The sequence below is a fragment of the Mytilus galloprovincialis genome, chromosome 6 (genome assembly GCF_965363235.1).
Source record: "Mytilus galloprovincialis chromosome 6, xbMytGall1.hap1.1, whole genome shotgun sequence".
Lineage (NCBI taxonomy): Eukaryota > Metazoa > Mollusca > Bivalvia > Mytilida > Mytilidae > Mytilus > Mytilus galloprovincialis.
This window is the reverse complement of record NC_134843.1, coordinates 62,499,491-62,639,995: the sequence shown is the minus strand read 5'-3', so window position 1 is coordinate 62,639,995 and position 140,505 is coordinate 62,499,491. Positions and strand designations below refer to the sequence as shown.

General features: G+C 31.4%; 1 protein-coding gene across 1 annotated transcript; it reads right to left on the bottom strand.

Annotated features, from left to right (window-relative positions):
- Positions 1-28,409: 28,409 nt before the first annotated feature.
- LOC143080058 (uncharacterized) lies at positions 28,410-101,096 on the bottom strand. The gene is made up of 15 exons (XM_076255717.1): positions 100,989-101,096; positions 99,759-100,052; positions 91,858-92,148; positions 57,007-57,294; positions 53,645-53,932; positions 52,633-52,926; positions 45,551-45,862; positions 41,443-41,730; positions 40,365-40,658; positions 36,349-36,486; positions 35,325-35,396; positions 33,951-34,031; positions 32,675-32,731; positions 31,927-32,015; positions 28,410-30,709 (listed from the first exon to the last, which is right to left on the bottom strand). The coding sequence occupies exons 1-15, from the start codon at positions 101,050-101,052 to the stop codon at positions 30,557-30,559; spliced, it is 3,003 nt and encodes a 1,000-aa protein (XP_076111832.1). The 5' UTR covers positions 101,053-101,096; the 3' UTR covers positions 28,410-30,556.
- Positions 101,097-140,505: the final 39,409 nt, after the last annotated feature.

Here is a 140,505-nt window from a genome sequence, read left to right as displayed (position 1 = left end):
TTCATAATACGATATCGCACGTATTTTTAGGGAAAACAATTCTTAACTGGCTTTAAAAGTTACAATGCATGTGTTGATAATAATCTTTTTTCGGACGTCAAAGCGATTTAAAATTTACGGTTGTGGAATCATCTTTTAACTTTTATCTGATCTAAAATTTTATTTTAGAACTAATGTATTATCCACTTTCAATAGGTGTGCAAATACAAAACATAAAGACAAAATATACATTTGTCCTGTCTTTTTCGTACTTGCAACTTATTGGATAGTAAAAAAGCTATTTGGATTAGGCCTTGTGAAATTTGCATTTACGTTATTGTATTGATAAAATGTATAGTTTGGTGTATATAGGAAACTTGAAATGTTCTGGTAACTATTATACTTGTGAAAAACCCTTGGCAACAGAAACGTACTCAACTTATTATTTTTAAATCGACCCAATTTACATAGTTAAGGACGACTTCGTACATTTTATGATCGCAAATAAAACATGTATATAATATTCTGTGCATTGTAGTCCGTCTTTTCGTTTTGTTTTGTTGTTGGTGGATTTACAGTCTTTCATAGAGTGACTATTTTTTACTGACTCCTTAAGATTACCTGTAAATAATTTAAAACCAAGACTTGCATCATAAAAATGACCACTATTTTAATTTTTTTTTCTTTTTTCAAAATCATACAGGCCGCATTTGTTGCGCCGGTCCCAAGTCAAGAGCCTCTGGTCTTCAATAGTCTTGTATGTTTATTGATTTTAGTTCATTTATTTGTTTAATAGTTAAGTATGACGTCCATTTTTATTGAACTAGTACACATTTTTGTTTATGGGTCAGTGAAATTGTGCATTTGAGTGCGGGATTTTCTCGCTTTGTTGAAGACCCATTGGTGGCCTTCGGCTGCTTTGTTTACTCTTTGGTCGGGTTGTTGTCTAATTGAAACATTCCTCATTTCCATTCTACATTGGATTTATTTGGCATTATAAAACAATACAAGAATATAAACTACACAGTGCATCTTCCAACAAGAATACAACTAGAAAATTGATTTTAAAATGCGGTCAAAAGTCAACATTTGCTACCGTTTTATATTCATTTGAAATTAAATAATTGTTATGATTTACACAACGCTACCTTTTCCAATATAAAAATTCAAATTATTTTGTTTTTTGTTTTCTTTTTATTAATTTACAACATTTTTACAAAGACCACATTGTGACTTCGATATTAAGTAGACCATAAGAAATTCATCATCTTTCTTCTGTTGTAAGTTTAATTTAGTTATTTTGTTTCATGAATTGCTATTGATGCCATCTCGTATGTTTTTAAATGTGACGAAAGGGGTAATCAGGTTGTCTTATATGTCAATGAGACTTCCATGATGAGACACACAAAAAGAAAACAACCGGAAAACAATTAAAAAAGGGGCAACATTCATTCTTCAACAAAAGAATACATCACAAGAATACAAGTTTTGTAAGAAAAATACCAAATTCGTGAGAAGTTGTTATGGACTTAAATAGCCAAGGCAAACTGACAATTATATGAATGAATGAATCGATTTATGGCATTAAACAAAAAATCAAATGATTTTTTCAATTATCAGGAACTCTTCACAAACAAAACCCACATATATATGCATTGGATAAATAGTAGGCCACTGTTAAACGATCACAACGTAGAAGTATCTGTTCTCTTAATCAATAAGATATTTTGTGAGAGTAACCCCATCAACTTAGCAGGGTTTTTTAACAATGAATAAACTCTTCTTTTTTTTTTAAATGAAACTGTTGTATGTCGTGGTATTAAAAATATTAAAAACAAATTCCAAAAAGTTTTGTGAAAAGAAAGTATTATTTTATGTATCGAAATGTGTAACAAGTGATTATTCAAATCCCCACTGGAATGCCTCTGATAGATTGAGTGAGCATAAAATCACTGCTAATGACAAACAAATTATGTGTAAATTATTCAGTACTGTTATAAACAAAAGTTTCACGGCTGCCAACACTGTTATGAATCTGATACTAATACATTTTGTAATGGATTTTGAATATTTTAAAGAACAAAACGGCGGATCCAGTGAAAATAATATTTTTTCTAAAATACATTCGGTCATGCGTTTTGCTGGTAAAGTAATTCTTTAAGAATGTTTGTTGACTTCTAGATGCGGTTTGAATATTCATGTAGTTGGGTTGATGTATCATTGATATACACTTTATATCATTTTATTTATTTAAATATCACTATATACTAGGAAGGTTAACACATATTTAGAATTGAACAACACGGATCTCCTGTGTTACTTCACCGTTTAGAACATCATGAATTTCGGTATTATTTTTAAAAGAATTGTGATTGATAAAAGAGTTCGAAACAATGGAAATTCAACCAATAATATAACGCTTTTTTTCTTTATTCTATAGGACGCACAACGAAACTATTTACATTATCATATTTTAGATTTGAAGTGCGAATTACAATAAAATCTTTTATTTAATTTATGACTTGTGCATTCATTTAGCAATTCATTTCTTCAACTTACTAATGTTCAGGTTGAGTGTGTCCTAAATGTAGGTGTCTGTTAATATATTTTTGACGACATTACTTAACAAGTTCACAATTGGTGGTCTTAGCTGATGTTATCTGAAGCTTATCATGTGTTTTTTTTTTTGTCATTTAAATTACAGTTATAAATTATGAAAAACCATGAATAGTTCAAACAATTTATTTGAGAGTTGGCTTTTAACTGGCTATTGACGTGTTTAGAAAATCTTCATTATTTGACGTGAATAGAAAATCCTAGTGTTTGTTTTGTTTTTGTTAACTCTAGTCCATCATAGATATATAACTGTGTTTTACAATCCAAACGATTTAGACCCGTTTCAGATGACAGAGAGTCCATACTGGAAAGTTACTGTCAATCAATACACGAGACATGAACATTCACATACTTATTTTTTTCATCCAACATATATACAATCACAGTTCATAAATATAATAAAGCATATTTACAAAACAGTAATCATTGCGACATACATTAACCCGCCGCTGCTCGTAGATCGAGAGCTGGGCAAACTGGTGTGTCACATGGTTCTCTCTTTGTTCGCTACCCTCTTTTCGTTTATAAAACATGATCATTGACACTTTTTGACCAATGAAAATAGAAAAAGGTACTTGTAAACAAATAGTTTTCAAACAATGAAATTATCAAAGGAAGATTAAATTAACTGTTACTTGAAATTATTCACTCTATATACAGTTTGGGTGTTGACAAATAAATTACATTGATGACCGTTGTTATCAAAAAGTATTCTCACGACATAATCTTAATCTATAAATATTTCCTAGTAACGCTTACACCACTTATGGATGTCTCTTATAACATTATTTGAAAATAGTTCAAAATCTTGTCGTAGATCGAACAAAATGCACTTCTAGCGTAGTAAACATATTGTAACTTAATTACTCATAAGAAATAATGACATTTAATACCAAACACGACATAAAAAGAAGAAAAAGCTAAAAAAGTTCTCGCATTTTACAACATGACATTGTCATTAACTTCAAGTACATTTGTACTTTCAAATCTGTACGTTGTGCCTTTTGTTTGCTGTGTGGGATGTATAAAATCACTGCAACGTCTGGTGTATGGTTTGTTAAATGTGTTTCTGCTTTGTTTAGATCTGATGATTTGAGCCCTTTTCAATTGATTTTGATTGTTTGTTCTTATGTTGTACTGTTCAAACAAAGGTTTAGAGGGGGACTTTAAATATCATAAATCCTGCAACTTTTATAAATGGACTGTCCCAAGTTAGGAGCCTTGTTTCCAGTGGTTGTCGTCGGTTTGTGTCTATTAACCGCTCGACTCCATCAGCATGATCAGTCTGTCAAACAGAAACAAAAATAATCATCAAGAAGTTCTGTTGCTTTTATGAAAGAGGATGATTTAATATTTTGTCGACAGCTGGAAAGTGTTAAGTTGTAGCAAGAAAGCATTTTTTTTTTGTTGCATCAACCGTGTAGTCACTTCCTGATCGTAGATAGTCTGAAATTGCAAGGGAATAGTTTATTATTAAGTCTGCAGTTTTATAATGTTGAGTTGTAGCGAGTAAGCAACTTTCGTTTTGCCTGTAGCTACCTCCTGTTTGCTGAGAGTTTGTAAGCGGCAAATGTTCGTCTAGACCCAGTTTTGGTCTTGTTATTTATCTGAAACATGTGTACATATTTTAATGGATAGTACATCATATGCATTTAAAATTTCGTGTTATAAGTCTTGTTGATAGTAATTTACTGTAACGTTGTTGCCTTTATTTATTGACCACATAAATCTTAGAAACACAAGTAATTCAGGGGAAAAGGCCCGTTTTATATCTAGTAAATACAAACAGATAAGACTTCAATGCTTAGTAAATATATGTGACGATCTTGTTTAAGTTCCTATATTGTATGTTATAGTTAGATAACACTAACAAGGAAAACAAGAGTACACACGCTGAAACAGACTTAACCAAGAAAAGTAAACATTGACTAATGAACCAAAAAATGGAGTCAAGGTCAGATAACCATAACAGACAGACATGTACACCTTACAACCAGTCTATGTATTAAACATAGTTGACTATTGCTTGTAGTATCTAAGAAACAACCTAAACAATGAAAACTTAACATTGACCAATGCATCATGAAAATGAGGTTAAGGTCAGTTGATACCATCCAGACAGACATATACACCTTACAATCCTTCCATACAACAAATAAAGTTGACCTATTGCTTATAGTTTCAGAAAAAAAGACCAAAAAACAAAAACTTAACACTGAGCAATGAACCGTGAAAATGAGGTCAAGGTCAAATAAAACCTGCAACACTGACATGAACATTAAAAAATATTTCCATACACCAAATATAGTAGACCTATTGCATACAGTATCAGAAAAACAGACCAAAATACAAAACCTTAACTATAACCAATTAACCATGAAAATCAATTCAAGGTCAGATGTCACCTGCTGGTTGGACATGTGCAAATATACACCTTACAATCCTTCAATACACAAAATATAGTAGACTTATTGCTTATAGTATCTGAGATATGGACCTGACCACCAAAACTTCACTTTGTTCACTGATCCATGAAATGAGGAAAAGGTCAAGTGTAAACTGTCTGACGGACAAGGTACGCACATACCAAATATAGTTATCCTATTAATCAGAACAAGAGAGAAATTAACATTATAAAAATCTTTTCTTTTTCAAGTAGTCACTGAACCATGAAAAGGAGGTCAAGGACAATGGACATATCACAGACGGAAACTGCATAACATAAGGCATCTATATACTAATTATAAAGTTTTTAAGAAGCTAGCTAACACCGCCGCCGCCACCGCCGCGGTATCACTATCTCTATGTCGAGCTTTCTGCGACAAAAGTCGCAGGCTCGACAAAAAACAACAAAGATGTACATTGTATTTAACAGTTAAAGGGAAAAACGATTAAAATTATGTAATAAAATTGAGAATGGAAATGGGGAATAAGTCAAAGAGACAACAACCCCGACCATAAAATGTTTCCAAAAATAATGATTTGCATTACTGTTTCAATAACCTTTTCAATGATATAATCCTTTCATGTATAATCATGATGATGGCTTATTCACTTTAATAGAACTATATTTAAGTTGATAGACCTGGAATTAGGATGGTGATACCTTTTTATGTACATCGTTGAAAGTTACTGTTTATTGTTAGTCGGTCATTCAATAAAATTTAACCTTAGTCTCTTCGGAACTATGCATATGTGTCTACTTTGGGATGAGACGTTTTGGTGAAACAGCTTTAGAGAGAACTTGAAAAGTATAGCTCTGCCCAACATTAAATTAAGACTTAAAAATATTCATTCACGCCTAAAGGTTAATGAAGTACAATGTATATGTGATACAGACTTGCAGGTATGATATTGTGTCAGTATTGTATTCACGTTTTACAATCTAACAACCATTAAGGTGGCTCGGGTGTCCTCCTCCATTTTGAAGTAGCAGATTACGTTGGTCTAGATCACATTTTGAGAGTAGTATGTAATTTCTGTGTAGGACTTTTGGTGTAAATATAGAAAATTGTGTGTTTTATCATAATTACGACTGTAATTTCTCAAAAACACCTTATTTGTGCTATGGTATTTAAAAAAAAATTCCACTTTGCCAAATAAGTTGAGATAACTCTATAACAGATAAAGTTACTGCAATGTTTATAATGGAAAGTATTGTGAATTTATCTATTTTTATCTGTAGCAAGAAAACAAATTCAGTGACACCATTTTTTATTTTTTTTTCTTATCTGAACGCATGTTATTAGAGCTATCTTCTCACATTATATCTTAAACTCTATGATATATCTTTCTTTTTATCACACAAAATTTCATTCTGATAAATCATCTTTATTGCACTAAATGCTGTTTAACAATTTACCTAGCTTACAGCATTAGGCTAAGTATCCCTGTATATCAATTATTATACATCCAGGGAGAATATATAATAAAATAGTATATTAATGTTAGTATTTTACAATTAAACATAATACATTATGTAAATAAACATCAATACAAATAGATTCATTCATTTTTAATTTTTGTTTGTCTGTGTCTGTTTACAAATCGGGAAAAGTTACGGTTCTATACCGTACCGTTTTGTTATTATATTAAGTGTGTTTACTTTCTCACAGGTAACCTGTGTATTAATAGTGTAGACCTATTGGAGTTAGCCTAACTTATTCTTTTATATTGTGATATTAAGGATTTATTTTTCCTAGCTTACATTCTTGATCATGTTTATTTATGAAAATAAACATATAGGTAAGTGAATAATGTTAAACTCAAATCAAAAGGTTATTTGCGATGCGTTTTTTTTTGTGGCACCTCGTGGTATATTATTTAGACTAGGCCAAGGAAATTAGCATATGTTAATTTGTCAACCAGTAATACTTTTACTTACAGGTTACAATATGTTGACGTCTTTATTAACATTTTCCCGGTTTCAATGTTTCTTATCGCATTTAATTTTATTATGTCGTTTATTTCCTTTTTGAAAATTTTATAGATTTCTATCTTTGTTTCTTTTTTGTTTGAAACAAAATGTGCCTTATATATGGAGAAAAATATAACTGTTATCAGGGTATTTATATCAGAATATTTTATATCTGCTATTTTATAGCCAGTTATTAAATTTTCTATCTTTAGAATGTGTCCATCTATTTGAAGATAAAGTAAAAGCTTATTTATTTCTTGCCAGTAGTTATTATTATACGGGCATGTAATAAAAAAATGTTTATAGTTATCAGTTTCTTTGCAAAATTTACAAGAATTGTGTTCTAATACTTTCCACTGAACTAGCAATTCATTGCATGGAAGGATGAAGTGGAGTAATTTCCATTTAAACATTTTAAATTTGTTGTTATCTAGGTAATTAAATATAAAATCAAGAGTGCTTTTAAATTTTATATTTAAATTTTCTTCAAAGATTCTTTCCCACTTTAGAAAACCTACAGGTTTTTCTTGTTTATGGGGGACAAATAGTATTGAATATATTTCTTTATTACTCATTTCTGGATGAATATTATGATTGAGTAGTATTTGCAAATTTTTTGTATTCTTTATATTTACTTTTGTTTTAAATGAGCTTTCTTGCTTTAAAATATTCTGCCAATGTTTTGGAATAGCTTTCTTTAATAAGGATAATTCTCGAATCCAATCGCATTTATCTTTTAATTTGGTTAATATTTTATTTTCTGATATATAACCTTTTTCATCAAGTATGTCATTTACATACAAAATATTCTGTTCAATCCATTTAGTAAATAATAAGTGTTTTCCTTTTGTTTGTATGTTATGATTACCCCATAAAATCTGCTTTCTTATGTCTAGAAATGTTTGTGGGGTCTTTGTCTGCCCCCCCTTAACATTAATCCAAGTTTTAATCAATTGCTGATAGAACTCAGGAAGGGATTTAAATATTTTTTTGTCTAACATATAAACATTTTTAATGTTCATTTGAAATATCAAAAGGTTTTTACCAAATTTGTTTAAGTAAACTTGGGGTATGATTGACCAATTTTCACCAGAATTTAGTTTAAGTTTTAAAATCCAGCGTAATTGAAGTGCTTTGAGATACAAATCTATATCGATCATTTTTAACCCACCTTCTAAAAAGTCTTTACAAAGGGTTGCACGTTTAATTTTATATTTTTTTCCATTCCATATAAAATTATATACTAGAGTTTTAAACTTTTGTATTATTTCCCTTGGGATGTACATATTTGATGCAATATAAGTTAAATTTGGAAGTATTAGTGATTTTACTACTATTATTTTACCTATTAATGTTAAATTTCTTTTCATCCAATTTGATATAATTTTTTCACATTTTTTAAGCTGTTTATCAGTGTTTAGTTTTTGACAGTCTTGATTGTTATAACCAAAGTGAAAACCAAGACTTTTAATGTTATCTGTTTTCCAATTTATGCTTTCAAATTTATCTCTGCTATGTTTAAGTTTTCCTAACCAAAATCCTTCTGTTTTATTTCGGTTAAGTTGTAATCCTGATAAACTTCCAAAAGTTTCAATTATGTTCATTGCTAAACTTACATCTTTTGGTGATTTAAGAAATAGTGTTGTATCATCTGCAAGTTGACATATTTTTAGTGAGCAGTTTCTACCATCTAATTTCACCTCTAAGCCTTTGAGATTATTATCTTGTCTTAGTTTAATTTCCATAATTTCAACTACTAATACGAAGGCTAACGAAGAAATTGGACATCCTTGTCGTATTCCGCGAAAAATATTAAAACTGCTGGACACCCATCCATTGTTCAGTATACAACCTTTTATGTCCGTGTACATTGTTTGAATCCATCTTATAAAACTACTTTTAAAGCCAAATTTTACTAAAGTTTCTGACATAAAGTTCCATTCAAGGGAGTCAAATGCCTTGGAAAAATCAACAAAAAGTATGGCTCCATCTACTTTAAATTTCTCTGAGTAATCAATAATATCTTGTATTTGCCTTATATTGAAGCCTATGTATCTATTTTTTATATAACCTTTTTGGTCAGTATGAATTATTTTTGGTAAAACTTGTTTTAATCTTTGAGCAAGTGCATAAGCTAACAATTTTACATCATAGTTTAACAGAGTTATTGGACGATAATTATTTAAAGAAAGTGGATCTTCTTTTTATATATATTAATGATATTGCTCCGATTTTTTGTGAAGTTGACAATTCTCTTTTTTTATGGCAAAAGTTGAATACTGGTACAATAAAATCTTTTATTTTTTCCCAAAATTTTCTGTAAAATTCAACATTAAGTCCATCTAGACCAGGAGCTTTATTTAGTTTCATTTTGAATATTGCATCTGTGCATTCCTGCACTGTGATTTTTCCTTCACATATATCACTTTCACTATCACTTAATTTTGGACATTTTTTAATATCGTTAAAGTACTTTATGGTATCTTCCCTATCTGGTTTAGTAGAGGAATATAAATTTTTATAATAGTTAACTTCAAGGTTAAGTATTTTTTCTTGATCAGTAATTATATTATTGTTTACATCATATAATCTAGTAATGGTTTTTTTCCAATGCCTGGCTTTTTCAAGACCTAAGAAGTAAGAAGTATGTTTTTCTCCCTCTTCAATCCATTTTACCCTTGAACTAATTTGATTGCCTTTTACTTTTTCATTATATAAATTTCCTAACTCTTGTTCTACTTTCTCTATTTTTTCAATCAAGTAGGTATTTGTTTCATTAACTCTGATGTTATTTTTATGAATTTCATTGTTTAGTTGTATAAGTTGATTTTCTAATACATTGATTGAATCTTTTTTGTTTAAGGCTTTCAATTTACAGAACTGAATTGTACAGTCTCGAACCTCTATTTTAAAAGTGTCCCATAAAAGAGCTAGATTTTTTGAATCACTTGCTTTAATTTTATAGTTGTTAATGAGATTGTATTTTATTTTTAGGTAAATTTCATCATTTAAGACACTACTGTTTAATTTCCAGAATCCACGTCCTTTATTATTTCTTGATATTTGTAATTTTAAAGATACACTATTATGGTCAGTGTATTGAATAACAATTGGTCTGATATCACAAGAGGAGCATTTTTTTTTAATTTCAGTACTAACAAGCAAGTAATCAATTCTTGTGGCCTCTGTTTTATTTCTTTTACACCATGTGAACTGAGTTTTATCTCTGTTTTTTTCACGCCATATATCTGTTAATTTTAAAGATTTAATTAAAGTTTTAAGTCCGCAGACTGGTTTATCAAATTTTATTCTTCTATTTTTATTTTTTGTATCTTTTTCAGATAAAATATCGTTAAAATCTCCTATATTTATCAGAAGGAATCGTCCATCTTTATCTTTATAATAGTCGATAAATTTGTAGTTAAGCCTACTTTTTAACCATTTAGATACCCCTCTAGCATTGCTCTGACCATTACTGGTGATTAATTCACCTTCAAACTCTTTTTTTAAAGATTCTTCTAAGTTGTCAGTAAAGTGTGTTTCTTGTATTAGAAGAATATCACATTTTTGTTGTTTTGTCCATTCAATTAATCGTTTTCTCTTTTCAGTTTGCTGAAGTCCCTTAGCATTGACTGTACAGATGTGAAGTTTTTGATCAGCCATTATTGTTTTATAAAAAGGTAAGTTTATGATTGGGGAACCCCCATCTATTTATAGAGTCAATTATCGATGTTGTGATTTCTTCTACTAGTTCACGCGTGTTTACTTTGATATTCAACAGGTGAATAATTATCGGTAGATTTGCTTTACTTTTAACAATAAATTTATTATACTTTCTACGTAGTTTCCACTGTTTTATTATAAGCAGTAATCTGACAATTTTGCACAATGGAAAGTGTTGTGAATTTATCTATTTTAATCTAAAATAATGCGACCGTCTGTTCGTCCGTGCGTCCGTCTTTCCCGCTTCAGGTTAAAGTTTTTGGTCAAGGTAGTTTTTGATGAAATTGAAGTCCAATCAACTTGAAACTTAGTGCACATGTTCCCTATGATATGATCTTTCTAATTTTTATGCCAAATTGGATTTTTTCCCCAATTTCATAGTCGATTAAACATGGAAAATGATAGTGCGAGTGGGCATCCATGTACTTTGGACACACATTCTGTTTTTTTATTTTTTTTCTTATCTGAAAGCATGTTATAAAAGCTATCTTCTCACATTATATCTTAAAACTCTATTATGTATTTTTTCTTTTTATCACACAAAATTTGATTTCCATGCATAATCTATACAAAATAGGTCAATTTTGCACACCCTGTAGCGTGAAAAAAAGCCCGATGACGCATACTTTTTATTATATATTTGAAAAAAGCATAATGAAAACTTCATTTTGACAAATTATTAAAAAAAACTATCAATTTTAATTTAGACACCCCAGCCACCTTACAGAGGGCATAAAATAATCATACAATCAAAAAGGTATGTGTTATACGTAGAAAATGATTAACGACTTCTTCTTTATTTTATTGGTAAAACAATGTTAATTGTGTCATTGATGTAAGAAATATTTACAATCTAGTTGTACAATGGTTAGTCATTCTCCACCATCAGTTCAGACAGTTTAACATGCATCCTATATTCTCTAGATGAGACGCAAAATTGTTCAACAACTAATTTTCCTATGAAGAGGAACAATTTGGGCATTCGAAGATGTCTAAAAAAATGTTTTAAAAACTAAGTAGTAAAACTATCCTGTAGTCAAATTCGAGATATATTTCTAAAGATGAGGACGAAGAAGCCTTACTGTGGTTTCATAACTATCTAGTTCCATTAAAGGGGCATAGTTTGTTCTTATAGAAATACTGACAGCCTATTGGAAAATTCTGCCTCCACGTTCAACAAATATGTTGTTAATAAGAACCCAGCAACCGAACCACTTGTTTTTTTATGTAGCATGTTTTTTTGTCGGACTCCTTTATGATAAAATATGCCGAAACAATTTTGTTGCGTATGGTACCATTTTTTTAGAGAAGCATTGCAGATTATTTCTGTAAGACGGGTTTTCAATCAATTATGTAAAGTGTGGAGAATGGAAAAATCGAAGGTTTAATAGATTTTCTTTTTAACTTATCCTAGAAGTTCTTTTAAAAGAATTCACATATATATATATATATAATGACACTACGCGAGTTAATAGTATTACAGTATTTCTGTAATCCTTCTTTCACTGATGACACAAGCTGGGTTAATCTTACAATTTCTTAGTAGAAAATGCAGATGAACCGACAATTGTTCATCATGTAGGTATTGTTTTTTCGTACTTTGGGAACTGTTATTTAAGTTTGATCAAAACTTACATAGGATAATACCTATTACACAGCTTTCAAAAGATTTACGAAACGTAACCAATTGGATATTACGCCATTTGCAAAATGAGCGGTGGGCATCTTGAAAAAAACAAATTTTTTGATGGCCAGCAGCTGAATTTTTATTATTATCATTTAGTCTACCCATATACCAATTTTCATGCTTGTATCACGATTGGCACAATTATGTCCATAATATCTCCCACAAATATGCCTGTTCCAAGTCAGGATCGAGGGTATCTGAGTGGTTGTCGTTGCTTCAAGTCTTTCAATTCTTTTTGCAAGTTGTTTTGTTATAAATTATGCCTTTTACGTTTTCTCAAATAAATTGTTTCAATCTTTATATCCGAGCATTTTATAGCCGACTATACGGTATGGATTTTTCTCAATTCGGAAGACCGTACAGTTGGCAATAACTGCTTACGTCCGCATCCCCTTACATTATATGATGCAAGTATTACATGAAATTAACATTATCAATGTTCAATGCAAATGAGGTGATGTCAGATGAACTGCTACCATCCAATACACTACATATATTTGACCCGGAACATATACAATGTATATAAGATATACTGTTTCAAGTTTTGACCCACTACTTATAGTATCTGAGATAAGGATTTGACCACTAAAACGTAACCTAGTTCACCGATCTATGAAATGAGTTCGAGGTTAGGTGAACCATATATGACTGACATGTAGAACTTGCAAGGTTACCAAAAATTAGTAACCAAATATAGTTATCATAGAACTCATGATAAAAGAGATGCGAAGGATACCAAACGAATATTCAAACTCGCAAGTGAGACATTCACATGACGAAAAAAAAGCTAAACAGTTATTTAGCAGTCACTAAATCATGAAATTGAGGTAAATAAAAATCATTATATGACATACGGGAACTTCGTAACACAATGGATATATATATACAAAGTATGATAATCCAATTCATCTACCCTCTAAATATAAATATATACAAATATTTTACGGTGATGCCGCCTCCACCATCAGAATGTATGCTGTATTCCTCGAATTCTGCGATTTAAAAATGAACAACGGCAATTAACTCTCTAACCAACAGAAGACAATTAAACCGCGTAATAGTTACTGCCAGCTTAGACAATTTTTCTATGTTGTTTCAACCTGATAAAATTATATTGCACGTATATATAAGCTCATATGCGGATAACGAATCTATATTTTAGATTGACGTTGTTAGAACCCTCTTGATGTAGATAAACTTCATGTCAACTTTAGGCCAATGTATGCTCAATAAAGTATATAAGTGTGGTAGATGGAGTGATTGACTTGTTTCTAATTGTTATTTTGTTTTCATAACCTTTGACGAAAACCCTCCCTTTTTTTCACCGTTTGCAGTCTTTCTAATTTCTATACATCAAGTATATACTAAGACCTGCTTATTTAATCCATAATACCAGTTTTGAAACAACTGTATGTGCTTCCACACTCACCAAAAGAAAACTGGATTTTTTCCAAGAATATCATTACGAACACCTCTATCAAAAGACTGAAAAAATACATTTTGGAAGAGCGACTTATAAATGTTGATATATATAAAAAAAAAAAAGATCTCTAGAGATCATCTACATCGAATCTTATGAAAAAAAATCCGAATTTGGACATTTCAGTCAGTCAAGGTCACTATTGTTTAACAGGTGAATGAAAATTGTAAACATGCACCCTATAAGTACAAATCTTAATCCCGAACCATATTTGGCAACTTAAATATCAAATTAGTCCTTAATATAGAAACTATAATTACCATCCTTTGAAACCTTCGAATTTAATTGCTATAAAGGCATATATTTAGGGGCGACCAACTGTCTAAACGCGACTCTGCGTTTTCCATGAAATTTTAGCTCTGACCTTTGACTCAAATTTAAGAAAACCGTGACCACTGTAGACAACGTAAGGCGGCTTGTTCTCCTCTTTCCAATGATATCAAATAAAGCCGTGTGTTATTCCGTTAACCCAAATCGATAAAAATCGTTAACTAGCCACCCTAATATGAGGCACGAAGGACTTATGGTTTATCAAGATATCATCCTTTGTACAAATGATTAAATGAGAGCTTATGCATTGCTTATTGTTTGTATTGTAACTCATTATGCTCAAGGTAATATGATATTCAAACAAAATGATATTGTCAAAAGCATTCTCAGCAGGTAAATCAACATATTTATCATGACGAGATGTCAGGCATTTCACAGTTCCTGTCTCTGAATACGGATTTTGGTTGGACACCTTCCCAGATTTCCAACTTGATATCTACAGATAATCTGTTGGGGATTTGTCATTTTCTTGCATTTAACGGGGATATTGGACGATATTCACGTACATTGATTGCTGAATAATATAGCTGTACTTATGGAAGCATTTCATTTTTCAAAATCAATTCTGAAAATGCTTAATTCTAAAAACAATTTGAAGCCAATTGCATTAATCTTTTTAAATAATGCAATTGACTTCATCGAGATCTGAAGTATTGGCTCAAAGGTATATACGACTTTTCTTAGTATCTATTGTTTCTCTGCTAAAATACAAACTCTGGTACGGTCAGAAACAACATACAAGAAGTGTATACATATTTTGATAAAATAGTATACTATTTATAGTTAATATTTTGTCAAAAAGTAAAGTCGTTTGGTAATTTTGGTATCAATTTGTAACTTAAGGACTTAGAATCATCGTAGACCTCTTGTTGGACGTTTTTCTTAAATAAGTAAACAAATGTATCAAAGTAGGGAGGCATATTTGCCCTGCTGCTAAGATCAGACGTACTTATTTTTATGCTACCTAATTTCTTGAAAACCAATGTGTGCTGCAGTGTAAGGTATGGTTATTTTGTTCAGAACAAGTCCGGATAAGGTATTGTTTAGACATGAAATGACTGCTACTTAATTTTAACTATAATTACCATCCTTTGAAACCTTCGAATTTAATTGCTATAAAGGCATATATTTAGGGGCGACCAACTGTCTAAACGCGACTCTGCGTTTTCCATGAAATTTTAGCTCTGACCTTTGACTCAAATTTAAGAAAACCGTGACCACTGTAGACAACGTAAGGCGGCTTGTTCTCCTCTTTCCAATGATATCAAATAAAGCCGTGTGTTATTCCGTTAACCCAAATCGATAAAAATCGTTAACTAGCCACCCTAATATGAGGCACGAAGGACTTATGGTTTATCAAGATATCATCCTTTGTACATATGATTAAATGAGAGCTTATGCATTGCTTATTGTTTGTATTGTAACTCATTATGCTCAAGGTAATATGATATTCAAACAAAATGATATTGTCAAAAGCATTCTCAGCAGGTAAATCAACATATTTATCATGACGAGATGTCAGGCATTTCACAGTTCCTGTCTCTGAATACGGATTTAGGTTGGACACCTTCCCAGATTTCCAACTTGATATCTACAGGAAATGACATACAAGAAGTGTATACATATTTTGATAAAATAGTATACTATTTATAGTTAATATTTTGTCAAAAAGTAAAGTCGTTTGGTAATTTTGGTATCAATTTGTAACTTAAGGACTTAGAATCATCGTAGACCTCTTGTTGGACGTTTTTCGTAAATAAGTAAACAAATGTATCAAAGTAGGGAGGCATATTTGCCCTGCTGCTAAGATCAAAAGTACTTATTTTTATGCTACCTAATTTCTTGAAAACCAATGTGTGCTGCAGTGTAAGGTATGGTTATTTTGTTCAGAACAAGTCCGGATAAGGTATTGTTTAGACATGAAATGACTGCTACTTAATTTTAACTTAAGACAGACTTTTGTTGAATACTTGAATAATTATAGAATTTAACATATAAAACTATTTGGCCTAGAATCAGTGATTTTATTCCTTTAGAGGATTGTTGGGAGCTGGTAATATTTATCATGAGCATGTTTCACATCTTTTAAATCAGTCCTTGTTTCGGGTTGTTGGAAAGGAGCAGTAAGGGTAATATTTCGTACTGTAACCAAAAACTATAAAAACAATAATAGCTATCTTTATCGAATTAATCTTTTAATTCATAAGCATTTATCAAAAATAAAATGAAATATTTTTATTCATATAACCATTGTAAAGAGTTAAACATTTCAAATGAATTGTACACAACATATATTTACAAACATTTATATATAATATAGTAATTTAATTGCACATTAAATTTTAGTAAGGAGAACCAATATGCGTTTTATAAACTTAAACAACATTCTGACCTCTTAGTTTTAATTGTCAATGATATTGTATCACACTTAGAAGCTCATTATTGTAGATTATAGAAGACCAACCTGGTGTTAATCTGGTGTAGTCCGACCTTCATTATCATTAAACAAAATATTCGACGAGCTCAAATTAAACACATTCAGTGCAAAAGTTTCTCGACATTCAGGTTAACATACAAACTATGGTTTTCTATTTTGCAATTTTTACACTTTTTGAATTAGTTTTAAAATTAATTTCTTTGAATGTTGATTAAGGTAGCAATATGTGATAAAACGATAATGACCAGACCCCTGTTTACCAAGTGAATTCTTTACTGATTTTGATATGTTTTTAAAAAAATGGCATTCATGCAATGTGCACTTAACTAAAAGAAAGAGTTGAATTCATTAAACCCATATTTCTGCTGTAAATTGGTTACCTATGCGAAATTCCCCTACTCGATTTGTCTTTAAATAAGTTACATGTACCTAATATTTGTCTTCCTTTGAGAAAAATTCATAGTTTTCGACAACATTAATTTACAGTAAGATTACTATTTTATAAAAATAATAACAAAGTTCCACTTTTCCTACTAAAAATTGTATTGTGGCACAACGGTAACCATTGTAAAGAGTTTTAAATGTTTCATTGCACTTTGTTGAAAATGGAAATACAAATGCATCATTCACATTCAGTGAATATATATTCTAGACAGTATATGACCAAACTGCTATAAACCAATTTTAACGTTCTCGATAGGATGGTACTGTAGTATTTCAATCTTTATGTCTCCTATTGAGCAAACAACAACCACAATGCATAAGAAATTGCATACATAACCCTCGCAAACACATAAAATACAAATAGTAAAATAAGCAAAAACAAAACAAAAACTAAAACTAAAACAAAACAAAAAACACAACATACTGGTATACTGATCAACTGTTTGTAACTTTGAGAATATAATGTCTCTGCTAATTAGGAGTTTCACATAGGACAAAAGAAAGTTAGCACAACACTTAAAATGAGTTTATATGTTTTGTGTTTAAACTCTATACTCAGTATAATTCTATTTTCATTTCAGTTCGAAAAATGGAGTCCAGTATATATAAAATTACAACGTCATGGTCTCACAAACTTCGTGTTTCGAAATGTTTTATTCTGGTATTCATTGCATCAAATATACTTCAATATTTACAAATAATCATTCTAACTGCTCCATCGATCCGACTGTCTTCCGACTTGATAAAGCCTGTGCACATCATGTTAGTTCACTGTTTTAATTTAAACCAGTTTGCGTATCGTAAGATCGCAAGTCTTCGCTCCAGATAAAGATTGTTCACATAAAAAATATTTACCACTGAGAGTATCTTATGTTTTAGGATACACACCTATTTCATTATTTTAAACATACCGGTGTAGATTTAGCATAGTGACTATAAACGCAACGTATTTACGCAACGGGACCTTTAATGTCATATAGAACACTTTTTTTTATTAATTATAAAGTTGAGGAAATTTTCTAACCAATGCATACATATATACTAATTTTAAACCTCTTTAAACTTGTGTTAAATTTTTTGCGAATCTACAACATATTATCGACAAATAATATTTCATATAACATGTTTACATGTACTAATTGTTGATCACAAGTTAATTAACTTTTGAATCTTTGGCCAAAATTTAATGGATCGTCACAGTGTTAAAAACATACAATTTTTAATTTGCAGTATCGCAGAATTTTAGAACATAGATCACGAGGTTGTGCATAAGAACTGGTCCAGGACTAAATATCTCATCCTGATTTTCAACAAATTACTTTATACATTTGACAAGCGATATTATGTAACACTCTATTCAATTCATTGTTATAAAATATTGATAACTAAATTAATAAATAAATTGTTAATTGGATAGTATACCACTCGATGTTTCGTATATCCTGCTGACATCTGAACATCAAAACTATCTCGCACAACGGTATTCCAGTTTATGTACGTTGAAACAGATTTACATATCGATTGGATTGTCAAATTCATGTCGAAGCTGATTTTTGCCGTACAATTAAAAATGAAAATAAAAAGATTTTCATTTAAAAAAAAATACTGATGCACTATTTACATGATTTAAGCCAATACGAAGATACATCTTATATAAGAAACTGTTAGTACCATGATACTTTATTTGTCAGGAAGACGTACCATGATTATTTAGTTTTAGGAAGACAAGAACGTAAAAACAGCGTAATAAGACATTAATTTCCGTTGACTTAGAGAAACATGTAATTTTACCATCGCCGAAAAGTCATATATCACTCGGGCGATGCCCTCAGGAAATATCAATGTTATTTAGGTTTAGATGAGCATTATTAATTTGTCCATGATTGCAATTTGCAGTTAGAAAAATCAGATTTAAAAATTAAATTAAAGCTGATAAATAGTTCCTCGGACAGTATTATTTCCAACTTAAAATTAAGTTTTCGTTTATGGCAGTTCCCTACAAACATGACTTATATGTAAATGACCACTGGGGCGTGATCTATACAAGACATAATAAAAAAAATATTCAGTTAATTCTAACTCTGATTTTAGTTTACTTTTGAAGTTCAGCCAATTTTGTATTAAAAGTCTTATATTTTGAAAAATAGGTAAAATGAATAAAATGTTATTTCTTTCTGTTCAGTAGAATATAAACATTTTATGATAATAAATATACCAAGTTCAAAAGATGAAAGAGAATTATGTAGGATATGAACTACACAATACTAATATAAGACTGCTAGATCTTCAAATTATCATACATCCTGTCCTTTGTATGTTCCTTGCCTGAAAATATATGTTGATTCAAATTTTACGTCAGAACAAAAAATGTATTAAGAATAATGAATTGTATGTATATACACATATATGCAGCGGTCATACGTTCATCAAGAAAGTTAATTCGAGTGTATTGTATTAAGGTTGTGTTACGCTGCCAGTTGAAAAAAGAATTGAGTTTAACTCTATATTGTTAGATACAACATGTTAAGGATAAACTGTGAAACTCTAATGTTTTTGTTTACCTCACCCATTGTAGGATTTCAGAGTCATTTTAAAAAGCTAGTATAACATGAACATGATGAATGGACATAAGTTTCAAGTGTTTTAGAAAAAAGTTTGCATGCATTTAAATGTCATTTTGGACTGGCCGAGACGTGTATCAATTTCCAAATTTGTTTTGCTATTGTTTTAATTTAAACCAGTTTGCGTATCGTAAGATCGCAAGTCTTCGCTCCAGATAAAGATTGTTCACATAAAAAATATTTACCACTGAGAGTATCTTATGTTTTAGGATACACACCTATTTCATTATTTTAAACATACCGGTGTAGATTTAGCATAGTGACTATAAACGCAACGTATTTACGCAACGGGACCTTTAATGTCATATAGAACACTTTTTTTTATTAATTATAAAGTTGAGGAAATTTTCTAACCAATGCATACATTATTATATACTAATTTTAAACCTCTTTAAACTTGTGTTAAATTTTTTGCGAATCTACAACATATTATCGACAAATAATATTTCATATAACATGTTTACTAATTGTTGATCACAAGTTAATTAACTTTTGAATCTTTGGCCAAAATTTAATGGATCGTCACAGTGTTAAAAACATACAATTTTTAATTTGCAGTATCGCAAAATTTTAGAACATAGATCACGAGGTTGTGCATAAGAACTGGTCCAGGACTAAATATCTCATCCTGATTTTCAACAAATTACTTTATACATTTGACAAGCGATATTATGTAACACTCTATTCAATTCATTGTTATAAAATATTGATAACTAAATTAATAAATAAATTGTTAATTGGATAGTATACCACTCGATGTTTCGTATATCCTGCTGACATCTGAACATCAAAACTATCTCGCACAACGGTATTCCAGTTTATGTACGTTGAAACATATCGATTGGATTGTCAAATTCATGTCGAAGCTGATTTTTGCCGTACAATTAAAAATGAAAATAAAAAGATTTTCATTTAAAAAAAAATACTGATGCACTATTTACATGATTTAAGCCAATACGAAGATACATCTTATATAAGAAACTGTTAGTACCATGATACTTTATTTGTCAGGAAGACGTACCATGATTATTTAGTTTTAGGAAGACAAGAACGTAAAAACAGCGTAATAAGACATTAATTTCCGTTGACTTAGAGAAACATGTAATTTTACCATCGCCGAAAAGTCATATATCACTCGGGCGATGCCCTCAGGAAATATCAATGTTATTTAGGTTTAGATGAGCATTATTAATTTGTCCATGATTGCAATTTGCAGTTAGAAAAATCAGATTTAAAAATTAAATTAAAGCTGATAAATAGTTCCTCGGACAGTATTATTTCCAACTTAAAATTAAGTTTTCGTTTATGGCAGTTCCCTACAAACATGACTTATATGTAAATGACCACTGGGGCGTGATCTATACAAGACATAATAAAAAAAATATTCAGTTAATTCTAACTCTGATTTTAGTTTACTTTTGAAGTTCAGCCAATTTTGTATTAAAAGTCTTATATTTTGAAAAATAGGTAAAATGAATAAAATGTTATTTCTTTCTGTTCAGTAGAATATAAACATTTTATGATAATAAATATACCAAGTTCAAAAGATGAAAGAGAATTATGTAGGATATGAACTACACAATACTAATATAAGACTGCTAGATCTTCAAATTATCATACATCCTGTCCTTTGTATGTTCCTTGCCTGAAAATATATGTTGATTCAAATTTTACGTCAGAACAAAAAATGTATTAAGAATAATGAATTGTATGTATATACACATATATGCAGCGGTCATACGTTCATCAAGAAAGTTAATTCGAGTGTATTGTATTAAGGTTGTGTTACGCTGCCAGTTGAAAAAAGAATTGAGTTTAACTCTATATTGTTAGATACAACATGTTAAGGATAAACTGTGAAACTCTAATGTTTTTGTTTACCTCACCCATTGTAGGATTTCAGAGTCATTTTAAAAAGCTAGTATAACATGAACATGATGAATGGACATAAGTTTCAAGTGTTTTAGAAAAAAGTTTGCATGCATTTAAATGTCATTTTGGACTGGCCGAGACGTGTATCAATTTCCAAATTTGTTTTGCTATTGTTTTAATTTAAACCAGTTTGCGTATCGTAAGATCGCAAGTCTTCGCTCCAGATAAAGATTGTTCACATAAAAAATATTTACCACTGAGAGTATCTTATGTTTTAGGATACACACCTATTTCATTATTTTAAACATACCGGTGTAGATTTAGCATAGTGACTATAAACGCAACGTATTTACGCAACGGGACCTTTAATGTCATATAGAACACTTTTTTTTATTAATTATAAAGTTGAGGAAATTTTCTAACCAATGCATACATATATACTAATTTTAAACCTCTTTAAACTTGTGTTAAATTTTTTGCGAATCTACAACATATTATCGACAAATAATATTTCATATAACATGTTTACTAATTGTTGATCACAAGTTAATTAACTTTTGAATCTTTGGCCAAAATTTAATGGATCGTCACAGTGTTAAAAACATACAATTTTTAATTTGCAGTATCGCAGAATTTTAGAACATAGATCACGAGGTTGTGCATAAGAACTGGTCCAGGACTAAATATCTCATCCTGATTTTCAACAAATTACTTTATACATTTGACAAGCGATATTATGTAACACTCTATTCAATTCATTGTTATAAAATATTGATAACTAAATTAATAAATAAATTGTTAATTGGATAGTATACCACTCGATGTTTCGTATATCCTGCTGACATCTGAACATCAAAACTATCTCGCACAACGGTATTCCAGTTTATGTACGTTGAAACAGATTTACATATCGATTGGATTGTCAAATTCATGTCGAAGCTGATTTTTGCCGTACAATTAAAAATGAAAATAAAAAGATTTTCATTTAAAAAAAAATACTGATGCACTATTTACATGATTTAAGCCAATACGAAGATACATCTTATATAAGAAACTGTTAGTACCATGATACTTTATTTGTCAGGAAGACGTACCATGATTATTTAGTTTTAGGAAGACAAGAACGTAAAAACAGCGTAATAAGACATTAATTTCCGTTGACTTAGAGAAACATGTAATTTTACCATCGCCGAAAAGTCATATATCACTCGGGCGATGCCCTCAGGAAATATCAATGTTATTTAGGTTTAGATGAGCATTATTAATTTGTCCATGATTGCAATTTGCAGTTAGAAAAATCAGATTTAAAAATTAAATTAAAGCTGATAAATAGTTCCTCGGACAGTATTATTTCCAACTTAAAATTAAGTTTTCGTTTATGGCAGTTCCCTACAAACATGACTTATATGTAAATGACCACTGGGGCGTGATCTATACAAGACATAATAAAAAAAATATTCAGTTAATTCTAACTCTGATTTTAGTTTACTTTTGAAGTTCAGCCAATTTTGTATTAAAAGTCTTATATTTTGAAAAATAGGTAAAATGAATAAAATGTTATTTCTTTCTGTTCAGTAGAATATAAACATTTTATGATAATAAATATACCAAGTTCAAAAGATGAAAGAGAATTATGTAGGATATGAACTACACAATACTAATATAAGACTGCTAGATCTTCAAATTATCATACATCCTGTCCTTTGTATGTTCCTTGCCTGAAAATATATGTTGATTCAAATTTTACGTCAGAACAAAAAATGTATTAAGAATAATGAATTGTATGTATATACACATATATGCAGCGGTCATACGTTCATCAAGAAAGTTAATTCGAGTGTATTGTATTAAGGTTGTGTTACGCTGCCAGTTGAAAAAAGAATTGAGTTTAACTCTATATTGTTAGATACAACATGTTAAGGATAAACTGTGAAACTCTAATGTTTTTGTTTACCTCACCCATTGTAGGATTTCAGAGTCATTTTAAAAAGCTAGTATAACATGAACATGATGAATGGACATAAGTTTCAAGTGTTTTAGAAAAAAGTTTGCATGCATTTAAATGTCATTTTGGACTGGCCGAGACGTGTATCAATTTCCAAATTTGTTTTGCTATTGTTTTTTTTATTTAGATTATGGTTTACATGTAGGTATATTTTGGAATAGAGATATACACTTCATCCGAAATACATGTACAGTTCTAATTTCTATCTTATGGTCTGAGTACTACTGGCAGAACGTGTCCTATTTAAACATTTTTAACATGCATGTAAAAAAAAGCTATGGAACATAGTCGACGGGTTATCTTGCGCTTAACGGATACAAATCACAACTTAACAAAATCATTAAAAATCCGTTTTTGTATATACATGTGAAATACTTCAGTCGCTAGGTCAGGGTGAGGAATATATGGCAAATGTTCGGACTCCTTGTGTTTTTCCTATAATATAAGGAAAAAGGTTTTGCCCCATAACATCCACTTTTCTTTTCATTAAAGACTTCAATAGGGTATTTTTCTAAATTTAAGCAGATTCTTGATTTCTTTTTTTACAATTTGAGACTCACATAATGGCAAAGCTGAATATAAGCATGATAGGGTAAATGTCCGATTCAGCCTATTTCCGGCACGTTATTAAAAAAAATCAAATATCTCAAAATGGAGTTCTTTAACCTATCAATACTTTTAGCTTATTTTGTTTTTTAACGAATGCTCTTTTGGTTCTAGATATTATTTCTTTTTAATTTCACCTAATTACATCCTTAAGTACAATATAAATTTGACCGCTTTTGTCTTCATTATGTTTGAGATAACACTTACTGTCGTCTTCAGATTTCGTGTTAATGTAATGAATCCGGAAACTGTCTCTTGTGACGAAAATTTAAATAACGAGGAAACAATTTATACTCCTCTTTAATTTTAATTCAATCGGTTGCTGGATGCGAAGTACTAACATTGTCGTTCAAGTTTTGAGTGGCAGACGTTTTCAAGTAATAAAAATAAAGTTGCAAAGTGGATACACAAACGAATTACCAAGACTTCTATTGAATGGTCCTGTTGAATTGCAAACTCGATTTGATTGTAGTGAGGGATCTACATGCTTATATATATTAAATCTTTGTTGGAATAAAAATCAGTTATTATCAACACGACAGGGCAAGGGAAAATTCACATATTTATAAAAATCATCATTTTTTACCCTTCAAGTAATAAATTGAATGACAGGTTAATGTGTGAAGTATACACTACGTGTATATCATTTAATCTCAAATCTGGAATCCTATGATTATTTATATTTGTAGTTTTTTGCAAATGAACACATTACAAAAAAATATGCATTGTGACATGGTTACAAGTTAAAAGTATAATGTTTCACGGATTAAAACATTTCAAACCACATAATTTTGACATAGTATCTATCATGAGTTTATTGATAACTCTAAAATTTTAATAAGATCAGTGTTTTTAATTAAAAAATAAATGGTAAAGCTCTGTCAATACTCAATGCAATAACGATGTAAATAAACAACTCTTCATTAGACGACGCATTATTGATTGATGTACCCCATTTTTGACTTTTTACTTATTATGTCTGTTTGTTTTGTTCACGTAGTTGTCAGCATAGGAAATTGTTTGTACCAAGTCTGGAACATGACAGATGTTATCCATTCGTTTGATGTGTTTGAGCTTTTGATTTTGCCATTTGATTAGGGACTTTTTTTAATTGTTCTCGTAGCTCAGTACATTTGTGATTTTATCTTTTGGGATAGGAATATCAAGAATATATGGATGGTGGTGTTACAACAGCTTATCGGCGCCCCGTACTTTGAACAGTTCTGTAACAGTACAACATAAGTAGAAAGCAATTGAAAAGGGTGCTTATCTCATTAGATCGAAACAAACACAAACACTACCAACAAAATGCCCCTAAACACACAAAGTACAGGTTTGACAAAACTCGTAGTTACTGAAAACTACCTCAAAGCAAAATACAACGAATAAAAAAGTAGGTATCTAAGACTCACGTATCATTAGGTACAAATCAAGCATCCAATCGATTTAGTTCATTTTAAACATATTTATTTTATAGTGGATTGGGAAACAAGTTTTGCAACTTATATTAATCCCTTTTCACTTTTCGGGTGCGAGGGCTGCCTTGTAGCGGCATTAGCCTACTCTTTTTCGAAATCTACAAGCCAGGGTGTCTTTAACGTGCAAGAGATATGGCTCTCTCTTAACAGTGGTCAGCCATTTATCGTTCCCTTCCGACGGATTATCATCGTTTCCACAACACCATACTCGCAGATGATGTCAAGGGAGAGCCGAAAATTGATTTCTGAAATTTTCATCCCAAACGAAAATCGAACCAGGAACCTTTGTGTTAGTAGTCCGATGGACTAACCACTACACCACGGATCTCACGATTTAGTTCAGATTCGCCATAAATAGTTAGAAACAAAAGTTACCTAGTGTAAAGCCAAAATATAGGTATCAACAAATTGTAGGATCATACGTATACGTTTGTTTAAAACCATAAATTTAGTTTGGTTTAATTTATTGATAACAAAATCCATATTTATCCTGACATTTAAAGATATAATTGCTGAATTGGTAAACTTTTGGTCTAAAAAGTAAAAACACGAAAATACTGAACTCCGAGGAAAATTCAAAAAGGTAAGTCCCAAATCAAATGGCAAAATCAAAAGTTCAAACACATCAAACGAATGGATAAAATTGAGAAGGGAAATGGGGAATGTGCTAAAGAGACAACAACCCGACCATAGAACAGACAACAGCAGAAGGTCACCAACAGGTCTTCAATGCAACGAGAAATTACCGCACCCGGACGCGTCCTTTAACTGGCATCTAAACAAATATATACTAGTTTAGTGATAATGAACGCCATACTAAACTCCAAGTTGTACAGAAGAAACTACAAATTAAAATAATAATACAAAACAAACAAAGGCCAGAGGCTTCTGACTTGGGACAGGCGCAAAATTGTGGGGTTAAACATGTTTGTGAGATTTCAACCCTCCCCCTATATAGGCTTAATTCTTTCCAACTTGTATATTAGATCGACGTATCCTTCTCATAGTGTGTAGTTTTTGTACGATAGGTACTACATGTAAAAAAAATCGATATAGCGTCCAACAGTACCAATCTGAGATATGATCGGCCGACATCGCGGCATTATGTTATCAATGTTAAACCCGTATTTTTTTTATTTCTAATAATTCCCATTCATTTAATCGGTGTATTTTTGGTAAGATATGCATATATACAGGCCCATAATCAATTTGATTACCATTATTAAGGTAATTAAATGTGGGGTAATCTATAGCAACTTTGGTGTACATGCCTTTGACATATGTATTAATATTACATCTAAGTGCTTTTAGGTCAAAGTTTTCCAATTTGGTTAATGTTGTGTATTAAATTGGCGATCGCCTTCAGGAAGGTAATTGACCTTATCTAAAATAACAACATTGTTACTTTTATCGGCTTTCTTAATGATTAATTATTCATCATTTAACAGAGAAGAAATGCCGGACCTCTGTGAAAGACTTAGATTGTTTCGAAATTTTCGAATTTGCAATGAAGATAGTTCGTGCTTTGTATTAAACAGGTAATTTTTAAGGGTGTTGCAGGTTAAAGGTGGCGTATGGCCAGATTTAACTCTGAAGGGATGAATTTCATTCAAGAAACCATGATATAAGTAACGACATCTCATTTTTCTCGCTAATTTATCAAAATCATATAATAAGTCTTGCTTTGTCCTTCTGAATGACGGTGAAGGAACGAATTTCAAACCTCTGGATAAAACTAAATACTCGTCATCAGTTAATTTTCTATGCGAAAGATAAACAACCTGTTTTGTAGCTTGTGATAGCATAAATTCTAGCTTACTTTGCTGCATTGCAGCTTTGTTTTTCAGCCTTCGTTTATGTTTTTTTCTGTTAGCATATTTCTTATAATGTCTAGCCATTTCTGTGACCATAGAGACTAGTATCTGATAGACTATTATCAATGCAATATCAACAGAACGAAATGTTAGGAGGCGTGGTGTATTTGCCTAAACTGATTTTCATTGGCTCTGTTACTTCTGTAATTATGTTAAGAGTTACACGAACTTCAATACATACCAATTTAATGGAAAATATAAATTCCAAAATTACATCATAAATAAAAACAATAAATATTATTGTTTTTCTTCACTAGGTATCAAGTGCCAAGCACTAGTTATTTCAAATAAACCAATAAAATATTTATTGTTTATTCCAAATTCCGATCACAAAAAAATGCAAAAATAGCTTTCTATTAATGTGTCCTTATCATCAAATGTTTCGTTGGAAAAAGCTACCTGTGTGCTTTATATTTTCAAAGATTTCACATGTGGAATATCCTCAGTGTTTCTCTTTAAGTATATCAGGCACAATCCTCCCCGTGAGGGGTTTAATATCTTATAAGTGAATAGCTCGATTGGCATTGTAAATTGCATGTATTTTTATTTTATCGATGTGTAAGAATTTTAAAGAATTTCAACGTTTTATTTGTACAAGAAGATATAACATGTATATAAAACAAATATATACAAGTTTAAGATAGACAATGAGACGATTAGTTGAGAAACTATATGTCAGGTTATGAGCATTGTTCTGTGATGAATAACATAATAAACAATGTAGAAGTAGCATGCTATAGAGCGTCACTGATGAGTCCTATGTAGACGAAATGCGCGTCTGGCGTATTAAATAATAATACTATTTGTCACCAGTTTTTTTTTATTCAAATAACAAGTTAATTTAGTTTAGACATATTTTATTTTGAAATAATAGTAAATTGGATAAGAAAACAAATTTATAATGACATTGGGAAACGTAATTTGTTATTTCATAATGTTAACACAAAATATATTTTATAATGACGAAAACATGATAGGAATGCATGTTCGATGAAACAAACTACATGTAAGAAAAACGGTTACAAAATCATGAAAATTATATGAAGTATGACCTACATGTAGAGAAGTGAGTAAACGCAAAAGGAGTAATTGGCTTGAAAAATCTTCTGCAAACTGATTGGACAAAATAAACATGCAACAGTGTACTCAAATGTGAGGTACACAAATGTCCAACACTAATCTCCATAGAGATTTTTTCAGATGTATACATTTTTTCAGGTGCCTAAGTGATTGAATCTGCAAAAGTTGAACAGAATGCTGTTTAATATAGAAATATTGATAGTTGTTCATATAAGAAAACTTTTAAATATAATGTACCTTTACAAAAAATTGCTGGAGAAATTATATATTTTTCACAAATGTTTGTTGATTTCATTTACAAGTATTTAATCTTTCCTAAAATATATATCCGTTGTACAATAGCGTACCATGTTGATGAAAACACTCTTTCAAAAATAAAAATAGATCTATATCTGGTGGTGTTCCACGAATGCGTGGTAGTGTCATTTAAAGGATATAAAGATGAAAAAAAATACTTAACAAACGAAAAGTGGACAACTTATTATACAAAGCACTCACGTACCGATAAATTTCTCAAATTTAGACTTTTTACTAAAATCGGTATTTTTTTTCATGAAATATTCTTCCTTCTTTCACATTAAAACCTGAATTTTATCACTTTAAGTATATATTTGGATCGTTATGAATTTATTTGAATTTAAATATACTGAACAATACAAATAAAAACGTTGGTTTTTATAAGCATGTGCTGTAAAATATTTCATATCAAATCAGAAGTGTGAAAACTGATTTCATTTTTATAAATTAAACACCCAGTGTCAAAATTCAGAAAAAAAGTAGATACCATTATTAACAACAAAACAACGACGTTAACAACCATACGTAGCAACAATGTACAAAACATAACGATGATAAAGATTGAGTAATACCAATCCACAAACAAAAAAAGCTTGACAATACCTGCATCATGAGCATATAATGTATCATAGTATTACTGTTTTATGAATGGACAGAAATTTTATCAATAACAATGACATAATAATCAATGTAATAATATACAAACACCAATTCCTAAAACAAAATAGCACATATATATATATATATATATAGTTCATTTATGCATGTTATTCATTCCTCCATAAAGTGAATTTGGACGTTTTAATTTTTCTTTTCGCAACATAACTCCTTATTAATAATGAAAAATAATGACATAACTGACACATTAAAAAATGCATATTTTAGCCTGTGTTCAAACCTGGCGTTACTCAACAGAAGTCATTAGGACAGTAGAGCAATATACACTATAGAGATACACATTGAACAGAATCTTTTTTATTTGAAAGAAAAGCAATACAATAATCTAAATGTAAACGTACATTTATAATATCAGAAGCATAAAGTTTTTTTTGTGCCTGATTTTTATTTGCTATTCGGTACACGCTGTCGCCGATTATTCTAAAGTACGACTGACATATGACCAATATTATCATCTGCAATTGCTAGGAATAAATTGATAGGTCGGAATTATCTAACTTTTCAGAGAAAAAAAGACATTGAGGTTTTGGATAGGGTTTATTTGTTTGTTTTTTATTAGTTTCTTCTTGATATAAATAGATATGGTATGAGTGTCAATGAAACAACTCTCTATCCAAGTCACAATTTGTAAAAGAAAATCAATTGTAGGTTAAAGTACACTTTTTTCAACACGGAGCATTTTTCTTTTCTTTTTCCCTCAAGTTTCTTTTCTCTTCAATTGCCGAACGTATTCTTAAATTTTAACCCCTCATTGTTCTGTATTCTATTTTTGGTCTTATATAAATACTTTACTTATACTACTTTATTTTACTACAACCCGACAACACTCTAACATATATTTGCGAGTGTCAAGAGATGTACTTCAAACACTATGTACAATGATTCTATATTGTTAAACAATTTACTTAAATACAAAAGTGTTAAAAAGGACACTAATCAGAATCATCTGGTAATGGGTCCGCTTTCCTTGTGAAATCTATGTCAACATAGTCGGTTTTAGATTCAGCTCCAATGATTGGACGTCGATCTGATTGGTTACTTGTGAAGGAAACTTCTATGTATGTCAAACCATCCTGATTTGTGTTCTTAAAATAAAATGTTAATCACGTATAAGATCAAAGTATAAGTCCTTGTAAATGTCGACACTTATAAATGTAATTTGAAATACTTAAAATTATCTACTGCGTTTGTCGAATTTATGCTTGTATACTTATAATGACACTTCCTCGTCTAATATGTACAAAAAATTAAACAAATAGAATAAAATAACTGCTATATCATGAGAAATAGCAATGAGTTAATAAGGTTACAATAATGAAGATATAGATAATAAACATAAATCTCTATCACCAACAATGTTCATGTTAGTTACACTCAGAAACAAAATGTAAATAGACTTGTTAAAGTAATTAAAAATCAATTTCAAGAAGAACATAGATTTTATTTAGTCAAATGACTAATTACACCAACACTACCAGAATTTAAAGTGAATGCATCTTCGGATTGAATATATTCGACTCCATATAGACACCGGTTATATTGTAATTTCACGAAACTCTCAGCATCACTTATTAGTTTTCATAAGTAAAACATACAGGGACAAGCCTATTATATTTTAATTCATTGACGTATTATGAATTCGTTTACTTTTGTTTTTTGTGGAAATTGGGAAAATTTCATTTTTCGTGGATATTCAAATGCATGGTTTTGCCAAATTTTACATGCATGCCTTTTACATACTTTGTTTTTATCATAATTTTCAGTTCAGTAAAAGCAAACTATGTATTCATTGTCCATCTAGAATTGAACAGTGTATTAAAAACATGCCAATTAAATGGTATGTGCCTTTTAACAGTACAAAAACAGATATTAGAGGATAATTTTTCATTTAGTATTCAACGTGTTTTGATCGATAACTGTTATACCGATTGTAAAAATCAGCCACGATGTTGCAATTTAATTTAGAATATCACAATGAATCAGACATGTATTACGTGGCATTTGAACCGATAGCAATAAATCGTTAGACCTGTTCTTTATACATGTTATACGAATTGAAAAACAACAAACATTTCTACTCCCAAACCAAAAATCGTTCCATTGCTAATGAGGTAGCAGTAAATTGTGTTAGGTCTATCGAAGTTGGTATACATGTTTAATACTCCGCATTTGACTTATTTAAATTTGGCTTGAGTAGTTAACGCATATATTACAAAGTATGTTAAAGTATCATGTTTTACAAGTTCGATTTATGATTTTTTTTTCTATAAAAAATAAATAAAATATGTCAATTTATACAAACCCGCCCAGATGACTGTGCTTCTAAAGGTTTATGAGGAAGCAACTGTTCGTCATCTTGATTTGCATAAACACTTTCATTCTCTGTGTAATCTGTTTCAAAAATATATGTCAAATGTTAATAATATAAGATGGGTACAAATTGATGAGTGTACAAGTAAAATTAATATGCACTATCAACATAAATGTTATCGAGGGTGAACATGGCCGTACGGTGACCTATAGTTGCTAATTTCTGCGTCATTTGGTCTCTTGTGGAAAGTTGTCTCATTAGCAATCAAACTGCATTTTCTTTTTTATGGTTGGCCTCTATTTGAATATTGCATTTTTTTTGTGTTTCTGATTTCTTGATCAACTCCAACAGGCACTATAATTCACATGTGACTTAAAATGATATCGTAAATGGACATGGTTGGTGCTTTTTAGTATTTCAATGTATTGTACATTTCTCGATCAAGATGACAATTCCTCATCTTTCGAACCTACCATTTTTAACATCGGATAGGAGCTATATTTTAAGGCTTTGCACTAAAAGATAGACTAGCAGCTTAATTTCTTTATGAAACTGAAATTAGACAAAACTTGCAATTGTCGGCATTTACAAATCTTCACGTCTCTCCAGAAATCGTATTTGGATTCGAATTTTTGAGCTTATGTAAATTACTGCATACTAATTTGCAGCATTCGTCGTCATATTATAGGAAAGAAACGTTAACTTTATTTATAAAAAGAACAAAATATTTATAACTTACCTTTATTTGATTTGTCAACAATTGCATATTCATTATTTTCTGTTTCAATTGTATCTTCTGAAATACAACAATCTGGTAAATGAAATATATATACGCTCTCAAAAAAGAGGCAGTCGAGATTTAACCGCCTGGTATGAAATTGTGTGCAGTACAACATGTACAACAAGTAGTATGCTGGGAATTTTAATGATGTCTCATAATTATATGTCAATCTATGTGCATTTGGCGTTTTTTTAATATGGATAGTTATTTTCTTAACCGTTTTACCACACCTATTTATAATTGTATACAATGGATTTGTAGATCTATATAGTTACAGAAAAGGGAAAATAAAACCATAAACACTTAAAATAAGGTTAGTATATACAAAAAATAATAGACGGAATTGAAAATCAGTTAAAGTAATTAACAACAATATAAATATATTTAATATTCTTACTTGCAGGTCTCACAGAAATTTAGATATAAGATATAAAAATCAGCTACGCCATGGGTACGTGATACGCCCGTCCCTCTTTCAAGGAATAAAGTTCCATGACTTCTCAATGATATATTAGAAATGCATGGCAAGAGGGAGATTTTCTTAAAAGATATAACAAAGTTTCATAATATCTGTTCACACCATCGGCTGAAAACTGGAAATCACCCCTTTTTGTAAATAAAAAAACTCGTGAAACGAAAAATCAAAAATTTTATGAAAACTGCTGATAACATTTTTGAGTTACAATGTATTGACGAAAACTGGAAAATCTCCTTTTTCTTATAAATTGAACCCCATGACACATCAACTGAAAATACATTTTTTTTAATATCTAAAATTTATAAAAAGTTTAAACGAAAGGACGCTCACGTCAATAGATTTTAACAATGCGTTCACCAAAGTTTCAAGCGTTTTTGAGCTATTGTCCGACTTGTTGATTACGGACGGACAGACAATGGTATAAAAACAAATGCTTCACATTCTGAATACAAACTAGAGTATGGTTGTTTATGTACGTTTTGCAAAATAGATAGGTATAAAAATAGGGGTTTGCGATTATAATCAACTTATGATGTTCTACTTTATAGGAAATATAAATGATTTTACATTTATACATTTCGAGAACATCATCCTACACAGTACACGTTACGCTTTCAATATTATAAATTCAGGATAATCGTTTCATCTACATAGCTAAATGTTTACGACTTACCAATGACGCTCTAATACAAACATTTGGGAAGCAATACAAATTGCCATGTAAATAAAGTCAGAATATTTAGGAAAGGGACTTACCTTTGTAATGTACCTTTTTAGATTTGGATTTAACAACAGAAGCATACTCTCCGTTCGCGGGTTCATCTCCATCTTCTTTAACTAAACCAAAAATAAAAATTGAAAACAGAGCTTTCATCTAACATGTCAATTAAACTATGTTAACGGGGCAGTAGCTACGAAATATATAAAAATATGAAATATGATTGTTTTTGTCCAATCATTAATAAAAGTGAAATAGTGAAATAATATATCGTTTTTAGCAGCCAGTATGGATCAATTTTGTCAAAAATGCTGTAAGAAACACTGAATTATTCATCTTTAATAATCTGGATAAATGTTAAACATTGTTATCAATCAAATGTGAGAATTTGAGTCAAACATAAGAAATTTGAGTCAAATATGAGTCAAATCGGAGAACATGAATTTGACAGCTAGCGCCCCTAAAAATTCTGATACCTGACAGAAAAATATAAATACATGTACTATTTTATTTCTTTAATTTCTTCTCAGTCTATTATTCAAAACAATAGTTCCATAGTCATGATGATATTTTATTCCCACCCATGTACATTAGTTTTCAATCCTTCTTTTTTCATTATTATATATTATTGAAAGACAATAATATAGTTGGTTATTTTTGCGTTGCATGGACTATTTCAACATGTTCAAAGGTATGAATATACACTGAAACATTAAATGGTCACAAATCATCAGATACAAGCCTTGAATAACATCTATTAACCAAGTGTTTGTCTAGAACCTAGCAGCTAGCTATCTCAAGAACAATGCACTCGATATTACCGTCACTACCAGATAACACAAATGCTAGGAAAGATGAAGGTATAAGTTGACCTTCTGGTCTGATTCGATTGTTTTTCGTTTCTATTGTTCATGTTCAGAAAACAAGATATATTGCAAGTTATTTTTACGTTGATTAAAAATACAAACGTTTTGATATTACAATGACAAGTTTTTCTTTTGATGACTGGTATTCAACACCAAATAAACTCATCATAGATATTAGGATTGAAATTTTGTATTTCCATCAAACTGATATTTATTTGTATTTTTATTTTCATTCTTTTGTAATGACGTGATACAGAAAATAAATAGACTTTATAATTGCAAAACATTTCCACCAGGTTAGGGTCTGTTCTGGACGTATTATCACGCATGTGTATCATTTAACATTAAGATACACCGTTTGTACAATGTTGTAAGTGCCTAGAAATTCACAAATGAATCTATTTGAGATTGGTTTATTTGACTCAATAATACCAAGTCCATGTCTGAACCTTGTAAATATGTAATAACGATCAGATATCCAATAGCAGTAAAGTATATGATGAGGATCGTAAGGACAAGTTACAGTTGTTTCATTTTGACAGTTACCTGGTTTTCGCCGTTCGCTTTTCTGTTGTTCCTTATCAACTTCTGCATACAACACACTGCATTCTTTTGATTCTTAAATAAAAATTAAAGTTATTTACTTTTACACATATTCTTTCTTTATATTGTTATGTGGTAGACAATTCTTATTTCTATCAAGAATGCAACAATGTACTTAAAACATATAAACTTAAACTGCAGATCCTTGTCAGAAAAATATAGTCGAATAAACGAACAGAACTATTAGATAAATCTTGTTATTGACATGCTAGATGGGGTGTCCACTGGGTTTACTTATCCAATCTTTTATGTAGTTTTTGCTATGACTCTAGACATTATTTACTATATTGGTCTGATGTGTGTTAGTAAACTTATGATTTGAGTAAAATAGATGTTTAATTTACGTATAGCAACACAAACAGCACATGGAGATGTCAAACACACAGAGTTCCTTATTGCAATCGGCATTATACGTTGAAATAAATATTTGGGTCTAAGTGTAATGAGAAGACCCAAATATATCTGTATTATTGTCGATTTATTCATTCCTAAAACCATGTATCCAGCAATAAACTAATCAGTGAAGAAAAACAGATGTTAACTTTGAGTCAAAGAACACACAAGCAACACATAAAGATGTCACATGATTGTTTAAGCAATGTGTATCCGTTCTTGGCCAGTCTCGAAATGTGAAAGAAATGCAAAATATTTTCCTAGTTATTGTAAGCAAACAAATAATAGTACTCATTTAACCATGGTAGGATTTTTTTTTTTTGCAAATTAGATGAAAGACATTTCCTGTTTTTTGTTTTGTTATATTCAAGCATGAATTATTTTATGCTGGAATGTTTAATTTTATATTCTATGTTTTAACAATCTTACCTAGGTTCAATAGTTTAAAAAAAACCTTATCAACATTTTAAAAGGGAGTGTAAAAATGAAACACTTATCTTAATCTGCCTCATTGTATGTGCCATAAACAAGACAGAAGCCCTTTTATTCTATCACTAACTGTCTTGTTACATACCAGTTTTGCTTGTTTTCTTTCTTCTGATGATAAATACTAACAGAATGATGGTTAAGACTAGAACTGCAATACCACATCCGATTCCAATTGATAGCGGCGAAACGGAGGCTGACGATGGCAATGATAAGGTTGGTTCAACTGAAATATGCAAAGAAAATTGAGTCAGTTTAAAGGTTTAATTCTACACGAGTATTCATAATTACAGTATCATTAAAGAAACCATAGCATAGACAATTGACTGTCAGTTTATATGAAAAATTTCAGTACTACTTGCTTGGGCCGGTAGTTTTGTTTTTATTGTTTGCCAATAGCTGAGTCTAAGCGGGGTGGAATAGATGTTATTACATACCATCTTTCCTGATGGTATATAAGACCCCGTTCTAGACCAGGATTTTATGTTACATAATAGTATGTGACAATTTTATTGTTATGTAATTTACAAAGGAATAATTAAGGACATTGTTCACTTATCGTTTGGGAATTGCTATCTTATGGTTCGTTTCTGTGTGTTGTGGTATTGTCGTTTTTTGTTGTTGCACTATAGTATTTATGTTGTTTCGTTGTCTTCCTTTTTACTTTTATGTATTTTTTTCAGTTTTAGTTTGTAACCCGGATTTTTTTCTCTCAATTCATTTATGATTTTCGAATATTGTTATACCATTGTTGCCTTTATTTATATGTTGTACATAGTGTAAAGTTTTGTAATACTTTCTGTAATAATTTATGTTTTTACAATTTTATGTTGATCAGTACAAATGTACAACCTCATATTATATGTATGGTATGTTCTACATTTATAACTAAATTATGTATTACACTAAGGAGTGGTTTATTTTAGTCTTTGTTGTGGATTGAAGGAAGAGGGCATGAAGGCAAATTATTTCAATAACTATTTATTATGTTGACAATGGCAATCCTTTTAAAAAAGATTAACATATAGTTTCCACATTTTTCGATACCCTTTAAAGGGACTCTTATGTTAAGGCAAGATAAAGTGATTTGATTGATCAGTTACATTTGGATGTTTCTTAATTAACTATTCAGACAGAACGATGATCGATACTATTTGTAATTAATTAGACATTTACATTTTTTTTTTTTTTTTTCGCCATCCTTCCATATCACCCCCAGTTTGTAAACTTTGTAAAAATAGTCATGTTCTTATTTTGATTATAATTTCGAATTTTTAAGGATAAATATCATATCTTTCCATAATAACTTCTTTATGTCTGTATTGTATAAGTGGTTGCTTAAACAATTGACTTTTTTTTTTCTTCAGATTTCTCTAAACTATCATCTGCCTTTGCTGGGCATATGTGACCCTATTCAAGGTAAGAGTTTATGTTACGTTATGACATGGGACAATTTTATTGTTAATATGTAAGGTACTGATTTTTAATCAAGGACATTTTTCACTTATCTTGTATATGTTGTACATAATGTAAAGTTTTGTAATACTTTATGTTTTGACAATTTTACTTTCATAGGTAAAACTTGATATGATGCTTCACTGTTATTACTTTATTTCCTTTTATCCAAAGAGGTGGTTTAGTTAAGCGTTTGTTGTGGCTTGAAGGAGGAGGACATAAATTATAATTATAGATATGTAAAGCAAAATATGTTAAACAGTTCAGAAAATGTTGCGTGCATTAACGAATGCGATTTTTCATGAGTGAACAAACATGTTAGTTAAATTATTGGAATGCTAAGAAAAGCTAGGTAAAGACACATGTTATAGATATTAAAATAATTCTATAACTGCGATTGCCAATGAGTCGCCTCCTATGTATTAATAAAAATACTCGCAATATTTTTTTTTCAATTTACAGTATTCCTTGATCGTCTCTACTAGAGTAACTTAATTAAATGAATACCCGTTCTTTTAATGTTTGTGAAAATTAATAATACCTCTCCATATAAATAAAATAGTTCACTTCTCATATGCCTACATAGATTATTATATAAGAAATAAAGTCAAAATAGCTTGACTGCCATCGAGACCGCTATCCAACAGTGAAATGAAAAGTATTGTCCAATCTTTATCCTTCAAAGATGAATAAAAGCTATACTGTACATAACTGTTTAGTCAGCTATTAATGGCCCAGGCATGCAGTTATATTAAACAATCACAAAGAGGTCAATTATGTTATAAGAATAAACCAACATACATGACAGACAGCAACGCACAATAACAACATTTACATTGCAGGCCCCTAATGTAAGTCAGACATACATTGTGTAAGAGTTGAGGCCCAGGTGTTCTCGAACCATGCACATTGGCATTAAAGCAAATAAACGAGGAAATTTCAAACACCAATAAGAAAGGACTGACTCATAAAATTAGCACGAAGCATACACAGTCTGAAACAAAAAGACAAAAGAAACACAATACGATATTTGAGAGTATTCAAAGCTATCGAAATCTAGTTAAATGCAAATGTCAGCTTATAAACCAGTTTTACAAGACTTGATGCACATATATGGGTATTAGTAAATATCTTTATTTATCTAGGAAGACAACGTCTTGTAAAAACTAATACAAGTGATATAATTCATATTCTATTTTAATAAATACTCATTATTTGATGTAATCGAAATTGTTTTTACTAGTTGAATAAACTTAGAGGTCAAAATAAAAAAAAGTTGGTAGTCTGTTTAAGCTCACGTGTGATTCAGTTAAAACTGTATTGTAATAGCTTACTGTCATTTTAGTTTTAATCAATATGTGACTGTTCAGTTAAAACTTTATCGGAAGAGCAAGCAACGAAATAACATGGAAATAAACAAATTTAAAAGTAAACAAGAGTGCACACACTGAAATGTCTCGCCTTCTTTATTAATCATTGATATTATGTTAACAGTCCTAAGTATAAAGCTTTATTACAACTGTCACATAAACTTAACATTAACCAAGATAGCCAAACAAAGACCAATGAACCATGAAATTGAGGTCAAGGTCAGATGAACCATGCCAGGCAGACATGTACAGCTAACAAAGCTTCCATACAACAAATATAGTTGACCTATTACTTATAGTTTAAGAAAAATAGACCAAAACACAAAAACTTAACACTGTGCAATGAACCGTGCAATTGAGGTCATGGTCAAATAAAACCTGCGGGATTGACATATAGATCATAATATATTTCCATACACCAAATATAGTTGAAGTTTGGCATATAATATTAGATAAAAGGACCAAAACTTAAATACTTAACTTTGACCACTGAACCATGAAAATGAGGTCAAGGTCAGATGACATCTGCCCGCTAGACATGTTCACCTTACAATCATTCCATACAACAAATAAAGTAGACCTATTGCATAAAGTATGAGAAAAACAGACCAAAACACAATTTTTTTTAACTATAACCACTGAACCATGAAAATGAGGTCAAGGTCAGATGACACCTGCCAGTTGGACATGTACACCTTCCAGTCTTTCCATACACCAATTATACTAGCCCTATTGCTTATAGTATCTGAGATACGGACCTGAACACCAAAACTTAACCTTGTTCACTGATCCATGAAATGAGGTCGAGTTAAAGTGAAAACTGCCTGACGGGCATGAGGACCTTGCAAGGTACGCACATACTAAATACAGTTATCCTATTACTTATAATAAGAGAGAATTCAACATTACAAAAATTCTGAACTTTTTTTTCAAGTGGTCACTGAACCATGAAAATGAGGTCAAGGACATTGGACATGTGACTGACGGAAACTTTGTAACATGAGGCATCTATATACAAAGTATGAAGCATCCAGGTCTTTCACCTTCTAAAATATAAACCTTTTAAGAAGTTAGCTAACACCGCCGCCGCCGCCGGATCACTATCCCTATGTCGAGCTTTCTGCAACAAAAGTTGCAGGCTCGACAAAAAATAAGGTCACCAAACAAAATACAAACAACACACATACATGACATAAAGTTAAAACACCATAAAAGAATAAATAATGAAACTTAAGCAAAACAAACAATCATCTCTGATTAACATGCTTAATTATCTAACCTTTTGTTTTGAATTCAAGTGATACATTCCTTTTTCCATGTTTGTTTGCTGAGACAACCAATACTTGATATGACGTGTCTGGTTTAAGCTGATTCAATGAAAAATATACCCTACTCCCCGTCATTGTTTCATTAGTATGCACAATCTTTGTTTCCCATTTGTCTTCATCTGTAGTTTTAAACTGTACGGAAAATGTTTGGGTGTCTCCGCCATTAAATCCAGCAATCCATGATAGATTTACTGATCCGAATGTTGTTGTTTCTGAAGAGACATTGTACGGCGCTTCTGGCCTATCTGAAATAAGTCATGATTTCTGTTTTGGACTTGTCTCAGGTAAATAGATCAAGTGTACTCATTTAGTACATTATTCACAATTGCAAAATTAACATATCATTTTTTTAAAACGACATTACAACTTGCCTAAAAAGAAACAATAATCTGAATAAAAATAAAAATATGTGAAGCAAGTTCAATATTCAGGACTTGATATATCTATAGGATATACTTAAATCGTAACGAAAAGCAACAAAACAAACAACATCCCTCATTAAGTATGTAATGATAAAAGCTATAACAGTTATATTCAACGTTACTTGTTATAACAAACTCATTGATTAAGGTTTGAACACATTACACTAAACTTATAACATTTCAGTAGTACATAATACTGTGGGATCATTAATATTCGTTGGATACCAATTTTAGTGTATGTCGTTGGTTTAGATGAACCACGAAATTAAATGTTCTACAGATAACAAATATTCTAAAGGCTTGTATGCAGTCTTTAGCAAAAACACGAAATATAATATCCACGAACATGTAAGTTATTCTTAATCCTCGAAAATTGGTACCAAAAAAACCCAAAATGAATCCACAGTATTGTTAAAAAATTGTAAGAAAAAGTACGAGTAGAAGCAGTTGTAGCATTCGTTGTATGTTTTATTTGTAAACCCGTAACTTCTGAAATAAATTATAAAGACTCGTTACGCTTTGCTATGCCAATTACACTGAAATGTGAAGACTCTTTATAGTATACATTTGACCACATGATTTGAGTGATTCATGAAAATATAATTACCTTCAGCTGTCAAAGTGATTGTTTCCTTAACACAACCTAACTGTTCACCACGATTACATATTCTTATTCCATATTCACCAAAATCATCTGCAGTCTTAATGTGTATTGTGGAATTAATCTTATATTTATAGTCATGTCCGTATTTCGTGACCGTCCAATGAAATCCAGTACTACGAATCCACTCTACAGTTGGTGCCGGGAATGATACTACATACAATTCTATGTATTCCCTTTTTTTAACAGTTGTTCCTATTTTACGCAAGCTAGTTGTAACATTCCGTGGTTTACCTGCAAAAATTTAATTTTTTTAACAATCATTTAGTTATTTATTTTCTCTCACATGTCATTTAAGCTGGGGTCACACATTCACGATTTTTACTGCCGTCCTTGACAGGACCATTCCCGATTAAAATTTGTCAAAAGTCTGATCAAGATCCTGTGAATCGTGGATGGAAATTCGATTCATATCTTTCGCCAGGTAAAATTCGACCGAGTCTGTCACGACTGCGTCCCGATTCTACCGAACATAATCCGACAGAGATCAGATAGTGACAAGACAGTGAACCGACGCTGACGGAAGTTATCCGTTCGAAAACTGTCGGCATAATTAGGATGATCAGGTACTGTCGGAACGTAATCCTATCACGGTCCGCTCTATCGCATTGCAAACGGCTTTGTCTGGTCTCAGTCGTATTGTATTCTGTTATTGTCGGGACTTCTCCAGATCATTCCCGTTCCACAGGACACCGTCCCGAATACACAGAACATTGTTAGGAATTCGATCCGATACAGCAGAATCTGTCACGACATAGGCACGATTGTAATCCGACTAGACAAAATCGGCTGAGTTTCCCCGAATGTTACGGGACGCACCTAACTGTCGGGGTGCTTTGCCGAACTATTCGGACCCTTCCCGACCAGTAGGAATCTGTTACGAACTAAAACGACTGCGTTCAGACAATAATAGGACATTCCAGATAATTGAGGATACTAATCCGACTTTTTCACTTTTCGTGTCGTATCGCTGTCTGATCTCAAACGGGAGCAATAATCGGCAATGTGTGAACCCCTCATTAAACAAGTATTGTATTGTTTAATATACCTGATATCGTTTTACAAGTTCTTTCAAAATATCAATGTGTGATTGTCATTGTTCTTTACTTGAAATAACCTGTCTTTAGTATGACCTCTGTCATGTTCAAGTCACCAACTTACCAATGCAGCTGCAGTATCTTAACTTGACCTTAGTTTCAAAATATAGTTTTGGTTAAAATGATTGAGAAACGGATATGGACCAAATGTTTAAGACTAAAGTCCTTTTCAGGGCATAAAAAAGACCAGTTTTTCTAAGCTGTGACACTACCAAAGCAAAAATAGTTAAAAAGTAGACACTTACTTCTCTATCTAGTGGTAGTTTAAATAGAAAAACACATTCATAAGTGGTTCAGGTTTCCTTTAATTTATATTGCAATCCAATATCCTGTTTTAAGTGTTAACCGTGCTTTTAAAATTAAAATATATCTTTCGTTTTTTTGAAATTGTTTTTTTCGCTTTACTTATAAAAAGGACTTATATATGGATGGGAATAAGTATAACTAGTTTTGCAACAGTACTTACTATTTATAAAATTGGAAGATATGTGCATAAGACACGAGAAAGGCTTTGGCAGTTTCTAAAGTTTCTTATGGTACTTTATAAATTTTGTAATTTAAATGCCTAAGTATTGAAGCGCCTGCAGTTAAATTGAATCGAAGTTAGTCACTTAAACTGTTTCTTATATGTTTATTACAAAGTCATGTATCCATACGTTGTTTAAATTGAAGCAATCTGTACAATTAACTAAGATTACAGATAAAATAATGTGTTACTGTGAGTAAATAACTCTATTTATGTCTTTGTTTTGTTTATAGGGAAGTGAATTTAGAATACTTCAAATTCGGATTTATAAGCAGATCGAAGGAGAATTTTATATTGTAAATGATAATCAAACGTATAGATCTTAATTCCGTCATAGTAAGGACACCATTTAGTTTATCCATGAAATTCAATGTAATGCATTATGTAAGTAATTGTCTAAATGAGGAACTTTGGTTATTTTTGACCTCATTTATCCTCACCCTAACTTTCAACTTCCCAATTATCAATTTTCCATTTCTCAGCAGTAACATACCCCGTTCCCCAAATGGTGTTTACATATCACAGTTAATGCATTATGCTCGCGTATGTTCACATTATACGGACTTTATACCACGACAAAGTTATGAGGAGGAAAGATTAAAACTGTCACTCTGTTAATCTTATAGACACCTTCATGAGTTGCATGTATGATCCATACGATGTTCCTGTGTCTAAACTAACTAAAGACATTTCTACCACGTCTTAGATTATGAAGTAACATTTACGTTGTCTGTTCTTCTAAGTGCCGAACGTGACCTATTCCCGAATATGATTGTTTTGCTGATTGTAAATTCGCATTGCTATAAGACGTGTCGCGGTTAATATCTAGCGTTCATGTGTTTAGTTATGATGTGTTATAAGTAATTTTGATCGGATATTGTTTTGTGTTTTATCGTATGTAATTGTAAATCTGTTTTTTTTTTATTCGTATGTAAACTTACATTGTATATAATCAATCATTCAGTTCATTTGTATAATTTTAGTTTCAAGCAATTATGTGCACAGGATTTGTTAGTTTTACACAGTTTGATTTGGAAGAAAAGACCGACATGGTTTGATAGCGTAACGACAAAACCAAGTTGAAGCCACCTTGTTTTTCTAACAATATCCTGTACAAAGTCAGGAATGTGGCGTTTGTTAACTTTTAGTTCGTTTATATTAATGTTGGATTGTCGTTTGTTTTTTGTTGCACTTCAGTGTTTCTGTTGTTTCGTTGTTTACCTTTTATATTTAATGTGTTCACCTCGGTTTTAGTTTGTTACCCGGATTTGTTTTTCTTTCAATCGATTTATTAATTATGAACAGTGGTATACTACTGTTACCTTTATTTGACCCGTTAGAAAATAGTATTTTGCTCATATCACTTTCTTTTAAAACTAGCATTTGTACAATGTGTACAGGTTCAACAAATCCCTTATCATATAAAAAAAAAATATGTATGCAATAAACATTTTGAGCTACCATAATGTCTTTCATACTAGTAAATTTCACGGTTAGCTTAGCAATCGATACATGGCTGTTGTAACTTCTTTTCGAAATACTTTTTAGTCCACTTCGTAGCGTGTTGTGGGGGACACGGAATCACTGGGCTGTCGTCTGTGTGTCCGTCCGTCCGGCCGTCCGAACATTTACTTGTGAGGAAATTGAAACATAGTTGTATTGTTTATGTTGTGAATCAAAACAGAGGCATCATGCGTCAGATCTGTCATCCTAAATATAAGAATATAGTGTCACTGTGCCTAAACGCCTTTTGTGAAAAAATCTATATATAGCCATAAACAACTAAAATGTAATACCACTGTAATAGATATTTATGAATAAACTCATTTTTAATGTTATAATTCAGCTGAGAATGAATATACTAGCATAGCCAGTATTATCATGACTCAAAACAATCATCATTCATGCATGTATTAAAGGATTAAATTTGAATTTTTCTAGCGAATATATAATATCTTTTTTTTAAAATTGGTCAATGCAAAAGACAAAAAAAAACACAAATATTTACACATTGTACATAAATATTCATTAATTTTATATGAAACGCAAAAGGAGCTGGAGGGGTGTTATTTTCTAACAGGATAACAAATAAAACAAATCTGGCACGTCATGCCTTATAGTATGACTATTTGTGATATCAAGTTTTGAATTTCTATACATAGTGAAATCTTATTTGTTTTAATGCATACACAATTTATACGTAGTTGTTAATAAGTTGGAAATGATATAGTTAATGGGACATCAAATTTAACAACCAATTGTTTTTATTTCAGTTTGAGTAATTTGTTTCTCTATAAATCCCGTTAATTCGTTCCTTTAGTATCATAAATAAGATGTAATTAACGATTAACAATCCAATGGTATAATGAGTTCACATACTTGACGTTTTTACTAGTTTTTAACTGCAAAAAACTATTTACACTATACTTACAATATATTTTAAAGTTGACAGTTATGTTATCACCGTATGGTATTCCATTACTGGCCTGAATTTGATAAATTCCCGAATCCTCACATTTTAGGGAAGGTAGTTTGGATTTGCAATCGGTGGCACTTTTGGAATAATTTAACTGATAAGTCTTCAAAAAAGATGAACGTAAAATTAATTGCGAATCGGGATTACTTTCAATACGGAGTGTCATAGTTATATTTTTTTCTTCACTGAAATTATAGGTTGTACCGTTTGCCACTGCAGAAGTCTTATCGTTGTTCCTTAACCACATTCCAATAATTTTAGAAGAATCTGAAACAAAGCAAAAACACACGATACATTGTACTTCTTATTAATTATCCTTCGTCGACTTACAGATTTATCACACCTTTGCTATATTTTGTATACAATGTTGCATAACAATACGGGAAAAAACAGGACCAATACGGAAAAAGCCGTATTGACCCATGGGCTAATACGGGACGTTCACTTCTGCTTTCAATTTTCTGACACCATTACTTAACTTTGGTGGTATCATTATGTATAAAAACATTTGTATTGTATTTTATACCGATGACTCTGGTAGAGAGAAACCATGCTGTATATACGTTAAAACCTCTTGCAACAACTATGTAACGGTCCGTAGGTGGACTGTTGCAAGTCCAAATGTTTGTCCCTTACCAGTATACCCTAATTTTTTCCGGGACGTCAAAATTTGCCTGATCTTGATCTCAAATGGCCTCTATCACGAGTTGGTTAACCGTTATGGAATGCCCGTTTCACAAATGATATCAGATATGTTCAGAACGTCGTAACTACAACATGTACAATCCCCTTCCCTTTCATGAATGTGACCTACCGAATTAAACTTTTTACCGGATTTGTTATCACATAAGCAACACGATGGGTGCCACATGTGGAGCAGGATCTGCTTACCCTTCGGGAGCACCTGAGATCACCCCTAGTTTTTTGTTCGGTTCGTGTTGCTTATTCTTTAGTTTTCTATGTTGTGTCATGTGTAATATTGTTTGTCTGTTTGTCTTTTTCATTTTTAACCATGGCGTTGTCAGCTTATTTACGATTTGTGAGTTTGACTGTCCCTCTGGTATCTTTCGTCCCTCTTTCACATACTTCACCTTTTACATTTATTGACAATTTGTTCTCTTGATGAATATGCATGAGATTTGTTACTGGACATGAAGCAACCAACTATCTACCAATTGACAGTAGAGTAGTGTAGCATGAATGTCAATTCTAGTGAATCAAACTATCCTAATCTAGGCATTCAAAGTATTATTATGGTTATAAAAGACGCTTATACCAATGAACAGTGGACGTTTAATGGCAAATCAGAATCGCAAAATAGTTTTCGATCTTTATACTATGAAATACATGGTATATTTTTATTGGTAAATAATTTAGTTAGGCAGTTTTCTCATAGCATCAATGTAAGCCATGCCACTCGTCGAGTGCGTGAGATCGTCGGTTTGATCCTCATCCAGTTAATTTCTTTGTCATAAAACCTTCACTGCCTCACTACCAAACACCCACTATTTAGTAGAAAGAGCATAGAGTGATCGGGCTGGAGTCAGAATCATGTCTCCGGTTAGAATGACATGTATTCCTGCGATTTCAAAACAATGACTTAGTCGGGTTCACATTCATCTTCTCGTCCGAAATATGTATATATGAACTACATATAAACGAACACATATATAAATATGGTCTCAAATCCTGTTAATACTTATATCTTGGATTAGTAAAACCTTGATGTTCTACACTGCATTTGTAAAAAGCAACAAAAGTATAAACAAAAGGGTTGTTTTTTTTTACTATATAACGCATTCAAAAACGGATTTAGGGTGAGAGGAGTATATGGAGTTTAATAAATAATAAATGCATATAAGTTGGTATTTTACGTTACATTTCTCCTTTTCAAAATTCTTGATCCGCGTTTTGCATCGAAATCTTATTATATTATGTAGGTCCTTTTAACAAAAGAAGATATGATATGATTGCCAATGAGAAATATATATTAACAGCTTATTAAGTCTTTCCACTTTTCTGTGGAAAGACTTATTGTTTTTCTTCTGATTATTATTTTTTTTTTCCGCCAAATTTTGTTCTTGCGATAAATGTTTGTTTCGCAATATGTCGCTTAGATATTTTTCATATTGTATTGTATAGTTTATGCGCTTTTAAATTTCACCCTGCTAAGCCGAACCATTTTCTTTGTGAGAGTTATCTCCCTATTCACTGTTTATCATCTGTGTGCATCTTCTTCGTAACAAAAAAAGATAGCGACAAAATTCTTTTTACAAATTGTTCGTTACATCCTCAGTTATTTTTGGCGCATTTGGATCGAAGCGATTCGATGAAATTTTATAGGAGTTATCTAACTTTCCAAAATAAAATTGTCGGTATGTTTATATAACTCATAAACAGTTAACCGTATAACCCTGGAATGTTTTTATTTGAGTCCCCTAGGTCTTAACTTAGAAAATGAGGTCAAGGTCAAAGGTCAAGGTCATATTCTCAATTGTGACTTTTGATTGTTTTTGCATTTTTTCCCTCACTTTGAGAGATACATATAAAAGAACAGGTGCAAAATGTCTGCTTAATTGTAATGAAGATATGCTACATTTAGTCTTATACAATTAAATGGCATCTTATAGGAGTTGGTGCCCCTGAAATGTCTTGATATGAGGTTATTTGATTATAACTTCAATTAAGTTCATTATAAAGACATTTGGCCTTATACAAAAGGTTAAGTGACAAACGACATTGAAAAATGGCTACCGGAAGTGACCTTGGGAAAACCGGAAGTAGCTTTTTTTGCAGTTTTTTCACATACAAGTACTCAGAATCCATATATTTTTTCATATAGATACAGAAACTGATTACTGAAGACTAAAAATGACTTCCAACAAACCGGAAGTAGCCAATTATCTCCCATTCTACATACAAAAGTATAGAGAAACTTTATATTTTTGTGATCAGTGTGAAAGAAGCTATCATATGAGACCGGATGTGACATTCATTTCACCGGAAGTAGCATACTATTTCCCTTATATCACTCAAAGAGATAATTAAACCATCATTTTTCGCATCAGTATAAAGAAACTACCTTCTTATCCAAATTACTTTGGTGTGGAAAGACTTTCAATTGTTCTCTGAACAATTGGTTTTTAATATTACTATATTTTTCCTTTTCTTCAGTGATTGATGCTATAAAACTAATTCGGTTATGTTCTCACATACACCCAACCGTTAATTTTCTCGTTTACATTATTTTACATTTGTTATTGCGAGGCCTTTAATAGCTGGCTACGCGGTATGGGTTGTGTTCATTGTTGAAGGTCGTAAAATGGACAATGGTTGTTAATTTCTTTGTCATTTTGTCTCTTGTGGAGTGTTGTCTCAATGGCAATCATACCGTATATTATTTTTTTATTCAATGAATGAAAATATTTTGCCTGGAAATATCTCCTGTTTGTGGTCTCCGATAGCATTCCAGTTGAACAAAACAACATAAACAACACAGAATACTCCTTTACGGAACACATCTTCTATAATAGTATTTTTATATGGAATTGCTTATCTATACATTTTATAATAGATATAATATACTTGTGTATAGACATTTAATAGAAGCGATAAATTAATCTCATTTTTTTATAAAGAAAACAAATTCTGACATACACTGACATCGACATTTCTGAAATTTGCATTTAAATATCCTACTAAAAAATATTTTCCCCACACAAATACGACATTTGATAGAAAAAAAAGAACACCGAGTAACGAACAAATAAGCATGTTTAATATATGATAATTGGGCGTTCATCTGCAAAGTATACTGAACAATGATTTTAATAATAACACCCATGAGTTCACGATAGCTTAAATTGATCGCATGATTGGTAAAAAAAAATGTTTCTATGTGATCTTATGTCAGTGAGAATAACGGCGAGAATCATGAGAACCGAGTTATCGTACAGGAACTTCTTGGGAAGAAAGGTAAGAAGTTAGCAATATCCTACTTATTTTCCGTTATATAGATGATGTTCTCTCACTAAATAATTAATTTTTTGGTGACCTTGTTAGACGCATCTATCCCATATAACTAGATTCAGGATAAAACAGATACAGCTGAGTCTGCCAAATATCTTGACTTACATCTAGAAATTGACTATTAGCGTCGGTTGAAAACAAAAGTTTACAAATAAAAAAAATAAGATGATTTCAGCTGCCTAATTTCGGACTTTCCGTTTCTATGTAGCAACATCCCAACAGAGCCTGCATACTGAGTACATATCACGAATATGATCTACCGAATTAGACTATATACCGGTTTTGTAATAACATGAGTAGCACGACGGGCGCCACATATACAGCAGGATCTACTTACTCTCCCTGATCACCTGAGATCGCCCCCAGTTTTTGGTGAGGTTCATGTTACTTAGTCTTTAGTTTTCTATGTTGTGTATTATGTACAATTATTTGTCTGTCTTTTTATTTCTTAGTCATGGCGTTGTCAGTTTATTTTCGATCTATGAGTTTGACTGTCTCTCTGGTATCTTTCGCCCCTCATTTATTTACATCACATTTAAATTTTCAAAATCGTAATGTTGCATTAGAATTCTTTAACTTTCTATTTTGTCTGTTTATTAGAGACGCCTATAGATATGATTCAATTCAAGCTGTTCTATGATTTTAGTTTATGGGTAACACATATTTATCATTAATATCTTCGGACTTTATTACTAACTGCACACAGTATTATCAGATCTGGTTGTAATATCTATTAATATATGAAGTAATCACATTTTGTCTGCCTGTTAGCGTTGGCTTTACAACTACTATCGAAGTTATAAAACTCGGAACTACAATTTTAAATTTGCGCCAGATGCGCGTTTCGTCTACAAAAGACACCCCAGGTACGCTCGAATTAAAAAATTTCAAAACCAACTTGTATATAAACTTGCGAATTAGTGAAATATACAGTGTATATGTCGTGTACAAGTTGCGATTTTGTACAGGTTATAACATGTATAAAAATATTGTACATGTTATAACTTGTATAATGCAAAAATACAAGTTATAACATGTACAAAAGTACCTCATACATGTTATAACCTGTACAAAATATTGCTTAAAAATGGTTTTAACTTGTATAAAATTTAAAATAAAGTAAAATATACATTTAAATTCACCAATGCATAAAGAACAACAATAAATAGACCAGAACGTGTCTTTTTCTGTAGAGGACAATGATCACAAAGTTTCAGAAATATATGTTTCATGACTTATGTTGGCAAAATGTGTTTTCATGTAATTGTATGTTTTATGCAGTCCATCATGGCTTAAATAAGTGTGAAACTATTTACTTAAAGCTTGCATTCCTCAATGACAATTACATTAGATACTAGTAACTAAATTCTTCCAAAAAATTTAAGAATGATTCCTAATAATTTTGGGAAATACTCCTCCCTCTCGATTTTATAGAGTGCAAAGACTAAAACAATGTCTTATATGCTTACTCTGTAAAAGTAAGAGAGAGCTGAAATAGTTTTCATTGGACCACGCTTCATTATCAATATCTTTAGATCTACTCTTCAACATTTTTAGCCTACAACATGACTTATGTAAATTTATAACTCAATTTTTGTTTATGAACTATAAGATCATTGCATGAGGCGAATGTCATTTTGATATATTTTAAATATATATCCTCTACTTTGAAAGCATGTATTTGTGGCCTTTGGATGTTGTCTGCTCCACGGGCAGGTTGTTTTTTTAGACACATACCCCATTTCAATTCTCAATTTTATTTGTAAACACATCTATCCTGACTATCTTATGTCTTTTAGTGTCAACTAGAATAAAAGTATTTACTATTGCCTTCAAAGTGGACACTCAAAATTATAATTCATTTAATAAAGAAATGTCCATAGATAGTCATAAGAGATCATAAGACATGTCCTAAGATATATTTTATGACAGGTCTGAGGAATGCTTCGTAATACCGACCCCTGGATATTAACTGGGACAACATCCCTAATGCGCCTCGAAATGAGGAACTCAAAAGTCATGTGTAAAGAAAAAATCTCTGTGTAGTGATATTGGATATATATACAAATGACTGAACTTAATTTTCAAAGAACTTATTGTGTTAAAAAGTGGATATTTTACCACAAGGAGCCACATCACAAAAGGATGTTTGGGTATGCTACTTTACGGAAAAAGTAATCTCACTTTGTACCCCGAAAATTTAACCACATTTGTGAAAATGTCACAGCTAACTAACGAGCTATCCAAGTTTACGATATGGACTGAGCTACAGGAAAAAACGTTACCATTACCGCCTATGTAAAAACAATTAAAGATCTTGACCCAACTGTAGCAAAAAGGGACAAACAAACTAACATGAAGGAATAATAAAACAAGTTATGAAAATGTTATTGAGGTCAATATCATCTGTTGCGATAATAGAAAAATATCCTTATTTTTTTATTTTGTACAAGTTAAAACCATTTTTAAGCAATATTTTGTACAGGTTATAACATGTATGGGGTACTTTTGTACATGTTATAACTTGTATTTTTGCATTATACAAGTTATAACATGTACAATATTTTTGTACATGTTATAACCTGTACAAAATCGCAACTTGTACACGACATATATATACATAGTTCAAACATATAATTATTTTAGATAATCTTTGGTTATTTCTAAGAACAAAAATGTTGTATACTTCATGGGGAATATTATATGTTGCAAATGGAATATTTTCCGGATATTTAGTTGTTAAATTCTTGTTTTTATAAAAGTTGTTTTGAAAATAGCAATTCACTTATTCACGTTACATATGAATCGTGCAAATGAATGGTGTATTGTGCATAGCATAAATGGGAAGTTTAAACATTACCATCATATTCAGAAACATTTGGTTTAAAATATTTGGCTTTGAGTTTTTTCAAGGAAGATAAATCTAAGAAGAATTTTGGAAATTCAAAACTGATAAAATGTTATTTTCATTTATCAGCTCACAAACTGTTTAAACAGATAATACGTACACTGCACATTCACTGTTAAATCTGTTCTTCCTTTTTTATCAGCATATCGATGATCCACACGACAACGGAAGGTCCCAGCCTGCCTCCTATTTATATCTAACACGGTTAGGATATGGTTGTCGTTTGACACGAACCTGTTTTCGACTGATGCAAAACGTGATGTAAAATTTTGTTTCCATTGGTATTTACATTTTGGATAGCAGGTTGCATTACAATGTATAGGACCCAAGTTAGATCCTTCTGTAACATTAATTACTGTGTTCTGAGGTTCCAATATTACGTCATCAGGACCATCTACAACGATTCAAACATTTCAAATTTTGAAAATCACTCAAAATTGTTCCCTTCTTGTTAAAAGCATAAGTTCATTATTAAGCAACCAGGAGGCATACCTTGATTACCAACTAACAATATCAGCAAAAAAAGAAATCAATGTTTTCAACACGTGCATGTTATACTCAAACCAAAGATTGAGCAACAGGAAGATAGTTTTAACAAGCTGTTAACTCCGGTGATCTAGATTTTAAAAGCAATTTCTTTCTAAAAGATGATAGAATAAGAATAAAACCGATCTGTAATATATTTACATGTTTCAGTATGCAAACTACACATATACTTATCAATGAAAATATCACAATAAAATTAAAACGATGATATTTATTACAATTATTAAAATCACTTTGCACAGACGTTATGAAAACAAAAAGCACGAAAGAAGGCAGTAATTTTTAAAGCTACATATTTACTTTTAGCTCTTGCAGTTGCACTTGTATTAAACATATGTGAAACATGAGAAGAAGACACGTGCACAAGTTGCAAAAGATCAAGACTTTATAACAAATTTAATAAATATAGTGCGTTTTGTTGATTTACCGTTGTTTGGTCAATATTTTGTTCTGCGGGAGTTGCAAAATCTTATCTTTTACAGTTATAAAAAGATTGTTATAAAGCATGTCAGATGAACCGACTGAGCTGATGATACCCTCGGGGACGAATTGACTATAATACTTACAGTACGGATCTAATGTTACAGTTCTACTCATGTTCGACACTTTTCCTTGATCATCGGTAGCCTGACATTTTATGATTGTTCCTTTGTCCGACATAGTAAGTGTGTTTATTGTTAACTTATTGTTATCAATAGCTCCTCTAGTGTTGATACCATGAAATTGATATGACAGGTGTGAAGTTCCATATCCTACAGGCCATCGTTGTATCGTTGACAAACATGTTAAGGTAATGTTATCACCAACAAATGGGTGCTTAGGTTGAAGATTTAATGTTGTATTTATTGGTTTACCTGCAATATGTTTGAACAAATACAAATACATTCTTGTTTAAGACTTATTTATTTCTTTTAAGTTGTATTTCTATAATGTTTTTTCCAGGTAGTTATATTTTAATCTTTCAAAAAATATTTTCCATATCTGACAATGTGTCAATTGGGAACTGTGGTAACGTCCTGCTGCGCGGAGTTTGGTTCAATACAATTTGATTCAGCAAGGTTTTATTGTTTTTACTTATTGCATCTCTTTTTACCAGGCACAATGGACCAAAAAATGTAAAGTACTTAAAAAAAATCTTATGTATACATAAAAATATATCAATTTATAATTTTATAATTTTATAAATTTTAATTTGAGTTATCCGTTGCTTTGTACTAAATATTCTCGTTGAACGGTAATGTATTGTTTAAGTCATCGTTTATATTGCTAGTTTTTGGTTTTGAAATTGATTATTATTATTGTTAGAAAAGGAATTTCCGATTCTTATTTGTTCATGGAAATTTTTTTATAGTTTGAGTAAATTAAGATATAGTCCAAGTTTTTTTTCACAAAATCTAAAAATTCAAAATTATCTAAATTAGTATTGTTGTAATGTTTTATTCATACATCCTGTCTAAACCATATACTTATATATATAATGAACCATTCAACTTGCAGATCGGTCAGCGGGTTATCATTAAGTGTGCACCACATTTTGTATGTTATTTGAATAGACAGAAGAAATATTACAGTTATTTCTTATTTCTAAATTCCATTTTAAACCGGTGTTAAAGTCATATGAAACGAGTGAGTGGTGAAAAATAATGTTTATCCAATTCTTGAACCAATGCATGTATATATCATAAACTTAGTCCTCTGTGCACGATTTTTTTTCATTTTTTACAAAAATATATCGTATAATCGTCAATTTTTTTTCTCTCTGTCTGTTATGATTTAACAAATATGGCTGCTCATTAAATGCCGTGTTTTAAAGCCAAAGTTTACCGATTGTCACCATATAGTAAATAAATAACAAAAAGCATGGGCATTGAGCAAGTGTTTAACATGTACAATCAGGTAATTGTTTATTTTAATTACAGATCCATGCGTATTGTGATCACCGGATTTTTACGAGGAGGGTTACGCTCAGGTCACTATGCATACGGAAAATATGTCGGCGAATTGCTTCCTGGAAGCAAGCAATTAAAAATTAGTAAACTTCTTTTAAATGTGGACAAATTGAAGAATTTTCCTTAGAAAAAAGTATATGTACATAAGTTGTATAGTGAAAACTAACCATTAGGTTATAAAAAACATGTGCATATTTTTTTTAATTTGAGGTTTCTTATGACTTGAACATAAAAAAAAACGTCGGTGAATTTTATGGAAAACTATGCCTATGAGCTGATAGACACAACACTGGCAGCCAATCAGAAGACGTGTTACTCCCAAAATTATATTATTTCAAATTAAAGTTAAAAGGGCAAATATATACCAATTGAACAAAAGATATTGCCTTTATATGACAAGTTATACAAATTAAATAAAAAATATTACATTTGAATTACAAATATCACATTTTTACAACCAATACCATGCAATACATAAGACTATGATATGGATAAGTTCATAACTGGTAATAAAATTTTAATATCCCAAAAGAACTCAAAACAATTTTTTATGTTAGTTTATGTAAGGTAGCAAATTACATTGATGTAATTTCTTTCATCCATCTTTAAATTTTATAATTGACGTACCAACAGAAAGGAGAAAGAGTAATCTTTTAAATGGTGATAATTTTATAATGACATAATTATAACATAATTATTATGTAATTAGATGCTATATTGTGATGTCCACACTTGAATGAAATTAGCTTCTTTGTTATTCATATCACCCCAAAATATTTTATAGATTATGGTACTACAACACAGATTGACCTCATAAACCTTCAATGAAGTTTGCAACCTCAATTCATAAGAGTTCACTTGATTTAATTGGGTATAAAACTTGTTCTATTGATTTGAAGATAACTGGTCAAGGAACAACATGTGTGAAAATCAGGCATTTAGGGGAACGTATCTAGGAGCTGATTTCATTTAAAACTACATGTGCATTACAAAAATGAATGTGTCACAATTGAATAAATATAAGGATTTTCCTACTTATTCCCTCATTAACTTCAACATAATTCACACATATACCATGGGGATACTTCAAATAAATCAATTCGGTTTTGACCAGTAAGAAAGCACTCCATTTCAGAATATCTCAATATTTAAAGATAATGCACACCTTATGCATCAAAAATCAGATCTGGTGGGAAATATTATATCATTATTGACCTTGCTGTAAGGCAGTTACTATTTATTTCACAAGTTCAATTACACAATGATTTTTTTTCTCAGATTATAAAATAGGGACGAAAGATACCAGAGGGACAGTCAAACTCACAGATTGAAAATAAACTGAAAATGTCATGACTAAAACTAAAAAGATAGTACAGAAGACACAACATAGCAAACTAAAGAATAAGCAACACGAACCCCACCTAAAACTGTGGGTTATATCAGGTGCTCCGGAAGGGTAAGCAGATCCTGCTCCACATGTGGCACCCGTCGTGATGCTTAAGTTATTACAAATCCGGTAAATAGTGTAATTCGGTAGGTCACATTTGTGAATAGGGAAGGGTATCAAGATCTATATCTCTAAATAGTTGTTTTGTTTTTTCTCCTGGCAGCTCTTATATAGAAATGGTGGGTTTTTTTTCATTTGGAATTCACAATCCTATGTTTTCCATAAATCCCTATTCAACCTCTTTTTCATAACTGTTATTTCTATTTCTGATCAGTAGTCATAAAGCAATCCACTGATTCTTTTAATTAAGTACTGTCCACATTTTGTATCATTCAGACATGTGCATTTGTTTTTCAAACCAATTATCATCAAAACTAAATAACAGTGCAAGATATATAAATATTTTGTTCAGTTGTTTTTGGAATATTCAGAAGTAACACAAACAGCTGAAAATAAAATTTCGATAATATTTAGTTCATTTTGTATTGTGCTACCTCAAAATATGCTGAATCTAATATTATTAATATCATACTTGTTACAATCAATAAACAGCAGCCATCCACGATTTTGTTATATCCTTGTGCTCTGTATATCCCAGCATCTGTTTTGCTTACATTTATAACTGTTATGTCTATGGCGCTCACATTCTTTGGTGTCCTGTCAAAAATGTATTTGCCCCCTTCAGAATTTCCAATTATGTTGTATTGTACTTCATATATCACATTCGAATAGAAGGGCGCCATGACATAGAATTCTTCGGCCATTCCGGTCGTCCATGATACAACAACAGAGTCATTGATGTCAGTAGTAAATATATTGTCTGAAAATATAATCCAAATTGATATATGTCAAATGTAGATTAAAATCGAATGTATGCATACATGGATCCAATCTAAAAAATGATAATCATTAAACTAAACGCCTTTCTAAAAATCTTCTTTATGATCATCATTTATGACAGATGATTAGTTTAACGTCTGATGCGTCTCCAATCAACCAAGAACATCAAATATTATGTTTTGTAATAAAATCTGCATACTAGGTAATCGTTACAATATCAGTCATCTACATGTACCGATCGATCGGAAAGAAAATTTTGTCAATATCTTTGTGTACCGATCCAATTACATTAGGACATATTGGAGTACTGTGATTGTACTACGTATTATCGTAGTTCGTATATCATGGCGTATTGCATTTCCGCTAATTTTTTAAAGTCCCAATACTACGTTTCCGCAAATTTAGAGTATACGTTTCCGCAATTTGTATTTATTACTTTTCCAAAAATTTACCTGGTAATAATACAATGTAAGTATTTAAATATATATTAGATAAATCATTTATTTTATCTTTTTAATAAAGGAGAGGTTCTGATCTTATATCTACACTCTGGTAAGGATAAATCAAACTTCATTGAGAAATCTTTGGTTTGGCTTACTTGCCAACTGACATGGTTGAAGAATGCTTTGTTGAATTAATAGCCGATGCTCCATCTGACAATAAAAGCATGAAGTTTGTCGATTATATATTGGAATTGTATATAGATGGCACCAACCATCTGGGCATCACTTCCTGACCCCGAGGAAAAGTGAACAACGAATGGCGCCGAATCTTTTCGTGCCCACCTGAACGAGCAGTTAAACGCTAGCCATCCTAACATTTTTGTCTTTGTCGATGTGTTATTCAAACTACGCACAACATCTTACATCCAAATGCAAAAACTCTAACTGTAAAAACACCCGTTCGGAAATATGAAAAGGAGAAGAAAGACTTCCTTCTTGAACAAAATACAAAACGTGTTATCGGTGAATGTACTACTATGAACTTTGTCCGACGTGTTGGCTACAAATGTTCTGCAAGAACTGACTTATGAACTCATATCAAGATATATCAAATTAGTGCTGACTTTTCAACATACGTTTTCATGTATTTTAATAATGAATTTTACTTGCATGTTATGATGACCTTTAACTCAATAAATATTTATTTTTTATTATGGCTTTGCTTTCGATCAACAGGTATTCCTTAATTATTTGCGGGAAAGTAATAATTTATTTTTTTCTGGAAAAGTAAGATATTTATTTGCGGAAACGTAAACTTTTTTTTCCGGAAAGGTAATGCCAATTTGCGGAAACGTAAAACGCCGGTATATGTGTAAAAAGTTTTAGATTCCTTTATACACACGAGATTGCAAATCTCTGTCTGTATTTCATATAAAATTGTGTTTTACATCACAAACAGTAGCAAATCATAGATGGCAAAAAATTGATTGATCAAAATGAGCTATCAGAAAAAGAAATTTTTTTAACGTAGTTTGATATCAAACAAATATCATCTTACAAAACATATTTAGAAACAAAAATACAGAGCAAAAATATATTGAGGAAGAAAAGAAAAATTAATATAATCAGAATACAATCAAAAGGTATTTCCATGGAAAAGTGGAAAGACCTTATAATCTAGTATTATTTCAAACTGTAACAAAAAAAGGAAATGGTACACCATTTCTTTGCTGTAAAAAAAGTCTGTGTCATATTTAAATAAACAAAGCACCTTTTTATATTTTCTGTTTCTATAGAATATTTTGGAAACTTGACATTACATGCCTTGGTTACTAAAGCTTGAACACAGGTAAAAAAAGAAGTGAAAATTTATTGATTGACTTCCAGTGATGGTTATTTTTTAGTATGAACTATTATGTGAAATTTTGTCTCATGGACAGGTAAAAACTGTACTCTTGCCAAGTATTTCTTTATTTAAAACAAAGATATATTCTGCAAATGTTTTTGAAGAGTGCAAATTTTACAAAGACTTATAAGGGAAAATCAATGATGGTGTAACACCTAATATGGGAAGCTGCACATTCATGATATTTAAGACGATGGCCCGGGAATACAAATGACCAGTCTTATATGTATTGTTCATATTTCAAATAAGAAATGTAGTTATGTAGACCTGTAATATAAAAATCTTCCACATACTTTTAATAAATTAAAATCAGTTCAATGAAGTTCAGAAGAGTCACGGCACTGTAGTTGAGGAGTCCCAACCGTCAATTGTCGATATGATGTTCGCAAATGCAGTTTTACTGTCGACGCATAAGGGAGATAGTAAAACGGAAATTTGCGATCGTCAAATCAAAATTGATTGTGGCTACTCTTCAACCACAGTAATGTAATTCCGATTCTAATGCATTACAAAAAAAATTAATACGTTAGAGCTTGGAATAAAGGGGAATATGTCCATGGGACACTGATGATGCCCACTCTTGTATAAACATTTTTCGTTATAAAGCATTATGTATAAATTTTATAACATTTGGTTGAAGCAAACTGAAGATAGAGAACAGAAACGAAAAGTTCTGAAAACGACCTCATAAAAATACTCCGAGCGTCGTCACTACTTCATTATGATCTCTTATATAAGGAGAAAGACTAAAAACTAACAATTTCCGGGATTTTTTAGTGAGTCCGTGCATGTGTAGAGACACATGCTACCATCCTTGTTTTTAGATAAATTGATTCAAAGTTGACTGATATGCATAGCAGATTGTTAGAGTAGAGGTTGTAAAATGTCCGGTGGCAAGTACTTCAGGCATATTCAGAACGACGCAATTCATTAGTTGTGTCTGAGAGACACAATTTTAATGCATCCATACAAACAATCACTATTAAAAACATTCCGTCAGTTGTAAAAGTGATTGATAAAATAACATATATTTCGAATAATGTACATGTAAACGTGTGGGTTGTGTGCGTATTTGCGGACAAACCTTGCAATCTGTACATTTGAAAAGACCAAGTTCAACAGTCTGTCATTCGTAAAAATTATGCAATAAAAATATCTGAGAATATATATATATGGTTTCCTTTATAGAAAAACACATGGCGCATTATGTAAATTCCGACAGCTTAACAGTCAGTGAAATGTTATCGGGGTTCTTGAAGCAGAAAAAAGAACATTTCTATCTTGTGAAAGGACAAGACAGGGACAACCTGAAATGTTCACCGGACAAGCCATAAAAACAAGACATTAGATCGATTTCTATTGAAATGAGCTTCCCAAACATTAGTTTTAAGCGGGAGACAAGAGAAAGGGGACGGGAGAAATGACAAAGGTATCCCCTGTCTGACCACTTATAAATCTAGAACTGTAAAAGTGACGACATCAAAATTCAAATTTATTCTGTGTTTTTGTAGTAATAAGCATTATGCATAAGTTTTATATCAGTTGGTTGAGGCAAACTCAAGTTAGAGAACGGATACTAAATTGTAAAAACGTACACTATGATACGTACATTCGGATGGACGTACAAACAGACAAGGATAAAACGCAATGCCCCCTTTGCTACGGCGGGGGCATACACATATACATTTATGTAATAAAATAAAATTCCGCGAAAATTTATGAATGGTTTTTGCACAAAGACGTTATGGCTAAATGTGACATCATGTCGATGAAAACTAACAAACTGAAGTTGCAGTAGGACAACCGGAAGTGCCTGAGTAAGGATGTCGGTGCTAGTGATACGGTTCACTAGACGACGTTGTCAACACGTAATGGCGGCCAGAACTAATTTTTGTTTTTTAGGCTGATAAGTTAAATCATATCATAATTTGATGCTTTAACATTATACTACACGATAACTTAACCTTCTTGCTGCCGGAGGGACATATATGTCCACACCAGCAGTGGCGGAGGGACACATGTGTCCATTGTTAATTTAATGCAAGCTTCTCATCAATGCTGTATCATTTTCAATTAAAAGACCGAAGATTAAAGTGTTATGTTTTTCTACAAAGGGTCCCAAATGTAACGGTCATTATGTCGTGACGTTATATATATTGAATGACATCGTTGTTTGGCATGTTACAACACAGACGTCGAGCGGTCGTATTTTCCGGCATATGAAATGCAACCTTTGAAAACGGTCGGCATCAATAGGGTTAAAAAGGAAAGGCTTACTTTATATTTTTAGCTGAAATACTTTAGAAGAAAAGTGCGTTCATTTAAATTTAGACTGCACAATTGAAAAAAAATGAACCGACGTGTAAAAGATTTGATGCAGGAAATACCATTCATTTCATTTTTATTCATTATAACCACCAACACGAAAGAAGATAACATTCGGATTGCATCTCAAGCTATCCGCCTTTGACTCCGGTGATAAACCAATTCACAAGACTTTTCCAGATAGTTGACATTTTTTACAGACCCCATGGCCACATGGCACACAAGACTATTTCGTAAATCTAGGAAGACAAACAACAAATGCTAAACAAAGTGAGTGAAATTAAAATGCACGTGTGGTCAGTTCATAACGACAATTAGTTCTAACTTCTGGTACCACTGGCACTGCAATTTGTCTCTGTATAATATGATCCCTGTGATCTGATAATTAGGCCAAACAAAAAAGATGCGTGTTTTGAACTTTTCTACAACCCTACTCTTCCTATTTTTTAAGCGAAAAAAAGCCTACACGAAGTGTAATTTTTCAAGACGCAGTGTTAAAGTCATTATGTCCCTCCCATAGACTCAATCAGTCAATGTATAAAAAAATGGTAAAATAAAAAAAAATCCCTACCTACATGTACCTAAAGTGTACCCTATCTATTCAAAGATGTAATAGGAAACACACTCACATATTTTTTTTAACTTTACAATAGTGTCATTTATCAATGAGCAATCAGCTATAATTTCTTGTCATGGTTTTCTGTTGTCCTTTTGTTCGCCCCTGAACTGGTATGAAATATGTTCAAAAATGTGAAAATTGGAAGGAAGGAAAAATATTAAGAAGGGAGTAAGGGTCGATGTTTGCCTCAACCTTCGGGTTAATCTGAATGGATGAAATATTTTTGACACTTTTATAAAATACTTAAATCTAAGTGTCTACTTTCATTGACTTTTAATACATTGTAATAGTTGATACAATTAATTTTAACTGATTTAGCTAATTTACAATCAAATAAATTGTATAATATATTTGGAAAAATAGTGTTGAAGTAAACAATACAAAGAAAAAGCACGTTCTGTAATTGAGTGGTGTGTTGGTGGTTTGTCCAGAGGGTCTACCTACTAGGCAAAAAATGATGGGGATTTTGGAGCAGGAAGGGCCCCAGAGATGCAGTGTGTTGGTCAAACGGCGTGTGGACATGCCCTAGCACTCATCAACCTTGCCCCTGCTATGGGTAAATAGTTGGTCAGATGAAGATCATAGCTCTGTTTAAACAGTTCATCTAAGAGAAGGAAAACTCGATACAAAACCAGTGGCAAGATAGGAGTCATAAGCTTTGGCTAACGGCTTATCGAGAGGAAGTAGACCTTGATGAATAAATTTCTGGCCCTCCTCATAAGGGGGTTGTGCGCTTGGCTAGCTACTCAGCCACGGAAAGAAACTTATGCTACAGAAACAGAAACACGGTAAAATCAATTAGTTCGGTGTAAACAGATGGAAACCTCTGCAGGGATGCAGCCTATGACGAGCTACAAAACTCCGTGAAACTCCAGTGGCGGTTCCAGAAATTATCATAAGTAGGGGCCCACTGACTGACCTAAGAGGGGGCCCGCTCCAGTCACGCTTCAAAGATTCCCTAGAAAAGCAACCAAATTTTTTCCCAAAAAGGGGGGGGCCGTGCCCCCTGCTCCTCCCTAAATCCGCCTCTGAACTCTATTCTGTCTCCTAAACAAACGTTAAAATTAGATTGTTGGAATGTTAGAACTATGAACGAAACAAGTAGAACTAATCAAACAATTAAGGAAATGAAGAGATTCAAGCTTGATATATAGTGGGTGTAGGTGAAAAGTAAAATCACAAAAATACTGAACTTAGAGGAAAATCAATTCGGAAAGTCCATAATCACATGGCAAAATAACAAAACGCATCAAAAACGAATGGACAAGAACTGTCATATTCCTGACTTGGTACAGGCATTTTCAAATGTAGAAAATGGTGGATAAAACCTGGTTTTATAGCGCTAACCCTCTCACTTTGATGACAGTCTCATCAAATTCCGTTATATTTACATTGATGCGTTAACTAAACAGACACAATAAATAAAATAGTCAAAATATGGGTACATCAGTCATCATCGTATAACAATTTTAAAAGGAACAATTTAACAGAACACAAATCATCTGTCTACAAACACATTCATTGATATGTGCGTCTGACGTCATAAAACTGTATACGTCACATAAATTTGTCGTTCAATGTGCATACAAACAATTTTAAAATTTACATAGGCAATGTTAGCATATACGGTTAAAAAATCAAAAGTATGTAAGAATAAATTTCAGAAACAGACCGAAATTGAAAATAGTCCAAAAACTATTAATATATAGAATTTATAAGAATCCACAAATAGTTCATTCCACTACGCGATTGAATGATTTTGACGTTTATGGTTCAACGTATTTTGTAATTCATAATAGAAATATATCTTATTTCATAACGGTTAAAAATAAGCTGATCTTATTGGATAAAAAGAGGCCGCATGACATTCTTTATTCTACAGTTATAAATTTCATAGGTCATTAACAGAACAAAACGGACCGGAAAACCGGTCGTTAACAGACTTTTACATGATAATGACCGGTGGGGCGTGGTTTCTCTGTTTCTCTGTCCCGTAATAAAACGCAATCGCGATTCGGGCGTGTTTATAGTTTACAGTTAGATAAATGGAAAACACGTCTGCTAGTGCAAACAATTCTAAGAAAGATATGTAAAATTATAGAAAACTTTATTTGGTATTTTATATACTGAAAAATTACACTCAAATGAATGGCAGTGACTTAAGGCCGTGTTCACATAGACCTAAACTCGGTGTTGTGTTAGTGTAACACACACGTAAACTAAACACAATTACGTTCCCATTGATAAAACTCAATGTTTACATGTACTTTAAATCATGTTTTTTCTACATGCAGTCGATAGTCAACATAGGCCTTGTGTAGGTTAACTATACACAAAATTAGGCATTTAGAACTTTAATTTTACCAAGTATATTTAACGAAGGAACGATGTTTGAATAAAATTGATATTTACAACAATTTTTAATAAAGTTCTTTATAGAAATATTTGTCTTAACTTGATATATTTATTTGTTATACAAAAAACTTTACATATCTTTATTAACCCCTTATCAAAACTCAAAGCATCATCATTGCCGAACACATAATTCATTTGAAAAGGTCTTCCCGAATCGACTGGACATGCAGGGAAATATTTTCCACTGGTCTTTACTCAAACAACTCAAATTGGGCAAAACCATGGGATGTTCAATTTAATTCTAAGAAAACTAAAACTATTGTATTTACTAGAAGGGAAAAGCATCCACCTGTATTTTTTGGGATAAATGGTGAAGAGGTTGAGAAAATAAATATTCACTGTCATCTTGGGATAACATTTCAGTCATCAGCTTCATGGCACACGCATATTGATATTATTTATAAAAAAGCATGCTCTCGTCTTTCAGTGCTTCTTCAAGTTAAACACTTATTAGGTAGGAGTTCACTTATACGTATTTATTATGCTTTTATTAGACCTATATAAGAATATGGTGATGTTATTCGGGGAAATTGCTCCCAGCATGAGACTGAGCTTCTTGAAAATATTCAGATAGAAGCTGCAAGAATTATTACAGGATTATTTTACAAAATATCAAATGGGATGACACCTGCATACTTATATGAGTTAGTTCAGTCATATCTTCCCAGACAAACCCCTTATACTTTGAGGAATGAAAATAACATTTTTCACCCGCCTCTTGCTAGAATTAGCTTTTATTTTAATAGTTTCATTCCTTCCACTATAAGACTTTGGAATAGTCTTCCTTTGAGTTTACAAAAATCACCAAGTTTGGGTATATTTAGAAGTGGACTGGATAAGTTTTATAGGACTGATGATATATTTAAACCTTTCAACTATGGGACAAGGAAACTAAATATAAGTCATTGTCAACTCAGAAATAATGCTAGCAACCTTAAATCTCATTTGTTTAATCAGTTCTTATCCGAGAACACTTTTTGCACAAACTGTAACCATCCTGTTGAGGATAACCAACATTTCTTTTTTATTTGCCCTAAGTATAATGATGTAAGACAGATCCTTCTTGATTCCATTTACTCCATTGTTGATAATGTTGACATAAATATTGAATTACTACTTTTTGGAAACAGATTATTTTCATATGATATGAATATTGCTATTTTTAAATCTGTTCAGAAATATATCAGTGACACTCAACGCTTTGTTTGAAACTTACTTTAATTTTTGTTTCATCTAGTTTTATTTTTTATTTTTTTCTACACTCCAACATTAATTTATTTATTCCACTAAGCAAGCTTAGTGTCTCTTTCAAGCCATATATATATTTCTAATGACTTATAAAGGATTTTCCATGTTTCAAGGTACTTTAAATAACTGATGATTAATTGCCTATATATTTGAATATACTTTGCATTTAGTAAGTAACACTGTTTACATATATTTGCTCGTGTGTGCTCACAAGTAGTATGCATGTTCCACTATATTGCATTATTTTAAATACAGTTGTTGTAATTGAATTATACCTTGTACATGTAATATGGAGAGAGCTTTTATAGGCTGTGCCTGTTGCTCAATCCTTTTCATATCTTAATGAAATAAAATATGTTTAAAATCAAAACAACGATTTACTCATAAATGTATTACTAAAAAAAGTGTGAGGTAAAATTTGTTGTTTGTCTAATATCTCAGATCCATTTAAATACACTTAGAAAAAAAAAACCATAACATCTCCCTTTCCTAGATACTCCTTGGAGAAAAATTACCATTTGAAAGAAACAGAAAAGATAAAATGTAGTGATCCTTAAAATCTCAATTCTTTTTTCTTCTGTAAGCACGCTGCTGCAGCCTAAGTTTTTTAATGCGTAGTGATGACATATTTAGTAATTTTAAAGAACTGCAAATCGTCAAAATGATTTTAATAAAGAAGCAACCAATTAACTTCAAAAACAGGGGGTTATATTTTTTTTCTGAGTCAGCGTTTTTTTTCTCCGCGCGAACGTTTTTATTCAGTTATTTTCGATGCCAGCAATCAAATATTTTTTTCAATATTTAAAACTGTAATGTATGGGGAAACTCAGAATTCAGAATATTTTTTTTATCATCTTTATGACCAGATTTTGTTTGATCAAATTGGGGATCGGAATATTTTACAGAAAAAATCCATCCGGCATCCCCCTTTTTGAAGTCAATTGGTTGTTCCCTAACTGCTAGAAAAGTTGTCCGAAAAAAATGCATTCCGTTCTATGTAATGAACATTTGAATGACTGTCACATATAGTTTACAAGTGTGAAGAAATCTTATGTACTTATGCCTTATGTACTTATGTCTTATGTAATTAAACAAGGTTTATAGATGTGAACAAAGTTAATGGGTAACCAGTGTATATTACATTAAACTAAATGTAAACATGTTTACTGAACATGGCGTTTTGTGTGAACACGGCCTTATAGTCATTTAAAACTATGACCGGTCTTCATTCTTTCCTATAAAATCGTACATTATCTTGAGGTTACTTTCAACAATTTGAACTTATGAAATCTTTTTAAAACCTGGTTTCTGAATGAAATAAACATAATATGTATTAAAAACTGGTCATTATCGTGATATATGGATAGCCCGTAGGAAAGTGGTAATGACTGCGACAGCGATGCCACTGTCCTGTGGGCAGTCCATATATCATAATAATGACCAGTTTTTCAATAACTATTATTTAATTCCGGTACAGACATTTATCATGTAGGACGTACAGATGGTAGACAGCAGGAAGGAGTAGATATTCTATTGAGTAAGTGTGACGAACTTCATTGTGGCATTTTTATCTTTTATTAATTATTTGCTTATTATTCATAAATTGTAATTCATGAAAGGCAGCTCACTATTTAATTTAATGGTTTATAAAGGTATGAATAAATTGCACACTGATTGGCACCCACTCATTGATTTACTCGCCAGATAAAAATCATGTGACAAGTAGCACATGGTTTTTCATACAGGTAAAGTGGTTAGGGAGCTACCATTTGATTTTTATGGGGGGGCTAGGATGAAATTTGAAAAAAATAGGCAGGACAGGAGTTTTGAGTAAAAAAAAAAGGCAGGATGAGCAACTTGGTAAAAAAAGGCAGGATGACAATTTGTGTAAAAAAGGCAGGATAAACTAGTAAAAAAAAAAGGCAGGACCAAATAGAGTAAAAAATAAAAAGGCAGGACAGGGATTACAACTAAAAAAAAAAGCAGGACAAAATTTTTCATCCTAGCCCCCCCATAAAAATCAAATGGTAGCTCCCTTAGGCAGAGCACACCTAGATTTTGATGTGAACAGACGTTTTGTCTGCTGCAGTTCACTTATATGTGGTGATACCTCAGAATTGTCAATTTAGGACATGGAGTTTCACAAGACAATATCATGAATTAGCTCAGGTAAGAACATTTATTTATTTTTATGAAGGTGTTGTCATTTAGTTGTCATTTTGACATATCAAACAGACCCGGAGACTATTCATTCACGTGGCGGTCGATTTTTGGTTTGAAATCTTATTTTTATTTGATTATAAATTTATTTGGGGTTCAATTATTTGTTTCAGGGGTTGGTCCATGCAGTTTTAATGATCAGTTTTGGAGCGGCAGCGTTTAAATGGTCAGACAACGTACGTCCCATTTATTGACACAGATCTTTCCAAATACCAGTTTTGAGGTTTAGTTTAACGTATCGTACAACGGCCAATATATATATGTTATGCAGCAGAAATTACGTATTTGCGTTTATAGAAGCTGTGGTTAGTTTCACCGGATGTTGGTAATAGTTTTTCCGGAAGTCCGTGTTAGATTAACCGGAAGTAGCATATCAATAAAGATGTATGCAATTAGTGAAATATATTTAATAAGTAAATATATAGTGAGCCATACATCTTATTGATGGTAAAAGTGTATACAAGTCAATATTGAATAGTGAAAGTTTAGAATAATTCAATTTGAAGTATTTGATGTTCCATGCAACGTCCTAGATCTTGACCGCAAACAGAGTATGTAGAAGTAGCTGTGGTGAGACATTTTTTTGATTGGTTTCAATTTATACTAACTAACATTTCAGTTGTTTATTTTGTTCATTTGTATTCGTTTGCATGTTATAATTAGGTCTTTCCACTTTTCTGTGGAAAGACCTATTGTTTTTCTTCTGTAAGCACGCTGCTGCAGCCTAAGTTTTTTAATGCGTAGTGATGACATATTTAGTAATTTTAAAGAACTGCAAATCGTCAAAATGATTTTAATAAAGAAGCAACCAATTAACTTCAAAAACAGGGGGTTATATTTTTTTTCTGAGTCAGCGTTTTTTTTCTCCGCGCGAACGTTTTTATTCAGTTATTTTCGATGCCAGCAATCAAATATTTTTTTCAATATTTAAAACTGTAATGTATGGGGAAACTCAGAATTCAGAATATTTTTTTTATCATCTTTATGACCAGATTTTGTTTGATCAAATTGGGGATCGGAATATAGCTGTGGTGAGACATTTTTTTGATTGGTTTCAATTTATACTAACTAACATTTCAGTTGTTTATTTTGTTCATTTGTATTCGTTTGCATGTTATAATTAGGTCTTTCCACTTTTCTGTGGAAAGACCTATTGTTTTTCTTCTGATTATTTTTTTTTTTTTTTTTTTTTCTTCCGCCAAATTTTGTTCTTGCGATAAACATTTGTTTCGCAATATGTCGCTTAGATATTTGGTATATGATATCGAACAGTTTATGCGCTTTTGAAATTTACCCTGCGTAACCGAATACTTTTCTTTGTAGGAGTTATCTCCCCAAACACTGTTTTCCTTGTTAGCGCATCTCCTTCGCAACCGTAAAAGATTACGACAAATTTATTTTATAAAATTGCTCGTTATATCCTTCGCATGATTTGTCCAATTTCGACCGAAGCAATATGAACGCTCCATATGAGAGTTATTTCCCTTTTTGTATTTGAAATTTTGAAATGTATTTTAAACTGGAACACCATAAGTGATAGAGACCTAGGATCTTTTGATGTGAGGTCCTTGGTCCAAAAAAATGAAAATTAGGTCAAGGTCAAAGGTCAAGGTCATATTCTAATTTTTGAATTTGTCTTATTTTCACTCATTTTCATTTACCTTATAAGATATCGACAAATTATTTTTACTAAATTGTTAGTTGCGACATGTCGTAACATAATAATTTTGGTTGAAAGGGTGCGTAGACAATAAATGGGAGTTTTAGACCTATCATATCTAAAATTATGCGTTAAGTGATATAACTTATTTACCATACATATTAGAGACCTAGGGTCTTTTGATTTGAGATCCTCAGTTTGTGACCTTGAAATTGAGGTCAAGGTCAACGGTCAAGGTCATATTCTAAATTTTTGATTTTGGCTTATTTTCACTCATTTTCATTAACCTTATAAGATATCGACAAATTATTTTTACTAAATTGTTAGTTGCAACATGTCGTAACATAATTATTTTGGTTGAAAGGGTGCGTAGACAATAAATATGAGTTTTAGCCCCTATCATATCTAAAATTATGCGTAAAGTGATAAAACTTATTTACCATACAAATTAGAGACCTAGGGTCTTTTGATTTGAGATCCTCAGTTTGTGACCTTGAAATTGAGGTCAAGGTCAAAGGTCAAGGTCATAATATAAATTTTTGGTTTTGGCTTAATTTAACTCATTTTCATTAACCTTATAAGATATCGACAAATAATTTTTACTAAATTGTTAGTTGCAACATGTCGTAACTTAATAATTTTGGTTGAAAGGGTGCGTAGTCAATTAACGTGAGTTTTAGCCCCTATCATATCTAAAATTATGCGTAAAGTCATATAACTTATTTACCATACATATTAGAGACCTAGGGTCTTTTGATTTGAGATCCTCAGTTTGTGACCTTGAAATTGAGGTCAAGGTCATAGGTAAATTTGACGTTCTAGATTATGACCTTTGCTTAAAATTCATATCTATACATCATAAAGCCATAGGAATTGACATTTTAGACTGATTTTTAATATTTTAATATCAAAATAGATATTTACTGGTGGAAAGACCTTCAATTGTTCTCTGAACAATTGGTTTTTAATTATGTTTAGTTTTGTTTTAGTAACATATTATTTTTTACTTGTGTTTCTATGAATGTTGGCCAACTGACAATCCGATTATCCTATGTCTTCACAGTAAGATTGTAAGCAAGTCTGTTGTAGAATGGATAGCAATAAATGAAAGAATAATGAAAATACGATGAAGACCAGTTATGGGCACTTGACCGTTATCCAATGCCATGCCCCAACAAATGATTATACACATAATGAAAAAGGGAATTTTTATAATAAATTAAATCAAATCATAATGGACACACCAAAGCATGATGTACTCACCATTATTGGAGATTTTAATGCAAAAGTAGTTTCAACTAACATCGGTTCAGAAGAAGTGATGGGAAAACATGGGCTTGGAGAAATTAACAACAATGGTGAAAGATTAGTAGAGATGTGTACTATGAACAATCTGATAATTAGGGGAACAATCTTTAAAAATAAAAACATACACAAAGCCACATGGGTGTCACCAAATGGGAAAGTGAAAAACCAGATCGATCACATACTGATTAATAGAAAATGGAGGTCATCATTATAAGTTGTGAAAGTGAAATGAGGTGCAGATGTATACAGCGATCATCACCTAGTCATTGGAAAGATCAGACTGAAATTAAGGAAAAATAAATGCAAAACACCAAGCAAGATCGTAGACTTTGGAAAACTTAAACAACCTGAAATACAAAAAAACTTCAAAATAGAACTGAAGAACAGATTTGAGGTCTTACAACTTGAAGAAAGTGAGATTGACATAAAATATAAATTGCAACATATGAGTGAAATTTATTTAAAAACAAGTGAAGACATCTTAGGTTAAAAAACTAAAGAAAGAAAGGAATGGATATCTGAAAAAAAATCTGGGCTCTAATTATGGAAATAAAAGCGTTAAAATCAAAAACCAACCAAGCAACAGGAGAACAACAAGAGGAAGTGAAAGATCTATATAACAGTAAGGAAAAAGAAAGCAAAGGCAGACAAAAAGGCATACATAGATAAGATTGCAGAAGAGACTGAAAATGCATCTAAAAATGGAGATATGAGAAAGCTATACAACATTATAAAAAAACTTAGTGGCAGGGTAAATATCAACAGTACTAACATCAAAGATAAAGATGGTCAGACAATATGCAAATTTGAGAAACAACTGGAAAGATGGAAAGAACATTTTGAAGAGGTGTTGAATAGGCATGAACCAGAAATCTCAATTGACAGGACAGGGGAAGCTCCACCACCAATAGAAATAGAAATGGGACCCATAACAGATGATGAGATCAAAGCAGCCATTAAAAAACTTAAAAACATGTTTACAAGGCTCCTGGGGTAGATGGCATAACAGCAGAAGTACTAAAATCAGACATAAATCTCAACGTGAACATCCTACGTGATTTGCTGAATGAAATATGGGAAGAAGAATTACTACCTACTCAGTGGAAAGATGGTATCATCATAAAACTACCAAAGAAAGGTCACCTTACAGATTGTAACAACTGGCGTGGAATTACTTTACTACCAATGCCTGGTAAGACACTTTGTAGAATGATTCTAGAACGAATCAAAGACAAAATCGATTTAATTCTACGGGAAGAACAAAGTGGATTGGATTCAGAACAAGCCGTGCGTGTATAGACAACATCCTCATACTGAGAAATATTATAGAACAGGCACTAGAATGGAGGTCACCCATATATATAAATTATGTGGATTTCGAAAAAGCATTTGGTAGCGTCCATAGAGAGTCATTTTGGTACATCATGAGTATGTATGGATTTCCAGAGAAAATAATAAACATCATTATGGAAATGTATGATGTTTTTAGATGTGCAGTCAGACATGATGGAAAACTATCAGATTGGTTTTAAATAACATCTGGAGTAAGACAGGGATGTTAATATCTCCTTTTCTCTTTATATTGGTGGTTGACTGGGTAATGAAGAAGACAACAACTGAAAATCATGGTATACAGTGCGGACTAACAATATTTTTAGAGGACATGGACTTTGCTGATGATATCAGCCTCTTTTCTCATACACATGAACACATGCAGAAAAAGACAGATAAAGTTACATCAGAGGCAGCGGAAGTAGGACTAAAGATAAATGCAAAGAAAACTAAGGTGGTGAAGATAGGTACAAAGAACAAAAAAGCAATAACAGTGAATGGAAAAGAATTGGAACAAGTAAACTCATTCAACTATCTTGGTAGTAGAGTTAATGCAGAAGGAAATATTGAAGAAGTTAACATCCGTATTGGAAAAGCAGCTTCTGCATTCAAAAACCTGAACAACATATGGAAAAACAACAAACTATCCAGAGAGACAAAGATCAAATTGTATGTGAGCAATGTTAGATCAGTTCTGTTCTACGGTTCAGAAAAATGGAGAACAACCAAAAAATTAGAAAGTCGAATTAGAGGATTCGAAGGACGCTGTTTGGGAATAATAATTAACATCAGATGGCCAAGTATAATTTCAAACAGTTAACTATCAGAGAGAACATGTGTGAGAAATATAGTGAACGAGATTATGAGAAGGCGGTGGAAATATATTCGACTATATACTGCTAATGGATAATAACCGGCATGTGAAAAAGGTATTGACATGGACACCACAAGGGACAAGATACCCTGGAAGACCGAAAGGCACATTAAGAGGAGAGATATAGCAGCAGAGATAAAAAGACATGGTTACACCTTGAATCAAATAGACAAAATTACGAAAGATAGTACGAGTTGGAGGTCCCTTGTTGATGCCTTATGTGTTCAAGAACATGAAGAGGATTAAGTAAGTAAGTAAGTGAGTAAGTAATTGAGTACAAAGAGTCAATGCATATAAGACATACTCGTATAAGAAAGAGGGGTGTATGAGTACTCAGCCACACATTGGGCTGACTAAAATTTCATTCAAATTTGTCATCAGACATTCAAATATTTTACAATATTAAAAGAGTACTTGTGGCATGATTGCCAATGAGATAACTTTTTACCAGAGAGCATGATTGCCAATGAGATAACTTTGTACCAGAGACAAAAGTGCATAAGATGAGTACTGAAAGGTGTCTCTTGTCTTCTACATCAGGAGTACTGATATAGGCATTTTTTATTGGAAAATACTTACTTACAGATTGTGGTTTAAAATATATTTATTTATTAGTTATAAATAAAGGCAACAGTAGTATACTGCTGTTCAAAACTCATAAATCCATGGACAAAAAACAAAATCGGGGTAACAAACTAAAACCGAGGGAAACGCATTAAATATAAGAAGAGAACAACGACACAATATATATATATATCAATTTCTGATACCTTTATAACAAACTTTTGACATGTCTCCATTTGTTTCATTTTAATGTTTTATAGATACAGCTATTATTTCAAATTAGACAGTGTTCAGCAGCGTGTATTACAATGTGATAACGAAAGAGTACTTGTGGCATGATTGCCAATGACATAAAATTTGTACCAGAGACCAAGTGCATTAAATGAGTACTGAAAAGTGTCTCTATCCTCTACATCAGGAATAATGATAAAAGCATTTTTTATTGGAAAATACTCACTTACAGATTTTTGTTTGAAGTATATTTATATTTAGTTATAATTTATATCAATGTCTGGTACCTTCATAAGAAATTTTTGATATGTCTCCATTTGTTTTATTTTAATGTTTTATAAATACAGCTATAATTCAAATTGAACAGTGTTTAGCAGCAAGTATTACAATGTGATTTGGATCAGATCAAAATATTTTTATATTGAAGCATACATTCTGACCCATAGAATAAAGGGAATAAGGAAATACAGTGAAAAACCAGGAAATATTTGAAAGGGTAAACATTTCCTTTTTTAAATATAATAGACTAATTATGATATTAATTTATGTTAATTTCCATCAGGAAATTAGTATACCTCATTTCATATTTATTGTTACAAAATAGGCTTTAAAATCATAGTAAGTGTATAAAATGTCAGATAAATAGTGTTTGAAGTAAACAATAAAAATAAAAAAACACGTTCTGCAATTGAGTACAAAGTGTCAATTCATATAAGAAAGAGGGATGTAAAAGTACTCAGCCACACATTGGGCTGACTAAGATTTGATTTTATTCAATTTTGGCAACTTTCTTTTAAATTACTTTACAAAAATAAAAGAGTACTTGTGGCATGATTGCCAATGAGATAGCTTTAACCAGAGACCAAGTGCACTTAATGAGTACTGAAAAGTGTTTCTTGTCCTCTACATCAGGAATACTGATACAAGCATTTTTTATTAGAAAATACTTACTTACTGATTGTAGTTTGAAGTAAATTTATTTCTTAGTTATAATTTATATCAATTTCTGGTACCTTTCTAACCAACTTTTAATATGTCTCCATTTGTTTTATTTTAATGTTTTATACATACAGCTATTATTTAAAATTGGACAGTGTTCAGCAGCAGGTATTACAACGTGATTTGGATCCAATCAAAATATATATATATCTTGAAGCACATACTGACAAATGAAATATTAAAGAATTATCAACAGGCAATTATGAAAGATAGTGAAAGACAGGAAATATTTGATAAGGTTAATATTTTTAAAGAATAGGCAGATTGTGGCCTGATTATGATTTATAAACCTAGATTTAGTTATATGAAAATTTATCCTAGTACTTTTTCAAATAATACAATTTTATTCATAATAATTCTCACATATTGAAATAGTGTTAAAGGCTAAACAGATATTTAAACATGTTAAAAGATAGGGAAATGCAATACTAATAGTAGTATCATTGTAAGTATAATTGTTTCACAAATTATGTTTATATAATCATCTATGCTGTAAAATTATAAAAACCTTTGTCATTTACTGGCTAAAGTCTTAACAAGTGGTAATTGTGTACGTTAATTGATTTACAAATTTACTCGTATTAAAGATGTGTCATTATTTTTAAGATGCATATCAGGGAAATGCAAAGTGATTAAATATGTTAAACTATATCCTTAAAAAATGTCAGATTTCAGGTAAAGTTGAAATAACTCTTACAATATCAAAATATTTCAAATAAGTACTTTGATTAATTTTTTTAACATTTATATCATGGATATTTGAATTTTTACACTATGATGTGAAAACACATTACCATATGATGTTAAAACACATTACCAATGTCCATAAAACAATACAATATCAAAATAGTTAAATGAGAAATATAAGAGTATTACATTTATTATACTGTTTTCAACTTCAGCAAAATGTTTTTTAATACATTATGGTTATTTTTTATCAAGAGTAAGTATTAGATGTTCATATATTTTTATATTCTCAGCTTAAACAGAATATCTATCCAGCACTTGAAACTTAATGTTTCTTCAAATGCAAAGTTTTATATTTTACATAAGTTTCATACACTAATGTGCAGTCAAGAACTTGGTTTTATTCTGGGCATGGATTAAATGGATCATGAACCAGATTTCATATTGTGATAATGGTAAGTAATTGTAACCAACTAATAAATATAGATGTTTTAAATATTCACATACATAAAATTGAATGTAGGTTGAAACTGTCATCCAGCAGTTAACATTTTTGTCATTCAAAAAGAAAAATGTGCAAAAAAGTAATAAATTTCGGATTGAAACACATGATAATAAATTATCTTAAATGTCATGTATTAGTTATTATATGTTGATTCTCATATTTTGCTCTGTGATTTAGAAATGTAATTCCTTCTGACAAGTACTGACTCAACATACATGTAGGACTTGCGAACATTGTCAACACAAAACACAAATGAACTATTTGAGAAAAATTTCAACATGAAGCACATAAAAACTATTTGAGAAACACTGTCAACATGAAGCACATAAACTATTTGAGAACACTGTCAATGTAAAGCACATAAATATATTTGAGAAACACTGTCAACATGAAGCACATAAAAACTATTGAAGAAATACTATTTGAGAAAATTGTCAACATGAAGCACATAAACTATTTGAGAAAACTGTCAACATGAAGCACGAAAAGTATTTGAGATAATTGTCAACCTGTAGCACACACACAATTTGAAAATAAACTCAATCTGAAGAAGGCAAACTGCTAGAAAAAAACTCAACATGAATCACATAGAGTATTTGAGAAAACTGTCAACATGATATATATATACACTACTTGAGAAAACTGTCAACATGAAGCACAAACCCTACTTGATAAAACTTTCAACGTGAAGCACATAAAAAGCCCACATGACATATTTAAATAAAATTTGGCCCTGTCACGTTGGCCACTTTACTGAGTAAAGAGTTTCCAGTTGATACCGCGTGGAGGTGTAACTTGGACTTGGTCATATTAACCCATTCACCAACCTTTTATGTTTACTTCATTATGAAGGAAGATTTTTTGTTAAAAAAGTGGAATTTAAGTTTAGGCCAACTAAAATTAAATAGTAGATTTTCATCCAGATTTTTGAAAAAGATGGGGCGGGTGGGAGGATTTTATTTTTTAAATTGTATTTCATATGAAACCCTCTCATGACAAGTTCTTCATACCGCGGGGGTATAAGCAAGTGTAAAATAAGCTTATATCATGTATATACATGTATAAGTAATTTTACATAATTTTTCAAAACTCATATATAAATATCTCTGATTGGCAACCACTGTTATATATGTAATTGCCATTTTAGAAACCTACAAATGTAAAAAAGCAAGAAATCCAACAGTTTCTCTGTTATCACTATCACTTAATATTCCCAACCACCCCTTTACAATATTATTGGAAGTAATAAAATCTGGATATTTGAAAAATATCTGATAGAAAGAATTTTTACCATGATCCCTAAATAAAGATACTTAATCACATCCAGTAATTATATAACAATATCCAACATTTGAAAGATTGATGGTATATTGTCAAGATTGTCATTTTAAAGGCACTTTAAATCTGGATAATTTTTCATGGACTGAATAGGCTTATTCATGTTTAAATATATGACATCCTTCTTAAAAGTAAGTTGAACAAAAACCTGTTTGTCTAAAGTTTGTATAAATGGTAAACCAATTGTGTATGTGTCATTGTCTGGCGAATAAATAAGCACAGTATCACACAAAGTTTTTTTCAGTGTGTAGCCATACTCTACTGTCCCCCTTCTGATATATTAGTTTGAAAATTCTTAATCATTCTTATCTCCTTTTGGACAACACATTTTGATAAGGGGAATTGTCAAAACCACCACCAACAACAAATTGTCAAAACCACCACCAACAACAAATTGTCAAAACCACCACCAACAACAAATGTTTGGTTTGATTTGATTGCATTTTGTAAAAGTAATAAAAACTGTTCACTTATTAATAAAAACAATTGTTTTTGTTGTTTCTATTTGCCAAAAACTTCAACCAATCTGAGGGTAGTTTGGAAGATTTGGTAAAAGAAACACCAAATGTATTTTCATTTCTTTAATCACGTCTGTTCCTCTCAATGTCCTTTAAGGAAAGTGGAGGGGGACTGGTCATCGAAAACCAGATGCACTTTAACTGTAGTATTATTATCAAAATAGGGTAAAATGTATTGTTTGTAAAGGTAAATAATATAATCAGTGAAAGTTTATGTGAAGATAACAAGGATTTGGTATTTAAAAAAAAACATTTCATCTATAACCAAACATTGAGGGGTTTTAGTTAAAATATTTGTGAAAGAATCTGGGTATCGTGTACGGAAAATCTTTAAAGTTTTTGATTTGTCACCTTTAAATGGGAAGCCATCAGAGTCAACAATAGCTTTGGGTAAAGCAATAAACTGTTGAAAATCTGAAACTGGTATGTTTTGATTGTTGGACCATACAGGAAATTTGTTTCCTAAGTAACGAATTTTCTAAACGTTGATCTTTTAATTCTTTTTTAAACATAAGAAACAGTTTGTGGTTTAAATGAAAAAACAGTATTTATTTTGGTTTTATTATGCCTAAATTTTAAGTCGATTTTAAAATCCTTTTCTAAACGGTGCAACGTACAACAAACGCATTATCAGTGAATAGGGAACGAATAGGTAACAGGTTAATTACCGAGCGCTGGAACGGGTACATGCGCGCTAATAGGGTCATTTCATCTCTAAGAACACATTGTTACACCAAGAGACATGGGCACAATTGAATTTTTTTTTTTAAAGGTGCAACGTACAACAAACGTATTATAAGTGAATAAGTAACAGGGTATTAACCGAGCACTGGAACGGTTGCAATCGCGCTTATAGGGTCATTTCATCTGTAAGAACACATTGTTACCACCAGAGACATGAACACAATTGAAAAACGATTTAATTCAAAGTGCAACCGTATACTCCGCGCATTAAAAACGAATAAGTAACAGATGTGCATATAGAGAAAAACTATGTGCATATAAAGTAAACTATGTGCATATAGAGAACAATTATGTGCGTATAGAGAAAAAGTATGTGCATATATAGTAAAACTATGTGCATATATAGAAAAACTATGTGCATATATAGAAAAACTATGTGCATATAAAGTAAACTATGTGCATATAAAGTAAACTATGTGCATATAGAGAAAAAGTATGTGCATATATAGAAAAACTATGTGCATATATTGAAAAGTATAAGCGTATCTAAAAACAAGTACACATAAGGCAGCTACGGCGTTCCATAAAAATCTGCCATGAAGTACTTTTTAAGAGAAAGTGTATTTTATACTCGTAATAAATGTTTATAATGTTGTTTGTTTTCTTTTGTATAATTGTTTTTAATAGTATGGTGTTTTATGCTAAGATATATTGATATATGTAATAGATGTAATATCAATGTATTTTAATCTGTGTTTTTACAGTCTCTCATAACTCTTTTTAGAGTGGCTCTTTTATAAATTGTTAATATTATATTGTGCTGTATATCAAATGTTTTAAAGAGGTGAGACTCTAATAAATTATTTGTTTGTTTGTTTGTTTGTTTGTTTTATAAAAGTATTTTTTCTTCTTCAAAAGTTGTCCTAGTAAACGCAGTTTTTTGAAGGTCTGGCTTATTAAATGAAAGTTCGTTTTTCAAGTTTGTTAGCACTTTAGCTCTACGGGGAAGATAATGAACTAGTTTTGACAAAGCAGTTGAGGAAAAAGTTGTCATTGCACCCTTAACTTCACGATTGTTACAACTCTCTTGTGCCTCATCCAACCCCTGACTATGAATGTTTCTGCCAGATATATTTACACCAAATGCACCCTCTTCAAACTTTTTTTATAATGCCAGCTTGAAAAGTCCGCTATATGATATGGTAAAAGTCGTGCATAATATTTGCTTTCAGTGATTTGGGTGATTTTGGTCGTTTCTTTTATACAAAAGTTACGAAATTCCCAGTTACCAGAACGTATAGCAAGGAAATATGAAATATAAGTAAAGCACTGCTTACTTAAGAATGTATTCCAAAATCTCCAGTTTTCATTTTCATCACAAAGCTTACCTAATAATTCTTCATATTTAAATGAAAAATTTTGGAAAAAAATAATTTCTTTTTATATATTCTCTAAAGAGGAAAGTGTATCATCTCATAAAATGTCAAATACTCTTTTAATATGAATAAAATGGTCGTTTAGGTCATGATTAAAATGAAAATCTTTCATAACAGTTTCTATTTGAAAACGAAAAAGTGATTCCAAGAATTGCAACAAGAAGTTATGTGTTTTACCAAAGTTCACAGCCTGTTTAACTGAATTTGCAGTTGCACCTTGATGAAAAATTTCAATGAATATAAAAAAGAAGATGTGGTATGATTGCAAATGAGACAACTATCCACAAAAGACCAAAATGACACAGACATTAACAACTTTAAGTCACCGTACGGCCTTCAACAATGAGCAAAGCCCATACCGCATAGTCAGCTATAAAAGGCCCCGATAAGACAATGTAAAACTATTCAATAAAGGCAACAGTAGTATACCGCTGTTCAAACTCATAAATCCATGGACAAAAAACAAAATCGGGGTAACAAACTGAAACTGAGGGAAACGCATAAATATAAGAGAACAACGACACAACACTACAATGTAACTAACACACACAGAAACGGACCAAACATCAGACAAAATCCCACGAGAATAACAAATATAACATCAAAACCAAATACATGAATTTGGGATAGACAAGTACCGTGACACATCTTATCGCAATGTCAATTTACACTCAAAAATAAGAGAAAATAAACGAGAAAACTAACGGCCTAAGTCTTTGAGACCAGCATCAAGATACAACTTCATAAGCAACCTCTGATAATTTTTAGTGTGTGCCAGTCACCTGGAAAAGGGAGGACCCAATCAAGTTCTGATCCATATTCCGGTCATATGTCTTTCCATCACCAACAACAAATAAATGGTTGATATCCTGACTAACATTTAAATTTTTATGCAGTATCTCTAATGAATGTTTGACGATATCTTTATTATCACATTATTCGTCCAGTAAAGACAGTTTTAACCTCAGATTTTTCAATTAGAGTATTGTATTGTTAATTTTTTTTACTTATAAAATCTTGAATACCAGGGGATTATGAATGGCTACTTAGACAGGGCAGTTTACAAAAACAATATTCAAGTCGAGTAGAAGCACAGCTTTGGGTCACTGCAATTTCAGATTCTGACTTTTCAAAATCATTTACAATTAATTTTCATTTTAAATTAGATTCCTATCTGTTACTATTGGAATGTTCTCGAGTAACTTTATTAACATAACTTTCGAAATGAAGTATAGACTGATTAGAGAAATAAAGATCTTCTGGTTTTCTTTTCTGTTTCGAGAAAATTGCTGAATTTCTTAATCTTTCAATACTTCTGTGCAAATGGCTGCAATACTCGACAATTTTTTTATGAAAATCATTATACTTTCTGAAATCTGAAACATCAGTTATGTTTTTGACATGAGAAAAATACCACTATCAAAGTATAACATTTAAAATATTAAAGAACAATATTTTCCATCAACCTCCATAATGTGGAAAGAATGATGAATTTAAAACATTTTATTTTCTTCTTGAGGAGTAAGTGATTATGGTTTAAGGGATTGTTTGTGTTTATTTCATATATATAAATACAGCATCCTGAAGCAAACGATACAGCAGCTAAATCTACTAAATCTGACTATCTCCTAGTATTCATGGTTAATGTGCTCATCTGGAGAAAACTTTGAAACTTTAGAAAAGTTTTTATCACTTAAATAATAAGGATCAGACAATATTTCTCTCAGAGATTGATCCATAACAGTATTTGTTAGGCAATTTTCCATAATTGTTTACAATATCAAAAGTGCAAATACCATCATTATCTCTTTCAGATGTAAGTAAACCATAATTCATTAAAATGGCAAATGATTTGAAAAGGGAAATAACATTAAAATCATTATCTGGAACTAAATTGATGGAACGATAATCATCTTTACCATATAAATATATATTTCCTTTTAAATACTGTTGCTTTTCCTCGGGCAATAACTCTATTGATGGCTTAGGAATAACCAATTGAATAGAGGTTCCATCAAAACCACGATTGACATCTGATGATCTTCTGTTAATATTATCTACAGATGCTATTTGAAATTGAATTTTTTATGAATTCATTGAATGTGATTTTCTTTCTTTAACAATTTGAGTTTGGTATCCCTCATAAGTCTGCTTAGAAACACATATACCAAATTTATTAAAACAATCAGTAGAGGAATTGGTAAACTTGTCAATGATGTCAGCTTTTAACATTTGAAATTTATTACATTTAGAAATTCTTGAAAACTAAACAACAACAAATATTAAAAATTTGGGAAAACTGAACAGAATCCTCACTTATTGAATTCTCCTCAAAAGAAAGCTGTAATTCTGTGTCCTGTCCTATTAAGGAACACAAGATTCAAAACATATTGGGTCAATAGTATTCTCTATGAAGTTGTGAAATTTAAAATTTGACAAGTTTCTATTTGAACTATTTTTAGTATTTTTACAAGATGTTTGTATTTTTGATTTGATAATTTCTGCAGCTTTTTTCAAAACATTTGCATCATCATCAGTTTGTACTTTTTCTTGAAGTGTATTTTCTTCATGTGAAGTACAAGTTTTAATTTTTTTTCAATTCAGTCAAAGAGTCAATAAGACAGGAAACAATATTAAGTCCTTTCATTAGTATAATAGTACCATGTCGGTCATATTTGCAGTTGATGGAATAACCGAATGAGGAGTTTAATTTGAAACATATAATAAACAGTTTTGATTTCTCAACTGATCTGAGATAAAATCCCCCCAAAATCTTTATAAAACTGCACAATAAAATTGAGAATGGAAATGGGGAATGTGCCAAAGAGACAACAACTCGACCATAAAGCAGACAACAGCAGAAGGTCACCAACAGGTCTTCAATGCAACGAGAAATTCTCGCACCCAGAGGCGTCCTTCAGCTGGCCCCTAAACAAATATATACTAGTTCAGTGATAATGAACACCATACTAAACTCCAAACTAAAAGTTAAAATAATACAAGACTAACAAAGGCCAGAGGCTCCTGATTTGGGACAGGCGCAAAAATGCGGTGGGGTTAAACATTTTTGAGAGATCTCAACCCTCCCCCTATACCTCTAGCCAATGCAGAAAAGTAAACGCATAACAATACGCACATTAAAATAAAGTTCAAGAGAAGTCCGAGTCTGATGTCAGAAAATGTAACCAAAGAAAATAAACAAAATGACAATAATACATAAATAACAGCAGACTAATGTCTGAAATAAGAAGTGACATTCTCTCCAGAAGATCATTGCAAATTTTAATAATAAATTTATCAAAACATTGGGTACTATTATTATCGAAATAAATCGGAAGGGAGCTGTTAGTGGCTTTTGTAAAAATGTCTATATTTTTTTCACGGCTTAATATCTCAACAAAAGCATCACTATTAAAAAAGTTTGTAACAGAAGAAAACATTGATTGTATCTATCTGAATTTTTAGATAAATCAACAGGTGTCAAATTTTTGTCTTGAAAGTAGTATAGTAATTTGTTTATCTTTTCTAACCTCAATTTGTATTTTCTCTTTAAAATAGAGTTACATATATTGCATTTGTCATGTGAAGTTTCAAACCTTGTAGCCTTCAAAAAACGAGAATCACAAAGAAAAATCTCAAATCCTTCATAATCAGTAATATTTGTAGCGAAAAGATAATTTATTTTGTCCAAGGAAACGGGTGAGAGACGTAAATGAGATATGTCAGGGGAGCAGAATGTAAGGTGCATGGAACCTTTTTCTTTTGCAGGGTGAACATTTGAACCTTTATCACCGCCCAAACCAGGCTGATATAAATCTATTTTCAGACCATCTTCACAAATAACTGGCTTCATGGTGAATGATGTGAGACCATTTTTTAACCTAAAACGTTGTTGTTTTTTTATTCCAGTATGTTTTTCAACAAATGATTTGAGGGTTGATATTGATATAGTTTTATGGAATGTATTAAATGTAAGATATTTGCCAAAGGCTTGGATATAAAGACTTGTTCTTTTATTGTTTATATCACGAATTCAGTGATTAGTAGGAATTATCTTTTTCTTTTCATGAGGAATTTCTCGAGGTTCATGCATTTTATCATAATTACAGTTTTCTTTCTTATCAGTCTCAGAGATAGATAGTAAATTAAAGAATTTTTTTTGTCATAACTTGTACAATTCAAATTTTGATAAAATTACATCAAAACGGCGATATTAAGGTATGTGTTGTTATATTTTTGATAATATTTTAGTTAGCGAACATTGGTTAATCAAAGCAATTTACAATGTCGGGTCCCTCTTTTTTTCAATTATTTGAATTCGAGTTATCTCCCTGTGTACGTAAACCTAAGTTACCTTAAATATCTATAAAAGCATTGAAAATTTCTAAAACACCTTCTCTTATTATATAAACATCTATTTAAATATTTTTGTTGGCGTTCAAGGAATAGGGAACATATAAAATGTTTGCATTCAAGGAAGACACCAAATGTATATATTAAATTTTGACACCAAATGTATATATTAAATTTTGACACCAAATGTATATATTAAATTTTGTTTGTCCAACTTATACTAGACATTTTATCCAATTCAAATCATTATTGGCACAATATACTTAAAGTAGAGAATGTGAAGAAAATAAACCAGAACTACATCCAAAAACGCTATTTAAGTAAATATTAGGATCCCCTATATTCAGTTTTTCTGTCTGTTTTAAAAAGAACCCGGTCTTATGAAACTGAATTTAAGATCTAGGATCAAAACATATTTACAAAAAAGTTGTCCTTTCTGAATTTAAATTATTCTGTTATACATGTTATATCAGATGAAATAAACACAGATTGAAATAAATGCACAAATTTAATGGAATAGTTAAAGCAATTAGATTCTCTTAGTTGTACCACGAATCTCTAGTCAACAATACACGCAACCACTCTTAGTTGTACGACAAATCCCTGGTCAACAATACACGCAACTACTCTGCGTTGTACGACGAATCTCTAGTCTTGCTCCGTAATTGTAAGAGTGCATCTGCTGATATGATATCAAATGAAATGTTGAAAAAAGTTATACCTGGTCCAGTATTAATTAAACAAATGTTATACCAGTATTAATTAAACACTTTTTTTTAATCAGAAAAACGCTTCGGACGCAAGAAATTATTAAACGTGTTGTTTTCAATTTTTTTACATCACTGGGTCGATACATGTACCTCTGCTGGTGGATTATCAGTCCCCGAGGGTATCATCAGCACAGTAGTCAGTACTTCGGTGCTGACATGATTTAACAAACTTTACTGAAATTATCCGTTTATAAATTTTGAAATTATTAAGAAAACTAAGGTTTCAACTCCCTCAGGCAAAGTTGGCTTTAGATGAATTTGCCTATTTATTTTAGGTATTTTTGACATAGAGCTCTTCAACGGTTTCAGTACATTTTGTATTTATACATCTTCGAATTTCAAAGGTTTGGCTTTGAGCGTTCCTGATGAAGGTAAATCCAGAAAAGGCTTCGGACGCAAGACATTATTAAACGTGTTGTTTTCAATTTTTTTTAAATATATTATTTAATTTTATTATTACTAGTGGAAACTTTCCAAAGACATGGAATGCAACTTTTCTAGTTCTTCTCCATAAAAAGGGGAACAAATTTAACCCTGGAAGTTATGGGAGCATATCCAACTGTTCCAACTTTTGCAAGCTTTTTAATTAAGTTATCTATAATAACAGACTAATGAATTTCATAAAAAGTTAAATTTTAATCAACAAAAGTCAGATTTGGTTTTAAAGAAAAAAATCGCACTGCTGATCACATATTTACACTTAAATCAGTAATTGGTCATTAAAAAAAAAAAAAAAAGGTATTTGCAGCTTTTATCGATCTTTGAAAAGCCTTTGATACAGTTTTGCCAATATGATTGTTTTATAAACTTTTGATACATGATATTTCAAATAGAATTTTTAGATTTGCTTTTTCAATGTTTACCGACTCAGTATGCAGAATCAAGTACTCAAATGGACTCAGTTCAGCATTTTTACCTCAGCGAGGAATGAAACAAGGAGATGTACTAGGACCTGTTTTTTTTTAAATAATTATATTAATGACCTCACTAATGCTTTAACCATTTGTAATTTTGATCCAATCGCCGTTTCAGAATCTAATGCATTCTGGGTAATATTTTCAAAAGTGTACATCAAAACGTTGTGATTGGTCTAAAACGTTCTAAACAATGAAAATTGAGCTAATGACGTAACGTTTTTATTTCATTTTGGTGTACGAGCAATAAGTTTCCCATAGTCCTTTAGATTCTGAAAAGTCGAATTGTAATTGGGGACTTTATTTAAATATTCTTCTATATGCAGATGATATTGTTCTCTTGTCTCAAAAGTTAAAAAAAAACAACTACAAAACAGTCTTATGATTATAGTGATTGTTGGAAACTACAAGTTAACACTGTGACAGATTATCCAAAGTTATTGCATTTAATTCAAATGGTCAAACTTTTATTGACGAATTTTCTTATAATCATGCTTCTTGTATTGACACTGTTAGTCATGATTCTTATTTAGGTATTTATATTTATATAAAATGTAATGGTAATTTCAAGTAAGCCATTAATACTCTTATGGAAAAATAAAGAAAACTGTTTGTCTGAGAAATCCATGTAGACTACTTGAAAAATTGTTTGATACATTAATGTCACCTATACTTATGTATACTGTTGGGAAACTTGGGGCATTTACTCATCCCTAAGGGACTATGAACCCTTTGAAAAATTACACATTGAAATCTATCAAAGAAGCATATGTGTTATTGCAAGGCTTCAAATGATGCGTGTCGTGCTGAGGACTCTGAGGCTGAGGATGGTCGAATTCCACTCAAAAGTTAGATAGTATTTTCAAGCATAAGTTTTATAGAACATATACTTTCATCAGTAAATACACTTGTAAATCAATTTTCTGTGCAACAAGATTTTCAAACCACTACATAATAAAATAAATACTTTTTACATAAATTAGGATATTCTTATCTTGTAGAAAAAAGTTGTTTAACAAACCAGCTCTTTGGACAGGTACAATGTAAAGCAAACATATTATGATCAGTGCTTTTAAAATCAAAACGCAAAAATACACGAATCTTCTAAACTCAGTTTCTTTCGTCGAGTGTACAAAATGGATCAAAGACCATCATAATTATGTTGAATCACTAAATAATTTAAACGACAGAGCAGCAATATTCAAAATATGCGAAAGTGATCTTCTTTAATATGACATCTTATCATTCCTAGAGAAGATACTGTATTGTATTCTGTCTCAAAACTTAGACTCGGCAGGAATTAGAATTTATTCTTGGTTCTAATATGTAAAACATATAGTAGAAGAAACTGGTATGGATTTGGACACTTTGAAAACATATTCCTCACAAAAGATAACTAAAAATATAAGAAAACAAATAAAATTAAAGTTGAAGCATTTTTACGAAAAACTAGTAGATGATAAACTATCAGATATAAAGGATAACAGCAAACTCGCTATTTATAAACATGTAAAAATAAATAATACAGAAGAAAAATATTTAACTTGCTCAAAACTTGAATTCAGAAAACTGATAACAAAATTTAGATTAAGTGACCATAATTTATTAATAGAAAAAGGAAGATACCTTAAAATACCAAGAGAAGAAAGATTATGCAAAAACTGTAAACAAACTGAAGATGAAATTCATTTCTTTTTATATTGTAATAAAAACCATAATAATAGAAAAGTTTATTTTGATTTTTTGATAAATGAGAATATCCACTTTATAAATTTAAATGACATAGATAAAATAAAATATATACTCAAGCTAATTTCACACATTCAGGTAAATAAGCTAGGATCCTTTTTAAAACAGTCTATTGACATGATGACAGGGGACTCTTAAAGTACAAATGTATTTCCTTTTATTGTGTATATTAATCATCTTTTTGTTATTTTTTTATTTTCATTTTGTTATGTTGTGTCACATACTATAAATATGTAGTTTTATGGCAATAAAGATTTGAATTTGAATTTGTAAAAATGGTGAAATTGAAGATCTGAACAACATTTCTCATTACAATGTAATAAATTTACCTTAAAACGAGAACTGATAGAAAATAGAATAAATGTTATATTTAAATTACAGCGTAACATTAACACTGATGAAAAAATATCTCTATTGGTTAACAATTATTATATTGATTGGCATTACAACTTAGGCCGTGTTCACATTGACCTAAATTCGGTGTTGTGTTAGTGTAACTCACACGTAAACTAAACACAATTGCGTTCCCATTGATAAAACTCAATGTTTACATGTAGTTTAAATCATGTTTTATCTACACACAGTCGATAGTCAATGTAGGCCTTGTGTAGGTTAAGTGTACACAAAACTAGGTATTTAGGACATTAGTTTTACCGTGTATATATTTAAGGAGGAAACTATTTTTGAGTAAAATTGATATTTTTGATAATTATTAGTATAGTTCTTTACAGAAATTGTTGTCTTAATTTTACAGATTTTCTTTTTGTTAAAAACAAATTCACGTACTTTATTAATCCCTGATTAAGACTCAAAGCAGCATCATTGCCGAACCCATAAGGCAGGAACCAATTGATTTTCGGGGGGGGGATATTATAGTTGAGTATAAAACATAAAGGCATGGGGGGGGGGGCTATTATAGTTGAGTATAAAACATAAAGGCATGGGGGTTGGGCTATTATAGTTGAGTATAAAACATAAAGGCAAGGGGGTGGGGGTGAGCTATGGATTTTGTTTTGGAAACAAAAAATGTTTCCAGTTTTTGGCCCTGAAAAAAAATTTGTTTGTTTCACCCTCAGCTGCCACTATATATATATATAATGCTAAAATTGATTTCGACTTGTCACCAAAATTTGTCCTGGAAAAATCAATAGCCCACGCCCCTCTACCCCCTTTTTCCCTCCCTAAAAAATGAAGTAAATAGTTGCTGCCTAATTCATTTGAAAAGGTCTTCCCGAATCGACTTGACGTACATAGAAATATTTGCCACTGGTCTTTACTCAAACAACGATTCACGCATAAATACATGACTAAAAAAAGTGTGGGGTAAATGATATGTTTGTCTAGTATCTCAAATCCGTTAAATAACACTTAAAATAAATTAAAAAAAACGTGACCCTATTCTTTTACCAAATACTTTTTGGAGAAGAAATACCATTTGAAACAAACAGAAAAGATAAAAATTTAGAGATCCCTAATAACTCAATCCTTTTTTCGGCTGTAAGCACGCTGCTGCAGCTAACGTTTTCTAGTGCGTAATCGAGACATCTCTAGTATATTCAAACTACTGCAAATTATAAAAATGGCTTTCATAAAGTAGTAACCACTTAACTTAAAAAGGGGGAGGGTTAATTTTTTTTTTATCTGAGTAAGATTTTTTTTTCGCGCGTACGTTTTTATTCCTTTTTTTTTCGATGCTGGTGATCAAATACATTTTTTTCAATATTTAACACTATAATGTATGGGGAAACTCTTTGATTCAGAATATTTCTTTTATCATCTGTATGATCATTTTTTTTTATCAAATTGGGGATCGGAATATTTCCATTCCCACCCCACCCCCACTTTTGAGGTCAAATGGTTGTTCCCTTACCGCTAGAAAAATTGTCCCAAAATTTTGAATTCAGTTCTACGTAATGAACATTTAAATGACACATAGTTTACAAGTGAGAACAAATCTTATGTACAGGTAGCTAAACAATGTGTATAGATGTGAACAAATGTAATGTGAAACCAGTGCACACTTCACTAAACTAATTGTAAACATGTTTACTCTACACGGCGTTTGGTGTGAACACGGCCTTAGACTTAGACTGTCTTCCTCTTTCACACTAAAGTGTCTAAATATAAGGAATTATAGTGAACTCATATGATCATGATGATACATCAATATGTAACTTTGCATTCTATCATGCATTAATTAATTAATATAATATACAGTTATTTAATATGGAACTATGAAGTTATTATAATATAAATTAGAATATATTTACGGCTGAGGGCAATAGAACAATGAGCTGATCTTCATACCGAGGGAAATATATTTTTATCTATTGCATAGTTCCATATCAAATAACTGTATATTATATTAATTGACATGATATTGCGCTGTTACACATTCAACAACTGTTTTATAACTTATACAGACTGAGTCAGTTCTAACAAATTCTTAGAAATAAAACACATGAAAGTAACAACTGTACTAATTATAATGTGTAAGGAGCATACATGTACGTGTACAACCAATACTTTAGAAATTCAATAAAACGGACATGAAATCAGAGTAATTTAAATGACAAGAAATCATTAAAGTCAACATATTAAACATTCTTCAAAATTTAACGGCTATGCCAAGAACGTTTAATGTAAAAGACCCACTTTGATTGGACAACCTGAATACCTTTCAACTAATCAGATTTCAGAAAAAAGAGGTCAGTGCAATAGACTGCGCACAGGTGCAATAGAACGATAATTTCCAGTGCAATAGACCATGGAACAAAAAATGGCAGAAAAATAGCAAATAATATTATTAATTCGTATATTTTAACAAATTTGATTCGTTTAGGGATAGTCACATGTTAAACTATATTTTCGAAGGTAGAGAGAAAACGGCGGATAGCAAAATGCATATTGACCGGCAAAAAGCATATCGCACGGTTATTTTTAGAATATCTAAAAACCGATATACTTTGTGACGTCATGTAATGAATTTCAGGATATTGTTTAACGTTTTGAAACACATGATATCTGTGATCGATTATTTGACGAAAAAAATCTTCAAATACGCAAGATGTAAAAAAAAAAAAAAAAGTAAATGAAATAACAACTAATATGTTGTTATTGTCAAGTAAGTAAGTAAGTAAGTAAGTAATTTTTATTGGTTTAAAATCCAAAATTACAGGATTGATACCAAGACAATACAAATTTGTTATACACAAAAATACAAACATATATATATCATAGCAATTTCAAATGAAACAATGTAATATCTATAAAATTCCAACAAACCTAAATGACGATTTTGATACAAATATGGTCGGAAATTAATAATATAACAAATATAGCCTTTGTATGAGGTCAATACAGAATATATCGACCCAAAGAAGTATATCGACCTCGGACTTCGTCCTCAGTCAATATACTTCTTTCAGGTCAATATATCCTTGTATCGACCTCATACAAAGGCTATATTTGTATAATATAGAATATTAATAAAAGTTTTTAACAGTAAAATACTCTGTTTTAGTTAATAATTATATATATGCAATAGGTCTTAACCATTTATTGTTAATGAGTCTGTGCCAATAAAATATTTGTATTTGTATTTTGTTTTTAAAAAAAAATGTTTCAAAGACAAACCATGTACATTTTAGAGATCAAATTCTTGAAATTAAATGGTTTTGAAAGTTTTTACCTGTTTCTTTTATCTAACATGTCACATGTCAAAGTCAGTGCCTTTTTAAAAATAATTGATTCGAATTTGGTAACATAATTATGACAAATCTACTAAAATTTCATCCTCTAACGCGGGTTTTAATCGAACAATTGCAGTAGAAATCCTCCACCAAGAGAAAATATAATAAATTACACTGGTTCTCCATAAAAACAAAACCTGCAAACAGATAAAGTACATTTACAACAACAAATAAATAGGGTAAGAACAACTTACTTGTCATCCAAAACTTCTGTTCGGTGATGCCTGACCACACTCCTCGACTTAAATATTCTATTTTGACAACATATTCTGAGCATAACGTTAGATTCACAATATCATAGCTTGTGACTGGGTATTTCAAATATTTAAAGTTGTTTGATGAATCGATTGCCACTTTGGTTCCATTTGAAGTGAAAAGAGAAATCAGCGAAGTGTTTACCTCTTGGTTTGTTGTGATTGTCCATGAGATTTTAGCAATATTGTCGATAACTTGTATTGTGACATTTCGGGGTGGTTCTAACTCGTCTGAAAATTAATAAAATATATTGTTTTTATGCGTTAACTTAAAAAAACTGACATAGTTCTAGTTGAACAATAGTGCCCACGCTAAAACGCTCCTGCTTTACTGAACCTTGATTTAACGTTAAAAGGCTTTTTAAGATAAAGTTTTTACTAAAAGCATTATAGAATCTTAACATTCTTAAAGATCTATGACAAAAACAGACCGCAAACGAACAAAAAAACTTAACATTGACCTAACAACCATAAAAATGAGGATAATAATATGGAATTATACCTGGTACATGTAACCTGGAACTATTATTATACTAGTATTATAGTCCCAGATTTGATAGGCATATACACCTTACAATTACTCCATACACTAAATATAGCTGACCTATATTGCTATTATTATTAGAAAAACAGACAAAAACACAAAACCTTAACACTGACCAACTAACCATGAAAATGAGGTCAAGGATAAAGGATATATAACAGACGGAAATTTCGAAACATAAGGTATCTGCATAAAAGTTATGTATCACACATGTCTTTTACCTTTTGAAATATAAAGCTTTAATTATAAAAATATTTTACACCGCCGCCGCAACCGAATAGTAAGTAATTAAGTAAATTATTTATGATAGTGACATGTGTTTTTCACAAAATATAATATAATACAGTTAAATATAAAAATAATAATTAGAATACCCGACCCTTGGGGTCTATTTGTCACTTTAAACATAATGGTCAATGGTACGACGAACAAAATATATAAATTTTATCGATAATTTAAAAGTAATACCTGGGCGTAAGACATTTGCGCCGATTTTTTAAATTTTCATTTTTTCATTTGCGCCGATTTCATTTTTTTTTATTTGCGCCGATTGGATACAGTGTATCTGCTCCTAATGGCATTTATTTTAACTGATCATACATATTGGAAGGTCAGTGCAAACTCTAATTTACGCCCTCTTATCAGCGAAAGATGAAGGGTTATGAACAGAAGTGATGTGAGAAATAATTTGCGATTTCTACCATCAAAAACAACTTTTCTTTCTGGCCGAGGTTATGCATATTGACTTTGAACAAGCAATTATGGATGCGTTTTCACAATGTAGAATAGATTGTTGTCGTTAGCATTTGGCTCAGAACTGGTGGATGAAAATCCAGTATGTTCGGCTGAGCACAGAGTATAAAGAGGCATTGGTAAATGGCTATCCCAATTGATTGACATTTGTATAACTCTCTAAAAAAAAGAGGTCTAGTATGACAAATAAAAAAAAAACATTCAGCCTTAATTTACCTGTAAAAGATCGGCGCAAATGAGAAAAAAATCGTCGAAAATGAAAGAAAAAATTGGCGCAAATGAAAGAAAAAATTGGCGCAAATGAAATTAATGCAGATCGGTGCAAATGCAAAACGCCGTAAGACCTATGTCTCAAATATAAAAACAATAACTGGGACTGTTATCAGTTTTTCATTATTATTATAGACACGTTATACAAAATTTAAAGACCATAATCATATATATCTACAAGTACACACCCGTGATATCGCGGGTCCGTGACTGAATTAACGTATATAACTATGCCTAAGCCTTATTTTAGTAATTGGTATTGTCATCTGATAAAGTCATGTCGATTATAAGATACACAGTTTTCTCTGCTTTCAAATCTTTCTGTTTGAACCCGTCGACCTAGAACTTATCAATTAGTGGAAATATTAATTATTTGGAAAACAAAAGGTCCAGGCTATCCCGGAATGGGGTATTTTTTAATCAACAGCATTGTCCTATATTAGTTATCTTTGAAAGTCTTGCTGGTTGCTGAATAAAGCTACAATAGGGAACAATTTGACAATGATTGAATTTAGTAGTGTCAGCCCTTTGATTGTGACCCGTGTATATAGCAAAATCCTAAATACACCGTTTGGTGGTGCTCCTGTCAAATGCGGAAGGTACAGATAAGGTAATAGCTAACAGGTGAATATACTATTGGTATCGGTGTCGGATTAGACCCGGAACTTGTTAATTATTGGCAATATTAATTATGTGGAAAACAAAAGGGTCTGGAGTGGTGTAATTTTTAATCTACACCATTGTCCTATATTAGTTATATATAGAGTTGAATTCTTTGATGTGTCGTTTTTACCCGATGACGGCTGACAAATTGAACCTCGTAATTTTAGTATTATAGATATAATTTTTATGTTTTTGAAATTTTTGTTTGTGTTGTATTTTAGAACCCCACGTAAAATTGCGGTTTTTATCTGAGAGTCATAGGTTTGAACTTTATTTTAAGTATTGCTTTTTATATGATATATTTGTTATATATATAACCAATCTAAAAGGGTACAACATCACCAAAAAATAACAATAAAATGAACAAAATTATGTTATATATTTCGGATAACAGATATCCTTCATCAGTATGATCACGATGTAAAATGAGTCATATCAATCTATTCTAATTATAAAACAATAAAAATTATCTTGAATTATATACAATAAAACAGTTGCAGAATGTTTATGTTTATTATAATTAAACTATTTTGATTGACAATAATCACGGTGTATCATCGCCACCTGTAATTTGGTAACAACGAAGCAAAGACTCTAAAAAATTTTATTGTTTTGATGAGGTAACCGCTTATAACACGTTTTTTTGGTATATAATAATTCTTTTATATGCCAACTAGAAACAAACAAAGACACAATTTTATGTTATACTAGCACTCTAAAACTGTGAACATTGTACCAGAAAATTTCGAGGTCGTTCGTCTTCCGACATCTCGATGGCGAATTTTAAACTGTTTTTCGTTCTTTTTCAAGGCAATTTTTAAAATAATGGTAGTGTGATTTTCCATTTACTGAATTAAGTTATCAAAAACATGTTTTTCTAAAGAAATTTTGGAAACCAAAATCAAGCCTAAGGTACGACAACCTACTCGTGTTAAACAAATTTACAGTACGGCAATATGTTTTTCATCTGTGTATCAACTACCGCCACATTTTATATGTGCCTGAGTGAGTGTCCTTAGTCCCGAGCCTGTAATTTAGTAGTTGTCGTAGATTTCTATTTGTCATTTTTGGTCGGAACCTGTTCATATAAGACTATATGGTATGGAGTTTTTATTTTTTTAATTGTTGGTACATTCTAGGAAAAGAATGTTAAAAGAAAAATAATGAACCATTTCAAATTTATTTTCATTTTTCACTGCATTTGTTTTTAATTTAAAAAAATACTATTATATAATTATGTAGGACCCAAATCTATGGCGGGTTCCAATCTTTAGCAGATTTTTTAATCTATGGCAAATGTGACGTTGCAAACATCTAAAAAATCAAATCAAGGGCAAATTTTTGTTTTCTTCAAATCTATGGCAGAAATGGCGTGATTTCCGGGGGGGGGGGGAGTAACACGTAACGTCACATTTGAAGAACGCTATATTACATCGTCGCCGCCGCAAACGATGGCGGAACACAATTATATTCGCAACTTCCGAACCAAGGTTGTTGGCTCTCCGGATATTCTCGAAGTCCTGCGTTGTTTTCCATTTGCACAACATTTGCCTTAGATTTGCAAACGACAAAAATTCGCCATAGATTAGGAAATTACCAAACTTGCCATAGATTAGTAAATTACCAAACTTGCTATAGATTAGGATTGTAAAAAAATCTGCCATATGTTAGGGATTGCATGACGTCGCATTTGCCAATGATTAGGAATCTGCCATAGATTTAGGATGGCATGACGTCACTTTTACCATAGATTAGGAATCTGCCATAGATTTGGGACCCAAATGACACAAATATATGGTGGGTTCCAAATCTATGGCAGATTCATTTAAGTCCTACATATATATTATTATTGAATACTGTGATATGTAAATATTTGGCAATCGATGTGTGACGCTATAATAAAATAAATATTCAATTTTATTACTTATCTATATTATGAAATTGATATCAAAAAAATAATTACTTCTAAAATGGAATATAAATGAAAACATACCCACCCAAACATTTAGAATATCATCGACTAACTCAAGAAGTCTCTAGAACTAAGAGAATATACAAATATCCTGTATGCAGCAGGAGGAGCCTCCCCACCAAAAAGACGACGATATAAATTTTAAATACCAGCCTCAGACGACTGAAAGACATAGACCCGTCAACGTTATAAACTACTATAATGCCATTTTTTTTTTAACTGAATGACTTTGTGAACTATTGACAGTGACTTAGTGACTTTATAAATAAAATGTTTTGTGACTTAGAAAATTAATGTTTAGTTGACCGTAAAATTATGGTCAAACTTCAACTTGGAATTTAAATTAAAAAGATCATAGCATAGGGAACATGTGTACTAAGTCTCAAGTTGATTGGACTTCAACTTCATCAAAAAATATCATACCAAATGCCCTAACCTGAAGTGGGACCCTTAACGACCGTGAGAGGGCTGTAAAGCCAGTCAATGTCGTTAAACATTTTCATCACCAACGGACGAACGGATGAACAAACGAACGGACGGACGGAACGACACACAGACAGAAAAATATAAAACCTCTTGGTGGTGCATAGATATAATATAAAACAAAGTGGAACTACAAAGTGAAAAATACCTGCATATGTAGAAAATTCAGATAAAGTTTATACCTAGTTGGAACAGACTAAACAATTGTATGCTCATTAAACCCTTTTCTTTTCTGTTTTCTTTGTTTTAAGATAACTTGTATAGTTAAATGTGGGCAAACCAGGAGTAAACCATTTGCTTAGGGGGCATGGCTTTTCTCTCGCGAAAAATATTGTTTTCAACTTATAACAAACGAGCTTTTTTCCAAAGACATACAGAAAAACAGGAAATTATTTCGAAAGGTAATGTCGTATTTTTTAACCTTAATGTTCCAAGGTAACTTTCCTCTTCAATATTTATTATTTGAATTCAAACAATTTGAAATAAATAAATATCTTTAAACAAATGGCCCACAAAAATTGAATGGTCGGTGATTTACTGAACTTTAGAAAATGCACCTTTACAACATTTAAAAAAACAGTTGTCAAAAGTATTCAGTATGACATGAATTTATTTAGGATAATTTGGTTTAAGAACTTCAGGTTTAACAATCTTTGTCTTTCGAAACACAACGTCCGATAAGCGTTCGCATTGATGACACCAGCATACCATTAACAGCTGGCATTTTATGACATTTTTTGCTATACAGGTTATTTCGTATATGTCTAATACTTGTTATTATCTATAATACACTCACAAGCTTGGGTTTTTTCTGCTCTTTCGTCCTTCTTTTAAAATTAATCGGCGTTTTGCATTTGCTCCGATGTGCAATTCATTTGCGGCGATTTTTCTTACATTTGCGGCGATTTTTTCTTACATTTGCGGCGATTCTTTCTTTAATTTGCGCCGATTGGGTAAATTACAGTTGAGTTTTGATCATTATAAACCTCTTCCATTTGCCAGTTGTACATATGTAAAAAAAAAAAACTAAAAAAAAAACTATATAACTGTTGTAACCTACTGACCACGGGGAGGTGGACGTAGGATTTCGAGCAGGATTACTCTATCTAAAAGATAAAAGCATTCTGTTTATATCCATTAAATCTGGACCGTTATTCGTTCTCTTACAGTTGTCAACGGGTGCAGATGACGAGAAATGAGATGGACAACGTGTTATGATAAAAAAGAAGATGTGGTATGATTGCTAATGAGACAACTCTCTACAAGAGACCATAATGACACAGAAAATAACAACTATAGGTCACCGTGCTGCCTTCAACAATGAGCAAAGCCCATACCGCATAGTCAGCTATAAAAGACCCCGAATTGACAAATGTAAATTAATTCAAACGAGAATATGTAAGCACTTAGTCTAAAAATGTATGAAATTTGTCATCAGAAGGAGCGTCAGACATAATGTCAAACGTGAAGCAGTATTCGATTTCATCTGGGGAAAGGAATGGTCGACAAATAAAATGAGATTTTCCCTTCAAAGTCATTATCAGTTCCATTTAAAAAATATATATACTCTTTGATTAGCCCAAAAGACTGGATTTTTCTCCACCATTTATTTCTGAGCCAGATGAAAACGACATTGACCTATTTGCAGGGGACAACAATTACATTTGACAGATCTTAACATATGTATAACTGTCTGACAGAAGAGGTTCATATTGATAATACAAAAATTATATTCACCTGTAATTTATCTAACTGTACACAAACGGCGCAAATGAAAGATCGAACATTTTTAAAATCAGCAATAATGTCATACGTCCCTATTCATATCATCTTTACATTACAGTATATATAGGAACATCGTATAGATAACAAAGCTTTTGAAGATACAAGTTCTAAAACCTACTTCACTGTGTTTTTTATAACTGTTTTCAGGCTCTTACTAATACCCCGAAGTCCGTAAGGTGTGCTGTTGTTTACGTCCAACCATAACCGGCAAACGACAGACCATACGACCCAGAATCCCAATTCTGATAATATTATTGGACAAAAAAAAAAGGGCAAACAGGCTGAGTCGATGTATTTGCCTGCTGAATCATACTTTTGAAGACTATATGGTATTGTTTATTTTAGTGAGTGATATGCAGTTTTACCTTGATATTATACAACCAGCAGAGTGAAATTGAACTTTATGTATCTTATTAATTCATCAGTTTGTCCGTCAGGAACACATTTAACTTTATTATATTGTAATAAAATGATTCGTCACAGTAAAAATATGTTTGGCGGAATCTGACGAGATTAAGGGGTTATGATCCTTTCATGTATTGTCGGATCATATAAGTTTTTACGTTCCTGCGGTACCGCGGTACCGCAGGAAGTTCTGTTGAGACCATCTTATGTTTAACATGAGTGGCCAGTTCTGAATAGGTACCAGGTCGAGCTTAACTGTTTGATGGTCTAGAAATTGTTAATCTTCACTCCCCTGGCAACCAAGAGGTGATGTAAATATGCGCCGACGTATCAGAGGATCATGGTTCTTGTTCTCTTTGGTATTTAGCTTTGAGAAATTGGGCATCCTTTGTCACCAATGGTACACAGACTTGTCATTTAAATCAATTACGTTGGCATTCTGCTATCATTTCAAATCTCTCATTCGAATATTGAACTGTGCCTGTTATTTCAACATTAATAGTTTGTTTGTTATAATTTGTTTGTTATGCTTTGCCATAAACTTATAAAGTATGATATTATTAGTCACATGGTGTGTTAGTGACTTAATATGATATATACATGTAAGAGGTCAGTAAATTCCATATGGGGTGAGCCTAATATGATGTATACGGGGTCAGTAAATTCCATATGGGGTAAGAGCTTTGCTCGAACCCCATATGGAATTTACTGACCCCGTATATATCAAATGAGGTCACTAGCACACTACATTTGTATGTAACGAATTTATCTTACCGACTATCTTTATTTGTTGCATTTAGACTAGAGTTGTCTCATTTACAATCATACCACACATACTAACCGGCTAATGTGGAATATACACGGTCTCCACGCGGACGCTTTTAACCAATCATATTCCTAGAAATGTTTAGGAGGTAACTTAAAAATGAAATTCATTTTATAAAACTAAACAAAAAGTAAACTCACTTGTCATCCAAAATATATGTGTGCTGATATCTGAATTGTGTTGACTAGAAAGATATTGTATGCTGACACTATATTTAGAACACATCTGTATATTAGGACTGGTTATCATAAAGCTACACTCTGGAAATCGTAAATCTTTATATATTCTGTTTGTTAATGATATCTGGCGGCTTTTAGAATCGTAAAGATAAATCCGAGACCATTGTACACCTTGATCAGTAGGAATTATCCAAGAGAGATTAGCTTTATTATCAATCACATCTATCCGGATGTCTGTTGGTGGATTTGGCTTACCTGAAAAACAATGAAAAATTGTGAAACAGTCCATAAATGCTTGCATCATGCAGATTAGACATTTTATAAATTAATACAATATGCGATTTCAAATAAATAGTCATACCTCAATGAACTGGTGAAGCATGCATACGCGTGTTACATTATCACCATTTTGTTGGTTTCTTATGTCAGTCGACTACTTCTACAGGGCCCTTTTGGTCTCATGCATATACAGAATGGTAGTTTTTTGGATCATGCTCTAGAGATTAATTCATATCTACAGCAGGGGACTTTCTATCTACATTGCTTATCTTCTTTTTTTTAAATCTTTTATAATTAGCAATATACTTTTCATCTTAATCACTTGGCTTTATATCTACAGTGCTAGCTAGACTTTATATTTGCAGTGGTTGACATCAAGCAATTTGTTAATTCAAACATCCAGCATGATCATACATATAAAAGATATATTTTTAAGCAGGTTTAGTACGTCGTTTAAATCACGAAAATGTTGATCTAAGCCAGTAGAAACAAAAGCGGTATATTTGCTTCGTGAATATACAGCGCTCGTTCGTGCTTGCACACTGTTCTCAGTTTGTACTGAGGTTAGTTGTTCTTTGACTGGTATATTCATTTGTCCCTTCATGCATGGGTCCTTTTTTTAATTCTTTTTTATTCTTTAAGTATTGATAACTCACTATAGACATTTTACATAAGATATATATTAAGTATGTGGATACACTATGACAACTTAATAAATAATAAATGAAATATTCGTTATTGTTCATTTGAACTTGGGTGAATATTCGTCTCATTGACAATCATATTACATATTGTCATATACATGTATTATATTGTGTGGCTTTGAAATTCGATTGAGAGCCTACAGCATAATCATGATCAGTCATCTGTTTTCTTATGCAAAATTTGAAAATATTCTTAAGAATTACTCACCAGTCACCGGCATTACAGAAAGAAAATCGGTGCTGAAAATTAGTAAAATGTGAATTAACTCCATTATGTTTTAATAACTGTCGTCCTCGGATTACATGGATATGTGATGTAGTCGGAAATCGTCTCTTGTGACGACAGGAAAAGTAATAAGAGGATTATTTCTACTTCTTCCCGATAAAATAACAAATACCTACAACTTCCTTATCACTTTATGTCTAAGGAGCAGTCATTGGGAAATAGTGAAAAGTTTCAAAGTAGTTTTCTGAAATAAAATACTTCATATAATTTTTTATGTCAGGGCCTTTTATAGCCGACTATACGGTATGGGGTTTTCTAATTGTTGAAGTTCTTACACTTGCCTAATATGATTTCTTACATCTGCTTTATTTGAACTCTGATGCATATTTTTACTTTGTATACATGTATCATTGGCAATCGTACCACGTCTCTTTATTTTTTTAACATCTAATTCGAATTCGACAAACAATTAGTAGTTCTCATTCGAGCTCTCCATTACCATTTTAAATCATTATTTTAAATTGTTCAAGATTTTCCTTGAATTTCAAAGTTTATTTCAAAAAAGAAATAATTTCTCTGCTTTTATAATAATAAAAAACACACACACACAAAATTATACTGCAGACCAGGAGTTTGAATTTAGAATATTTAAACAAAAAAAATGAAGATGCTTCTTAAATACATTAACATGTTACTATTGTTACAACTTACAAGTATATACCGCTCATGGTGTTGCGTGTAGTACACACTGCTTGTTTCAATGTTGCCAATATCAGCGCAAATTCGCGGGCATCTTCTATTTGAAATACAAAATCCACAATTACAAACTACTGTCATAGACAGGGCAAAGTTTATGATTACGAACGGATATGTGGGTATTATTTCTACAAAAAGGAAACCCAACGAAGCAAACATGTTTTGATTGATTGATTGATTTTTTGTGTTTTAACGTAAGTTTCAGCACTATTGGCTGCATTGTGACAGAAATCGTTTATTTATAAAGTAAGCAGGACTGCGGCTAGAGAGAACCTCCGACCTCCGGGCAGAAACCTGGCAAAAATAGTCCATGAAGATCGAAGTGCGGGGTGGCAACTCAATTATCAGTGTTGACAGACTATCTGATACAGTAGATGAATTACTTAGAAACTGAGCCCTCCCCCTCCCTCCCCAATCCCCGACGTGTGTGGATACACCGTCAAGCTGAACATATATACTTTTATATATTAAAAAACGCTGGTTGTAGGCTTTGTATTCACGATTTACCATTCTGTGAATAAAAACAATAAACTTAAAATACTTAGCAATTCAGTGAACTCAAGGCTGACCTGTTTGAAAATCGAAGTATTCATGTTTTAATGATAAAATGAATTTCCTTTAAAAGTGAAGAACAGAAATTATCCTATACATTTCATTTTGACTTTAAAAAAATGTACATTTTGATAAAAGTGTTTTAAAACCTATCATCTTAAAAAAAAACTTAATTGATCTGTATGATTTGGATTTCATAATCACAAAACTCCGTACAAAATAGTACATTGTTACAACAAGAATACAAAAATAATTTATTTTAAAACGTATCGTGTGAAATAAGCTAGTCCGAAGTACTCGGATAAAAATAAGGATCAAAGTTAACTTTAAACAGGAAGTTTAGTTATACATAGACTATTGTCGCTATTTTGAGGAAATGTATACTTGTACAAAATTAAAGATTTAAGATAAAAAAAAGTATTTTGGTTTTTACTCCATGCATGTGAATTGGTTACTTTAACTAAACCATTGTTATGTTTTATTTTTGTCATCATTGCGGTTATTCTTTCTTTTATATTCACACAATTATAATATCTTTAATCAAAATAGAATTGTGTCAAAAAAAGTAGCTCTGTGAAAATTGAGTTTTAATTCGATAGTTGTATATGATTAAACCGACATATATTTACAAGCTGTGTAGGGTTATACATGTACATGTATCCATGTGTAAGGTCACCAATATCACATTTTTTTTGTTTACATGTAGGGGTTATTGAGTTTTATTGTGGCATTTTTGTCAATATTGGTCCATGGAATCATTGTGTTCTCTATAAAAACAAAAATATCCGCTTAGACAAAGGCATAACCTTTTGATATGCCAATTAATTTGTTATTCGTACCGTTTGGTTGCTTTGTACGCGACATATATCCCAATTATTGTTTGGTCGGATAATCTTTTAAGCAAACCAAAAGTGTCTCAATACTCCGTCATCTTTTTTTTTTATTATTATTAATTTCAGTTTGTATGTTTACATGTTATGTTGATTGATCTGTTCTCTAGTCTAAGCAATCTAAAAACGCAAATTTGAAACATATAAAAAAGGAGATTCTGAACAGTTAACAGAATATCAAAAGTCTGTTAATAACTTCAATTTTGAAAGATTTTTTCAACTTCGATTATTTTGTCATTTTTATTGTATACATGAATCATGGTATATTGTCAGTTTTATTAGATTTGACATTTTAAAATTTTTCCATAGTATTTTAATTTAATACTCTCTCTCTCTATCTCTCTCTCTCTCTCTCTCTCTCTCTCTCTCTCTCTCTCTCTCTCTCTCTCTCTCTCTCTCTCTCTCTCTCTCTCTCTCTCTCTCTCTCTCTCTCTCTTGTTTATTTTTGTCGTTTCGTTGCTGCATCATTGCCGTTTGCCTCGTTATCTTACTATACTTTGTTGAAAACAAAAAGTCTTGAAAAACCTTTACATCAGCTTTTTAAAAAATAATGTTTTAAGAATATCTCCATCATTATCTTTTCCTTTGCAACTTATCAATGTCGACCAGGATGAGACGTAAGTGTGGCTGGTAATTCACGATGCTCACACCATACAAAAAAGTCATACAATTATCTGCTTACCCGACTCAACGGGTGTATTTTTATTCCATGCAGCTACTGAAATTATTATGTCCAAGGGTCACAAAGTATTTCACACGTGAAATATTTTTTGAATAAATCAGTGTACTTTGCCAGTGATTTTTATCATATTGCCTGATGCTTGCAGTGTTGAGAGAATATTTCATATTGAGTGGTATGAGGTTTTTTTTTCTGAAACATTAAAAGTTTAAATACAGCTACGGTGTGTGTGGAATAGTTAAAGTTTAACAAAGGTGAAGTAATTATAGACTAAGTTATCCCATGAAAACGGAATGCTTCAGTGTAAGATCATCTCGATGACCGGAGGCAGGAGAGCAATCAAACAATGACACACCAAGTCCGAATGGAATAACTATTTTATATGCAAGCTTTTCTAGATAATATTTACAAATATTTAGTATAGGCTTCATAACACAGTTTACAGAACGCCGCGCAATCATTATAATATACTTTATATATTTATATATAATAGTAATAGTATACCCCTGGACACAATGTTAAGTTATATTAAATTAACATGGAGTTGAAATCCAGCCGTCCTGGTGTATTGGTATGAATCGTAGGTAAAATGTACATAAGCTAAACAAAAATGAGTTCTATTCCCATCATAAACACTTGATTTTTTTCTACATACATTTTGTTAGTTTATTTAGTCTTTTCCGTACAGATATTTCTAAGTTTTATTGCATGCGGATTTGACATATCCGCCGAAATGTTACAGAAACAAGAAAAGCACACATACATGTTTAACCCCACCACATTGTTTATGTATGTGCCTGTCCGAAGTCAGGAGCCTGTAATTCAGTGGTTGTCGTTTGTTTATGTGTTACGTATTTGTTTTTCGTTCATTTTTTTTTTATATATAAATAAGGCCGTTAGTTTTCTCGTTTGAATTGTTTTCCATTGTCATATCGGGGCCTTTTATAGCTGATTATGTGGTATGGGCTCTGCTCATTGTTGAAGGTCGTACGGTGGCCTATGGTTGTTAATGTCTGTGTCATTTTGGTCTCTTGTGGACACGTGTCTCTTTGGCAATCATACCACATCTTCTTTTTTATAAAAACAGAAAAACTCAAAATAGAGTAATCCGGCTTAGATCGCCCCTAGTAGAAGAAAGAAGCCCGATGTAAGGGTTATATAAACCATGCCACACTTCAAAATAATGTAACTATATACCATTTACATATTAGTTAACTATATTTACAAGTACCATTCTAATGTTAGCAAGCATATCAAATGGTTCCTTTTTCTTTATTTCATATGCACCATTATATATAGTAGGAGTGCTTTTCACTATGACGCAGCATAGTTTATTTAAGTAATTTATATTACTTTCATTTCATTTTATTGTACAGAAACTAAAAAGGCTAACAAACTATCTCCGAAAATACATATGTTAAATCTGGAACACGAAAAAAAATCATTTGCACATTTTTAAACGGAAAATTATATACTTACTAGTAGATTTTTTCCCGACCAGCAACAGTTCGAATCTGGCACATGGCAGGTGCAGTCGACTTCAATCTCTATTAACTATGGATGCCATATTTTCATACCGATGGTCGATTGTTCTCTCCGGCCACCCAGGTCTTCTCTCCCAATTGAAACTGACTACGACGAATTTTATGGATCAAAGAACTTCGTGTGCATAATTCAACAGTCTCCCCCATTCATTGCAAATTGATTATTCGATCAAAGCAGTTGCGGATCTATACATTTTCATAAGTGAGGACCCACTGGCTGCCTAAGAGGGGACCCACTCCCGTCACGCTTCAGTGATTCTCTATATAACCAACCAACATGTTTCCACAAAAGGGGACCGGGCCCCCTGCCCCCTAAATCCGCCCCTGAACATAGTATAGAAATAAATGATTCATCTGCAAGAATACTCAAATCTCGCCAATTTGCGTTGATATTTGTCTATTGTATATTAACAACACCGTATAAGCTTCCGGATATTTCTGATTTTTCCATCATTGGCCCGTTCCTTTTAAACAGAAAAATAGATTTGCATTAGCATGAACCCCCCCCCAAAAAAAAAATGCAACCAATGACACTTTTACATTCGAAGGGACGACATCAAAAGTTCAATGTAGGATAAAAAAAAAACTTAATTCATATAGTTTTTTCACTGACCCCATAACCCCCTCTTAACTTAATTTGGGGAAAAATTGATTGACCAATTAGGATATATATAAAATCGATGTCAATTAAACAAAACTAACAGCAATTTTGACCCCCACTACCAAACTATTTGAATTAAGTTTTGTTTTAATCCTTCATTGAATTTTTGATGTCGTAACGTTCCTATTCAGTTCTTTTGGGTTTCCTTTTTTGTTCACCATGTTAGTGACCTTATAAAAGTATCCCCAAAAAAGTATACCAATCCTTGACATTTTCGCAAAAATATAAAATACTTAGAAAATCTAGTCAATCTAAAACAAGATACTCTCATTAATTGCTTGAATGACTTTTATAATAACACACTGTATGTATATCTTACAAGTACACAAATGTACACACATCCTGTCATTGACCTTAAAATCAGATATGTTATTAAAATTCTTCATTTGATTAATTCATTGGTGTGTGTAAGTGTGTATATGTGGTTTTATTTTGTATTTGTATATCTTCTAGTAACACGTATCTAAAACTTTTTGTGTAACCAAATTGCTTAAATTTTATATTAAAGAATTAACAAACAAACAAACAAACAAACAAACAAATACTTTATTATAGTCTTATCTCTTTAAAACATTTGACATAAAATAAAAATTGAATATAAATAAAAGACCCACTCTAAAAAGAGCTATGAGAGACTGTAAAACACACATTAGAAATACATTTTTATTACATAACACAAATCAATATAATATATTAACATAAAACACTATAATATTAAAAAGTAATTACTGAGTCGTATTTTCCACAACTGTTTTGAATTTTGGGTCCTCAATGCTCTTCAACTTTGTACTTGTTTTGGTTCCCTTTATAACTATTTTGATCTGAACGTCCCTGATGAGTCTTATGTAGACGAAACGCACGTCTGGCGTATAAAATTATAATCCTGGTACCTTTGATAAATAACTATTGTTGTCTTTTTTTTAGTTTATGCATGTACAAATTATGTAAATAAACCGCACGACTATCAATATTTCTTTGTATGTCATAAATCGTGACTTTTTTTAGTTCATTGTTGTTCGTTGACACATATTTCATGCAAATTCGAGCGGGAACAAGTTATAAATAAATCCAACAGAAAAGTTCTGCAAAACGGGTTAGCTAGGAAGAAGGACAAGAAGTTTTTTTTAATGAGAATCACAATATATCTTATTTATGCACAAGTATTTATGCACTAGACTCAATTGTCCGAAGGAAGAGTACTCGATTTGAGTGTCAAGTGCGGTTCGTCCAAGATTTGATACCAGTAGGTTCAAACCAAAGACATGAAAAGTGTTTTTTTCTGCACCCGCAACTGAAAATTGGGGGCTTTTTGTTTTACCCTTACCGTCCGTCCCATTATAGGTATACAGTTATTCCACACAACTTTTCAAAAGTTTTTTTTAAAACATACAAGTATTTTTTCATCTTCCCTTAAATCTTCTCTGGGACGATGACCTTTTAAATTTAGATCACCGATAAATATAACGGGAAATGGACCTCATTTATGTATCTTTAAATTATTTATCAAACCGTCGACCGAAACATACATGAATTATAGCTTTTTTGCTTAAAAATCATGTCTCTAATAAGAATAAACTATTGTATATATACAAAGAGGGATAATAAAAATAATTACTACATAAACATGACAGAATTCATGAAGTGGCTACAACAAAAACTAGAGGCTCTAAAGAGCCTGTGTCGCTCACCTTGGTCTGTGTGAATATTAAACAAAGGAAGCAGATGGATTCATGACAAAATTGTGTTTTGGTGATGGTGATGTGTTTGTACGTCTTACTTTACTGAACATTCTTGCTGCTTACAGTTATCTCTATCTATAATGAACTTGACCCAGTAGTTTCAATGGAAAATGTTAGTAAAAATTTACAAATTTTATGAAAATTGTTAAAAATTGACTATAAAGGACAATAACTCCTTAGGGGGTCAATTGACCATTTCAGTCATGTTGACATATTTGTAAATCTTACTTTGCTGTACATTATTGCTGTTTAAAGTTTATCTCTATCTATTATAATATTCAAGATAATAACCCAAAACAGTAAAATTTCCTTAAAACTACCAATTTAGGGGCAGCAACCCAACAACGATTCATTTGAAAATTTAAGGGCAGATAAATCTTGACCTGATAAACAATTTTACCACTTGTCAGATTTGCTCTAAATGCTTTAGTTTTTGAGTTATAAGCCAAAATCTGTATTTTACCCCTATGTTCTATTTTTAGCCATGGCGGCCATCTTGGTTTGATGGACGGGTCACCGGACACATTTTTTAAACTAAATACCCCAAAGATGATTGTGGCCAAGTTTGGTTTAATTTGGCCCATTAGTTTCAGAGGAGAAGATTTTTGTAAAAGATTACTAAGATTTACGAAAAATGGTTAAAAATTGACTATAAAGGGCAATAACTCCTAAAGGGATCAACTGACCATTTCGGTCAAGTTGACTTATTTGTAAATCTTACTTTGCTGAACATTATTGCTACTTACAGTTTATCTCTATCTATAATAATATTCAAGATAATAACCAAAAACAGTAAAATTTCCTTAAAATTACCAATTTAGGGGCAGCAACCCAACAACGGGTTGTCCGATTCATCTGAAAATTTCAGGGCAGATAGATCTTGACCTGATTAAAACAATTTTACCTTTGTCAGATTTGCTCTAAATGCTTTGGTTTTTGAGTTATAAGCCAAAAACTGCATTTTACCCCTATGTTCTATTTTTAGCCATGGCGGCCATCTTGGTTGGATGGCGGGGTCACCGGACACATTTTTTAAACTAGATACCCCAATGATGATTGTGGCCAAGTTTGGTTTAATTTGGCCCAGTAGTTTCAGAGGAGAAGATTTTTGTAATAGTTAACGACGACGGACGGCAGATGACGGACGCAAAGTGATGGGAAAGGCTCAATTGCCCCTATGGTCCGGGTGAGCTAACAACAAAGATATTATTGTATACTGATGGCATAAGTCTCATTACTTCATAACTAGATTTTTGATATTGTTTGTAATATACAATACATAGATATGTTAAAGGGGTCAAATTTACATTTATTTGTATTGTGACAATGATTCACATGATAAAGATACTTCACTGTTACAAATTAAACGTTGTTATACGATGGATATCAAACAGCATATATATAATGGTCATGTTTATCCTTGTTAAGCATTATATAACAATTTAGTTCTGCTGAGACTTCGTACTTAAAAAAGATACAATTTATATAATAGCTAAGGGTACAGCATATATACTAGCTAAGTGTGACTTATCTTTCCTTTTTTTGTCTTCTTATATGCAAATATAATTAACTACTCTTAACAATATAGTTCTACAGTCTAAATAAATACATTTTAGCACATTATGGCTCATGGCAATTACACTCAAAGTGTACTAAATAATTAGCCAAATGCTTTTGATAAAGCACCCACTATCTGCCGTATAGGATGTTATAATTTTTTTTTCTTAAGACAAATCGAGGGTGGGATTTCTTAATGGTATAATCGCCTCCATTAGAATAACTATGGTTAAAATGAGACCGCTAACGATTGTGGGTTAAAAAAAACTTTGTTTATCGGTAGGTAGGGGTATTATACATGTGGCATATAGAATGGCATAGAAGCATTTAGTGTATCGTTATTGTGAATGCAATACAACACTTTCCTGGTGGCTCGGAGCTACACAGAGTAAGAGAAAAATACCTCACCCCTTTCTACCAATGAACATATTACCTAATTGTTCAGGTAATTTAAATAATGAATTATACAATGTTTATGAATTAAAAGATTGAGTGGAGAATAAATATATTGTCTTCTAACCAGCGCTATAACCTTGCTAAATAGGGTATGGCTTTTTGGGATGTATAAGTACACAGCCACGTTAGGTCAAATTGAATGTTGAAAAGTAAAATCTCTGTCCAATTAACACTCTAGTAACATTCCAAATGTCCCGCTCTACATTCCGGAAGACACACATTGTACGACTTATACCTTTTGCATATTATATATATGTTATGTTAATTTTCTCTCGTCCTGAGCATGCATGAAATATTTTTAACTGAGCGTTGATAAAACAACAGTTCATACTACGTATATTTTGAAAAAAATCAGAATATCAGAAAATATTATAACATTTACATATCGCAGTTATTACTTGATCAGAAACCTTTTAACTAATAATCTACGACAATTATATAAAATATAAATTAAATGTAAATTGTAGTATTAAAGGATTTCATACACCGATTTTATCCAAAGGAACAGGGTTCTAGCATGTTAAAAAAGAATAAATTGTAAGCGCCTTTTATGTTTTCCTCATTTGCCGGCCTTTCTGTAGCTGTGTATGGCATGGCATGGCATGGCATGTAACGACTATATTTCCCAATGTTCTTCTTTTCTGTCAAATACAACAATTTATCTAACAAGTTCACCTTGAAAATTATGTTGAACTTCTTAAAATTTGAAAAATAAAATAATTAAAAAATGCAGTGGGGGTTTTGCTCGTTGTTGAAGGCCGTACAGTGACTTTTAGTTATTAATTTCTGTGTCATGCGGTCTCTTGTGAAGAGTTGTCTCTTTAACAATCATACCATATCTTCTTATTTTTAATTTGGTACATACAATGCACAAGATACATACACTAGAAATAATGATTGTTGGTGGCAATAAAGGGATACCTATGTTAAAAATCTATAAATTTAGCGATGACGATAGATGTGCTACAACTTTTGTAATCCTTGAACGCGACCATTCGAATTACACTTATCACCGGTTATGTACATAAATGAGCCAACAACACTGGTGGCATATTTAGGAGCAGGATCTGCTAACCCTGCCGGAGCACATGGGACCTCCCCCCGTGCCTTGGTGTTTAATAGAATTCGTGTTGCTCTATGTTGTGTATTGTATAAAATTGAGAATGGAAATGGGGAATGTGTCAAAGAGACAACAACCCGACCATAGAGCAGACAACAGCAGAAGGTCACCAACAGGTCTTCAATGCAGCGAGAAATTCCCGCACCCGTAGGCGTCCTTCAGCTGGCCCTAAACAAATACGTATATTAGTTCAGTGATAATGAACGCCATACTAAACTCCAAATAGACTGTTCTTTGTCCGTGTGTCGTTTTTTTTTAGTATTTTACAATGGCATTGTCAGTTCCTCTTTCCACTTTGAGATTACTATCTCTTTAATTAGTTTCTCCCGCCTATTTTTCAACATTTATTTGAACATCAATAAATATTTGATAAATTTACAAACAATGAAGAAAGCACAGCCATTTTGTAATGATTTCTAGATGAAGAACATAAAGCTCCTATCAAATATTTTTCTTTATCCTCCCAAGGATCTGTACACTATACAAATCATTGATCCTCCCGATTAATTATTAAATTGAACATATACAAACGCTAAACGTTTTATTCGAATAATATCAGCGAGAGAAATGCGATCCAAAAGTCATACGTGTTGCTCAATGGGATATACATATATTGCTGATTTTTTAAATAGTCTAGAGATCATTATTTTTGTATAGACAGTTTCGAGTCACTAACAAACAATAAACTATAAGAACTAAAACAGCTTTTGTCAAGTAAAGAATTTTAATGCGTAAAAGGATTCTTCATAACTATATAATTGCAAACATAAAGGTACTGAGAATGTTCAACAAATTAAAAGAAATAGTGATAATTTTAGTGAGCAACCAATTAACTTAGAGTGGTGGCGCGGTTTTTTTTTTTTCTTAGTCAGAAAATTTATTTAGTTTTTCGACGCGATAAATCAGATAATTTTTTCTTTAAAATTTAACACTATTAGGATGGGGGAATTAGCATTCAGAATATATTCAGAATGTTATCTGTTTGACCAAAATATGTTTTTTAATCAAATTTGGGAGCTGAATATTATTTTTAGAAAGAAAAATAAACCATAACCACCACCCATCCCACCCCTGGAAGTTAAATGGTCGTTCCCTTACAGCATTTAGGTACAATAAACAATAAACCCTGCCACATTCTGTATGTTTGTGCCTGTCCCAAGTCAGGAGCCTGTAATTCATTGTTTGTTGTTTGTCTATGTCTTACATATTTGTTGTTCGTTCATTGTTTTTTGTACATAGATTAGGCCGTTAGTTTTCTCGTCTGAATTGTTTTACATTGTCAGTTCGGGGCCTTTTATAGCTGACTATGCGGTATGGGCATTGTTAATTGTTGAAGGCCGTACGGTGACCTATAGTTGTAAATTTCTTTGTCGTTTGGTCTCTTGTGGAGAGTTGTCTCATTGGCAATCATACCACATTTTCTTTTGTTTCGTGATTACAATACATGTTTCATTTTAACTAGAATAACCAACGTGCATTTTATGAACTTACAAAATAAAAATTTACATCAGAGGTTTGCATTTTTTTTTCACTGGCACATTATTTCTTAGTGATGATATATCTTTACATGACAATAGTATAACTATCTAAGTAAGATAATGTCCTACACCTACATAAAAAATATCACAAACAATACAATTCGTCTTCAAATCATTTGTTATCATATCTATCAACGAAACTTTACTTCCATTTTTCTATATTAAGTTGTTCTTTATTGTTCCATTGTACCAACAGATTAATATGTTGTTTTTTTTTTTTTATCTAGAACTCTAAATATATTTAAAATTATAATCTATACTATCAAACGAGAAGACCTCATTTTGGGTGTCGCTTCTCTTCTTTCCACAATAAATTAATCAACACGCCTCTGTGTCCTATATGTAAAGTGCATAGTCGCATTTGTCATCCATTCATATGATTATTCAGATTGAGTTATTTTGGGAGAAAAACGAGAAAAAGGGCATCCGGATATTGTCCCGTCATTGGACAAAATTTTAAGTCAGATTATACTTCCGGTTTGCGTTTCTCTGTATATATACTACGAATAAAGTGTATTTTCAGAATTCTATCTGCTATCATTTTCAAGTTTACTATCCACGGTGGTCACAGAGTTTATTAAATAGAGAGGGTCTGTATACTATATCATAATCAATGACCACCATGGATCGATTAGAAAACTTAGAATTGAAAGTAAATACACGTTTAGAGTTTTATTAAATAGAGAGGGTCTGTATACTATATCAATGACCACCATGCAGGCGCGGATCCAGAGGGGGGGTTCCGGGGGTTGGAACCCCCCCTTTTTTTTGGACGATCAATGCATTTGAATGGGGACATGTAATTGGAACCCCCCCCCCCCCCTCCCTTTGTCCTGGGTTAGGAACCCCCCCTTTTTAAAATGGCTGGATCCGCCCCTGACCATGGATCGATTAGAAAACTTAGAATTGAAAGTAAATACACTTTATTTATATAGTGAATGTTCATAATATACAGATAAGCGCTAAAATTATTCATGTGCACTTTTGATACCTTTTCTGAAATTCTCCAGTCATTAAATCTTTTACAAAATTCATTGATTACAAAACAAAGAAGATGTGGTATGATTGCCATGTTGACAACTCTCCTCAAGAGACCAAAATGACACAGAAATTAACAACTATAGGTCATCGTACGACCTTCAACAACGAGCAAAGACCATACCGCATACTCAGCTTTAAAAGGCACCGAAATGACAATGTAAAACAATTCAAACGAGAAAACTAGCGGCCTTATTTATGTACAAAAAATGAACGAAAAACAAATATGTAACACATAAACAAACGACAACCACTCAAGTACAGGCTCCTTATTAAATGTTCATAACATACTAAATGTATATTCATATTGAAATTGATAGAAAACCACAAATTGGGAATTTTGGAAATAAAGGAGGAGGGATTAGAAAATTGAACATTTTCCTGTCCCCAATAACCTATGATTTATGATACTTTTGCTGAAATTCTCCAGTCATTCAATATTTTACAAAATTCTTCCAACAACACTTTACATATACTTTAAACTACGCTCTGAATGCCCGCGATTTCGCGGGTGTGTTCTAGTTGCTCTTTAAAAGATCTGTTCTTTACTACTGAAAGAAAATTTTTCATTTGTGCATTAGAACAGTATAAAGTATATTATTTTTGTAATCGCAGCTTCAACTTCCTTTTATGAAAGCTACCGTTAACACACTTAAATCTTTTCAAATATTTGAGTTGTCACCCTTATAAGTGTCACTAACATTATTTACAGTTTAAATAAAATAAATATTAATCAATGACAACAAACGATTGTAAAATGTACAATTACAACATGTAAATGATACTATTGATATGGTATTCATAGACACAATTGTATTAGTAAATGTTGTAAAATAAATAATATCGAAGATGAATATCATTTTGTGTTGAATTATCCTGCATATAGAACAGTTTAATTGAACTTTTTTGCCAAAGTAGTGTTGTTCATGGCCAAATACACGAAAGATAGTATTACATGTTTTATTAAGAGCAGGGTCACACATCTTTACTAAGAAACTATGTATTACTACTTATTTAAAGACTGCTTGGAAACCAAGTATATGTAATGAGTAACTTTTAGACATATCAGATTTCAATGTTTAGAAATATTCTTTAATCATATGAAAGGTCAAAAAAGCTAGAAGAATACATAATATTTACAAATGTGCATAATTACGGTTTCAAATTACTATAAGTGTGCGTATGATAGGATCGATCCATTTGCCTGATTCTGCACTAATCTGAATTAACACCGATAAGCACCGGTAAGCATGTCTGCGGTATAGGTCAAGGCTATTCACATCATGCCAATTTTATCCTGATATAACCGTTGTTATAGGTATCAGGCATGTTGGATCCATCCAAAGAAACATATGAGTTGTGAAATACCAGCGTGATAAAGAAATCGCCCACATTCCCCCAAAGAGTCTATCCAACAAAAAAATGTGCATGGAACATTGGACCAGGTCTCTAAATATTGTAGATCAAAGACTAGAATATTAATTTTGATTTCAGTATGTTTTCTCGTGATGGTTGTTCAATAATAATATTAGCTCCATTTAAAAAAAAATCGTATTTTTATGTGGAAACGTTATACACCTACAATTATCACAAAGACGTAGAGATACAGAATTCACATCGAAAGTTTATCAGATAATAGCATGACAAAGAGATACATAAAATTTGAAACAAAAAATTCTAGAAAACAAATAAATTTTCACATCAGCATACATCCACTGGCTCTTCTTTTCATGACCTGAAAATATATTTTTATATATAAAGTCAGGCGAAACTACTACATAAAGCTTTATAGATTCTTGATTCTTAGAAAGTAGTTACATGCAATTTTAACAGATTTTTCAACATTTTACCTCAAGGTTAACTTCATAGAAACCAAGTATATTCTGAGTTGTACATGTATCACTTTTCTACATGCAACTGCTTACCCATGTTTGAAGTGTTTTAAGAAAAAAATGCCTTTGGGAAGATAAGGACTACTAAAAAAAAACCTGGTTTTCTAGAAATATTAAATGGGTGTATTACGGAACGCATTTTATAAATACTCAATTTTTAAATGCAAACTCATAGACAAGTAAATTTTGGCTCAAAATGGTCTTACGGTGGTATTGGTGTCTTCCGCCATCTTGGATTGTAAAAAACAGAGAACCGAAGGTCCATATTTTCTATCATGTTAGCAAAATTTGATGCAGTAATGCAGATATTTAATGTGAATTTTCATTAACAAGAACCAATTTTTGGAATATAACTTATAAATATAAATATTTTTACAAGTGTAGATTATTTTTGGTTGTTTTTAAATGTTTTAAAATTGGCATTTTAAGGGGAGGTAACTCTAACACAGTGCATTTTCTGAAGGAATCTACATGGAATTTCCCTATTTTGTATTTTAGCCGGAAAAAACGTACGGTGACCCTATCTTTTCTTTTGATATTCTCAAAGCATTGTCGGAAAGCTATCTTTTCTTAATTTATTTTACAATTCTATCATTTTGTTTAGTTTCTGATCACAAAATTGTGTTTTTTCCTGTATAATTCATGCAAAATGTGTCATTTTGTCACAACCTGTAGCTTGAGAAAATGCGCGGTGACCTATCTGTTTTATTATATTTTTGAACATATATCAATAGATACTACGTTTTGGCAAAGTATGAACAAATTCTATCATTTTTATTTTTGACTCCCATACCACCTTAATATATTTTTATTTCACCAAAAGTTTTCTTTCTGTAAACTTGTTGACCAGTTTAAGTTATTTACAATGACATCAAAGGCACAATTTTTAGGGCTACTTCTACTAAATTGGAGGAAGTTCATTTGTGGTCTGACACCTTCAATGTATTGTTAAAAAAAATATGTACTATTGATTGCACGATAACAATACAAATAATTAAAAGTAAGAGTCTGATATTTTATTAGCCTAGATGCACATTGCGTCAATAATCGACCCATTAATAGTACAAAGCAAACAGTTGGACGCAAACAAATATAAAGTGTTATTTTTATTGACACGATTTCCTTGGTATTTGGAATTTCTGATAGTGTAATTTCTTGTCATTGATATTTATTTTGAACCAGAAGACACTGCATGAGATGACTATACAACAACTCAGGCATTAGATATTGATAGGTACAATGTTCATGTATATGACTAATTAAATTATCGGAAAGATCGTAACTACAATATTATTAGTTTCTAGAGAAAATATGTTTGTTTGTTACCCCCCTTTTTTCAAAACATGGATTATGCACTATGTATTTACAGAGACGCTCAGAGAAGCTCATAACTTGTACAACATATAAATTTTATATATATTTTTATGCTTTTTATTGACCGATATTTCGGCATGACTTAAATTGGACCACCTCTTGAATACAAAATAACATTGCATATAAACAAACACAAACATGAAAATGTTTCAAATGGATTTTATTTACATTTATGCGTTAAAGGCCTGATACTAAAGCAACGTATTATTGTTTTGCCACATTCTGAAGGTCTTTAATATGTATGTAAATGTTTACGAAGCAAATGACATCTTACCTGTCTTAAATGTTTTCGTAGTTACTCCTACCATGTGCTATTCCACACTCTTCATACATATCAGAACTATAAATATTTAGATATAATCAACGCGTTTCATGGTTAGAATGTATGGACAAAAAATATAAAAGGTTAAAAACTGAGAGAATTATTTCAGCAAAATAAAAATCGTGCAAAACATACCAAATAATTTTTAAGTTATTAGAACATGTTACAATCCTATTAGGGTCTGTTTTTTCGTCTCTGTTTTAGAAAAGGGATGGTTCGCGCGCTCCCAAAGGAGCATGTTATACAGTGGTTGTCCATGGCTCAGTCTAAAATATTTGTTTTTCTTTGTTTATTTGTCATAATGTGGCTATCAGATTGTTCGTGTAATTTCTTATATTTGTGACTTAGTAGTTTTTGCTGATTGCTCTGTTGTCTGTATGCTTCCCTATACATGCTTCAATAGAAGACTTTTCGTCTCTTATGAATATTGGTTGTATCAATAATCACACCACACATCCTTATTTCATATACATGTAACTAAAATTAAAAATATCGTCAACCAGCACATGTTGGTACATGACTGCCCATCAGACCCGATTATCGCTTTACTGACAAATATATTACAAACTTTCTATGAACTATCTGTTTATCCATTTATAAATCAAGTGTTTAACTTAATCAGAAAATATTACCCTAAGATGGATATGGCTATAGAGGTCTCTTTTTGTCATAAACAAATATGTAAGCATTTCATGTGTTTATAATACAAATTCAAGATTTTGTTGAACAACAAGCTAGTTGATGTTTGTTAGATTTCAAACCACTGCCGTAATATAAATGGTGCAACCGAAAACGGTACAAAATATAAAACAAGTAAACTAAATATCTAAGAAGACCATGAAACATTAGCTGGAAAATATGTTATAACAGCAAATTACGTACCTAATTTCAAAAATAATAACTCAAAAGTATCTAAAGTGATTAACGGCAAGAAAAGATAATCATTAACACTCTAAACTTTAACCTTCATAAGTACCTGGGGTTTTGGGTAGGTCTTGATTCTGTAAATAAAAAAAAAACAGTTTATTACGTTGTTACGTTAGCTATTTAAAATGTTTTCTAATTGCATTTATTATTAACAAGATAACTCTTTAAACTGATGAATGTACATACGGTAGATGAATAAAAGGAATTGGCAATCATACCAAATCTTCTTTTTTATATTAACGGATGTTCAGTCTCGTTAATTGATTAACACTAATCAAGGAAGCTACCTAAACATGAGGACATAGCCCAAAAAGTAGCGAGACATGATGGGTTGATAGGTTAAGACTTTATTGTTACATCAGTCGCCAGGCGAATCTACACGCAAACAAAATGTCAAAATCTGTAAAATTGGAAACCAGACGACCATACTGGTTTTTAGAGGTCTCAAACCGCGAAAACATGACTCGTGTAAATTCATACACTGAAACATCGTCGTTTTCTCACAAAACATTGTAGGACACATGTTTGTTAACATATCCTTTGTGTATGAAGGCTCTGCAGTGTGATCATGCTCGAATCTTAATATGTAGACGCAATTCGAAGGAGCAGTTGAAACATTCTGATTAAAATTGCATTCCAACCCTTCTCTTCTGACGGTAAAGCATTTTATGAGTGTATGGTGGACTATGCATGCAAAATAAAAGAATAAACCCATGTCCGATAGAAATGTTTGTTCTTTGCATTATATTTACTATTTATAAAACTCATCTTTTCTTAAAGGTCCTATGTACTACATATTGCAAATGTTTCATCAACGAGCAGTCAATTCTCGTAGTCATTTTTTTTATTTAAATCATTTCTAACCATGGTAACTGTTTATTGTTAAATGTGCTAACGCCCAGAATATGGGTTTCGAAACGATCAATCAAACAAAACGTGAAATATTACAAATTCCGAACTCCAATGGAAATTCAAAACAGAAAGTCATTTATACATGTAACATGGCAAATTAAAAAGCTTATACATATCTACTGGAAAACAACTGTCATATTCATATGTCATAACAATGTGTGAGCATAAAACAGAGACATAATAGGTAAAAACGTCACAAATTGGGGAATTTGATGTCTTCGAATGTTCATGCATTGTTTATTTTAATATGATGTATTTCAATTCAAATAAATGTTAAGCTGCTATTATATCACTGTTTAAGATGATCAGTTAATTGATTTCATCGATTTCATCGATTTCATTATATTCGTTTTTATAAATTCACATGCAATTATAGCTCTATACTGATACATTTCTAAGTTGGAAATAGTGCCTGTATATTTGGTTTATACTGAATTGAGCAGATGAAATGACCATATACAAATTATGGCTTGCACTCAGTATATGCCAATAATTTTGTACCTTAAAACGCACATACCGGAGTTAGACTGCAACGTAGAATATGAATCTGTGAAAACCGGATTACTTCTCTGCGTTTCAAAGATCCATCGGACCTATTAAAACAGAGCAGGTCAGATTAAATTGTGGTTTATGACATTTTGTTATATCGCCAAATGTGTGTTTCTCTCTGAATTTACGTATTAAGGTTGATAACATCGTTTTGTGAAGTGATATCTGTGAATTTCAACGTCTTACAAATTATAAACAAAACAAGTCGTTATTTTTTTCGTCACAATAGTAAATGAATTAATTGACGCCAAAATATTTTCTCCTGAATATTGTCGTTTGAGATGCATGGCGGACATATAAGCATGGAACGTATTTTTAACGAAAAGGAAAAATATAGGTTTTTAAGCGACAGGTTTAAAGATATTTCCTCCTTTTGTTTATATATAAACAAAGAGACGAACATTCATTGTTTTAATAAGCCAGATTTTGAGTAAAGTGCGTAGAAAGGAAATCAGTCAATAAAATCTTTGGCACTTTAAGTGTATTTCAAACTTATCAAGGGCTTCTATGTATTTATGCATACTGTATTAGTGTTTCCTGCAGCTTTTAAAAAGGGCAGGGTAATTGTTAGCTCAGAGGGCACATTAAGCGCAATATACAACAATTTTAGGGCACTTACTTAACATAAACAGGCAATTTCTATAACATGGATTCATTTAAAAAATACTAGTTTAATGACCTCTTAATAGTTATTGTCCAAAATATATACATGTAACAGACTTCTTTATTGGTCTATCATATTCTTGATGTGGGACCACATTGAAAAAAAATGTTGGTTTGCCAAAGCCAGAGTTCCATAAAAAAGATCAGGGTGATAGGTTTTTTTTTTTTTTTAAAATATGAATGGACTATTTAAAATGATTAACTTAAAGAATTTGTCTGGTCATTTTTAGTAACCAAAATTTAGTAAATTACAAAAAAAAAAATAACTTTACAAATTAACCCCTTCCCCTCTACACCCTTTTCCAAATTAAATTAATATAGATACACCAAGTTTTACTACTTTCATGGCACTACCATATCAGCTGTTTATTTTAAATGTCTATAAATAGCCAGATATAGTTACTAAGGTGTTTTCCCAAGTATTTTTCCCGCCTAAAATGATCATGTGACATGTTTGTAAACAAAAGACAACATTTCATCAAGGAATTCATTTATTTTCTGGATTATTCTGCTTTTAATAATTTAGTTTGGATTTTTATTCATTTCATTTAAGGTACAGTCAAGCATTTGTATTGACAAATGTCTCATGATCGCCGTTCATTGGCTTGTTCAACCATGCAAACAATGTATATTATGTAAATTAGAAGTCTATCAGCTGTCAAAAATATTGATCTAAGCAATCGATGTTTTGAAATCGTTTTCCGGTTTAGTTTCTTGTCAAAACAATGTCATATCATTAATCTTCTAGGCAAAACGATGTTTCTGGGACTTGGGGGATACAATCAGGACGCGTGATTAGTATCTGTATTCTCTATTCAATCTATTGCAGTTTGCTAATCAGCTGATTACGAAATCGATTACAAAATGGCGTCCTCGTGAACTTTTGCAATCGTAACTACTCGGCCATTCTCGCTACGCAGTACAATTTCTTCGTGCAACCAGAAAGGCCGAGTTGTTCCGATTGGAACTTTTGTTTACGTTTGAAGGGAAATAACTCGAGCGGTATTCATAAAATATGTCTTTCAGTACCGTAAAGGCATGGCGTCAGGAATTTCGACAAAACTAGGGCAGGGCGCCAAATTTTTTTCCCAAAAAGGGCAGGGCATCGAGAAATCACGGCAGGGCGCCATTACACGCCAAAACCACCTGTAGGAAACACTATGTATATTTATTTTATGTTGGTTCACATCATTATGCTTCATCAGTAAATTAAATATAAACACATGCAAGCCAGTGTAAAACAAGCTTATAAAAAAGTGTAGAATTTTTACGTATGCACGCCCTGAGTACTATTTCAAGGAACAATATATCTAAAAGACATCAGTAGTTGATGTCTTAATAATTAATTTTTAATTTACGAAATAACAAAAAAAAACTTGCAGGAATTCCATGATTTCTTAACGTGACCATAGATACTTCGACATTATATTGTACTGCACATGGGTATATGCATATGTACTATTATTTGTTTGTCATTTTATTTTTATCCATGGCGCCAGCGTTGTCAGTTTATTTTTGAGTTATGAGTTTGACTGTCCCCCTGGTATCTTTCGACCTTATTTTACTTTAACTATGATATATTTCGCAAAATTGCAATGAATAAGATTCAAATATTTGGTATAATACATACACATTTGGTCTTACATTCCTAGTATTCACACCTGCAAAAAAATAATGGATGGATGAATTTAAGTACAATTTTGTAAATTATCTGACAAATCTCATCAAGTCAAAGTACCAAGTAATACATTTAGAATATTCGTGTAAAATACCTGTAAACAATTTCAGATTCTGTTACTAATTGAAAAAAGTGGGAACAGTTACCATTGGTTAATCAAATAACGTACGTTTTGATGTTATGCATGAAGACCAAAACAAACACGATATCAAAACAAAAATCATAAAAAAAAAAACAAATAAGCAAAACACAAAAAAAAAACACCACACATACCTTAAAGTTTAGTTAAAACGAATCCTATCACAACCTCTAGTGGTACTAACGATAAATTAGGGAGTTCCTTTTTAACTAAAGACAACCTCCATTTTTCTAATGACCAGTGATTCTATATAAGGGAATGCAATTCAATACATGTTAGGGGTAATTCATCGAAAACAAGTGTTTGCAAAAGACTTTTAAACTTTCATTTGATTTATAGGTGATTCGCTTTTAAAATAAGCATATATTTTTGAACTTTAAATAGCAAATTAACCTGACGATATCGGGATATGGGTATTTAGTCGGATCTTAACACGTACTTGTGATTTGTTTAAAACCGGTTTTAACGAAGAAATGTCGAAATGTTCAGAACTTAATTAAATCTGTTTTTGGGTAAGATGGTGCAAGCATACGATTTTTATTGCGTCTTACACTTTGAGAAGCGAATAATCTTTAGCTACTTTATTTAAATATTGTGTAAAAACGTTAATTATAAGCTATGAAAGTCAAGTGGCTCAAGCATTTTACTGAGGAAGTTTTAAAAAAATGCAAAGAAATATGTTAACAGTGGGTTAGATTTCATTAGTTCTTTACTATCTATAGATTAACAACTTTTGGTTATATTTATAATTTAGAATCATCATTGAAAGTGGAGCGCGATTGCACAGTTAATTAATATATTGATGTGCCATTTGTATGCAAGAGTGACATTCCGTTGTATTATGTGCCAATTCGAAAAAGTTATGCGAGTATTGTCTCCCTTTAACAGGTTCATTATTTTATAATTAAGTTTAGGTTTCTGATATTAATTTGAATAGTTACAAAATGTATCGATTCAATATACTTCAGTTTTTGTTATTGGTGTATCAAAAACATTGATGTACGAATATAATTTCATAAATTTGAAACGTTTAAAATGATTACATACCAATATAAAGAACCGTTCATCATTTTTGAAAAAGACTATGATTGAAATCCGTATTAATTATCTTCCCTTCATGATAGATTGATTGGAAATGAACCAAAGTTCTCTAAAGGTAATCACAGAGAGGGACTAGCAAGCAATTTTTAATTGTAGCTTATTTAACGTTAAAACAACTTTCCATTATAAACCAATGTTATTTTATACAAATATAAGGACCTTGTTAGCTAAATATACAAATTTTATTAAATATTATGAATTTTTATTACAATAGATTAATATGCTACTTTAAATTCAATAAACACAATAACATCTATGACAGAAAAAAATGGCTGATTCATGTAATTCTAAATAATTGAAAGTGTGTTTTTAATTTTGAGTAAAATTCAAATTGGAAAAAAACTGGGTTGAATTGCTTTTAAAAGATGTCCAAATAAAAGAAAAACCATATAATACATTTTGAAATGTAAATGCATGCACTACATTTTTCAAAAAAGTAAACAAAACTTTTGAACTGGATCCAACCTTGTGGGAAAGAGCCTCAAATTAAGAGAACGAAATTGTTATTGCAGAACCCACTGCATGATACCATTAATAAAACATTTGATTTTGTAGCATAATTATGATAATACTATGATACTTTATAGATGTTGTAACATTTATATTTGCGTTTAAAGACATACAGATGTTTTTTAAATGTAGAACTTGGTAACATCATATGGCTGTTTTCTTTCAAAAGTCGTTCACTATGTATCAATAAGAAACATTTCATAATTTTCCAAATGATCAGGAACAATAACTTTGGAATCAGAGTGAAAACGGAGAAAATCAAACATAAGTTGTGTGTGGTGGTCATAATATTTTCTAGAATATCAGTCATTTTCATACAGGAGTTCTGCATTCGTTTTAATTTTCGGTAACCACAACATTTTCAATTATTGCAACAATTCAATTCCAAATCTGTAAAATGGAGCAAAAAAAAAAAAAAAGACGAAAAACAATCTGAACCTGTCTTAATCGATACTTAACATTTCATTCTTTAAATTTCAATTACATTAAAACTTGGTCTCAATATATCAACTGGAAACTATAGTGTTTAGGATAGAATGTCGGACGAACGCAAACTGGCGTGACGTTAATTATATCTACAATAACTTTAACGTGGTTTTAAAAATTCTTCAAGAGGATATCGAAGAAGGGTGTGCTTTAACATAACGAGAAGGAAACAATGATCCAAATAAATAAAGATTGCATACATACACGTATATATTAAAGAATATGGGATTGTAGAGTCTACTTTTCCAAACACTCATCGACTGCAGTGAAAAGATTACTCTACTGTTGTACATCACTTTGTGTTTAAAGAATGTGCAGTATTGTTTCAAATTCGTTCCATATTTCTGTTAATCGGTTTTAATTTTATTTTAAAGTCCAACGTATTAAATTATAATCGGAAAAAACAAGAAATTGTATAAAGAATAAAATACGTTTACAATGTATTTTCCGCATCATTTCATAAACATGCATGCTATTTCCTTCACAAAAACAAATATTTAAAAGCAAAGCAAATACTTGATATTCAATTATCTTAAATCCAATGTTAGTAGTTAAACGGTTTACAAAACTTTGCAGTTATGTCAAATTCAACTCACGTGTAACAATAAAGAAAGTTGTTGCTGAAATTAGAGCTCCCAACCCAACAACTAATGTTGCTATTCCCACACCAAACATGCTTGATGTCACTGCGTGGAAACCTTTCGTTGGACACTCGACCACTATGAGAAAAATAACATACTAGAATGATAATGTCTTTAAGAGAAAAGGCTATCATCTGCGAAAAATTACGACAATACATAAATGCAATGGCTATTTCATTATTTTGTTTGTACATGTAAAATTCGTTCATAGAATATTTGTTTGATAATTTAAAATATGAATAACTCTGTTAATTCGTTTGTAGATATTTCTTGGGGGTTCAGTTTCACTTATAATGTCAAATAAATACTAGATAATCCTAACGAAATTTGATAATGTTGTATAAAGGAATATATTATCTTTCATTTAAATACAACTTAGATATTACTTTTGCGTTCTTGCTTTCAAGACCAATGACATTGTCCTAGAAGTGGCCAAATTTCAAATAATGACGCTGCATCATATAAGAAGAGTTATTTTTAAAGGTTTTCCATTATTCTTGGAAATATTCCATAGTGCAAACTATTAAAATCACTTAAAATATAAGAATAATACATTTAAATAATATATATTTTATTATTTTGTCTATTTTCTTGGCAATTATTGAGTTAGGAGCTACACGGTTGTTTTATGGCTCGCTCGAACCGATGTCTTGTAGAAAGAGTTTAGCCGTTTTTTATAGACAACAGGGACCCTAATAACTGGATAAGTAAGCGATGAAGCGAGGATAATTTATTCTAATTGGAAGATATTTTGTTTAAATTCAAAAAACGTGTGTTTTATTTTATAACCTTCGTTCAATTCACTGCAATTTTATCAGTATTTTTGTTTTAGCAATTATGCTATCTGATTGAAAACTGATTTTTCGCTGTATATTATATGTACATTGATATTATATTTTACTTACAGCAAACAATAGGTAAGATAGTTTACACATAAAACTGAATCTTTTATTCCGGTTCCAAACTATGAAACCAACATTAATTTGAAAACATTCTTGATTGGCGTAACCACCTATATTGCAAATTACAACTAACTGAAGGCTAATCATGGGGTAGAAAAAAAATGTTAATACTTTCAACGTAAAAACCTAATTATTATATAACAGAAGTTAAACATACCCTGTACAGTGATTAATACCTCTGCTGTCATTTTCATTTGAGTAAAATAATTATTCACATGACATCGGTAGGTGCCTGTCTGACTTCTTTGTATTTGTGACACTGTAAGAGTCCTGCCTTGGTTTGATACTAATTCAAATGGAACGAAAGTAAAACGTTCTGTCACATTGTATTCCCATTGGTATGTACATTCAGGATTACAGGCTGCAGCACAATGTATAGGACCTAAGGTATTTCCTTCTTTTATATTGATATATGTGCTTGCAGGTTCAAGGATAATTCTATCAGGACCATCTTAAATAAAACCAATTAAAAATAGTCCAATATTCATTATTAGTGAGTAATCAATACTTGTATTTCGTAAATCATTCACGATACTAGTAATTATAATGTTATCGGTAATTTCGACATTCATTTTTCTATCGTCCTACTTTATATTGTTATATATCATAGACAAAACCTGATACTCAAAATTTACTCCTAAAAAAATCGTATTTATATTTCGAGTATGCTGTTTTTGTGTACGATCGTGTATTAATTTTAGGTGTTCGTAGTTATTCTGTGGTTAACGTGTCGAAATGTACTATTATATTGTTTATTTATGTATTTTTCTGTCCTTAGTGTTCTTGCATTTATTTGTACTGTATTGACCACATTTTAGAGGTATTTTTAACATTGCCATTCAGTGCGAGGTTAAACTAGTCATTATACCAGGTTAAACCCACAAATTCTTCTTAAAATGTTCTGTACCAAGTCAGGAATATTGCAGTTGTTATCAAATAGTTCTTTTTAATGAATGTTGTTTTGGCGTTTATTTTTGTTGCGCATAAATAAAGGCAACAATAGTATACCGCTGATCGAAATTCATAAATCGATTGAGAAAAAAAACAAATCCGGATTACAAACTAAGTGTGTCTATTGTTCTGATGTTTTTCTCTTACAGTTGATGTTTTCCATCGGTTTAGTTTGTAACCCGGATTTTTTTCCTCTCAATGGATTCATGACTTTTGCACAGCGGTATACTTCTGCTGCCTTTGTTTACTCATTATTATATTTTATATTATATTCTCAGCCAAAAAGAATATAATAAAACAAATTACCAATATGAATTAAAATGTCATCTTATTATTTGATACTGAATACATAAGCTCGAATATCAGCCCTAAATATCGTCAGTACTAAACAATCTTTTTTGACATGTTTTGCCTATCTATAACGTTCATACTCTGATTTTTTTGATTTTTTAGCTTACTATCTTAATCTTCCACCTATCATTATTAACTGAACTGTTCCCTTTATACGTACATATTGTTATGCAATAAATTGCTGTAAAGACTAACATAATAAAATTTAGCACTTTAACATTTTAATATTTTCATCAAATAAACGAGAGTCCATATCTATCTGATTTGTGTGTAACATTCTGAGCTCAAGGCAGTTCACAATTACAAATTGATTGATACATACACTGTACATTGACTGACACATCTGATATCTCATAAGTATGAACATGATGATACTGATAATCCACGTGGCAACGGAAGGTCCCGTGCTGGCTTCGCTTAATGTGTGGTACAGTAAGAGTTTGGTTTTGGTTTGATAGTAAACTGCTTTCAACTTGTTCAAAGTGTCCTGTTCCGTTGTATTTCCATTGGTATGTACATATTGGATTGCAGGCTGCAGTACAATGTATAGGTCCTAATGTACTGTTTTCTGGTACATTGATAGATGTGCTTCCAGGATCCAGGACTACTTTGTCAGGACCATCTAAAAAAATTGAAAGGCAAAAATTAATTAATCGGAAGTAGGAGAGACAAATAAAACCAAATAATCAAAAATGAGTTGATATTAACTCTTTGGATAGAATGAAATGAACAAATTAACGAATAGACAAAGCCATTACCATAAACAAACAATAACTCATAGTAGATGTAGTTTGCAGACATACATCATGAAATTAACTATGATTAAGATCTTTGTTAGAAACTGTTTATTTGTTTTTATTGAAATGTTGACAGAACTTGTTGTACACATATATTATATTTACAGGGAACGTGAACCAACTGCTCCCCTCCCCCATTTCCTCAATTTAATTTTGTCATAATTGAGGGGCGAAATTTCTATTGTTTTGTCATATTAGTTGCCCTCTGTGTTATTCTTGGAGAATTCTTTCATAGTCGTTACAACTAAGTGAGTATTACTACTTTTAGTATTTATTGGGTCGTTTTATGAAATTCCTGGCTAAAATTGAGAATAAAATTTGATCATTTACTCAGGCTATCATCCAATCTATAATTTCAGAACCACTTGAAATTTAACACAAGTTAACAGTATGATAAATACCTTTTGGATAAACTGCATATTCAATCATATTTAAATAATTTTTATCTAGGATCAATACCGCGTTTAACAAATGATAGATTTACTTTGGAAGATAAATTCGTGTCGGCTTCTGCACTGGTACATATATGCTGTGACTAGAATCCTATTCAACATTACAATACTACAGTGTTATTTTTAGCATAAAGTTGTTGACAGAGTTTAACAAACAGATATTAGTATCGAATTCATAACAGTGTGGCTATGGACATTGATTGGCGCACTTTAATATCCCATTGACTGGGACAGATTAGGTGAACGTTCGTCTATAACGCCCATTGCTCACGACGTCCTTAATATAAACATTTAAACCGTGGGGTCACCAAAGGTTCTCAACGCCTATATAAAATAATTCGAAATACTAATCAGGAATTTGTGTTTTGATTTATATTGATTAATTAAACGTCCTTTACTTGTGTTTTTGTTATGTTTCGACAATCAATTTTCATAATAAGATATCGCAAAGCCATGTTCTTTCAGAAAAAAGAATGACTTACTGAATGCATGTTTTGATTGATTATCTTTTTCGGATTTAACAATTGCGATTGTCGAGTTATGTAATCTTTTAACTTCTATCTGGTCTAATTTTATTTTAGAACGAATGCATAATCCACTTTCAAAAGTTGTGCAAATACGAAACATAAAGACAAAATATACTTCTGCCCTGTCTTTTTCGTACTTGAAAGTTATTGGATAGTAAGAAAGCTATTTGGATTAAACCTTGTGAAATTTGCATGCATTTACGTTATTGTATTGGAAACATGTATCATTTGGTGTATATAGGAAACTTAAACCGTTCTGCTATAATGCTACTATACTTGTGAAAAACACTTGGCAACAGAAACGCATTCATCTTATCTATATAAAAAAATCGACCAAATTTACATAGAAATGGACGTCTTCGTCCATTTCTGATCGCAAATAAAATATGTTCCGGACCCTATGAGTATTTGGACCATACGTGTATGGTTGGACCATATTAGTATACCCTTATGGTCATGATATATGCGTATGGTCCAAATACTCATATGGTCCGGAACACATACATGAAATTCTGTGCGTTGTCGGTCGTCTATTAATTTTTTTCTTTTGTTGATGGATTTGACGTCTTTCTGTGAGTGATTATTTGTTCATGACTTAAAACTTACTTGCAAATAATTTAAAAACAAGACTTGATTTATAAAAATGTCGAAACAAACCATGATTTTTTTTTAAAATACATCACATCCATTGCAAAAGGCTAAAATTCGCCAGGTCTTTAATTTCAACTAAGTGAGTTGACTAAATTAATGTTGCGGACCATTTTCCAATTTCCATGCGGTATCCCTATTTTTTTTCTCGCTCATCTTTTATGTTTGTTTTTTTTTTCATCCCAAGACCTCTTGGAGCTTTCATTCTATAAAGTGTGTATTTTGCTAATGGTCGAAGGCCATACGGGGACCTATAGCTTGATAACGCCTGTTGGTCCCTGGAAAGAATGTGTCTGATTGCCTATCACACTTCATATTCTTATTTTAACATGCAGTTATATCTATGATAAGAATGAAAATTGAATTGTCATTGAGACAAAAACCCAACCAAAGAGCAAAAAAACTTTAAAGAAAAAAAAAAGCCCAAGGCAACATGTAGATCTTTCGTATCAAGGGAATTGCTATAAATATATTTATTTCAGGTTAATAGTATTAGGCCATACTCAAGTTATAAAATAGATCTTGTCGTCAACTTTTGCAACCAGCTTCTATGTTTCTATAATGCACTGTTCATCTTTTTGGGGCTTCGACTTTTCCATTGGACAGACAATTTTGTTTTCGACTGTTTAAAAAGATGCATTTTTTTACAAAATCATACAAGTAAGGAGTCTCTGGCCTTTGGTAGTGTTGTATGTTAATTAATGTTTGTTTATTTATTTGTTTAGGAAATAAGTATGACGTACATTTTCACTGAACTAGGACACTTTTTATAATAGTTTTTCGATATCGCTCGGGCAAAAATAATCACGAATATAATGCCTATCCATGTTAAAACTACAATAAAGTATAGTTTGCATCAATTATTTCTTGAACCTACCATTTTTTTTGTCTGTGTTGGATTTGTGTGGCATTGAAAAAAACGGGTATAAACTACACAGTGCAGCTTCCAACAAGAATACAAGATTTATTGATTTTCAAAATGCGACCAAAATTAAAAATTTGCTCGCAGCGGAAAAAATTCAACAGTTTGATTTTCATTGAAATAAAATAATTGTTATGATTTACACACCGTTACTTTTTCCAATATAAATATTCGAACTATTTTGTTTGTTGTTTCCTTTATAAATTTACATCATTTTTAAAAAGACCACACGTCTTCGATATTTAGAAGACTATAAAAGCGATGTTCATTATCTTTCTTCTGCTGTAAGTTTAATTTAGTTATTTTGTGTCATAATTGCCATCTCGTATGTTTTAAATTTGAATAAAGAAGATTCAGGTTGTCTTATACGTCAATGATACACACACAAAAAAAACGATAACAAATAAAATAAGGTGCAACATTCATTCTCCATGAAAAGAATACATCACATGGATGTAATTTTTGTAAGAAAAATACCAATTTCGTGAGAAGTTGTGTGTTGGACTTGAAGAGCCAAGGCAAACTGACAAATATCTGAATGAACGAATCGATTTATGGTATATAAAAAAAACAAAGCCCACATGGTTAGCATTGAATAAATAGAAGGCCACTCTTAAATGATCACAACGTAGAAGTTTTTGTTCTCAATAAGATATTTTCTGAAATAACGCGGGTCCCTATTAACTTAAAAGTTTTTTTGGTTTTTTTTTTACCATGAATAAACTTTTTTTTTATTATTATTATTTATTGATACATGTATCAGCTCTGGACATTAATATTCTTAAAAGTGAAACTGTTGTAAGTGATGGTATAACAATTATTTAAAATAAATTCCGTAAATGATATGTGAAAAGAAAGTTTCATTTTATGTATCAAAATGTGTAACAAATGATTATTTAAATCCCCACTTGAAGGCCTCCGATAGACTGAGTGAGCATAAAATCATCGCCCACGACAAACAAGTTAAAGGTAAACTTTTCAGTACAATTACTTATTAACGTTTTGCTGTCGACCACACTGTTATGAATTTTGTTCTATCTAACACGAAGGTTTAAATGTAGTAACTCTGAAACTAACATATTGTATTTGAAAACTGTCTTTATGAATGTACCAACCAACTTTACAGATGATCACTAACTGAATGCTTATAATGGAGTAGAGTTGTAGGTTTATATATTTAAAGAATGTTTACTGTACATGATTGAAATTAATTTAACCATCATTGATTATTCTTCACAGAGGAAATACATACACTGCACATTGATTGATACATCTGTTGTCTTATGTATTAGAGAAACATTATGTTCAACATGACATCGGTAGGTTCCTGTCTGACTTCTTTTTATTTGTGGCATAGTTAGATTCCTGCCTTGGTTTGATACCATTTTTTTTTTTTGGCACGATTTCAAAACGCCCTCTCACATTGTAATCCCATTGGTATGTACATTCCGGATTACAGGTTGCCGTACACTGTAAAGGGCCTAAGGTAGACGTTTCTTCAACTTTGATAGCTGTGACTCCAGGTTCTAGCAAAATGTTGTCAGGACCATCTACGACAGTTGAAATACTTTAATGAATCTTAAGCCATACATTAATAAAACAAACAAACTGGAAATACACTTGTTATGATTATAATGGATATTATAAGAATATCTTAAAAACATATAATCGAAGAAAAGGCTAAGGCAAAAACGAAAATAAAATCGACAATCCATTATATTATAGAGAATATCAAGGAATAAACAGCAAGAAAGCAGTAATATATCATAGTGACAAATACCTGATGTGAATACATCTGATATGCTACTATAAGTAACTTCCGTTCTACGTCAAGGTACTACGCTTCATCAATACCCACTTCGTGAAGCTATTTGTACAATGTGATTTTGTTGTAGTTTATTTCGTTTGTGTGTCTGATATTATGATGAGCCTGGTGTTTGTTATTGATTGAGGTTTTTGTACCCTCAAAACAATGTTTTGCGAATTTAGTGGTAATTACAATGCTTCATTCTTTAATTGTTTTTTTTATAATGTATAAATTGCAACGATGGATAGTGTGTGCAATGAACACTTTTTCAATAATATTATTATTGCAATTTTATGTACACTTTGATATAATAGTAAGTTTTGCAAGTATGTATATAATAATGGTTGTAATGATTGTATTTATTCATATCGTTCTCGGTTTACATGAATTATTTTTCTTAGACGTCAATCACGCAACCATTAATCCATGTGATCAGTATTATCATCCATTTTATACCATACAAAGACAATGACAGAGTTTTCCGCCTTTCAATACTTGTAACATTCATGATTTAAAAAAAAATGACATTTTCTTTAAATGAGCTCTGATTGTAGCTTTTATCATGTTATGCTTATATTGCATATTGCTTTATTAACGATTTATATGTCATTGTAATATAAACCAAAAAAAAAAGCAACACAAATCGATGGCCTTGTTGTTTTCTCATTATTTTGTTCTCCTAAAATAAAACACTCACAGTACGGATCTAATGTTACCGTATCATTCCAGTAAAATACTTTTCCAAGGTCATCAGTCGCCTGACAGGATATGTGCATTCCTTCGTCCGACTTAGCAAGCGTATGTATCGTTAAAATATTCTTGTCAGTATCGCCTCTTTTGTTCCCCAAAAAATTAAATGACAGATCAGAAGGTATTTTCCCTGGACATGAATGTACAAATGAGTTACAGGTGAATGTTATATCATTGCCGATAAATGGACGCTCAGGACGGAATGATAAAGTTGGTGTAGCTAAAATATATATAAATATATAAATTATCGTTATTTATGAAATTATGAGCAAATTAATTTAACATGATGAACCTATACCAAGGCTTTTTGTCGATTTCGTGTTATTGATGCAGTATGTTTCAATTGAAGTAAAAAAATCGGGGAAAATTGAGAAATTGATTAGAAAAAATCCCTATTTACCATTATCGTATTAATCAAATTAAACTCGAAATAATCGGCATTTCTCTTGCGCATTAGTTAACTTATCTTGTGAAAGATATTATTTTTAAGCTGAATGACTCTATGTGTTCCTCATTCGTGCCTCAAATGCCATTTTTGCTCAATTTTGTTTAAATGAATTTACATTGAAAAATGAGCCCAGAAATTATAAATTTACGTTATACTTTAAAACGTTCTTTAACATGATTATTCCAGAATACTGCTTTTTCTTGGTTTATGTTATGAAAATAGTATTCAAAAGTAAAAACATTCTGCATACTATGCAGTTGTTTTCTTCGGTTCTTGTACGCAAATCCAGCTTTCCCGCTTCCTCATTGATGTGCAAACGATCAGTTGAATTTTGGAAGATATTCTATTTTGTTAACTTTACATACATTCAATTAGAACATATTAATTGCTATATCGTATATGCACGGGATCTATATAAAAATATACAGTAGACGAGATGAAGCATCGATATTAATGGGTCTTATCAGTTTTGTTTGTAATTAGTACCAACAGTGCCCGTTTCATACTTTCACTTGTTCATAGTACTGCAGAATGTAAAAAACAAATATTATAAAAACACAGACCATATCAAAGAATTGCTGACCAAATAAAATGTATATTTACAATATTAGATCATTTCAATAGTCGATGAACAACACCAGCAGAGGTTTTAATTTCGTAAACAAACAATCAACTCACGTATCATCCAAAACGTTCCATTGGTCAATCCCAAAAAATGAGGTTCTTTATAAATTTCAATTCTGACTTGATATTCAGAACATATTTTTAGATTGGCTATCTCAAAGCTAGAAGTTGGAAAAGGAATGTCTGTTAAATTACTTCCTTTTTCAAAATATGGATCATTAAAGTCTTCTCTTGAATTGTAAAGATATATCCGCGTCCACGTTATCTTTGGAATAGATGGTATCGTCCATGAAATTTTAGTTGTATTACCACTTATATCTACTCTGAAATCTTTTGGTAGATCTGAAAATTAATAAAAGATTCAGTAACAGTCCGTTAATTCATGCTCATGAGTTAATCGAATATCTCGAACATTTTGGATATTCTTGACTTTAATACCATTGAAAATCTTCTGAAACTTGAAAACATATATAAAGTATGCGATTTTTTATATTGATTCCTTCACCTTTGCATGCTTTGTGTCCCAAAACTATTTTTCTTTTATTGTTCGTCGATTACCTACACGAATTGACAATTTATTTTGTATTTGTGGAATCAATAACTTAGCACATGACTACATTGGTATTGTTAAATGAATATTAACGCTTAATGTTTTTTTTAATATTTGGCACATACTATCATGACTATAGAATTGTTCGGTTTTTGATACTCTTCGTTTTTGTTTTCTAACTAAACATGTGCATGTATCTAATGCTTTGACTCCAGTGGAACTCATAAGTCCATTGTAGACCAGTGTCCGTCAAAACAAATTACTAACTTTTTCTAACCAACATGAAACGTACTTTTTATTGATGTATTGGTCTTTTTCCTTTGACTTTTATAAATATTGTTTTACCTTTACTCCATGAAATGTTTTCCCTGTTGCTAAATATATATACAATGTCTAATATTCAAAATATTGTTTTTTATAATTCTGTTCTTTTTCACCTTTATTTAGTAAGCTAAATTCCTATGGAAAACGTCTCAGGGCATTATACATTATTTAGAGTTGACTTTTATAAATAATCTACAATAAACATGCATTCTTGTATTATTAGTTACATGGTGTGCTAGTGACATAATACGATATATATGGGGTCAGTAAATTTCATATGGGGTTAGAGCAAATGGTAGTGACCTAATACGAAATATATGTGATCAAATCCCCATATGGGATTTTCTGACCTCATATATATCTTATTATGTCACTAGCACACCGTGTAACAAATTTATCTCACCAACTAGTCTTCACATATGGTATTTTGACTAGTGGCCTATCAATGCAATGAAAGAGAATAAGTCTTCAATATACTTATTATTAATATTCCACCTTCATTTGTGTATACAGAAAACAAATGCCAAAAATAACAACTTTATAGCTTCAAAATTCAGTACATGTATCAATATCTTCGTCTATTGAAAACTTCCAGATTTTTTTTTGAAAGGGAAGTTACTCTTAAATGCAAACAATAACAACTTGTTAGCTTTAATTATGTTTTATAAAGTTATTTCAACCTTTCATCATCAATTGCTTCGTCTAGTAAATCGTTTCCGATTTTTTCTCAACACTGTGTTGTTTTTATAAAGGGTTATGCCATCTTTTTTTTATTTTGAAAGGGAAGTAACTCCTTTTTAACCCCATATGGTAACTAATCATGTATGGTTGCTAACCCTATATTTTTTAGGACACCCTATATCAAATATACATAGTCACCACGTGTAGTCCTTTAACCAATCATTACTCTATAAATCTATAGGAGGTAAGATAAAGCATGTTTTAGTGCATGGATAACCATGTACTACATGTACTATGAAAATTAGAAGAACAAAAACTGATTTTTCATTAGATGAAAAGCGGTGAGAATGTTCTAAAGATTAATTGTCTGTAGATCAAAGGATGTTGACATTCAAGGCATAAACTTAATATGCATCATATTGTCCTCGTTTTATTTTTTTGTTTTCCAGACATTATATTCAAAAGTATTTCATTCATTTATTGTCATCAGTTTGCTTATTTGACGTCAAAAAGAATAAAATATACTTAAAATTTACTCACCATTTGCTCCAAGTATCGTATGAACAAAATCAACGATAAATATCATACAAAAGTGAATGAGCATCATTTTGTACTTGATCAACACTAATTACTTTGTTTTTGGATTACATGATATATGCAGTTACTTGTGAATCGTCCGTTTCTAACGGCTGGAATAGTATGCAGGTTAATATCTATACATCCCATTCATGAATTTTCTATTTGGATTTTAAACAACTACCGACTTATTTCCTTGTTTTGATAACATCCGTCTCTTTTTCATTTTAAAGAAGGAGGCGTTGCTAAATAACAAATCGTTTCAAAGTTGTCATGTAAAATACTCAAATTTATTGGCGGTATTAACTATATATGTGTTATAACTAAATTTTTTAAAAGGTTTTGTCTTCGAGTCTTGGTGTGTCCTTAATTGAGAAAAAAACCTAACCATTGTTCAATTGGTTGATATACGATATTAATTTCTGTTTCTTTGATAATCAAGCAATAGATTCATGCAATATGGCTGGAGGCCGGAGGGATTTCTTATCCAGAAACGCCGTATCCCGAGGTTTATAATTAACTTACACCCGATGCAAAACCCTACGTTTGATGACATTGATTATTAAATGAAAAAGAACGGACAGATTTTTTATTGACCAAATAAAACCAAGATTTATGGGAATGTTTTATTTTTTAATGAAATCCCACTAGTAACCTTACTTTAACTATCATCGTTCACACTTGGACAGTCAAATAGTTTAACAAATGTCTAAGTTGCAGTTTTGCATATTCCTTTTAAATCCATGTACTTATATGTATCAGGAGGTCAAGGTTAACCGTTCCATGCATTACAATAACAAAAATAAAAACATCGTGCTCCTTGTATGCAGTTGTCAATATGGCCAGGGGGTCTGGTAGTTGGGACCCCCTTTGTTTTTTAGATCAATGCTTTGGAATAGCGAAAAAATGTTACCTTTAAGCCAAGGAGTATATCTTAAGTTAGTTTTATTAAAAATAGATGCTTGATATTTGTTTCGCTATGGAAATTTCCTAAAATGTTTTTTTAATAACTTGAAACAATGTGTAGTGAACACTATTAGTATTTTTTATGTTCATGCTTTTTAAAAGATAATCAATATATATTAGCATGAACAACAACGAACTGTGATGTCGGGTTGTAGAAGCAGGGGTTTCCATAAACCCCGCACGTTACACTCTGTTGTAAAAATCCATTGTTATTCGGAACAATAAATCTATTCAGCTTACACTTGTTTCAGAAATAGAAACTATCAAGTATAACAATAGCACTTGGGTGTAATTTATAATAACTTAGGTTAATCGAGTACATTTTAACTACTATGAAAAAGCATACAATGTTATTATAGTGTTTTCTTCCGTATAAGTTCTTATGGAGCGCCGGTGACATTACACGAGTACGACTATTTCTATGTATTCTATAAATCATGACATTTTGTATTAATCATTTCATTGTTGTTCGATGACGTTCAGTAACACAGATTTCATGCGAGAACAAGTTATAAATAAATCCGAGTCGAAAGCTCTTCAAAAGTATGTTAATTTGGACGAAGGACAAGAAGTTTTTTTACCCTTAGAAAAAGGGAGCGGTAGAATGAGATTTGACAAAAAAGACAGCAGGATTCATAAGTAAAAAAAAGGCAGGATGAGGCAAGGTGCAAAAAAAATACAGGATAACAATTTATGTAACAAAAAAGTCATGATAAACTCAAAAAATTACAAGAAGCCAGGACGGAATATAGTAAAAAATTAAAAAAAAAGTCAAGTCTGTATCAGAAAAATTAGCATCAAGTCATGATCAACAATACATACATACATTTGACCTCCGATTTGCATCTGTTTGTGGATATGACTGGAATATTTAGAGATGATATCAAAGATAACTGAAAAAAAAAAACACATTATTGCGTCAAAACAGTGAAATCAACCAGTCCACACTAAAAACAGATTTTCGATAAAATATAGTGTAGGTATATACATTGTAAAATGTATGTTCATAACCTAAACAGATAATTATTATTCCGGAAAAATCAACAAATATTTCTTTTTTTCATATTTTACAAGTCAAACATTGTCAAAAATAAGGACAAGCATATTGACAAATTGTCAAACAATAATATTTGGGTTGTTTGAGCTTTTCGAAACAGTGTAAAACCGCGACAATTCACTGGAATAACATGCGTTATACATAAAATATTAACTTAATATGCGCTAATGTAACTGCCAAAGCTTTGTTTGGCAAAGAAAAATAGTCTTTACCATGGTCAGTTTTAGGAAAATGGCTATGGTTTTTAAAAGATATGCTAAAAAGGTACTTACATTGGACATATAAAAACCGAACTTTTGCAGCAATCACACCACAAATGAAAATGCAATGTCTTATGTCTTAGCTTTTTACCATTAAACTGTCAGTTGCGACGTTATTTATTGAATGTTTCGATTTGTCACATACAAAATAGTGCTTTTCTGTAACTGTACTTTAACTATTCAAAACAGCTGCATACATTTTGATAATTTGCGTGGTCAAACCGACTTCGTTTTCAATCTAATCAAAAGTCTAGCAAGTTTGTCCACTAGACAATTTCTTACGCTTGCAACGTTATCGATTCGGGACGATTTTTGTGTCTTTCAAAATAAAATTGTTTGTTTGTATTGTGTTCAATGCAACTTTAAGATACCTTTGTTGTATTATATCGGACAGTTTTCTGTGGCAGAGAAAGTTGGTGAACGATGACTGTTATAAAAATTTCAAATCCTTGAAACAGACTCACAAAAAACAGCAACTATATAATATCATCAAATTTTGTTACGAATCATCTTGTCCGAGGCTTATCGTGTTACTAATGTGATTACTAATTTGATGAAGCAATATACAAACTGTTTTGTTCACGCATAGTTGTAATTATAATGGAATTTATTGCGACTGAAATACAAGTGAGAGGGTTAGCGCTCTAAAACCAGGTTCAATCTACCATTTTCTACATTTGAAAATGCTGTACCAAGTTAGGAATATGACAGTTGTCGTCCTTTCGTTTGATGTGTTTTATCATTTGAATAGGGACTTTCCGTTTTGAAATTTCCTCGGAGTTCAGTATGTTTGTGATTTTACTTTTTGCAAGAAGACACATTTTATAGGAAATTTCAAAAAAGTTAAGGAATTATCCAAAATGTCAGGAAATCAAATTCCGAAAATAAAAAAATACCATTGCTCTACAAATTACATAATCGAAGACATTATTAAAGTTAAAGGCCATGAAAATTGCGGTTTTGGTAGACAATATAGTATGATCATATAGATTATGAGAAGTGATAGTGTTAAAATGGAAGAATTATATCAATTGAATACTTTTATAGTATCAACAAGACCACAAAGTATACAAAGAAATCCGATGCATTGTGTTGGTCGTTTAAATGACGTTCTAAATTTGTGAAAAAGGCTATATTACGAGAGAATAACAATCATCAATTTATTTTCAAATATTGGAAGCGCAAAACTGCAATTTGTGATTTATCTGCAATTAGATTCACAAGAATAGAATTTGAAAGTGAAAATAAAATTGTTGTGCCTGAAGAGTGGCTATATACTTATATATCATACAAAGCTCGTAAATATATGGAATGCATATAACTTTTTCTGAAAATCGTTGCATTTCTTAATTTAATTGTTCAGTTATATAAAAAGATAAAATGTATACTTTATAAGTAAGACCAGTTTAACGTAATTGCTCATAACCTTTTTTTTTATTAAAGCAAAATGGATAAATGGCAAAAAATTAAAAAAAAACAAATTGTTAAAACTGTAAGATAGACAAAGAGGGATAATAAAAATAATACTTATAAAACCAGACAGAAATCCAAGTGCACGTGGCTACAACAAAAAACCCGAAATCATTTCTCTGCTGTAGGGAAATTAGTATATTATTTTCTCTCATTGACAACAGTCTATTACTTGATGACTAGAATTGGATATTGTTTGTGACATACAATCAACAGATATATTATTGCATTTGGTGCATTGACAGTGCTTCACTGTAAAAATGTTGTCATACGATTATATAGGTATCAAAAAGCATACAATTGTTATACGTATCCTTTTCAACCATTAGCTAACAATTAAGTGATGCTGCGACTTCGTACTAAGCAACGATACAACATATATCATAGCTAAGTGTTACTTATATTTTTGTTTTTTCTCGGCTTTTTATATTCAAATATAATTAACTACAAGTACACAATACAATTCAGTACTAAAGTCTTAAACAATGAATTAAAGCATACTGTAGTTCATGACTGTAGCTCTTCGAATAAACTTATTAATTATGGACTTTTGGCGAAATCAATACGTTTTATTTTGACCTGACAAGATGCTATTGACGAAGTCCGATTGTCAATATAATGAAACAGGTCCATATATAAGGTATTGACTGAG

Coding starts and splice junctions, on each gene's coding strand:
- LOC143080058 (XM_076255717.1), bottom strand. CDS start 101,052: ATGGAGTTAATTCACATTTTACTAATTTTCAGCACCGATTTTCTTTCT. Junction 57,295..91,857: donor ACAGAAGTTTTGGATGACAA/GTAAGTTGTTCT, acceptor TTATATTTTCAG/ACAATATATTTACTACTGAC. Junction 34,032..35,324: donor AAGCGAACGGCGAAAACCAG/GTAACTGTCAAA, acceptor TTTTTGGTTTAG/TTAAAGAAGATGGAGATGAA.